This window comes from Acanthochromis polyacanthus, chromosome 3, assembly GCF_021347895.1.
Source record: "Acanthochromis polyacanthus isolate Apoly-LR-REF ecotype Palm Island chromosome 3, KAUST_Apoly_ChrSc, whole genome shotgun sequence".
NCBI lineage: Eukaryota > Metazoa > Chordata > Actinopteri > Pomacentridae > Acanthochromis > Acanthochromis polyacanthus.
In genome coordinates this window covers 13,191,572-13,335,750 of record NC_067115.1, presented here as the reverse complement: position 1 = coordinate 13,335,750, position 144,179 = coordinate 13,191,572, and the positions used below count along the sequence as shown (strand labels likewise).

At 40.9% G+C, this 144,179-nt stretch overlaps 1 protein-coding gene across 1 annotated transcript; it reads left to right on the top strand.

Moving 5' to 3' along the window:
• Positions 1-32,959: 32,959 nt before the first annotated feature.
• Positions 32,960-120,756, top strand: xylt1 (xylosyltransferase I). Its single transcript, XM_022205526.2, has 11 exons — positions 32,960-33,306; positions 76,401-76,992; positions 82,793-82,965; positions 83,169-83,371; positions 89,184-89,264; positions 92,208-92,424; positions 92,861-93,037; positions 97,646-97,911; positions 102,921-103,119; positions 111,202-111,535; positions 117,493-120,756. Exons 1-11 carry the CDS (start codon positions 33,031-33,033, stop codon positions 117,813-117,815), a joined length of 2,841 nt encoding a protein of 946 aa, XP_022061218.1. The 5' UTR covers positions 32,960-33,030; the 3' UTR covers positions 117,816-120,756.
• The last annotated feature ends 23,423 nt before the right edge of the window (positions 120,757-144,179 follow it).

The window sequence follows — 144,179 nt, the reverse complement described above, 5'->3', positions numbered from 1 at the left end:
ATGGTAAGTTTTTATTCAAACTTAAACACATCTGCTGTCTGGGGAGTAATTAACTAAAATGATTTATTTACATTTTGAGAATTATTCTGTCACTGTCTACCGTCAGAGTATTTAAACAACACGTGTTGTTGTTGTTGTTGAGCATCAGGCTGACAGTGCAGCCACCAGATGCTTTGTGAGATGGGATTTTGAGTCTGTTCAGCACAAACTCTAAGATAAGTTTTCCAACAAAATCCCAATAGCTCACTTTGCTCCGTTGTACTCTGCCTAAAGCTGTGTCTGTATAGAAGTGTAGCAGCAGTTAGCAGAGCAGTCATTCAGACACAGTGTTGAGCTGCAGGTCATCTGCATTTTGGACATGGTCAGAATCCAACACAGACTCACTGTATGGAAACCACAGAAAAATAGATCTGCAGCCTGAAGATGTACTTTAGGCTGTGTTTGCAAGCAGATAGCCAAATAAAATGCAAGTCATCCCACTACCTGTGAGCCATTACACTGCCTGTATAGACAACTGGATTGATGAAAATAAGAGCGTATTTGTTAGACGTGGGAAACCAACACCTCAGAAACATGGCTGAAACGCTTCACATATATAAGCACAACCTAACAAAGCTGCACTTATGGCTCCCACAGGATGTGAATACTTTGGTAACCACTGAGTTAAAAAATAGCCACAGCAGCTGTACGACGAGAACTGGGGACACACTGTTTACCGCATGAAAATGGGAAATAAATGTAAATTTCACTGACATTTTATATCATAATATCAAAATTTCAGACCCACTAAGGGTATTTTTTTGTATCAGGCTTGTATTATGCATCTTGAGGTTTTCACATTTTTAACCTTTTCTTGTGATCTGAATGCCTGCGATGCTTGCAGGGGCCTTTTTATAGTCGAGCTGGCATACCACAACTCCAGGCCTGTACTTGGCAAACCAGAGTTTGTTTTGTGATAATGTGAGCATGAATAAATGTTACGATTGTGCACATGTGCGTGTAAGGCTGTGCAGCTGAGGTTTACATACATACATCTACTTGGCATGCGTGGGAGTAACACACAAAGAGTCTCTGTCTATGTCTGCATACTCATATTAGCTATTTCAGCTGTGTCTCATGAGCAAACAGTAGATTTGTCTGGCGCTGTCCACTAGAAGCATTTTCCCAAAAGATCGCTGTACCAGTGAACCAAAAAAGGCCTCAGATCAGAGCAGCTGCATCCTTTGCCTTTGGCTATGTGGCATAGATATGAAGGCAACTTCACTCTTTGCTCCAGTGCAGGCTGTTGTCATTCACCCCCAAGCACAGTCGTGCACAGCCCATGCATGGCAAACCTCTGCAGGTTGTCTCACGATTTCTCATCATCATTCCTCACCTGGGGAGTCGAATAAAGCCATGGATGCATGCATGACGAAGGGATAAGTAAGAGAGAGAACAACAGAGAGGGAGAGAGAGAGGGAAATGAAACTTTCATGAGGCGCAGGGCTGGTGTGGCCAGCCACAATGAAAATGCAAAGATTGAACTTTTCTCCAGGACCGAGGGTGGGGTGGTGAGAGTAAAGACAGCCTGGAGGTGTGTGGGTGAGGGGAAAGAAAGGGGCAGGTGAGGGACTGGGGGAGTCAGGGAGTGAAGATAGCCCCCGGATGTGATGAGGGAAGAAGAAAGGGTTTATCACTGGGTTTCTAATCCCACTGTTCCTCTCTGTTTCCCAGCACCTTGTATTGTTTACCCCCTTTAATCTCTCCTCCTATTTATTCCCCATCGGCTTCGCTTTCCATTTATTTCATCCACTATCTTATTTGAATTTCCAAATCTATCATATTTGTTCTCCTCTCCGGATGCGGTGAGTTGTGTAGGACAGAAAGAGCTCTGACCACAGGCTAGATGAAGCATCAGGAGACCTGGTTGGGAGGTGGCAGATGTCTCCGTCTCAGTCTCCTGAATGTCTTTCAGTCTTCTATTGTATCCACACATATATTTTACAAACACACACACACACACACACACACACACACACACACACACACACACACACACACACACACACACACACACACATGTTTGTACTTCTATCTTAGTGAGGACATTCATAGGCGTAATGCATTTCCTAGAGCCTTACCCTAACCTTAACCATCACAACTGATTGCCTAAACTTAATCCTTACCCTAACCCTAACCAAACCTCAATTCATACCTGTTCTCTAAAAACAAGTCTTCACCCTCAAACATGGCTGTTTCAAAGTGAGGACCGGCCAAAATGTCCTCACTTTGTAAAAATGTCCTCACTTTGATAGTTAAATGCAGAAAATGGTACTCACCATGTAGCAAGTACAAGTACACACACACACACATACATACATACATATACAAGTGCACCGGCTCCACTGTTCTCCCTCCTCGCATCATCTTGTCTCCCTCTTCCAGGAAATGTGTGGTGCCGTGTTATGATCGATGGGTTGCGTTCAGAGACAGAGCAGCCCCCACTGTTTGTTTGTCTCTGTTTCGCATGGCTGCAGAATGACAGCTGGGACCGGTGCACGGCTTTGAGTCAGTCTGCCAAGCAAAGTTGGGCCCCTATGGTTTAACTTGTCTTTTGTTTCTGAAGAAAAAAAGAAGAACGGGTTTCTGAGGGTCGTGTGGCTTGGATATGAATCCTCTTTGGTAAACCATAGTCACTCTGGGCACTTGAGGAATTTAGAATGTCACATGCTGCTACTGGAATTTATGTCGTCCCAAGTTTGATTATGCAGCAGGCAGAAACAGAGGGATGTTAGCTTTGCAAGTGTGTGTGTGTGTGTGTGTGTGTGTGTGTGTTTAGGCTGTTTGCCATCTGATGGAGTCTGTGGAAGAGAAGGAAAGGAAAGAAGGGCAGCAGTTGTGTGTTTAGCATGTGTGAGGATATGAATGCTTGCAATTACAGTTCATCTCTGTGTTCTGTTGTTTCCTGTGTATACATACCTGCAAATCCATTCTCTCTCTGTCTCTCTCTCTCTATGTGTGTGTGTGAGCATCGCCAAATCATGAAAAGTGAGCAATCAGCAGAAAACGCACTGAGATATGTTTTCGATCAAACCCAGGAAATGAGAAAGGTCTTATCTGAGTTCATCTGTGAATAAAATCCGCTTTTAAAGCCTCAAAAAATGAAATCCAAGCAATTCCTGATCAGAACTGAAGAGGATTCACTGATTGACTAATTACCATTATCTTGGCATTATGCACTGGAAATTAACCAGAACTACCCTGATAAAACTCCCCATACTGCAAACACTGTACTGCAACTAATCTTATGATAACTTTTCCAGTGTAATCTGGTTCCAGAGGCAGTTTTGTCTGTCTAATTGGTGAGGCAGAGTGATCAAAAACACTTTTGTATCTGCCTCTCTGGTGACACAAAAGTTTATTTTGAGAGTTATCAACAGTTTTCTGACAAACGAGAACAGTAACGGTTGATAAGCTTAGTATTTTGAAGTTGGTATTCGGGGTGTTCTACTTAAAGCATACACTGTTTTTTATGGTGGTGTTTTAGCAAAGCCACATCCTTTGAATATTGTGATGCAATTTATAGAAATTCTTTGAAGAAGTTGTACACATTTCTTGCATGCCTTTTAACACTGAGATTTGAAAACACCACCATTGTCAATACATCCCTTACACTCAGACAAGTGACGCATAAAATCACCACAACACAACCACTTGATTGAAAATATTCAATTCAGTTTTATTTCTGTAGTGCCAAATCACAGCATAACTCACCTCCAGGCACTTCAAATACTAAGCTGAAGACCTTACAATAGCATCTTTTAAGGTGAGGGAAACCCAACAAATTCAAAGATTGCCCTAGAGCAGCCCCTTGATGACATTAAAAAGAACATTCTCATCTTTAACAGGAAAAAAACTCCAGCAGAACCAGGCTCAAGGAGGGAGGACATCTGCATCGACTGGCTGGGGAAGAAAACATGATAGAAATCAGATGGAACATCAGAGAACAATAAACATTTGGTTAAAGTAAGTGACATGCAATGGTGTATTTAAATGTATTTAGAAATAAAATGGAGGAAAGTAGAGGCGATGTGCTCTGTGCATCATTAGAAGTGTAGTAAGCTAGACCTATTGAAGCATAATTAAGGAATGGTTTGGGGACCGTCAGCTGGCCCAGGCCTAACAGTCAAAAAGGAAGCTTTAACTCTAGTCTTGGTAAAAAGGGTAACTGCTGTGTCAATAACCCAAACTGGGAGTTGGTTTCCCAGGAGAAGAGCTCCATAGCTGAACCATCTTCTCCAGTTCTACTTTCAGTGCCTCTAGGAACTACAAGCAAGTGCTCTGTTGGGGTAATATGGTCCTAGAAGGTCTTCAAGGTACAATGGAGATTGCTCATTAAGGGTTTTATATTAGAAGCAAATGATTTCAAATTCTATTCTGGATTTTACGAGAGCAGAAGGTAATATGCCACTTATATGATCTATTAATGCGACAGGAACTGGATTAACTCCCTGGGTTCCTCACTGGGGCCCTGATAAAAATTCTGCTTAGGGATCCTCCTAGCTGACCTGTGAGCTATGTAAAACACTAAGCACATTCACACTCACACCTGACACCCCAATAATCCCACTGCAGTCACTTTGCTGTCAGTCTAAGAATAAGTAGACCTACATGTCAAACCACTTTGACCGAGATACTACATGATCAAACTTGGAGGTACTTGATTACTGTTCACTCTCATGGTGAGTTCTTTTCTTCTTTTCTCAAGCAGAAAATAGTACCTTCATCATCTCAACGAAGCTGGAAAGACTGATGGACTCTTTGATTATGCAAGGCCATAATTTGTGGGCACCTACATAACTCATATATGCGTTTAGGACCACCCAGTGTACTCTTACTTACTATATTGGAATGAATGTAGCAATCACATGAAATAGGCAGGGTGATTATGACAGCAATCAACAGCCTATACCCTGTTATGAAATTATAGTAATGTTATGATTCATTGCTCTTTATGATTTCAAACCACTGTATAATTGTGTGACTGTGAACTCGTATACCCAGTGTACCCTGTAAATTTACATGATCTAACTTTGACCATGAAAATATAACAAGTTGATCCTGCAAGCAGCCGGTTGAAACTGGCTGCTCAGAAACTGATAATGCCAATGTTACTTCTTTATGTGCCTGCTTAAAAACTAAACTGTTTCCACCTATTGCCAGTCACTCGTTCAGAATCTGCTCTGTTCAAGTGATTCCTTGTAAAACTTCACTTTGACTTAAGAGACGACTATTTATTTGTTGAAGTCTGGACTACGCTAAAGAATTTTCCTGACATACCCTTTCTTAGAAAGATTAAAATTTTACAAAGGTTACAAATATATTTAGGGGTAAATATTTCAATGGTAGGGAATCTATAGATAAAGGTAAAATATTAGAAAATTATCTGAAAATGGGATTGTTCAAAGGCATGCTCTTGATTAAATTAGCAAAAATGGAGTGACTCCACTGCATATTTAAGCTGCATTTGTTGAGTGTGGCCTCTAGTGAGCAGAAGAACTGTAGACACCACTATTTTTATACACTCAGTGCATGATGTGCTGTTTTTTTTTCCATAGTGCCTAAATGATAAGAATTGTTTTTTTTAATTAAGCAGTTTTGTTAATTTGGGTTTCATTTTCTCAAGAACAGCACACATTTTTGGTAGTTAATGGTCAGAAATAGCAGCAAAATGCATAGATTTAGACTCATTGCCTTTACTGTAGCCCAGTCATGCTTACTGTAATGTGTAGTCACACCCTACAGGCCAGTCTGACCCAGCAAAAAAACCCTGCCATTTACTCATTTTCTGTCACTATAATGTTTTTTATTTTGTTTGTTTGTTTTTTACAGTGGCATAGGCAAAAAAAAGGTATACTCACTGGTAGCTGTTCAAGAGCTGCAATTTCTTGTAATTTTGGACATATGTACACAAAATGCTATCTAATTAACAGTATGTATTGAGTTTTTTCATTTTTAGAGTCCTACTCTGTTTTTTTAATCTTTAAGGATCATAATAAACACTGATAACATTACTTTCACACAGCAATGTCGCACCAAAACAGACGTTTTTCCCAGTAGCTAATCAGACCTCTTTCAGGACAGCATGATTGGTTGTTATCGTTCACTGTCATCTGTAACACCTGGTGAAGTCACTCTTACGTCTTTGACACTGCAGGTTTTTTTCACAGGGGTCATGTTGTTTTGTTGTAGCAGGAAAAGCAGAGGTGCAATTAATAACCTTAATGATGGCTCAGTTCCATTAAGCGTCCCATTAAGCGAACATGCAAAGTGTCAAAATCCTGGATAAGCTCACCTAAATGGAATGCAGACATCTTTAATTTTATCAGTTACATCTGTACTTTTTCTGCCATGACTTGATAAAATGTCTGCCGTGAAAAAGGTAGACTAAGTTAAACAGCAAATTTGGATTTTCAAAGTGAGAAAAATAGTAGTGCCGATTCAGGGCACTGAGAAAAAACAAGACACCAATTGAGTAAGTTTTGAAATCGGTCAGATAAACTTAGAGACACAGCTAACAGCTAAGCCCTTAAACATAAAAAAAGGCTAAGCAGGGCCAGAGTGGAATACATGCAAGGATAATTTTACTGCCTCTTCATTTTTTAAACCTGCAACCAGGACTAAATCTAACGCTCTGAATCCGCAGTAGGATTATCCGGGTGCACTACCACAGTCAACAAACTTGTGTTTTTTGTTGAATTATTCACAGGATTTTGAAAGAAGAATAGGAGTTTGCATAAAAAAGCTTTGCACCTTGATTATGCTTTAAAAAATTCAGAAAAACTGAAAATGCATCAGCTTTGCGTGGTCACCCTGTCTCCTGTACCCACGGAGACATCAAAGAATTTCTCATCGCAGCAGGGAAAGTTTTGAGGCTGGCTGAAATTATGTGGTTGAACAGCAGTTGTTGTATCATCATATCATCATCCTCATGAAACATACACACCGAGATGCTGGCTGGTGAGCAGGCTTCACACTGCTTTTATGGATCCTTCTGACAGATAATGTTGGAACAGTGCGACGCTTCAACTCAGCATCTTTTAATATTAAACATTCTCATAATGAATGATTCATGGCTACATACTTGTTGTATATGTGCACGATAAATACTTGTACAACTCTATATACACAAAATATTCACATATGCTGCACGTGCTTTTATATTTTTACCTTATGACTCACATTTACACTGATTGTGCTGTACTTACCTATAAATTCATAAATAATTATATAAGTTAGAGAGTAAACATTTTTGAAAACATTTACTACTGCATGAGAACAGGTGAATGCTCGAGTACAATATTTACAATATACTGCACAAAAAATATATTTAAAGTACTGTGGTGTAATTATCATGTGACAATACAGCACACTTGTTCAGACTCAAACATACATACTTAGAAAACGCAAATCTTCTGTACATTGCGCTATTTATACTGCTCATACCACTATTTATCTCTACCTTCAGTTTTACATGATCTATTTCATAATTTATCCATATATCTACAGTATATATCAGATGTTAGTGTGTTCTAAGTGTTCTGTCCTTACCGTTAATTCTGTTTAAACTGTAAGATGTTGTATATACTATACTAGCAATAATGCACTTTGCTGCTGCTTTTGCACTTATGGTTAGATGCTAAACGTTGTCTTATTTCTTGTACTCTGAGAAATGACGATGAAATTGAATCTAATCTAATACTGTAAGTTATATCTAAAAACAGACAGGTATGACCACCATGCATAATAACAAACAATATATGCAAACAAAAAGAAAGTAAACATGCACACAGTGTGAATGAAAATCCCCACCTTTTTCTCTGACACACCTGTCTATGCAAATAAATCCCTCCTCCCTTGGGACTCCTGCGCATAAATACTTACACAGTTAGCTGAGTTGCCTGGGGTTTTCTGTGCACCTTTCCTCTTAACCTTGATGTTCTCTCCAATTCTCACACATCTGCTTAACACGTGTAGCCCTGAGCATTCACTTCCACCTGACAAGAGAAAAAGGAGAGATGAGAAGAGAGGGAGGGAAGGATTGGGGGATCAGGTGTCTCCAGAGATTCTGATTGGCATTCAGAAGCACAGCTTCCAGTCCTCGTGTCTGGCATCCCTTAGAGCTCCTCCATGGCCTTCACAAGGTGTTTAGAAACAGGCATGGAGTCCCCACTTGTACTTTCCATACACTGTCAGTTTCTGCCTGACAGGAGAACCTCTGCTGAATGGCATTCAATGAGTAGCATTGCAAAATTCCAAACATGAATTTTAGATATGGTTAGTTTGGTTACAGTTATGGATAAAAATAAAGTTTATTTTTACAGGTCTTAAATGACATGTTTACTCATGCTTTTCAAAATCATCAGCTTATGCTCCTGAAATGCATTAATTTTTGAAATGTTTCTTGCTCAAGGACAAGATATAAAGATGACTGAACTTTCTGTGATATTGGTTTCCAGTGGCCACAGCAATAACAATGTTTTGCTTATTCCATCTCATAGCATCATGAGCCTGCTGCTCAAACATCTCTGATTTGCTTGAAACTTCGTCATAAACTACAGATATTTTGAAAAGCACATGTGAAATTTTAGACTGACATATCAAGTACTTTTCCAGATAAATATTTTTAAATTTGCACAGTTGCTTCCAAATATGAAAAATAAACCCATAATACAAAAATATTTTAATTATATTGTAGTTATATTTAGAGAACATTTAACCATTTGTCTGTTTTTTTTGTAAATGATAGACAGTATTTGCTATATCAAGATAAAATACAGAAATATCCACATTTCATGCCATACAATTTCCAGGCAAATCAGACATGGTTGAGCAGAAGCAGTTTTTGAGATTAAATATATATTAAATAAAGCCTTGATACAATTTAAATTGATTAGTTATACAAAAATTCTCCCTCATACAGTTGTCACAAATATGGAAACCAGCTGTAGAGACCAAAACTGTTTTTTGTACAAGGCTGTAAACAAGTTTATTTCTAGTGTAAAGTTGTTCATTTTAACATGGAGATCTAAGGGGATTGGTTCACTTTTGGAGCAAGTCTCAAGTGGCTGTCTGAGGAACTGCATTATTTGGCGCTTTGGCTTGATTTTTCAGCTGCAAAATTTGCTGCTTGTTTGTGCTTTGTTGTTTTAATGCCCATGTTAAGTTTTCTTTTCACTATTTCCACGAACTGCAAAATCCTGAAAAATGACTTATCTGTCGGTGTGATGTGGCAGGCTGACATGTCTGGATGTTAAAATTTCATTCCACTAAAGTGCGAAATGTGGCTGAATTTCCGTCTGGACAGCTGCAAGTGAGGAAATGTACATCTCAAAGTGAGTGTTGTACTAAAAGGAATAGTCATTTTGGGAAATATAGTTCCATGTGTGTGGGGTAAATATAAAGCCACTGACAGTAGCTGCTTAGCTTAGCATAAAAACTGGACTGATCCAGACTCCCGTCAGAAAGAACAAGAACAGCTGACATGTCATGTCTTCGTATGAGCAAACACATTAATGCAAAATGAACATTTTTCATCATATAGATGATTGTCAAACTCGCATACTAAAACCTTTGAATCTCAAACATTAACTGTCAAAATTATGCACAGAGAGGTATTTATTTAATTCCTGCAAGACATTTCAGACCTTTAAGGACATTTGTTCTGATCACAGAAAGAGTGAATCTTTGGTTACAGGATGAACAGACCTTGAGTATTTCTGCCACTGTGTGTGTGTGTGTGTGTGTGTGTGTGTGTGTGTGTGTGTGTGTGTGTGTGTGTGTGTGTGTGTGTGTGTGTGTGTGTGTGTGTGTGTGTGTGTGTGTGTGTGTGTGTGTGTGTGTGTGTGTGGAGGGGGGGTGTTATTGCTGAGGGCAGAAAATCAAAGGGAAGAGAAAACAATACAGGCTATTCTCTCCATTCTCTCCCCGGTGGTTTTCTGAGACCTGCTCCTCTGCAGAGATGCACCGCCCTCTCTTAATATTTTCTTTCTCCTTTCTCCCTTTTTTTCTGTCATCTATGTATTTTCATCTCTTTTTCTCTGGCTCGTATGTACCATGTTTCCACAGTTTTATCTTCTCTCTCAGCCTCTCTTTCTTTCTCCTCGTCTCCTGCTGTCTTTGCCTCTGGAGAAAACGACTGAAGCTACCTCGGGGATTTGCGAGCATGGAAGAGAATCCTGCTTCTGCCTATAACTTAAAATGAAGCCTAAAGTGAACAAAATTAATAGTGACATGCCCACAACACACTGGAAAACACACACATACACACATCTTCTACAGCTTGTGTAGCTCATCCCTGTTCAAGTCGTGCTCCCTTGTAACAACACATCCCGGGATGCTCTCAGACCACTTCACCCCAACACCCAGCTTGGATAAATGGTGCTCATCGCCTTGTAAAGTATCCTCAATTCCTCTCTGTTTCCCGTCTGACTTTGACTGAGTCCTCACTGTATCATTCTCCCACTTTGTCAGCGTGATGTGACTTTTAAAAAAAGGAAGAGGAGGAGAGGGGTCCTCATGGACAGCCTAGTCCTGTCCAACCATTTGTGGCTTCCATTAGCCCGGCCCATGCAGCCGCGCTGCTTTCACACTACATTTCCCTTCATTCACTTTAACACTCCATTGGGTCTCAAAAAGAAAGGGGTGGGGTGTAATTGCATTTTGAGTGATGTTTGTGTCATTACCTTGCTTCAAAGTCAGCTACAAACAACAACCATTTAGCAACACACACTCCAGCCTGCCTTAAAAGTCGCAGCTGGCAATTTGGAGCAGAGCTAGTCTCAACCAAAAAAAGAAGAGATAGACTGTGGGCTTCAAGAGTCACTTTCAGTGACATTTACCGCTGATCACACATCGCCTGGAAGCAGAAGTTAAGGTTGAATGCACATTTGAGCACTCCCCAATTGTTTTATAAAGAAATACATATGTCAAGACATTGATACAAGATGTTTTCCCCGTTTTCAACAGGCCTGCACATCACTATGTACTTTCAGGGATTTAAAATGTCTGTTCGTTTCTAATATTTAATATTTATGAAGACCTGCAGTGTTGGTAAGCTAATGTTCCACAAGCTTGCAAGCTATGCCAACAGCACAACCTTTGACTATAGACTGCATAAACCTGCATTCTTTCAAATAGCCAGCAGGAGACAACTCCTTCAGCTACAAAAGAAACTGTTTTTATAGAAGTGAATGAGAACATGACTCTACTTCTCACTTAATTTATTGCCTCAGTAAATATTTTCCCAATGAATGTATGGTCTCAATCACTACTTATGCACCTCCTTAATACAACTTGGCGTTTATTTCTGTAAATGATAGTCCTATTTAGAATAAAACATAAGTTTAAGCTAGATGTGCTTTAGGCCATGGCTATTTTGTGATTAAATGTCACTACTGTATGGACACACCCAATCTTCCTCAGGTGACCTCCATAAAATTACATTCTTAAACAACTAAACTGCTTTGCATCGTTTTGAAGCAATCATATGTTGTCACTAAAAAGTAGGCTGTCACACATCAGGAAAGGCTTCCAGTTTGAGTCAGTGTGATAATGCAGGAGAGAAAGGAGGCATACACCTGCAACACCAAGGAGACCAGGATTCACAGCCAATGTGGAACCATTATGCTTAGACTTTTGACGTCTGAGTTTTGATTGTAGCTCTTTCACCCTCCCTAATCATCATCCCATTTCATGACCACCAGCAGTTTGAGTGGCAGCGCTCATCTCTTTTACATTACTCTTTGCTTGACACTTTCACAATGATTACTACATGTTAGATTCTTGGCTAGGTTTAAGCACAAAACTACATGGTCGGGCTTAGGAAAATAGCTCAGGTTGGGTTACAAAAACAATTCTTTGACAACTGGGTGATGAGTCCAACTCCTCTAATATGTGACTGGATGGTTGGAAATAATAAAATAAAAGGCAAAAATGTACTAAAATGCATTTGTGATAAGTCACAAACAAATCTAATCTGGCTGAAAATATTCTTCTCCCAAAATGTATTTCAGAATGCAGTCTATCAATCTGTTGTTTTTTAAAACTGATCCACTGCTCGTTCATCATGTCCGGTTTCAAAAGGCCAAGTTTCAAACTCAAGGCTTTAAAACAGTAGTCCACAAACCAGTAGTTGATATTACGATGGCTCAGTCCATCTTTTCTGTAAAATGTGCTCAGCCCACACAGAAAATATGGTCGACCTCAATGCCTCTTTTGTGGATCCAGCTCTGCTATAGTTACAGTGGTGGCAAATCGCCAGGCTGTCAAACCTCACAGTTGCACGTATGTACAGACATTATACATCTATACAATAGCCAGGGACCCAAATCACAACATGGTGTAGCATAGAAAGACTCTAACAAATGTCTTAGAAAAAAAATGCATTTTTAGTATATAAATAAATTGTACCAATCAAATTACTAGCAACATTGTCAGTGAGGTCCACAAATTATGGGCATTGCTATGAAAGCTGCATCCAAGTGTAACACAGATATTTACCAACATTTCTATAAAAAATTTAATGAAAGCACATTTTCCCATTGTATGTTCCCTACTGCAGTGGAAGAGGGTGGGTTGAAATTATATATCACAAGCTATACTTCAAAATGATACCAAACCATGTGGGAAACAGGCTGTAGATGACGCATGTAAATTTTGCATGTTTCTATTTTAGAAATATCTTCTCATTGCTCCACACAGATCTGATATTTTTACCTGCCGCTACGTTTAGTCATCAGTGCAGCACACATTTCCACGGCGTAACATGCCTCATGTCAGTCATAATTTACATATGCATATGTACACATATAGTCTATACATCAAGATTTTTTTAATTACCATTTGATCATATTACTTTGCATTAAAAACAGATGGATGGGCATCTACCTGCTGTCTCTGAAAAATAATGAATTGATATATCTGTCTACGTTTAGGTAAGAATTTTGAGCAAATAAGTGCATAATTCAAAATAAATATCAAAGACACACACTGATTTCTTAGAAAAATGATATTTTTTGTTAAGTTTGAAAAAAAATCTGTATATTTAGAAGTTATTACACAAAACCCACAGATACAAACTGAATACGGCATGTTAGCGGTCTTGTCAGCAACATTTAAAATGTCATTTTTTTTTCTCCAGTTTTTGATCTTCACAACTCTCAGTGCTGTTAAAAACATCAAGATTCTTAGGCGAAATGAGGATTTATTTCTTGGTTGTTACAGTTGTTTTTTGCACTTCACAGACTACGTGATGCTGCTGAAAATTGCGTCTGACAGTAGAGTGGTTTTAATCTATTCTAGTTGAACGCTGCAGTTGTTTTGTCACATGTAATTGTTATCATTTGGCTTGTTGTTACAGTGGTGATGTATAAAACCCAGCCTACTCTACTAATGCTCCTATTATAGATGCTTTTGATATTAAAATATGATTTCCTTTTGGCATGATGTGATGCACGGCACTTTAATGGCTCCATCTACACAAGACTTCATTTATAAGCCGAGCAACAGTTGCATAAACACAGCTGTTGTTTGTTTATGTTTACGAAGGCTCGCAAGTGCCAATTGTTCCGCAGTTTCTGACTCAAAAGATAATAAAATTATGTGCTCAATTTCAACTCCAGAAAAGCTGCAGAGCATGGACCAGAAATAGGCTGCTGTTTGTCAGATTAATGAGGGAGTCATTTGCCAAGACGAGGGATGCTCAGCTGGACTCGCTCATCAAATAAATATAGTTCAGTCCAAAACACACCTTTGGTTCAACCTGTCAAAAAGTCAAGAATTATCTTCTCCTTTGTATGTCTGTAGCTGCAAATAATCTGGCATCCTGCAGCATCATGGCAACCTGGCTCTCCTTACAGCCAGTGTACCCCCTCAGTATTGGCATTCATGTGTGAGTACGTGTGTGAGCTTTTACTGTTTTGCTATGCCTTAAATGCTAATCTGCTCTGACAACAGGACCAGCCGTGTCCGGGGGCTATGGGCTAAGGACAGAAGGACCTTGACTGTGCTGAGTCTGTCCGAGTGTATGGGTGCCTCAACCCACACTGAACTGGTCAGCCTCTCTCACTGCATGACTGTCAAAGCTATTATGATTTGCCCTCATGGTGCAGAATTAGATAAATAAGGCTCAGGGGAGACAACCGCCTGAAAATGTTGATGACCATCTCATATAAAAAGTTGGCCATTTTATCAGAAAGGAAAGGTGAGTCGATGTTTTTTTCGCTTACATTAAAATAAAAAGACTGATAAAATGAAAGACTGGCAACCTTAATTGAGTGACAGGGCAGAGAATGCGATAGTAGTGTGACGGTGGCACAGAGATAGTGGAGTTTGAGATAAAAAAGGAGAGGAGAGGGAGAACTAGAGAGATACGGGCAGGCAGCCAGTGGTGGCTCTGGAGGGAGTCTGGGATTGCTGGCGGTTGAACAGCACGCCAAGCAGCTGGTCAGTCCGCGCTATTTGCTATATTGGCCTTAAAGCACTGCTGAGATGAAAGCCAACAACCCCAGCCCCTGACACACACACACACACACACACACACACAGAAATCCATATGCCATCCTCTGAGCACATGCACCTGCACTCCTGTGGCTAAAATGCAAGTCCAATTATCGCATAATAGATCTTTGCCCCCACGCTGGAACCGGGCTACGTGGATATCAGACGCACTAAACTTCCTCCTCCTTCAGTTGTGGGAAGGAAAAAGAAGTCGACTAAGGGCTGGGGGAAAAAAATCCACACATTGTCAGGTCAGTCCGATATTAGCAGCCCACATCACAAAATCAAATGCATCAGCTGTAATAGCTCTCATTTATCACAATGCTCACTAAGGAAGACCAACCTTATGCATGCAACGCTCCGTACCAAAGACTTATGGCTTGTTGTCAGTGTGAGGGGCACTTCATAGATTAGATTCATCACTGACCTCATCAAGTGCACAAAGAAAACAAATTGGTTGAAAATGTACACTGTTTGTCATTAGCTGACATGTGGCCTTATTTCCCTCCCCCTTCTTGTCACTCCCTAATTTGAGGCATCGATGCCGCGGGCTGCAACACAATGCAAAGAAATGTAGCAGCGCTGCTCCGCCGAGAGCGGGCGTTGACTTGTATCTAGACAAACAAATCGATAAGCAGTCCACTCTATTCCATTATTGGGCAAGAAAAAAAAAGTTAACCACCGGTACTAACAGTGGGAGTACAGCAGCAGCAGAGAGTTGTGATGGGGAGGAGGGGAAGAAAACTGAATGAATTCCCAATTTATTTGAGAGCAAACACTTACACTGGCATCTTATTGATTGAGGACAACTTGGGTGGAAACTATTAGTGTTTTAATGCTGAATTCAGCAGAGCTTTCCCTGCAGTGCCACCACTTCCACTGCCAAAAATATCAGATATGGCATTAAAGTTTGACCTTAGTTCCATCTAAAGTTTGCTCCAAACTTCACATAAAACTTTGAAAATTGATGTGATATTTCTCTGCCATGTTCAAAAGCATGCTGTGTCCAAGGTTGTTCTTCTTGTTGTTCTGTATTTAGTTTTTTTCAGTTGGTTTTGAGACACTCAGCCATAAATGCAATTGCTAGATCATTTCCTTGCAGAGAAAAACACAAGAAGTACATACTGGAACAGCCAGAAGAAATTACTATTATATTCAATTAAGAAATACCTCATCTTGTGAATAAAGGTGTAAACTGTTGAGCTATGATCTAAGCCAGCTAAAGTCAGCCATTTATATCGAAGGTCACTGCTAATCAGCCAAACCATTAGGGGCAAATAATCTGCCTCAAAGGTGGGAAGCTCTGAGGGCTTCTGACGCCGGCACATATATTTCCCAGCCTGTCTTCATCATTACCTGGCTCCATTTCCTCTCTCTCCGTTTTGTTTTTTATAAACACACTCGCCTCTCTGAAATCATCACCGCTGTGACTATTTTTACCAATCTAACAAGGTTGCTTGGTCACAGAGGACTGTGGGGAGCGGCAAAGGACAGAAATGCTCACCGACATCGAAGATGAAGACATGGTACTTCTGTTACGCCTGCCCTCAGAGCGAATGGCCCTGGGGCTGAAAGTGGAGCCCCCCTGAGATGGAGAGAGATGGGAGTCAAAGAAGACAGAGCCAGAATGAGAGCCGCCGCTACAGTCCAGGCGATTTATAGACAAACTCTTAACCTTGAGGACAGATGAAAAGAATAAGCCTGGAGCTGAGTGAATATGGAGAAAATCTGGGTTTAAATCAAGGATATATGGTGTCATTTGGGGAGGAAAAGTTTGAACCTCTGAAAAGTCAGAATGGAGCAAAGACTTTGATCTAACTGCTAAGTAAAATGGCGCTACAGTGAGCTGCTTGAACTGGTGCTGGTCCTTCTCATCGTGTTAACTTTACCCAGAAGCATTAGTGGCTCTAAGGATGTTTTTGAACTTGTCATCCATCTGAGTTTCTAAATTTTACTCTTCAATAAAGTCGCATGATCTGTTTTGCCTTGTTACCGGTCTTTATGCTAAGCTAAATGGCTTCATTTTTAATGAAATGAGTGGTATCAATTTTGTCATTAACTCTCAGCAAGAAAGTTAACAGGTGTTTTTTTAATGAATTATTTCCTCAAATGTCATTCTGTCAATTGAGAAACTTACACTGTTGCTAATGTTATACATAAGTCATCATTTGCATGCTGTCAAAGCATTTCTCAACTGCCAGTTCAAGGACTTGACAACACTACTGAAGGTGCCTTGTGGAATCTGGCATCAAGATATTAGGAGAAGATCCTTTAAATTGAAAGTTGGAGTCAGTCTCGTTCCCTTTTGAACAGTTTTTTGATCCTCTTTCAAACAGTGCCAACACATTAACTAGATATACTCAAAACAATTGGGGATCTGCAGGTGTCTGCGATCAGAAAGAAATTTTAAAAATTTGACCTATATGGGAGGTATGCCTAGAAAAGTTCAGAAAAAACATTAAAGTAAAACTGCAGTTTGCCTGTAAATATATAGGCAAAGGTCAGTCCTTTTAAAAAATAATGTTCTCTGAACATACAAATGAAAATGAGAAGAACCTCAAAACGATTGTGTAGGATGGTGGTTGAGATGCTATGATCTGATTCCCTAAGTGTTGCTGCTTTCGGTAACACTCTGACCTAGTCATCTGGACGTAATGATTTGGTTCTTGTCAAAGCTGAGTAGGTCTTTACACCCACATGCAACATGTTGAATAAAAAAAGCCAACTGCTCATTTACCATTTAGTATCTCCCAAACCATCTTATTAGATAATCAATGCTGCTGACTTTGACCACTTCCAATATGTGGCAGCTCCAACCTGCCGCCAATGTTTTGGTGACGATACTACAGGGCACCTTCAGAGGTGGTTGATGGTTTTCCTTTTCATTAAAATACTGCGAGTGCAGGAAGGCATTGAGTGGGCCAGGTTATATGAAATCCAATATCCTTCTATTTACATAGAGGTCACACACAGTCCACTGCATATTATCCGCCGGCTGCCATGTCATATGAATAACTCATGCAAAAAAGAGAGCAGCAGATGTCAATGTACAAAAAGTCATTTTCTATCTGTCAGACACGCAGACCCATTCAAACTCATTTAACTGTGCTTTACGTTATGTCTAGTCAGCAAAAAAAAAAAAAAAAACCTCACATGAGGGGCTGGAGCCGGCACAGATAAATTATTCTGTGCTTTCATGAAGGTGCACTGGGGTAGATTTGTTCTGCAAAATGGTGCGTTCCTGCGAGATGAAGTTCACAGAGTGACTCGGGACAAACAGAACAGCTCTGAGGTCATAGAATATCAATATTAATAGATGTAAAGCTACAGAGAGCTGCGCTGTTCCCCAAAGGTTAATGCTTCTGACAGGTTACATGGCATGACATCCATACAGTCTGGCTAAGAGAGAGGAGGGCTGTAGTTAAAGGTGCTCTTATTCTGTGGCTTTATTCCGTAACGGTGATGGGGGGGCAGAGCTAATTACAATGCATCCTAAATAGACAACAGAAATACTAACAGACCAAAGCTGACAGTTATTTTAATGTCATTCTGATTGTGTACCATATGTCCGAGGTATAAAAAGTTTTCTATAAATTTTGAAACCAGAATGTGCACGGCAATGAACTGGTGCAGCTCTGGGAATGGACCTCCATACTGAGCACCTATTGATAGGCTGCCATTTAATTTGAAATTTTGTCCTCCAGTGAATGAATCCCAATGACTTTGGTGATTTCGGTAATAATACCACCAGTCTTACCCAGCGGATGTGGATGCAGGTATAAGCCACTGCTCATTTCAGGGGCTTTGTCTTTTTATTATCTGTGTGTTTTCTTCTGTATGGGAAAACATAGCAAGCAGCAACCTATCACAATGAAAATTTAAAATTTAGCTAAAATTTGTTCCATCAAAGCAATATCACCTGTCACTAATTTGAGACAACAATGAAGCTGCATCCTTCGCTTAACCCCACTCACAGTAATTGGTTTAAATAAGTACAAACAAGCCAGAGAGGGTTTTTTTTGTTCAGATTTTTTTTTTTTTTAAATCTCCTAGCAGAATTATACTGAGGTGCAACCAGACTATTATGTACCACAGAATGGGCTGGGAAAATTAGACCACAAGATCACCTACCATGTGAACTGTATCAGCATTTTACTCGATGGATTGGCACAACATTTTCCTTGTAGATCCAAATACTATTACATTGATTATCATTATATTTGGTGCAGACATTTGTATTTTGCTATAACTTGGTATTATTTTTCACTTTCAGTAAGATTTGTTTGTCTTGAGCATTACTACCAAATATTCGTTCAGTTTTAGGGCTCTAACCCTTTAAATGCCAGTTTGTTTGTTTTTTACATACTGCCACTTTAAAAATAATATATATAGTATATATATAGTTCTTTAGGAAATAAAACAATAGAAGGAGCAAGAATGCCTTTGTGTGTTCAAAGATCCCCTTACATTTTATGCTGCACCATCACATTAATGACAAATTATCTAAAGAAGCTGACATTCCCATCAGCCCCAGCTATGCTTTATTGCTGATAATGGAATTTTAGCGTGCTCACATGACCATACTAAACATCATCATCGCGTTGTCACTGTGAGAATCCTAGTCTGTTGATTTACCAGTGAACTTAAGCTCCACTGATCCTACAGCTGGATGCAAATTTCATCCTCCTCTTTAGTTTCACGTTCTTGACTACCTGACAGATATTTGCATGTAGAAATGAAACTATTCTTTGTTCCCAATACTCCTAGCTGCTACATAACCCCAAAGCAGGATATGTCCACCCACACGTGCCCATACAAGCTGCTCTTTTGATTATTACACCTTTGATGATTGTGGCCATTTTAACTTGTTGTGTCTACAGCACTTCCTTCCAGAATGAATCGGGCTTATTCAGACGTTGCTTTCAGATGCTGACATTTGTGAAGAGGTCAGGTTTTCTTCTGATGATTGTTCCATGTAGACCCTGTTTGTGCATTCATGCTGCAGAGTGTCTTGGTGCACCATCCCTCTGTGACAGCTAAACCTTCCTACACCTTTGCACTCACGTGGGGGTTCGGATTAGTGTTTCTCCTGGGCAGATGGTAATAGAATTATCAGAAAACGTTCTTGGTCTTTAAGGCCTTGACATCCACAGTTCCCTTTAGCTGCTATTTCCTAATGACAGTTTAGACAGTAGAAATTGCAAGCTGGAAGTGCTCTGTATCTTTTCATAGCCTTCTGTTCTTTGTGGGCAGCAATTATCTTCATTTTCAGATCCTCAGTCAGTTGCTTAGAGGAGACCATGATTGCTGAGAGCTATCAAGCTTAGAGAAATTATCAAGCTCTGGAAATGTCATCAACAATTAATTCTTATATGATAAGTTACAACGAAGGAGTCAATTAAGGCTAATTATACAGTTTTACATGAAGCAGGGGGCCTAACTTCTGCCCTTGTCACATTCTTTTTCAGTTTATAGGAGAGGAATTGAAGAAAGATTGTTTGTTGCAGGAGTTATATTTGCTTGTTATTCCCTATAAACGTATACATGTGTAATTTTACCAGGGCTGCCAATCCTTTGCTTATAATTGTGAGTACAGCCACACTGAGAGCTGTAGTCTTGTTAGCTCGTTTTCCCAGACAGCAGTAGAACAGAAAACACTGTGGGATGGTTGGCAAGTTGGGAGACCACCACATGATTTCACTTCAACTGTCTGGTCTGAGTTGCTGCTGTCAACACTAAAAACACCATGAGCAGCTTTGTTTGGTGCTTGCTGTTCAATCAAGGCAAGAAAAACAGCAGTTTTCCACTTTATGGCCAAAATGGTTCACACCTACGAGTGAGAACAAATCAACCATCAGGACAAAGATATCTGTAAACTGCTCCGATTGCTCTGCTAAACAGTGCAGTCCATCTGTTTTGATCATTAAAGTTCCTCTCCTGGGTTCAACTAAGTCCACAAAAACTCATTTGTGTTCATCAGAATTACAGATTTAGAAAATTTTCTCCATGAAAATAATAATCCCTTCATGACTTCAAATGGCTCATATAGCTATAGATCTCTTTCAGTAAGCACAGATCTATGATTGTGCCGGTGTGTCGAAGTGAGAGTATTTTTATTCCAATCAGCTTGAGCATATCTGGTCTCCAACAACTCATTCTAATACTATAAAAGTACTTTGTGCAACATAATGATAGGTTGTAATAGCTATTGGAGTAATTCAGCAAGACATGTTCTAATTGGAGACCGATTCTAAAAGAGCAATAATACATAAAGCCTCACCCTGCAAGCCGAACGGTTGGTTTCCTTAAGTTTTCATGTCAAGCCCTGGCTGACAAAACCCCATACAGAGTCTTTACATTTGACTCCACATCTGGATGTGTAGTATTTTTTTTTTAATAACAATAAATTTCTATTTATTGATGCAATTAAAAACAAAACTAAGCATCGATTTCACCAGCTTTTATTTTTACTGAACTAATCTTTACTGCATAATAGGCATATATGATGTTTTGGAATGAAACCATTCATTTAACATCAGGCGAGTTTTTCCACATGCCAATGAAATATTACATGCTTCCTGTCAACCTTAATGAAGGGCAGGAGTAAACCATACAGAGGCTCATTTTTTAAAAATGAGTCCAGATTAGCTCGGATTATGTTTTTCTATCACAAATATGAATCAGCCCAAGTGTTGGATACGAACTAGAATTCTTTAACAGCGTCTCTGTCTGTTCAACATTCTAAAATCGAAGGTGTGAAGATGACTTGTGCAATCTGTCATTTTCAATACTTTGCTTTTAAATAAAGCTATTGTAAGATTTATGGAAATCACTCCAAAAGTAGATTCCTTCTGGAGGAGCTGGATGGGTTTTTTCTAGCACATAGTTGCATTCTTATTCTACGTGAAGTTTTATTTTGCCTTTTTGCTGTCACTAGAAACAGTGTGAAATAAAGACAAAGGATGAAATGAAGTAAAAGATGAAAATGCACGTCCTCACTGGTGTGCAGAAGCATAAACAAAGAAAACAGGAATAGTGTTCTAACCCTTTCCACTGCTCCCAAAGTTTATTACTTATTAACAACAAATAAAGGCAGCTCTCTTGTGGGCAATTAAAAATGCAACCATACTTTGTTATTATGTCCTAAGATAGAAATATACATATGATTTAGCATTTTAATAGAGGTGTTTATGTCTCCAAATTGCTACAATGAACTTACTAGAGTCCCTTCTGAATAGGAAAACTCCTATATTAGGTAGTTCTTTTCTTAAAAATATATATAACATGTCGAGTAGAAAGTGTGTCATCCAGGTAAGTCTATATTTCTCTTCATTTGATGACTGTTAACAGCACTGTGCAGCTACTTTTATTATTAGTAGTAATAAAAACCTGTCATGGATCTTTATTAATGATGGGCTAAACATCTACTAACTTGACAGTAGTCTTTGAAGAGGACTCCAGGAACCAGAATGATTGCTGTGGTATTTAGATTACCTCTGCAAAAGCGCATAAAACTCCCTTATATATCTAATATGGAAATCAGGTCCATAGCAACAAAACATCAAATCACCACTGTGATGTGTAAATATGCTTCTGCATCATTTGATGGCCTTCCACTTTACAAACCATGTGATCTTAATTCAGTGTCTTGTAGAAATGTCTTTCGGCTGACTTCACTTTTCCTTATCCATTTGCCCTTTTGAAGCTGTGGCTTCACATTGTACTGGATGGTCTGTTTTTCCCCAGTGGTGATTTCAGCTTTACACCTGATAAGAAGTGCTATGTTCCTCCAGGGTAAGCTGTCTGATGTGAGAGAAGCTTAGTACCCTGGAATACATCCATTTCCTCAGGAAACACACTCACATTCATGCACACGTGCACACATGCCAATGGAAACTGACACACAGCTTTTTACATATAGCATTGGTAAGTGGCTGGAAATCATCAATTGGGCTTCCAATTGAGTCAATCACAACAGCTAGCTGTCAGTGTGTACTAATGTCACAGTCACATCAAGGATATATCAACTGAGGAAATACTTGAACACAAAACACGGCTGCTTAATGATTTTACAATGATCTTTGAGACCCCTGACTGTGGCAGTTGATGCTTTGAGAGAGTCAGCAGTTGTAAAGTTAGCTTGTCTCTGTTTATTAATGAAGTTCTCTCAGTGAGAATTTTCTGAACACTCGGCCCTTCGTTGCTGCTGCTGTACCTGTCATGATTTCCTTTCAAGTATGACACATATGTAGATGACGGTGATAACAGTGGCAGCTTCAAGAGAAAAAGCAGCACTGCATGCAACATTGGTCATTAATTTGCAAAGCAGAGTTAGTCAGTCTATTAGAAACAATGTAAATAAAGCATTGTTTGTTTTATTATCACCCGTGGCTAGCTTAAGTTCTCTAATATTATCCAAGGATAAACAACTATGAGCTTTCATGAAAGCTTAAATGTTTGTATTTTCAAATTGTGGCTTCATTTAAAAAATAGGTGACAAAAAATCAGCCAAATTAAACAGCTCACATTGCTCAAAACTTAAATAAGTAGCAACCTGGTTTCCGCACTGTAAGATGCCCCTTAATGAAGACGTGTAGCCTTTTTTATTGTACAATACTAAGTAGGTAGTAGGCTTGCTAGCCACATATGCTAATGTAGCTTCGATAAACAGTTTATTCTCTCCTAAAACTTTTAGAAAAATACAAGACACCAACTTTCAAAATCTTTATATACAGTAGCATCACAGAATGTCCACTTTCCAGGTGCAAAAGTCATGCCAAAGAGTTTATATTAGGATTTCCTTTCTACACACTATTTTACAAACATAAAAGTAGACTAAACACGAGTCAGTTCACCGTCATTTATATAGCATTATAGAAACAACTGCTGAGCCAAAATTCTTTCCAGCAGAGAAGTAAGATTGTGAATTTACCTATTGAAGTTAAGACCCTACAGTTCTGTTTATGATGTGATATCACCTGAGGATATTCAATATAGTATGTTCTGTTTACACCATACAAAATCCTAATTTACCTGACCAGATTACACAGGATTTGCAGCATTAAGACCAATGCTCCATTAAAAATGGAGATTTACCTGGCCTCTCTGGAAAAAAAAAAAAGTTAAAACCCTACAGAACTGTGCATGTAAAATGTAAAGATTCCCTATGAAGAAGCATATTTGGGACAATGCAGCAGGAAAACCCTAACAGCAAGAGACCTCCAGCAGAACCAGGCTCAGGTAGGATGACCATCTGCCTCGGCCAGTTGGGGTGAGGATCAAAACGAGAGAAAAAAAACAGCAGAGAGAACACAATTAAACAAGAGAACAGAAACACTGAACAGATTGGTGGAACCAGTAGCTGCAGATCAGACCTGTGCAGCTTCAGAGCCAAAAACACCTGCAGAGAAGACAGAGAGAACAAAGCACAATCCACAGGAGAGAGATGAGAAAGTTAATGACATGGAATAGTGAATATAAATGCACGGAGGAAGTGACAAGAATGAATACATGTGAATCCAGCCAAAGGAGTAGGACAGCTGAGAGAAGGCCCGTTGGCTGAATAAAAAAAACAAAAAAAACGGAACTATAAAGCAAACGAGTTCAAGACAAAAGTGAGTGAAATTAGGCAATTGATCAAAACAAAACAGCAGCGCAATAAAAAGAAACTAAGAGTGGACATGATTAGTGTGGCTTCAGGAAGAACGGAAAGAAATGGGGAAAAAGTGAGCTTTTAATTTTTGATTTGAAATTCCCAGTGGTGGGAGAGAATTTAATGTGGAATGGGAGCCTGAGTGCGATCGCTGAAAAAACCTTGGTGGCCTTTGGTTTGGAGGCATGAATGTGGGAATGAGTGGAGTAAATGATGATCTTTGTGGCCTTGAGGCAGAAAACGGAGTTAACATGTTGTAATGTTTTGCAAAGCTAAGCTTATAGGGCTTTATAAATAAATAGTGGAATTTTACACTCAGTTCTGTATTTCACTAGTAGCCAGTGCAAATGAGCCAGAACTGGAAAGTATCTGGTTTCACTTGAGTTGTCTTGACCAAATTATGTCAGGTTGCAGCGGGTCACCAAATGTGGAAGCAAACCAGGAAGCAAGAAAACGTGTTGTATTCCTGTCCTGGGCACCATCTTCGCAGTCCAGTGTCCCCTTCAAATAATACATCTACAGCTTACATAAGAAGCAAGAGGCCATCACCCCTTCAGAACTGTGACGTTTTCAGTCCGTTACACAGGCAGTACAGATCACTTGTGCTAATACCTACATCTTATTTATGGAACACCTTAACAACTCCATGAATTTTGTAGCAACTCTTTGCAGTCACATAAAAACAGTCAACAAACCTCCCTCCCTTGCTGTGCGTACAGCATCAGCCACATATGAACTCTGTCTGCATCTTTAGTCTCTTGTATCCCAGTGGGAGAAAGGGAGGGGGAAAAAAGCCTCCCTCTGGTCTCCTGGGGCATCGCTGTCAAGGACACCTGTCTGCTGCTGTGTTTCTCTGTGTTCTACTGCACTCCAGTCAGCACGCTGCCTGATTACATAAAACACCGAGTGCATGAGAGTGTCCTACAGCAGGATGCCTGAGGCGTCACCAGTCGTGTTGTGCAGCGCCCACTCGAGCTCCTCTCCCCTCCCGTCCCAGACTTTCCCTCCACCAGCTGGCTGCTCATCTGTCCCTCTGCCTCCCCTGTTGTTTGTACCTCAGAAAAACACAGGGCGGAGTGTTTCCCAGCAACTTACTCCGGTCGGTCAATGTGTGTGCGTCTGTCTGTCGGAGTGACAAAGAGATCGACTCTAATTAAAATCAGCATTTGTTGCCACAGGGAATGGTAACCATCGTCGTGGCGACAGTCAGCCCACTCGATCCCCTAAGCAACAGAGCAACAGCTAATGAGAGGGAAAGACATGGCTCCTTGCTTCATTTTATTTTTCCCTTTTCTCTGTCTTTCGTCTCTTTATATTGAGCTTCTGTTTTTCTGCTCTCTGACACTCACCTATCTCCTCTATTTCACTCTTTAATAATTTACTAGTCCTATAGGCTAGGTAGGGTGCAATGCTTTGATTATGTTTTCTGACTTCTGTTTTTGTCTTTCAACCACACTTCATCTCACAATTCCTTCATTTATGTTGGTATGTGCATCTCCTCTCTAATTGTCATCTGATGTTCTTTTCTTTGCTCTCATCCCTGTTGTAATTAACCGCTATACATTTCTGCAGCTTTCAGCCTCCCTCCCCTCCTCCTGCCCCTCGCTCTCCTTGTGAAGTAAGAATTAACATTTTTAAGATGCTCAGATACCTTTGGAGTGTCTGTGAGCATATAAAGACATTTTGAAATTCAATGCAGCTTTTATCTGTCTGTGGTCTGCAGCTTTATCTGTGTAGCACTAACTCTGTTTGCCTGCAGAAATACCACCAACTTAATAATTTGCGCAGAAATTCAAATGCTAAAATACTTTAAGAAAGCGGTATGATGAGAATGCAGATGAGACATTTGCAATGTAAAGAACACCATCATCTCTGCCTTTGTGAGAAGTGCTGCACTCAAGCTCCCACAACATTATATTCCTGTCTAACTATCTGCATTACAGCTTGCAAAATAGGAGACATGAACAAATAGTTCCCCTTATGTTTGGACAGACAAGTTGCTTCTTTGCTGTCGGGGAATCCTTACAGGGACAAGATTAACTGACGGTTAAGCTGAAAATGCACAGCTATTAAAACAAACCCAGATGTAACTCTGAAAATGGCAGGAATGTCTAATTACCTTGTCAATTTACGAACCACAAGGTCAAAAGCTCAGGCTGGGAGAAGAAATATGTTCCTTTGTCTCCTATCGAACTGTTGTTTTGCACTCTGCGTATGCTTTGTCTACATGTCAGTTAAGGAATCCCTAAAGATGAAAACCACAGTGTGGAGCTCAAAGTGATTTCTTTTTCAGTGTTTCAATAGCCACCACACTATATAATTTACTTCCTGGTACTGGGCATGATATATGCAAAACACTGACTGGTGTCAGAATCTGCATCTACCAATTTTATTGTCTTCCTCCCCCAATTATGCTATTTTGACCTTCATTCAACGTTAACCAGCTTTCAATTTGTCAGAAAGATGCAGCTACTGTCTGTGTCAAGTCTGCAATCTTATTTATTCACCTCAAACAAACAAGAATGAATAGCTTTCACCAGAGTGTCAGTGCGTTTTATACATCATTGTTAAATGTGATGTTCAGAGTTTTCGCATTCTTATGCTGATAAAACTGTGTTCTTTGTCCCCACGCTTTCTGAACCTTAATTTGTAGTCAGCATAAACTTAGACAGGATCTACCTGTTAGCATGAAAAAGGAATGAAGCTACAGAGAGAGGTTACATCTTTGAGGAAGCAATATGATGAAGTGAATAATGTTGAGTATCTCCTAACAACGGTGCTTGTCAAGGTCTGGAAGATGGTAACTGATCAACTGTCTCTTGTAGACAATGTGTTGGAAGCAGGATGAGTGGGGAAAGACTTGAGCGACTTTGATGAGGGCAAATCTTTATGGTTTATATTACTGGGTCCGAGTCAAACTGGGGTGAGTTGCCTTCCTTCAGCGGTCCGAAGAAGGACAAACCACAAACCCAGCAACAGGGTGTTTCAGGAATGGGCTGGAATATGTCCGGTCAGAGGTGATGAAGATTCCAAGCCATGGTGCACCGGGTTTGTTTGGTGTCACTCACATTATCTACAGCATATCAGGCATCAGTAGCCACAACACCTTGCCACAAAGTTTTTCGTCACCAGTCAGTTCAAACGTCTTTAAATGTGCCTTTAGAAATATTCTTTGTTGTCGGCTAATAGTCATGTATCCCATCTGCAGCCTTTTCTCACCTAAAGCTCAATAACTTATTCAGCACCACAGTGTAAACATGGTAAATGCTCAGAGTAGGCAGCAGACTTCTTTCATTTGCCAATACACAGTCTGATGTGAGCGTCCCTCGTGTGCCACATCTTGGTAAATGAAAAACACTCCCCACACAGCGTAGCAGCTTTCATTAAAAGCTTCAGTTCTCAGTCGGGAGTGAGGCGGATGAGACTGCAACCTGAACGCCAAACAGAGTTGTCATTCTGGAGAGATTAGATAAACTATCGGTGTAGTTTGCTGGAGCTTTAACATCAGCAGGCTCAAAACCTGTAAATTGACGGGCCGTGTCTATCAGCGTGCCACAGCTGTCACTCAGGGTTGTAGCTTCCTTACAGGTCGTCTTTTGGTAGTGTGCACTGGAAAAAAACAGAATTGCTGAGAAGACACAACTGACTGAATCAAAATTAAGTTGCAAATAATATTTATGACCGAGGTTTAAGTTAGATTCTTCTCAAATGAGCATTGCAGCTACTTAATTTTGAGAAAAGTCAACTTGAAGTAATCTGCTTTATCCAAATGTAAAATGTAAAAGATGATTTTGTTATTCTTTTCTTTATTCTCTAGTCCTACTGAAAGAAAATGGCAGTTGAGTTGCAGCAGACAAATATGAAGAAACATGGATGTCAGATGCACAGTGCTGAAGGACAAGTATGCTTTGACTTTTTAGGTTTTCCAACTTAAGTATTTGCTTGATTGAAATGCAAAATGTGAAAATGATTTTATCACTGGAATTCTTTCATTTTCTTTTTTCTGTAATTGTACTGAAAGAAAACAGTGGTTGAGTCTAAAGACAGATGGAGGACAGTGATAAAGGGAATATTAAACCTATTTTTTTTTTGGACAAATGCAATTTCAACTTAATAAAATCCACAATAATGTACTTCCTTCACCAAAGCAGACAAAGCAGATTCTTTTGAAACTGTATTTTACTTAAACTACAGCTCAAATACACTTTTATTAAAATGTATCTAGTCTTTGTTGCACTAGTAAATATAGTTAGTGGAAACAGACAGATGAAATGACTATATCTAACAGGTTTGTCACCCAGAAACTAGTCACCCAACCCTGAGATTTTGCTGAAGTTTTACAGAACACTTTAGTGTCTTTCAGCTCATTGTTCTGGTTTTCTGCTCTGCAAACTCCGAGCTCATCGATCCCATTTCAGGCCAGAGGAGGCAGCTGTTTTCAGCAAAAGCATCCAATAATCTCAACCTAAAAAGACAGAGACGGCGAGTGTTGATCATTCAACAGCTACAGACCACACCAAAGCTAAAAAGACAGCATACATTGGATTTGCATTTGCTTATGAGATATTAAAAAGGGCTCCAAATTAATGTCTGCTTCATGTGTAAATGTCTGAAAACACTATATATAATATCTTTTCATATTGTTATGAGGGGCAGGATGTTTGTGTTGTGTCATCAGCTTTTTCACTGGGCCTAAATGCTCATTGTTGGTTAATTAGTGGAAGATAGCAACAGCACCATGAGGAGCCATGGAGATCTGGGAGATTACAGTATATTGTAAATCCAAACAATTTACAAATTGGCATGTGTTTGGTACTCCAGAGATATCGCACAATCATACAATATCTGACTGTACAATTTGAATATGTCAGAATGGCCAATATCTTCTCTCCTGAAGTGATGTATGTGACAGTCACAGTGATGTTCGAGACAAAATAGTGGAAAATTGGTGGGATTCTCCAGTCCTCCTATATCTGCCCTGAAGTGTTGCAACAGTAACCCAAGCATGAGAGCTCCTTGTATTCTGAATCACACTAGCAGCGCTGCTGTCAGTTTGCCTGGCGTGGACTGCAGCCTCCTCTCTGGGCGAGTTTTATTTCCAGAGCCAGTGCGGATACAGTCATCCAAGTAAATTATAGTCTTGAGTGCATTAAATGACATAATTTGAGTCTTTTTCAAATTAAGAACATATGCTGCATGTGAATGCCGTTCAACTGTTAAAATGTGCTCTCAGCTTCTGAATTATGTAACAGCTGAGAACAGAATATGTCCTCATGCAGTTTGAAAGTGGCCATAGACCTTCAGATAAACAGATTACCATAAAAAAGATACCTTCACCTGCTTTCTTCATGTGCCACCACTTTATACTGAAAGGACAATTCTCATAATGCATGTTCAAAGGTGTGTTTAGAGCTACAGAAAGTATATCCTTCAATTCACCCTTGTGCTGTTTTGTCCTGATGTTGACAGTCAACACAAAGAAGAGAATCATCACGAGTGAATGCCGTCGAATACTCTTATGCCGATATAATTCTTTCTAACTGACACATGGACCACGTAAATGATCAAAAGCACAATGATTACTGTCAGGCCCCGATGAAATGTTGCAGTTAAATGGCAAAAAAAGAAAAATGAAACCATTTTATTCATGTAAACAAAGCAAAATTGTCAGATATTTGTCAGCTAAACTAAATTACATCCAGTGATACATCCTACTTTAAATCCTAATGTTGGCAGCATAATTACAACCACTCACAAATCTCTTTACGTACATTCTAAACTTTCTTATAATTCAGTTTATTGAAGAATATTTAACACTGGATATAATGTGGACTTTCAGATTAGTGCAGTAAACCACGAATGAATGTTGCAATGAGACCTTTGGAGGGCTGTGATTCAGTGTTTGAGGGAGCGACACCACTTGAAGTTCCACACTCATCGTACTTGAATCCCAGATTAGCTGAGATTTAGCAGTAAATTTATTTTACCACCAATGCAGCACTGAAGCCCCATTTTCCTAAAGAATCTCTTGACTCACGAGTCAAAGTTTCCAATTATTCTCAGCGGTTCTATATTCATTTCATTGCCACTGGAGGTCTTAACCCTCATAGCGTGCATTTCAGCCTTCTGTGCAAACCACGCACAACTAAAATGTAGATGTAGGTGTAGATGAAGCATGTAGAGGAACTTTCCATCTCGTGATGTTTCCATGTCAATAGAGCTCCGGATGTGTCTTTAACAAGCATCTCTGAATCACTCCCCGGAATGCTGCTCAAAGTTTGATTGCACTAAAAATGTTCCCTCCTCAGAGCAGGACTTGAGAGTTATTTATGAAGCTTCCTACACCAACTCTCAGAAAGCATTAAACGGTCTCCCCTCGGGTGTGAATGACATCATCATTCCCAGACTCTCTGTAGTTATTCTTAGCCATCACCATGTACAATCAAGACTAACACACTGATATAGGCAAAAATTTATAACAGTTTTATTTTTATTTGTTATTCTGTAAGACATCAGTATTAAAAGTGCTCTAGATTTTTACATGGATTCAGTTAGAGGAATTATTTAACGTGAGCTGTTCGGTGAGAACTACAAGGTGGCCACCAGTCTGAATGGGATTTTTTGTAATTGTGCTGTGGAATGACTAAATATTTGTGCTGTCGACGCTCTCAGGTGCAAAGAATCCAATCACAGTTATGAGAGAGAGCCAAGTCGTTGCTGTAGTAGTTGTTTCTCTTTGTTGTCAGTTCGGCTGAAATTACACGAATTCTGTGGAGCGGAAACAGAATTGTGTGAAAATTACAATATCAATAACTGAAGATATGAACTTTAGCTCTGCTACACCTTCAAGCTACACTTGCAAGCCTGTTTTTAAACGTATGAACCTTGAAAAATCTTTAATTGTGGAGATTCCAAACATTCAAGCATTTTAAATGTCAGTAATGTTTTTCTTTAAAGTAGAGAAGAGGGTGCATGTAAATAGTGTATTTCACCGTGATTCTGTTTGTTTGTAGATGTTTTTCAGATAGATGGATACATAGATAGATATTTAAAAATGTATATCAAAACAAGTGCACTTCTAGAATGAAGTTTTTCTGGCTCTTCAATGCTGTGTACAAAAAGGAATATATGTGAAGAAAGGACAAATACTATAAGAGAATACAATAAACATGTAAGAATTAGGATAGAGAGCTGATTGAAGTCCACTGCACTGTACAGATCTTCTTTCCACAAACAGGTGTGTTTCACAGAGAACATGTTGGATTTTTGCGGCAGGAAAATCACAGGTGTTAGCTAAAAAATTAACAGCGGCTGAATTCCATTTAGCTCCTTCAGTTGCTCACGCTGGCTCACTGTTGTGACTCACTGGGAAACTTGAATAGAACTGAGGCATTCTAGTATTTTTAGCAACACCTGTGCTTTTCCGACTGCGACACGTCAAAATGCCTGCTGTGTATCAAAAGCCCTGCTGGAGGAGGTATTAGGACTTTCCTTCTGTCAGAACAAAACCTGACATCCATTTACCACCCCAAAGGAAATATAATAACTCTCCCTACTTAGTGAGCTCAGGTATGTTTCTAATTCGTAACTAATTAGTTTTATCAATGCAGGATGTGGTTTTCCTGTCTGTCGGAGGGAGATACCATTCTATTCCAAAATCCTGTTTTTGTGACTGACATGAAGGAGAAACATTAGATGAGCGGGAGGCTGCAAAACTGAATGCTGTCAGGTGGTGAGCTACAGTAACCAGCTGGTCTGACACCAAATCCACAGAACAACATGCAAAGCAACCCCATGAGCCACGATAAACAAACCCATCCTGCACACGCACAGACTTTTATTACTGACAGTCGAGGAAGGCAGGAGCACAGATCAGGGCAGAGCTGCACGTGTACAGTCAAAATCACACTTGATTTTAATTAGATTTTTTATTGTTTTAATTCCTGATGTCAGCAAAGGTATTGCGTATTTAGCTTTTAGTGTTTCAAGAACTTTTCTGTCCCCATCACTGGCTGACGCTTCACTTAGAGGAAGATTAGAGCGAACAGCAGGGCTGCACATTGGTTAAAAAGACACTCAAGCAGATGACCAACACACATAATGACAATTATCTGCCATTTTGGACTGTCTGGGCCAATCACCAGCTCCATGACACAGCTGTAACACAGCTCCTCCAAATCGGGGGGGAGAAAAAAAGTTAATTTTCCTATTCTGGACTCCAGCTGGTCTTGTTGTGACAAATGAAGATAATCTTTCCAAAACTTCGATGATGCCCTACAGATATTCCACTGGGATGTATGAATTAGTTAAAAGCCACCCGAGGCCATAATATATCAGGGGACCAGAGCGCCTTTACGCCCCTGCTGGAATCTATCTGTCAGGAAGCCCCTGGAGGCTCAGTATTACTGCTATTTTCCGCCTTGTAATAATGAAAGTGGGCATTTCAACATTTGCAGGTTTTCGGTCATTATGAGAATTCCTTTTTGGAAAGATGAAAAATTAGACTATAATTTCTCTCACACAGAGAGAGGAGCCGCCTGGAGCATCATGTCTGTCACCGCACCGACTCTCACCACACGGTGGCCCTGTGCCTCTCCTTGTCGACGCTCCTCCTCGCCTCCGCCACCGTAAAAAAGCTCTCTCTCTCTCTCTCTCTCTCTCTCTCTCTCTCTCTCTCTCTCTCTCTCTCTCTCTCTCTCTCTCTCTCTCTCTCTCCCTCCCTCCCTCCCTCCCTCTCCCACCTCCTCCACCAGCCTCCTCCTCCCCCCTCTCCTTCCACTCTTTTTGCTCCCGTTGCGCTGCGCACAGCCAACAGACGGTCCTCCAGCTCCGGTGCGAAGATGGTCGGCGGCTTGTGCGCTCGCAGGTTGGCCCGCCGGTCTCGGTCCGCCCTGATCGCAGCCCTCACGGTGCTGCTGGTGCAGACGCTGATCGTGTGGAACTTCAGCACCCTCGACTCCGGCGAGGAGAGAGAAAACGGGCGAGAAAAGAGGGACCGGGTCGCGGGCAACAAAGCCGCTGGCAGCGACTATTTCCAGCAGCACGGGGTCCGGTCGCGGCGGCAGCAGCATCTTCCTCCGCCGGGGAGGGGGACGTCTCGCCACATACAGCAGCCGGTAAGCAGCTAAGACTATTCAATATTACAGCACCAGCTTTTACAAACAGCCGCTGTCTGAATGAGGGGGTTGGCAGACGGGTCAAAGCATCCCCAGTTTTTTTTTTACGCTTTTCGGAAGACGAGCGCACGGCGGGGCCTCCAAATGATGAGTGTTTGTTGTCACTTGAGTGGAGGCTGCCTTGCAGGGAAATGATGCGATGTCTGAAGCGAGACAGATGCAGAAGCTTCTTTATTTGCTGTGAAGACGAGCATCCTCGGCTGGATGAAGCCACATTGCCCTGTTTGAATGAGCGCCCTCCGCTCCAGACTCCAGTTTTCAAATGCCAAAGCTTGAAATCTGGACTCAGCGTGCAGTTTACCTGCAGGGCAGAACGGTAGCAGAGAAGGGACACATTCTAAGATAGCAGCTGTGGAGGCGCCTGAGCAGCACAGCCTCTGACTGGGGTTGAAGCTCTATACCTGTCACGGTCTATTTGGTGTTTCAAGTCAACTACAGTAGCTGTGTGGCTCAGTGTGGGCAGGCCTAATTGAGACATAGCCTAATTTGCAGAGTAATTTTCTGATGAGTGTACAAACATCAGTGTTTGTGAAAACATGAGCACTTTTTATTGTCAGTGGCAACATTAAGACACAAATGTCAAGACAGATATGGAGACAAAGCAAACCTCTGCACTCAAAATGAATGAGTTGAACATCCCCTATGGAACTGAGAGGATTTAATGCAATGCTTTTCTCAGTAAAAATGTATAAAAATTGGCTCCCAGAAACCCAAATATTTACATGTGGATTCCACCGACTGAGCCCTATACCCTGGAGGCTGTCACACAGAGCTTCCTCCACGCAGCATCTGATTAATTTTCTCACAACCTGCTGTCAGAAATTACTGATCTTCCGACTCGCGTGGTCTCTCAAGCATCCAGGATCCCCCAAAGAAGTTGGGAGTTGTTCCTGGCAGGTGTGCAGCAAGCTTCCCCTCATAAAAACTGCCAGCCCATCCAAGTGTAGCCCTGCTCTTCAGCCACCGTGCAACCAGCAGATAACTGTGATGCAGCATGATACACTGTGTGGCAGTCAGTCACTGTATCATCTGTCTCCTCCGCACATTTTTACAGTGATTCACTCCCTTCATCTGGCGGGACTGTGTGTCCCACCTGCCGGCATCTTCGCAGCGCAAAGTCATGCCAAGGACGGGTTATATTTGAGTCAGTTGTCTGTTTTCCAACAGTTGGAGGATCCTCGAATGAAATATCGCTGTAATATCCCCCCTTGTTACTCATGTATGAAGTGTGGTGCTCCTCAGTGAGCTGACATTAATATTTGCTTCCTGTGGATCACTTGTGTCAGAACCTTTTCATGCTGCATCAACACCAATTTGTCCGAATCCATTTCACGATTAAAAGACTTGGTGGATCCGCTCACACGACCTTTCAGCGAACAGCTTTCATCCCTGTAACCTGCAGGCGCTTCACTGTATGCCAGTCAGTCCACCAGCCTGTCAGCTCACCGGCCGCCTGCCTGTCAGATTGTCGACTCGCTCGCTGCGGCTCTGTGGCCTCCGGACTTTTATGATTTCAACTGGTCGCCCTCAGCCACTTCTTACATATTCCCTCCACTAGCCAATCACTGCATTTTCATTTTTCTCTCTCCTTGTGGGTGGTGTGTATGTGTTTCTGTGTGTATATGTGTGTGGCTTTGGTGAGGCAGAGTTGTCCAGCCTAAGGGTGACACATAAGCGCCAACTGATGCTATATGAGACATCTCAGGGAGGGGTTGCGCAGCACTTTGATCCAGAATAGAATGAGCCAGAAGGCACAATATGACAATGGCAGATTTGCTATGTGATAACTCGTGTTGGATGGAAACATTATGCATAGCTTTGGATGTGTCCTCCCAGCAGGCAGGAGCTACAGTTGTCATTAGTGGTTGTCTCCTGTTGTGTCTCTTGAGGAAAAATGCTGCTAGAGTGTACACATTTTCCTCTATTGTACGGCACACTCCGCAGCTTGTTGCTCGCGTCTTCCAGTGTTGGATTTAATCTCATGAAAGATTTTGTGGGCTGTGGCTGCCTGTTGCAAGATTCGTCATCGAAAAAAAAGTTCAACACGCATTCATTAGTCTATCATGTTCTACCTGACATCGGTTTGTTACAAGAGTTAGTATCACAATTATTATTAATAGGTGCTTATTAAGGCGGTCCCAGTGATGGATGTGAAAAACTTTAAATGTGCCAGAATTAAACCACTCTACCTTCAGCAGCAAAATGAGTAAACCTCCTGAAAAGCTCCCAGCTTCACATCTGGTCGTCAGCATTTTCTTTCCATCTGCTGCAGTAGTCATATACTATCATGATCCCCATGTGCCCAGCGGGTGTCAAGCTCACACATGTTGTAAAGAGTTTCCCTGTTAGTCATGGTAAAACACGTAACATTACCTCTGATGTACACTTTTTCCACTGCTCTGAGTTTTCCTATTGACTTCCTATGGTACAGCATTAAAAACCGTCTGGATGTTCCTTCTACTGTTTTTCTCTCCATATTCTTGCAATATGGGGGTGATATATGACAGGCTTAACCACAAATTATAAATTCTATTGTATTATAGAGATGTTCATTGCAGTTTTTTCCCCACAGTGACACGCTCAGCTTTGCCACAGACCTAATTTATACAAAGAAAACGGGGATATTTTAAAAGAACACTTTGTGATTGACAGAAGGTCTCGTTAATTCTGAGTCAGAGGGAAACACAGAAGGAGAAGAGAAGAAAAAAATATGGAAGGAAATCTCCCAACGCCTGTCCAGTCAGCTCTATAGGGGTTCCCATATGTGACCACAAATAACTTCATCACAATCTTCTCATGTCATTAAAACCCCCTTCTATCTTTGATTTTTTTAAAAAGCTGCTTTTTGCAATTGAACGGAAAGAAGTGAGCCTTGGATCTGTTGGGAAAAAAAGATTTAAAGACAGTCAGGATGCACATTAACAGTGTAGGAATGAAAAAAAATGATTCACTTCTGTCATGCTGAGATTAACTTTAAACTTCTAATCGGGCACAAAACGAGTAACAATGCACCGTACATATGTGTTGTATTTGGGAGCTTTGCTGAAACCCAGTGTAGTTGCCATGTATTCTCCAACCACCATCACCACAACCACAATGTGATTCATCCCACTGAGTCCATGATCACTCTGCTGACTCACACACACACACACACACACACACACACACACACACACACACACACACACACACACACACACACACACACACACACACAAATGGGTACACACACAGACACACACATGCACTCCAGCGCTCCCACAAATGCCCAAAATTATTCATGTACGTAGATGCAGGGAAGCAGCTCCCCGCAAACACACCCACATGCACTTACAAATTTATAGCTACACACACACGCACACACACACACACACACACACACACACACACACACACACACACATAATACAATCACACAAAGTATGACTCATTTTTTTCTAATTTCCCTTTTTTTGAATTGACACCAAATGCCACGCAACTACAGCTTGAACGTGAGCCCAAATCAAGTGTCCGGTTTGTAATGATGTTTTTGAATTCCAAATTGTCAGTATGTGGGAGAGAATGTGCTTGATTTTTTGAAATTTAACTGTGTCACCATGAAGAATAAGCTTACATGCTCAAAATTAGCCGAATTTAAGCATATCAGGTCGTGTCATGTACTCCAAGGAAGGGCTTCTGGTAAGAGCCAAGTCCCCATGTGTGGCTACCGTTCTAGTTGTTGACACAAACGGATTCGATAAGAAGGATATCAAGATCGAGCAACTTAGGTTTTAAAACATAGATTTAAAAAAACAATGAAGTCATGGCTGCTGTTTTTGTTCCGTTAGGTATTTTAAGATTGCGTTGCATGTGTTGCATTCACATTCATTCAGTTTAAAGTTGCAGAAATCTGGAAAAGACGATATGCTAAAAGGTTGTTATGGAATTTTTGGCTCTTATTCATGCAGACTTGATTTTTTTGACAGCGATTGACCTCACATGTGCTATATTTTACAGAGAAGTAATACAAAAGTGCGGCATTGTCTGGTGTGACATTTTTGATGGTGTAATTGTTCCTTGAAAGTCTTTTATTCAGCGTGTAATAAAACCTCCTTTCTCACCTTTCCCGCGTTTCAAATCCAGATCGTTCTCACATTGCGTTCCTGGAAGCGTCATTTGTTCCAGCGCCACTTCATGCGCCAGTCACTGTCACTGCTGGTTTTTTATCCTATCAAAGCCACTTTCGCAGTGGTAATTGGCAGTTAAATTGTCACTCCCCAAAAGTAAATCGTCTTGGAGTGTGAGCTATTCTGCTTTAAACAGACCTTTGAACATACATAATTACAGTCTGGAGACACCCAGAAGATACACTGTGCGATTTAAAATTTCAAAACGTTGCAATCATTACATCAATAAAGTGTTACTCTGTAAAACCTGTAATGAGGGAAAAATAAAGTACAGCCTGCCCATCAGTCTGTCCATCTGTCGTTGTGATTTAGCACACAGAGAGCTTCTTCTTTTTTGCGAGAGTTAGCCTGCGAGAAAGATGAGAATATATTCGGATCTAAGCGAAGAAGCATCAGACTTGAAAGAGGCACATCGAAAAACCCGAGACACTTTGATGTTGAAATCTAATTTGTATACATGACACCATGCCTCTTCCTGCAACGGAAAAAAACATTTTATCATTATCATAATGCAATACCGTTAAAACCCTGTCATGTTATTTCACTAAGCCAATCCTACTAATATGCAAAATGTCAGTGTCAGTGTGGAATCCCGAAACTTTAGATTATGTCCTTGTATAGTTTGGAGACTCAAAGTTTGGGTATCCATAGCAGCTCAAATACCACAACACAGACACTTCCCTGCTAAACACTCCTTCTAGCACAGGTGCTGAATGCACTACAGGCCTTCTCAGTGTGGTATGCATGTCATCCTCTTACATCTCGTTCTGCCTTTCCTCTGTCTCTTTGCTGACGTTGCGCAAAGACCGAATAGCCGTTCAACTATTCAACAGGTGTCATGACATTAGAAATACTACGCATAAACTCAGGAACTGAAAACACAGTGGCATGACTCATATAGTCCTGTCAATTATGTTGACTCTTGCTTAGGAGATGAGAGTGGAGCAAGTTCCATTATCGTGTTACGTTTAATAGGGCAAATGGATAACTGCGGCATCCAGTTAATAGCAAACAGTGTGTTGAGAGTTCAACATGCGAATGACGTGTACGAGTAGATAAAAATAACTCGAATATCTTGACATTTTAATGCTTTGCTTATTTGATTTGAGAAGAAATGAGATTAAGAGTTCACTATTAAATTTAAGCACTTGAAATGAAACAAAGTAGTTATGTGCACAGCAACAAAACCTCAGCTGGATACAACAGAACTATCTAATTGTGATACAAGAAGTGTCCACATCGTGAATCAGAGCCACCTTTAGCTTCATTTACAAAGCTTTGACCAAGTACAGGCATTCCTTGGGCAAATTTTTTGCAAACATTTTCCTTCCTCAGGCAAATTTTTGCAAACAAGGCAGCATGCGTGGACGCTCCTCTTTCTTGATGCCAGTTTTTATAACTCACTGTCCAGCAGGGTTGTGCTCACCACAGTCGATCCACCCCAGAAAAAGTGAACTGAGTCATTTTCAAAGCTAGATATTCTCTTGTTCCAGCCTTCCAAATAAAATGATTTCCAATTTTTTTTCTGCTATGTAGTACTGTTGGTCTAACAAGACATTCAAGATAATGATGATATAGATATTATTTGGGCTTTTGATAATTCTAGCCAGCATTTTCACTAATTTGATGTCTTATTTACTGTTCACTGAATTAATGGAAAACCTTACTGGTAAGAATAATCTATAATGTGGAAAATACATGAATTGCCGCCCTACTTATCAGACGAATATTGCAAGTCCATCAACAACAACATCAATAACAGCAAGGACAAGGAGAGGGCAAGAAAACAAAGTTAAAAAAAAAATTATCGTAATGAGCTGTTGGGCCACCATGAGACAGAAAAAGAAGTTCAATACTACTTACTGTAGATTTTTGAAGTTCTAAAAACTCTGTTGGATGGAAAACAACATTGGTCTAAGAGATTTGGTGTTTTTACAGTGGTGGTAGAGAACATTTTCAAACTTGAAACCCCAGCAGTTGCATGAACAATCTTGTTTTTTTCCATGTTTCCCATTCATTGTTTGTCTATGCAGATATGCAGTGCATTCTGGTAACATCACAATGTATTTTGAGAGACAGAGCGTAATGTTGAGCACTCCTCATTTGCAGAAATTTGAAGTCTAGGAGACTTCATGCAAATCAAGAGTGTCGGGTTTGACTTGCCATCCTTGGAAACTCCCCAAAACTTTTAAATTCACTGTTGTTGATCTGAAATGAAGACAGATTTAGGAACTCATTGGCTAGTTTCTGGCATAGTGGTTAGGACTTTCGCCTTGCAGCAAGAAGATCCCGGTTCAAATCCTGGGGTGGGCCTGGGATCTTTCTGCATGGAGTTTGCATGTTCTCCCTGTGCATGCGTGGGTTTTCTCCGGGCACTGCAGCTTCCTCCCACAGTCCAAAAATATGCTGAGGTTAATTGATGACTCTAAATTACCCATAGGTGTGAATGTGAGTGTGACTATTTGTCTGTATATGTAGCCCTGCGACAGACTGGCGACCTGTCCAGGGTGTCCCCTGCCTTCGCCTGAGTCAGCTGGGATAGGCTCCAGCATCCCCCGCAACCCTAGTGAGGATAAAGCGGTGTATAGAGAATAGATGGATGGATGGCTAGTTTCTTACCTCAGATGTCCCTCCACACATTTTTGTAAACTATTTTTGGAACATAAGAGAAAGTTTCCAAATGAGCTTCCATGTTGATCCAAGTTGAAATCCTTTCGATACCCCTCGATTGAAAGCATTCATCCAATCAGGTGAAGGAAGTGTTTTTGCACTTCTAGGATGTGTTCTTATCCGTAGGATGTATTATTCTCAAACTGTATTGGTTTTCCAGTGCCGGCAACCCCATGGATGCATGCCATTATTTCCTCTGCTCATTTATTCAGGCTTTTGTCTTGAATTTGAAAGCAGAAAAGCAGAAAGAAAATCAACTTGGGGGTCCTTTATTGACAGTGCTTTTGCAGAATGATGTGCATTTCTGAGGAACACATTAGATTCTGCATGAGCCTGCATGTCTGTGTGTGCTCTGTGCTCAGCTTGATGCCTTTGTATGCTTCAACTGCAAAATCAAAGATCACAACTGCTGTTCGTCTCTCTCCTGTCAAGTCTAGTCAAACAAAGCTCACCATTACTACCAATTAGACTTGCACCGGTCCGTGAACACACACACACACACACACACACACACACACACACACACACACACACACACACAAGCATGCACGCAAAATCACCGCCACCAATTCAGCCGCCTCGACCACCTCGGTGAAACAATCTTCCCCTCATCCTCCCATCATCCTCTGCTGCCGTTACAGATGGTTTCATTCCCCAACACATTAATAAACCATCATCCAGATGAATGAAGCCATATAATACCTAGCGTTGCCAATAATCCCATAGGTAAGAGGCTTAGCAGACAGGCCTGAGAGAGAGACAGATAGGAAGACGACTGTGTGGTGGGGGGGCTGAATTAGGTTTGTCTGAAGTCGGGTATCCCTGTTAATATTTAGTGCAAAGCTAAAAGGCTGCAAACACACGCACAGGTTTGGACCAGACCATCACCATATGGAGGGGTTATTAGGCCAAGCCTTTAACTCCCTTGCTGTTTTGTATTTTCAAGGTTAGCCCTTTAAATAGATCCTACTATATTTTATAATAGCAGATTAGGTCCAACTCCTATAAGAAACTTGGCTTAAACTACTAAGGCTGCATTTATCACGATTCAAAAAGAAATGTTATTTTTAAAATTTACCCACAAAGCACAGCTGTAAATTCACTGCAGTGGTTTGAATTTAAATAGGATCATTTTTGTCTTACAATGTGATCATTCACTCGTTCTTTCTTAAGAAAGATTCAAAATATTCAACCTGAGATCCTATTCCAGCAAACTGGTTCTATTTCCTTCTAGCCTTTGGGGTTAATTTCAGAGAGGCTGTGGAAATGGGTCTTTAGGCACAAATGACTCAGAATTCCAGTAGCCATGATCGGCTTTTTATTTTTAAGCCCAGGCACACAGCATGAGTCTCAGAGCTCAGTCTGAACCAAAAACGAAAAAAGGAAAATCTTCTTTTGATCTAACAGAAATGAATTTAAAGCCCTTGAAAATGTCGTATTTCGTAAATTTCTTTATTGTGAGTGATGGTTACAAAATAAACAGTCCAACAAAGATATAACAACTCGATGAGATTTCTACATCTTCGTGTTTTCCTTGGAAAACTTCACCAATATGTTGCATCAGTGTTTAGCAAAATCTGAATTAAATCAACCACACAGTCTGGCTGAGTTACCCAACATTAAACTGCCACTAAATAACAACTGAGTTTTTCAAATTTTAACTTTGAACTCTGCCAATTTTCTGCATGGCGCTCACTGATGAAAAGAGTCATAAGCTCTCTGGAGCAGCTTTATAATGTTGGTGAAATCAGCCCTGGTGAGATCATGGTGATGCCATCAGGGCGAATCTCAGCTCCAGAACAGTTTGTTTTTCACTTGGGGTGTGGAGTTTGAATGATGTGGCTGTTTAACAGGCAGAGAGGGTCAATTGAAAAACTAATTTGTATTGTGGGACATATAAGATCCAACAATTTGACTCATACTGGTGATTAAAACTTCGGATTTCTTGGTGTCAGCTGCACCGATTCAGAAAAATCTTTTTAGTTGCCTGACTTTATGGAATATTGTATTTTTCATGAGCTTTATGGCCATGATTAAAAGGTTATTTTGCAGTTTTTGAGTGGAAATCAGCTGATAACGTGTAGTTCTATATTTAATGAGTTTTGATGCACATACTCAATGCAACTTGTATTTAAGAGAGAATCAGGTAGTGTTTCTATAGTGGAACACAAGTGGATTTTCTCATGGTGTTGGCTGTCAAGCTGGGAGGTGTGACATGATGAGAGGCTGTGAGTCCGATTGCCTGTAGTGGTTGCCGTGTCCTTTCTGTTGCCAATTTTCCCACCTTGATTGTAGTGTGTATGTATGTCATGCATAGCATCTCTGTTCTATCCCTCCAAGCTTCCACCCTGAACAGACCTCTGTAGGGGATCCTTAGACAGTCTGTTTGTCTTTCAGCCATAATGGTCACATGTCAGTGAAGAAACGCTCGACAGCCTTATTACTGGGGGAAGCACACTGCAGATTGCCCACTTCTCTGCAATTCTTGCAACACTGCTCCATTGACACGCAACACGCTCATCCACACATGTAAAACGCAAATGCACATGCACATGTAATCACACCCACACAGACTAATGACCCTGAGCACGAGCTACCGCCTTGCTATTTCCTCCTCAACATGCCATGCCCTAATATCCATGTATTGTGTTATTCTAATAAGACGGAGAGGGGGAGGGTTGTGACAGAGACAGAAAAGAGTACATGGCACTGTGGTGAAGACACAGGGTGATGACATGACGGCAGGGTAGAGATATGGGCGATCCGGCCTGTCAGGCAAAGCTTTTGTCCTTCCGGTCCCGTTGAGCAAGAGGAGAGGAACTGACAGCGGTGCTTTTCTTCCTCTTCCTCCTCCGTTCTTTTTTTCTCCTTCTTCTCACTACTGGAGCTGAATGCCAACAGCCCAGAAGACTTGTCTCTGTGATTAAGAGAGAAAGCGAGGAGAGAAAGAGAGACAGATATGCAAGACAGAAGAATACTGGAGAAATATTGGGGGGAGTGGGGGGAGAAAAAAAAAAGAAAAGATAAACGTCTCATCCCTTCTACAAATCCGATGTCGACTCAAATCCCGGCGTAATCCCCAGGGGGAAACCCAGTTGGGTTTTGGAGGCTTGTTAGTGTAGCTTGGGCCCGGCTGGCAAAGACGATGTGGTTGGAGACCATTTCTGGAAACTAACCTGAGTCCAAATGGCCTCCGCTCACGCTGGGATCAGGTCTGTAATTTTTCCCCTCTATTGGTGAAGCTTAGGATTTAGAGGAAAGCTAGTGCCAAGACACTGATCAAGCTGGTTTTATCAAGCATCGCTAAATAGGAGCCCTGATTTAGGATTAGACTGAACAGGATGGTTGAAGGAATAATCCCAGTTCTCCATTTCCACTTAAAACACGTGATTTTGAAGGCTTAATTAGTCACTTTGATGAATACACATTTCATTGTATTATCTACATCTGGACAACGAATGACTGCTTGTGTTTAAACTTTTGGAAACTTTAGTGTCAAGATGTTAAAAGGGCTGCAAAAGATTTTTCATATAAATCAAATACTGTAAAAATATAGAATTTTAAGACTGATGCCAACAAAATGATGCTGCTGTCAAAGAATATATGCAATTAGAAATTAATGTTTTAGTTGATGACCTTGACAATTTAGACATGTCATCTTATAAAATGAGGCTTAACAGCAGCATTAGTTCAAAGTTTTTGCCAACCCGATGAATGTAAAACCAACATTTACTCCCCTTGAAACTCTTGGTTGGTCGCCACCACCTCCCAAAGATAATTTCTTCAGGTGCTCCACTGTGTTCACCAGCTAGTTTCCTTTTGTTGCAGAACAGGTAATTTAAAATGGATTCTTTAGACATCAGTCAAGTTGCAGTTTACATCTGTCTCAGTCCAAAATTGACCTTTTTGGATATAAAATATTCCTTGATGATTTTATTTATTTAGACATTTGTGTAAAATCTCATAATTAGTGTATTAATTCTTGACTTATGGCCAGAAGAATATTGCAATGACCTTTGACTACCAATCTTTAAAGGTCCCATATTATGCTATTTTTCAGTCACGTCATATAGGTCACAGAAGCCCAAAAACATAGTATTTAAGGTTGTTCGCCCCAAAATCATCCTTTGTTCGGAGTTTGTTCGAGCGGGCGCAGTCAGGGGGAGGAGTTAAATCCGCTTATTTCGTCATAAGCGGACCCAAATCAAATTGAGCAGGCATTTTCACAAAATATGGTGTAGCAAGGCAGGGAGGAAACAGACAGTTTTCAAATTCGAACCTCATAATGAGGCTACTGCAACACACACTACTACAGTATAAGAACAGTTTCACAAAGTGAGGTTTGCATAATATGTCCCCTTTAATCATGTAATCCTTGAGTCCAAGCTCCTTTTTGTGCCAAATTTGAAGAAATTCCCTGAAGGCGTGTCTTTTTTATTGTGTTCAGAAGAATGGGGCCGACATGAGACCACAGTGACCTTTCATGGTCAAAATTGAATCAGTTCATCCTCAAGAGATATTGTGTTCACAAGTATGGAACAGAAAGTCGTATGTATGGAAAACTGGACAACATTTGCTTCTTGCCAGCACGGAGGCATGAAAACAGTAAATTGAAAAACACAAAAATGCAGCATCTGAGAGAAACTGCAGAGTTGGCTGAGGAGGCGTTTTTTTACGGTACAGATAGTGGTTTGATGCATCTTTTTAATATAAAATATTGATTAGTACAGCTGAGAAGCTACAAAAAGGATAGGAGAGGTGAGGGATACTACGCCAACACCAAATAGTAAATATTCCCATTGATGAAAATCTTAAAATATGGTAGTAGAGGTGGCATTTGAAGTAGCACACAGGACACTGCATGATCATGACACTGTTAAAAGTACATTGTATGCAAGAGAATCAGGGTTTATGGTCAAGGTCAAATTGAGTAATTCCTCACCGTGGGGTGAATGGAGCAGTTCAGCTAAGACTGCCCTTGCCTCAGGGCAGCCACTGTACAGGATATTTGGGGGTACACTGGAGACAGCAGGGATGTACTATTAGATGCAAACACCCACATAAAATGCACACGTGTTCATGCATACTCTCATTCTCTCTTTAGCGTCCCTTCCGTCCTAAAGGCACACCTACAGAATGCATAAAATCATAAAATAATCTCCTTTCTGAATCACAAAAAAAGCACTCATCCACACAGTGTGCCACACACACACACATGCCTGAATGTGCTCACAGGTCTCTGTCTTTTTGCTCCTCCTTCATTGGCTCATGCATAGCACACACATACACACTTTGAGAGTAAATAAAATTATAAAACACTCTGTGCACCACATGAATAGCTGCTCTTCAGTATTCATGTTAAACCACCAGGACCAGCCGGAGAGCTCGTACTCATTACCGAGCAGGTGTTTTCTCCATCAGCGGTGCATTTAGATCCTGTCTGTTCTTCCCGCCTGCTTCCACTTCAAGTGCAGCGAGGTCTTAATGCAGACGCCTGCATTCACACCGTTTACCCGTTCTCCTTGACTACTTCCTCACCCTCCTCCTCCCCGCCGGTCGCCCTCTCCTGCGTTGTCTTCTTCTTTTTCTCCCACCTCAAGTGGGGATGTCTCACCGCACCGCTGAGTCGCTGGCTGGTCCTCCAGACGCCGCAGGCCTCCCAAATCAGCGTCAATGAGGAGCCCTGCAGAGGCTGTCGCTGCCGGGGAGAAATTGCGCTGTAATTGAGCTGCGTGATAATAATACGTTCTTCTCTCTGATTTCCTACCAGCGGTGAATCATCAACACCATCATCATCATGCCATCACATCAGCAACGCTCCACAGACGCTTCCACACCGCCGCCGCCGCCGGAGCTGACCTGCTCTTTCGCTGGATTCGCTCCCTCTCTCTCATCAATTGCTCTCGTTCCACTTATTTTACTCCCATTTCCTCTCTCATAGACTTTTTCTCTCATTTTCGTGTTCACCAGTAACTCCCTTTTCTCATCCGTCTCCAACTATCCTTCCAGTTTCCATTCCATCTCATTGGTTGCTGTGCCTCAGAGGTATACAGAAATTACAAAGTGCCCAAAAAAAAAAGTGCTTGTGAGTGGCAAGGAGAGGGCAGAGGAAGATAATTAGGATGGGTGATTGTGCGAGCGTGATGTCAAACACCATTTTGCTATGTGCTTAAGACATTTCTATGGTTGGAAGCGTGGAAGCCTGGTAATTTCTGTGCAACAGTTTTAGTTTCCGATTTGAATTTCAAACACTTTGAACATTTAACCCACAAGTCCCCTCTCTTTCTCACTCTTTCGATCCTCTTGCATAAATCCTCACATGCTCGTGCATTCCCACATATGCGTAACACTTTCATGAGGGCATAAAGGCCTCTGTGTTTCCCTCGACGGCATTTGTGAGCAGTTTGTGAAAGGTGCTAAAGGGAGTGTGTGTTCATGTATGAGAGAAGAGAGAGTGAAGCTGTGGCTGAGCAGCAAAGTTGGTTAAATTATGCGATGGAGAGAAGCAAAAAAGACAAACTGAGGCAGAGGGTTAATGGAGACACATACACTCAGTTGAAAAGGAAGTTAAAGGAAAGTGAAGGCTTGCCAAGATTGGTTTTAGACTTTCGTGTGTGTGTGTGAGCAGGAGGGGAGTTTACACACAGCTTTCAGGGCTTTAACCATCCTCATGAGAATTGCCTTTCCATAGAATAGAACCATTAGGAAAATCATTGACTGCTTATTGGTGTCAGCACTCTACTTGTGTTTGTGAGCTCAAACAAAGAACAATACAGCTCCTTTTCTCTCTCTCTTTTCCCCCCCTCCAAATGGCCAGTCTAACTTTTAGCAAGTTAAATCTGCTGTGAGTGAAATCCGTTTTACTCCGGCAAATAGGCCTACAACAATCTTTTTATGTAACTCTCGAGTTTATCCGCTGTATACGTGAATATGCCCTTTTTTTCCTTCATGAAGGGCCAAGTCTTTCGGCACTCCTCCAGTAACTTTCATACATTCTTAATGGTTTTCTGAGGTTGCCTCCAGACGAGGCTTGGCTGCCTCTGTGGACCTGAAATGCGAGCACTCTGACCACATACCATACCTGTGCATGCAAAATAGTGGCAAGTAGCTGGTGTATGTGGATGAACTTAAGTGCGATACAGAGTTTGCCGTGTTTATATGCGTATATTCATGTGCCCCAGTCTATACTGTGTGCATACATAATTTTCTTAACTGCTGAGAAGGAGATTTGGTCAAGGCAATTATAAATCAGCCAGGGCACGTCTGCTTGCTTAGCACTCAAGTCTATTTGCCTAAAAGACACAAATGACTGCAATTTAACAGCAATAGAGGAGGACTGTAATGAGGTAGTAACTATTTGCCTGATGTGAGCATGTTGCTGTAAGGTGGGAAAATAATCAAAGGAATAGGACTATATTTTCTCTTGTATTATGTCCAGTGGCAGCAATGGAGATTAATGAGCGTGGGGATTATTAGCTTCTCTACATTATTATGCTACATTTTGTCATTCCTATTTTTCTTTGTTTCTTTTTTTTTTTTTTTTTTCTTTGCTAGACTCGCAATCGAGCTTATATACTAAACTGCATCCGGTAAAATGATTACATTGTATACCTGATGGAGAGGTTAGTGGTTTTAATGGGTCTGTATTAATGCAGCTGTAGCCGTGAATGGTAAGTTAATACGCTTGCATGCACACTAGTATCCGTGTTTTGAGGAAAACTTCTATATTTACAATAATGCACCTATTCTGTATTGAATTTACAAACAATGCATAACATGCTCATTAGTGGATCTGTTTCCTGCAGTTTCCAGTGTTTAACTGGAACCGGCTGCATGCTTCCACTACGTATTTACGGTACAGACATTACAGTGGTATTGATCTTCACATCTTGACTCTCAACGGGAAACGAATAAGCAGATTAACAAAATGTCAAACTATTCCTTTAAAAGTCTTATCCTGGTTTTGATTACATTTGGGATTTGACATTTACATGGAGCATTAGGAAATGCGATTGTGCTAACTCATTGTCTAGTTTTCTGATTGTATTGTCCATTGCTCATCTCTATGATCAGCAGATTTGGATAAGTAAACTTCTGTTTCTGCCTGCCAGGACACTGCAACTTTTATTTTTAGCGGTTTCAGATGGAAGCGACAAGAGATATTTGTCCTCATGTTCCACTGCATCACATGTCCCCCTCCAGCACGGCCCTTATCAGCAGATGGAGTTTGTTAATTTCAGTCATGGAACTGAAGATGTTCAAACTTTCCTTGTACCGAGCACCATCTGCTAATGAGGACTGTGGGTTTTACACCAGAATGAGCGAGTAAGTGGATCTTGAGGTGATTGTTCTGTGAACAGGATATGATCTTAATATTTGCCCATATGTAAACAGGAAAGACCACTTGCCTATTATTGACTTGCACATAGGGCTGGGCGATAAATCGAATTAATTCGATTAATTCGCATTTTTAAAACCTGACAATTTGAAAATTTGCCAAATCGTAAAATCGCGGCGAGCTTAAATATATTACAATACAGATTCTTCTTCTGCCGTTCAGCCTATAGAATGAGAAGAGTGCTCGCAGCTACGGGAGTGCGGCATGGCTAGCACTAGCCATAGCAAACAACAACAAAAATCGATTAAAATAATCGTAATCATCCAAGATGACTAAAAAAATCGAGATTTTATTTTTTGGCCATTTCGCCCAGCCCTACTTGCACATGATTGTATGTGGTGGATATATGTCGTGTGGTGCTTGTGAAGCTGCAAATTACACCAAGGGGGAGAAGCAAGTTGTTAACATAAAGATGCCATCCTCCTTGTTTTTGCCAACCCAACTTTTTGTAAGAAATATTGAAAGGTGATATAGTTTCATGTGATTGAATAAAGTATTTCTGAATTTTCCTCCTACACTCTAAAGCGACAGTATATTGTGGGCATAATTTTTGCTCCGATGCTCTTCTCAGTGACATATCGTGTTCCGTGTCACGCTGTCTGTACACCCCCCTGAATTATTGATCCAGTCTTCCTGCCCCTCGTGTGCATCAGTGACACCAAGCCAAAAATCCTTAAATGTATTTAATTTAACCAGTAGAAACAGTAAGAACATAATCCCTGAGAGAAGCTAAAGTACTGTATATACTGAATTATAAATGCAGTGTGTGTTGGGTGTCAGAGATGCCTCAGATCAAACTGTTTATTGCCAGCGGGGCCTGTGCTGTCAATGCACACTGCATGCACAGACCTCCAGCACCATGTTACATTACTTATGTTTAATGGATGAAGGGTTATGAGGTTATGAAGCCCTCGGCGGTACACACTCTTCAGGGGTGTGTGTTAGCAGAGGTATTTGTGTGGGTATGTGAATGCAACACTGAACATCAAAGGTCAGGGAAGGTGATAGTTCTGTCTTGTGTGTTCCTGCGTGTGTGCGTTGTGCTCCACATGTCGTCTCATGCAGTGGACTCGATAATTCAGAGGACGCCGGCTGCATGACGTGCACTGTGTTTGACCCCTCTCTACAGCAGCTGCTAATATAACGCTGCAGCTGCGTGTTTGTTTATGTCTCTGCGTTGCAACACTACTAAACGGGGTAAATGGGGCTAAATATGTACGTTTGTCACACACTTGTCATAATTAGTATGCACTCATTGTGAATGATATGTGTATCTTTTGCTGTTTTTCGTATTAGTGTACATCTGTGTGTATTTAGCGCCTGCTGGGTCACCCCAGGCTCTCCACACTCTTGCCAATGCCCCGCTTTGGCTCCCAGGGGCCCCAGAGGATTTTTTTTTTTGCTGGGTTATGCTGACAAATTGATGCTGCCGGACTGGCTAACTGCTCCTTCTGTGGCTGGCAACCAGCTGCAACGTACTCTGAATACCAAGTGATGGCCATGAGCGTTTTCCTCTGTCTCTTTGTTTCCCTGCAAATACACACATACAAACAACATGACATCACTGAGCAAACCCCGACGTTCACATGGGCCCAGCTTGAGGAAAAAAGCTCCAAATCCAGCCTAAAATCTGGATCAAAAACCTAATCCTCAACTCTAGGGGATCTGGTCTGAGTCGCTCTGGGGTACCGCTATCGGCTATTGCTCCATTCCTCATTTGCCACCTCTCTCTCTCTCACTTTCTCCCCTTTTTTTCCTGTTGTTTCTCTCCAGCTTACTCTCTCGATTTTTGGACAGCTGTTTCACACTGGGAAAAGGAGGGAAAGTAGCTTTAATTTTGCCAATAATGCCTCAGTCTGTGCATCTGCTATGTCGGAGTGATTAGCACAGCAGAAGCTGTCTTTACCATGGTGACAAGCCCATATGGTTTCCGTATGTACTAGTAAGCATTAGGCTTGATCTGTCACTTTGTATTAGGATTTGTTTTACATGGTAATATAATCGTTAAATCTTTCCACAATGCAGTAGGAACAGAGAAAGTTTGTATGTTTAATGAAAGTACAAGAGCTTGTAAATGATGCTGCAGGAGAAGCTAAACTCTCAAACCAGACAGCAGCGAAAAGAGCTGAGAGTTAATCAAAATTATTTGTGTGTGTGTGTGTGTGTTTGGGGAGGATAGTGATTCAGTAAATATGTGATAGATTTCTGACTTTGTTACAGTGCCACACTCTTGAGTCTAATCTCACAAAATCCCCCACACACATACACAAACCAGACACACACACATACAGGCCAGTCTTTGCATTCACAGTGTGACTGAACCCAGTGAACCTCAACTATCCCTACACTCCTCTGTGAAGGTATTCGCTGCATCACACACACTGACAAACACACATACAGAGGACGCTCTGTGTGGCTCTTTAACAGTTTCCTCTCAGACAGAGGGAGTGTAGCTCCTGGCTGGTTTCGGTTTGCCACACAGTGCACCACTGTAGCCGGCTCGCCAAGCCTGCATCTTCCGGTCTTCCTTCAGCTGTACCAATAATCATCTAGCTTTCACCACTTGCCAAGGCTAACCACATAATTACTGCACTCATCTGGCCGAATCTCTTCTCAATGCAGCGGGGGGAAAAGCACAATTCTACAGTCGCAGTGAGCCGCTTTAGCCAAACCCTCGAGCGCATGAGACTATGAGGCTGGAGCTCAGCGTTCGTAACCCTCGCTGCAGTGTGGTGAAGACAGAGCTGACTTTCTCGGCTTATCTTTCTTAGAAGGTCATGGATTAACAATCCTTGGGCCTTCTAGCACACTGACTCATTCAAATGGATCAGCATCAAGCACAGCCAACAAACCAGTATCGCAGTTTTTGAAGCGCTCCGAGTTGTGGTAGGAAAGTCTGATTGGTGGTGGTTGGGCTGTGGTGGAACTGGATCTCGCTGGCATTCTTCTGGAGAATTGGAGAGCCACTGTGTCTCGAAGAATGGGAGAGAGAATCAGACAGACGGAGCAGACTAATGAATATGTTTCATGATGCGTGGAAATGTCAGGTGTGTATGTACTTGTATGGGTGGCTGCATCTGTGCCTTTTTAGATCTAATTAGAGGACGTATGTGCAAGTGGACATGGATGACATGAATTTCCTCGGGCTACATCCCGTCTCCATAACAGGAAAAGAAGTAGACAAAACTCAGCCAGGAAATGCTTAAATTGAACATCTCTCAGTGCATTGATTCATGAAACATCCAGGGGAATTCCTCAGTCTTATGTTTTTTCCTGCATTGTACATCAGAGAGCCAGAGCGAAACAGTAAAGAATGTTAGAAGAACTGCATTAGTAGGTCAGCTGAATGAATAATTTGGTATTTTTTCTGTAATTTCCTTTGACTTTTCTCTGCTTCTTCTCCGTGTCTCCTCGTCGGCTTGCTTCAGAAAGACAAACCTCATACTTCTGTTTAAAAATACAAAGATGCTGCAGGGTAATTTCTGCCTTTTCAAACTTTTTAAAATCACCAACTGCCATCATTGCGTAAAAAGGGTCAGCACATGTTGTCTGACCTGTTTTTGCAACTCATTTTCTACTTTGAGATTGATGTGGACCTGATACTGCTCGGAAATTAGATTAAGATCTGACTATGGTTTTACATAACAGCTGCAGAATTATTAGAATTATTAGAATGTTACAAAGGCACCAGTATAATTAAAACCATATTGTTGATGCTGTCTGTAACATCTGTACTGTAGTGGCAATAATTTTATTTTATTTTGCAATGAATTAATTAAATGTTCTACAGTTGAGAAAACTAAATTTAAAACAAAAAGTTACACCATTGATATAGGGCAGCAACTTACAGTATTTTTTTAAATAACTGAATATTCAGGGACATATCCTATTAGTCTATAAAATGTCAGAAGACAGAAAAAAGTCAGAGGTCTGAAACCCAAAGATTTCAGAAAACAACCAAATATGTACATGTGATTTTTCATGAATATTTCTAAACAGTTGATCTATTATCAAATTTGCTGCAGATAAAATGACTGGAGTCTTTGTCTAATTGTTTTCCAGCTTCACATCCATCCCCGAACATCATGTTGCACTCCAGTGAGAACACTGTGGCAATTATTTATAATAATCTGAAGTGACACCTCCGGTCTGATGTGTTTCTGTTGCAAAGCAGTGTGTCAGGAAGCCATTGTGAAAGTGATGTCATGTGGGTGTGATTATAGCATTCCTCTTCCCCTTTCACTGTCTAATTAACACTACTACATTCCAAGCTGTGTGTGCTACAATATTTAGCTGAACTTTTAACAGCTGGTATGTTGATAACAGCCATAGACTGCATGCAAAGATAGTCAAACTCTTCCATAGGTTTCCTTAATAGCGGTTTTGAAGATCAGTGTGGAGGCCATCGGCATCGCCATCTTTGCAGTGTTTGATTCCTCACTTATCCAAAATGAGTAAAGAGATGAAGCAGGAGAGAAGCTGAAGTGAACCAAGCAAAAATTTCTGTACCAGAGACTGTCCTATGATAACATCCAGCTGTCACTCAAACACCTACACTTTTATTTATGCATAACTTTAAGCCTTAATACAATTCAAACAGGTGAATAATATGTACATTCCACCTTTGTACAGTTGTCAGAAATGATAAAATGAGCTATGGAGACCAAAACCTTTGCTTGTACCAGGCTGTAAAGACATTTATTTCTGCTGTAAAGTTGGTTGTTTTAACATAGAGGTCTATAAGGATTGACTCACTTTTAAAATCAGCCTCAAGTGGCCAGTCAAGGAACTACAGTTTTTAGCTCTTGTTTTTTTTTTGTTTTGTTTTTTTTGCGTTATTAGTAACAATAGACTGGTCTTGAACTAGAAAATCATCATCATCATCATCATGGGTAATCACCATAGCTTTACATGGTATCGAGACTACAAGTGACAGTGGTCCAAAGATATTGAATCATCGTCCAACTTTGCTCAACTGTCGGTTTGGTATGTTAAGGGTGCTCTCACCAACCGACTTATCATAAAAGAGAATTACAAGCAGAAGGGCACCACCTTGGTTGGGTGTTACACCCCTTCAGCAAAGCCGTTAAGTTGCACTTCGTGTCCTGCTGTGCCACTGGAAAACGTGGAAAGGATTTTGCCTTGTCAGACGCTTTGCAGAAAAGTAATTTCCTCTTGTTTCCACTGAGGCTGGAGATAAGCCACAACTCCTGGCACACTGAGGAACAACTTACAGATTATACATATTTTCTCTTATAGTAGAGAACAAACAAACACACAAGAGCGTGCAGAATGCTGTAAGCCATGGGAACTTTAAGGTCTCAAGAAGACACTTATGCAAAATATGATCATACGCCCACACATACTGTAGACACTGACCTACATAGACATATATGTGCACATATACAGTACAGACACAGCAGCCATCTATTCCACAGGAGCATCTTCACAAGTCTTCGCATTTTCTTCCACCACAGAAACACCGAAAAGAGATTCCTTTATTTAAACCTACTCATTTATTTATTTCCACATTTCAATTATGTATTTACCTCTGCTGTATTTACTTTTGGAAGCAGCAGGATTTGGTCGGAAAACCTCCGTACATCATTAGCGAGATAACCCACTGAGCAAAACTGACAAGTGCGAGAAAGAAAGGCAAGACAGAGAATGAAAGAACGAAGGAGGCAAATGACAAACATGATGAAATAAAAAAGTTTTTCGGAATAACGCTGCGTGGGAGGAGATTTGGAGTGACCTAATTAAAATGTTGGAATCCAGAGAGGAATAAATTAAGAAAATGTCAGTTAGGCTGAGCCGGAGGAGGGGAGATTAAGAGGCGCAAGCTCAAATACTGTCTGATTTCTGCTCTTCTTCTCTTTTATCGCTGCTGCATGGGAACATTGGTCTTTAATGACAACATAGTGAGTTGGTGTTTTCCTAATTTTAACCATCTAAGTATATTGTGAGAATTTACAATGACATATGGAGAAAGAAACAATGTTGCAAGCTCATAAAGTGTCACCAAAAATAAGTTGAATATGCTGTAACTCGTCTGATATGGCCGATGTTCTGTTGAGTTCCCGGGGAAAGGGTGGAATGAAATTGAAAAATAAAAAGAAAGAAGGAGACAGAAAGCTACAGAGCCTCAATATAATAGTCCTACCTTGCAGTTTAAGTAGCTTAAGTTTCCACAGTACAGTAGCACTATGAAAATCACTGGTCTATAAGCATTATCCAGCCAGCATCCTCATTGACTTCCAGCAGCTGTCCCAGATACGTTCCCCCTGTGGGGAGGCTCCATATGGGGCCAACGTTTTCTTGCTGCACTGGACACGATGGGACCATACGGCTACTGTCGGACTCCATGTAGCGTGTATTAGAGCAGATGACAGCGATGGTAATGTGTCGATTGTCAACATGGAGGGAAGCAAAGACGGAATGAACAGTGAGAGGCAGCCGAGGGGGGAGGAAGGGAGGAGGAGGAAGGAAAGGACAGCTGGTACCAAGATTGGTGTTAGTTAAGGATGACTAAGTGACATGTTGACAAGAGACAGATAAGAGGACTCCGTGGAACAAAGATGAAAAAGGCAAGTTATCAGTGAGCCTGTGATGGCAGTGTGCTTCCGTAAAGTACAAGATCTTTGATTCTACTTCCCTTTGAAGTGATCCATGGAAATAACACCATGTGGCATGCATGAATTTCAACAATGGATGAAAAAAAAGAAGACTGAGTCTGGTGCAGCATCCCTAATGCTGAGGCTTCACAGTCTTCATTGACTTGCACAGCATTTTTTTCAGACGTTACACCAGCGCGCCCTCATACTGTTTGTGCACTCGCTTTACTTCCAATTGAAATCAATTCTGAAAGTTGGATTCCATCAAAGTTTTAACAATGAAAAACTTCCACGCTGAAAGGGATGTTATATCTAATCTATTGGGTAATAATCGCTTGCAAATGAAAAGTAGTTTCAGTTTACATTTTCAGGCGAGCTGAAATGAAAGTGTATTACCCCCCAACACTTGCATGCCACACTCCAGCACACAGATCTTGCCGTGTAATCCAGGCGTTCAGTGTTTGTTCGCAAGGCGTCTATTTTGGTGCTGTGCTCCAGAACAACAACAACAGCAGGTCATTTGTTTCAATCTAACAAGAGATGGTTGCAACAACGTATACGTTTTTTTTTTCTTTTCTCTTGACTCCTTACAAAACTTCACGTCAGCTGCAGGAGGCTTAACATAATTTCTGTCATTATTACTTACCCCAGCCTTAAATCTTGTGTGGATTGTTAGGTGTGTCGTGCTCGGCTCTCCTGTGCAGCACAAAACTATTCTTCTGGGGTGGTGGTTAGTGGTGATAGTGTTACAATAGCTGTAGGGCTACACTCCACTTAAGCTGCCACGCCTGTAATAAATAGCAGATTTCAGTGTGAAGCAGCTCATCTGCTGGTGTGTGGGAGCCTGAAAGAGAAAACGAGGGAAAGCTGAAGCACAACATGGCAAATGTAGTAGCTCACGGCGAAGATCTGACTGACTGCTGAGGCCTCAGCTGGTCTGTTTCCAACCACCTGTCGTTATCCATGATGGACTGAACAATTGATCACTTTATGCCATGGAGCTTATCATGGTGAATGACAACATGTGAGGGATCAGTAGGATAACATGCGTGCTTTTCGACACAGAACATGGTAAAGCAAAGGGATTGACAAACAATGCTATCCTGTATTACCCTATTTTCACCAAATCAAACCAAGTGTGAACCAGGTTTTGGACTGGTTCTAGTGCTGGTTCAGGGTTGGTTGGACTTGTAAACACTAGAAGGGCTGCACAGTATATCATTTCAGTATCAGCACTATGATGTGCACGTTTTTTGTGAAGTCATAATGCAGCAGCTTTTTTTGCTGCTTGATGTAAATAGATAAATTCCCACAGCTTTCATTCTCCGTGACTAATCTGCAGGAGACGTCTGTCTGATCGAACTATAACTCTGATTTATGGGTTCTTTGTAATCCTGAGTTTAACAAATAAAAAACAACACAGAGTTTGTTAAATGAGCGAGTAGTGAAATACCGAAGAGGAAACTTTTGTTACAAACAGAAATGCAACATTAATTTTATGGAAATATTTCAGCTACAGAAAGGATGTTGTTGACCAGAAACTGACACTCTGCTGCATCACCCATCAGCACCACAAAGCTCTGTGTGACAAGTGCACAGCCAGAACTACATGACATACAAAGCAAAAAACTACGCCCTTTTCTAGTTACACCACATGAGCTCCAAATGGCTTTTTTCAATTCATTTTTTATTCTTTTTGATGTGGATTCCCTTTTCTACAGAATCACCCCTATCATTCCAGAACAATTCATTTTTTCCAGATAAATATTCAAGTCATCCAATGAAAATTAACACATTTCAATGTCTTTTTTGTTTACGATATTGTGCAGTCCAGTCTTCTAAGAGCCGTTTTGCTTTTCCATGGTATAGAAAGCCTCCATCTACATGTGATTACCAGAAAATATCACCACGCTACAGCTCAGCAAGGAAAATGCGAGATTTGATTTGACTCGAATTAACTTCAGATGAACTTTAGAATACACCGAACAAGGATTTTAGATGTTGTAGTCAAACTCAGCAGGGATTTAATCACAGCCGGTATAGACAGGAAGATGGGTTTTTGTTATGCACCAGGATGTGCAAAATCTGCTTCCGAATACAAAGCTTTCATCTTCGGCTAACACCTTGAAAGGCCAAAAAATGAAGAATCAAAAACAATGGGGGTTACTGAAGGGTCTGTGGACTGAAGCTATAGCTTTCCTGCTTCAAATCCAGATGTAGGTGCTGGTTTTGCATGACAGTGAATAAAATAGCACAACATTTATTTAAAAAAACTATTTTAGAATCTTGTGACGTCCTCCTGTGTATATACATGTAAATGTAGTTGAAGGAAGCATTTTAGCACATTTTATTCAGCAGAAATGTCATTCTGGTGAGGCTCAGTGCTGTTTAAGGGTGCTCATGTGTGGCGCAGCTCAGAAAGTTTCTCCCTCTAGTTTGTTTCCCTTTTCTCACTAGTATTGTTTTAATCATTTTCCCTCATTTGTGCAATTTCCTGCATCTTCTCTTGTGCCCCTCTGTCTCATTTGTCTCTCTTTTTTCGGTTTCTCTCGTGCTTCCCCTTACTTTCACACAGTGCCTCTGTCGCTTCAGCACTTCTCCCACCGTGTGTGTCTTTCTGCTGCCAGTGTGTGTGTGTGTGTGTGTGTTTCCTTTCCTTTCCTAGTGACATTTCTGTGCCAGGTGTGACAAATGGCAGGCAGAGAGGAAACATTTATTCCCTGTGGTGAGCTTAATTAGCCTATCAGCTAAGCCTTGGCACCAGCTTGTTTTGAAAACCACACACACACACACACACACACACACACACACACACACACACACACACACACACACACACACACACACACACACACACACACACACACACTCTTTCTCTCGCATGCACACACATTTATCCTCAAGTAAGAATCTACCAACAAGTGCACACGTAAGCACACACACAACAGACAAATCACTTCGGTACATGAATTGCACAGATAATTGGAAAGCACAATTAAATGATGTCTGAATCACCGCTCCAATCCTTATTTTTCTTCTCTGGCTTCACATCCAGAGGGACTCAGTCGTAGCCAACCTCATCTTTTCTCTATTAAAAGGTTAAATCATGTACAAATTACAACTCTCTTCCAGCAATTAGCATATGGTGGGTGTGCAGAGGCCATACAAGGCCGGCAGGCAAGACTGGAGGAGAAACAGTGAAGAAGTAGCTTGTGCATCATTGCCGTGCGTGATTTTGCGAGCACCACAATCAGAGCAGCTCGACAACACATGTATCTGTGTGCATGTGTGGAAACATCTGTCTTGTTCTTTGTACCGCCTTTGTGCCAGAACGCTCGTCTGCAGCTTAGGGATGGAAGTCGTGGGGCCAACGAAGGAGTCCGGGTGTCCAGTAACCCTGCAGCCAAGTCAGATTGCTGTATCACACTGCTGCTAATTGCACACACACAGGAATACAAACACTCACACAAGCTCATAAATGTGCTTTCAGTTGAATGAGTGGTGTCTGCGGGCCTTTTCTTTGTCTCTTCTCTCCTCCATCTGTGGACAAATTACAGACATTATTGGCTGCAAAAGAGACTCCCTGTCTGCCTCCGTCTTCCCCTCCTTCATGCTGAGCTGAGGCCTTGGCATGTCCCTGTGCACCCCCGCTGTGGAGGAGGAAATGAGAGCCAAAAATGTTGCTGATGTGTCTTCCTGCAAAGCACCGGGTTTTCTCAGGCTTTGATGCCAGCCAGGTGGTGGAGGGGATATTAAGGTGCCCTTTAAGGGTAGAAATGGGGGAGGTGAACGTTGTAATTTGACCAGATTGCGGTGCGACTTGTTTTGGGTGTGGCCTGGTCATGCAGCCCTGCCGGCAGCAAATGGCTTTTGATGTCGGGTTTAAAAGGTTTGGTGGGATTTTGGGAGACTCCGTGCTGTTTTGAGGTGGGATTAGTATTGGAAAGTCAACAATGAGACGGAAATGGTGTTACTTGCTCCTTAACACCAGTTACTTTGCAGTTGCCGAGGTAAGATGTGCTGTGTGGATGGATACCATGTGTGCTTGTAGAACGACGTTTAACCCTGAGGTGTTGATATAATAAAGGTGCATAGAGGACCTTATAGACCTAATGTCCATGTCCAAAGCAGTTCAAAAAAATGTTGTATATTAATATTGCATTTCAATTATTATTTTTTTCAAACAACATCAGAGCTGATCATAACAGCTAATTAGCCATTCATCTTTAGGATTTCAACATTTTATCATCAGACATTTTTCGGCTTTATCACCCAGCTCTGTGTTCTGTACTTTTCGTGTTACTTCTCTGATCTCTCGACTTTTCACCTATTGCCATCTTAAGATCAAGATGAAAATTCTTCATTGCCATATTCCCATCAGCCTCAGCTGCATTGCACTGTATTTAGTAGTAATTAGCAAAAATAGATTGTGAATAGGGTAAACATACCTACTTAACTTCAGCATGTTGATACTGCTGGTGTGCTAGAGTGCTGATGTTTGCTTTTAATCACTGCTGTACCCACAGCTTCACATGAAGGTACCTGAAACCATCAATAATCTCAGAGTGACTTCAGTGGTATTTTTGGCAAAGCTATCTGATGTATCTGTTTGACATAGAGCTTTGAACACTTCAGCACTTAAAGAGCCAATTGGATAAAATACTTATTGAACGCAATATTTACTTCATGGCCTCTTCTCTTGTTACAAAAAAATTAAGTAGTGCCCCGGCGGAGAATCTAGTCGTACCTCCTAATGAGGGATCAGTGTTCATGTTATCTGCTAATAATGTGAAACACAGAAATCATCTACTTTACCAATGACATTGTACCTGGGGCATCTGGTACGTCTGATGGAACAATACACTGCTATAATGTTCATCAACAAAGCTGCCTAATGTGTGCAATGTAGGCCTCAAATATATTTTTGTCCTTTTTTTATGTGTATTCCTACACTCATATATACATGTAGTGTCATGGATTGGGCTCAAAACGCAGCTGACCAACGCTCACCACTGTACCTGAAGGTCTCCTGTGTAGCACCACAGATGGAGCTCCGCTAAAGGTGCTGCTCAGGCTATGCTTCCTGTGTAGACACAGTATAATACAGGAATTAAGCAGGGAGGCAGAGTCTTTGGTATAGTAGATATCGCAAAGAAAGACCGCATTCTGCTATTAAGGAACTGTTCTGTTTGTTTCAAAGTGAGTACACAATTTTCACTGTGTAACTGTTATCATTGGACTGTTGTTTTTTTTCTTAGATCCATTTGAGCTATAAAAACAGCTTAAAGTCTAAATCCTCCTTTCTGCCTCAGGATCCTCTGTGCTGGACAGTGGGGCCTTCAATCATTTCGAAGTTTTAATGATCTGGGTGTCAGAGCAAAAGATCGTATCAGCCATCTGTGCCTTCGTTATTGCCAGCTTAGGTGCTTAACTCCTCACCTTCACTTTCTCCCCCCTCCAACTCTGCTTTCCCCTGTTTTCCTCAGATCTTTATCTCCCTGTCATTCTGTTTGACAGATAGCTCTGTGGACTTTTGTGACTTTAGAAAGTTATCAGCGACATTTCTCTGAAACACTAGATTATTAGAGTTGACTTTTTTTTTCATTCTGCTGTGGCGGCATATTACACAGTGGTGGCGTGTCTAACTGTATCACAGCTGTTTGGAGCAAAGTCATTAGTTGTGTGCATTTGTTGTGCAAATGCAAATCTGACCACATGATGTGACTTCCAAATGAATTGATTATAATTATTTGGAAAATTATATTCAAGACAAATGTTTAACCGCTCAGCATGCAGAAGGCATTAACTGAATGTAAATGCAGCAAATGAACAATTCACACTTTTGAAAAAGTAATTTTTAGAGTATTCCTGCTTCAGTAAACATTTGTGCTGCACCCTGACAGATTTTCACCCCAATTCTCTCAGCTGATAGTCAACCGACAACACTCTCCACAGTCCTTCTGATTCCTGCAACACAACCTCCACTGTTTCTGCCTGACAGACAAGAACTCATTATGAGATTGTGACCAGACTCAAAATATCCCCTTCTGAAAATAATTGGAGCCCTTGTGGGGTCCTTGCTTACACTGTAGCACAGTGTTAGGCAAATAGTAGCCAGTGGGTCAAATCAAACAGAAATATTTGCCCTCGCTTTTACAGACGCTCGGAATTTTTTTAATTTATTTATTTATTTTTGATAGATCTACTCTCGATAACAGTGTCATTAACCGACTTGTGTTGATACCAATAAAGAGAACTTTGTATTGAGGATCAACGTCTCGTACACAAATAGGGAGCAGTCTGATAGATATGTTTTGCTGAAAAAAACAACATCATTCAAGAAAATGAAACCCATCCATTACAATTATAGACTTGTTGTGAAATATAATTTTCCTTTATGTAATATTCTATAGAAACGTAGTATATAGGTATATAGTAAAGACCTTTATTGTATCTTTTTTTAGCCTTATTTTACTTTTCATAATTCATGTCCTGCGTCTTCCGTGCCTCATCTGTATCCAGCTGCTGTAACATGTAAATCTCCCTAATGAGGGGTCAATTAAGTAGACAATCTTATCTTGTCTTATCTTTTTAAAAAGTTGATTAAGTGAGACAACAATGGGCAGATAAAGTGATAAATAAAATATGAGCCATGTTTACAAAGACTTTTACATTATGGAATTATTGGTGGTTTACTGGATCTTTGAGCTACTGACCAGAAGGTCAGGGCTTCAAGCCCCAGCAGCACCAAGCTGACACTGTTGGGCCCTTGAGCAAAGCCCTTAAGCCTGTCTGCTTCAGGGGCATCATAGTGTGGCTCGACCGTGTGCTCTGACCTAGCTTCCTAACAAGCTGGTAGATGGGAACAGACTGGGTTTTGTTCTATTCTGTGGAAGGACAATAAAGTTGAATCTGATCTTAACAAAGCTCATACTGTTTTGAATCACTAGTTTGAAAACTGTTGTTTTTTGACATTTAAAATTTGACTTTTAATACTTGTAATTACTTGAGGACCCACTAGTACATTATATATAGTTTTGTTGTTGTTGGTTTGTTATGTATAAGTTGTGGTTAAGTCGTCATACTTGCGTGCTTCTGTAAAGTGTGCTGTGTGATGCAGTGGCTCAGAGCCCAAGATACATTTCCCAATGAGACAATAATGGAATAAATCCATCTAGCTGTCAAACACAAGCTCCTATAACTCTGTTAATACTCTCTGGCTAACAGGAAAATGACATCTGCCTTTAGCTACAACCTCAAAACAAGTTTATTAATCTGTTTTATTTAGGAAGAAACATTACAACATTTACAGTAGGGCTGTGTTTCCACCATGTCTTTAATACTTTGCCAACCTCACCCTGAAAAAGGCTGAAAAACAATTACCTACAGTTGAATCTAGTTGCTCACCCTTTCTGTAATGCATCATCTATTTCTGCAGATATGACGTCCCTGTATAAGACGTGTCCTGATCTGGTGCCCGTATAATTCCTGGATAAGCCCAAAAATGCTAGCACAATAACGTCACCCCATTAGATGATGGTTTACTGTGATCCTCCCTGTCCTGTTTGGCCTACTAAAGACCAGCGTTAATGATCTGAAGTCAACAGAGGAAAAAACATGATGTAGACCTCTTTTTTTGGTTGTTGTACAACATTGAGGAGAACTTTAACTGCATCCAAAGTACTTTCAAGTACACCAGGAACAGAACGCTCTACTTTACTTCTCCTCATACCCTTGAGCTACTCTCTAAAGGTGTCAACATCATAAAACAGAGTTCTTGTCTGATTTTAGGAAAACATACTCCTGTCCTCCGACAACACACCAATGTCAGAATTTGGACAACATTTTTTTGTAGCTTTCCAAAGCTGACAATTTAACATGAATTGCCTTCAAGAAGAAGCTCCTCAAAACATTGCATCATTGTCCCCAGTTGTGCGATTATCATGTCTTGCCTCTTCTTATGACAGATCTGTATCTTAGCGGGGTAGGGCTGTAAACGCTGACGTGAAGAAATGACAGTTTGTTTCAAGTGTGACGCCTGACTAAAAACAAGCCCTTTTTTGGTCAGCTCCAACAGAAAATACCAATTCATGAGGGTGTTTTTTCAATCGTGTCTAATTTATAGTACTTCTAGAAATTGAATTAAACAAATTTATGATTAAAACCAAAGGAATCCCTACGTTTCCTCAGCACGTTGGTGTGTATACATAGAGAAGTCAAATGTCTTGACAATTCAGTCATCTGTCCTGAACTGTTTGCTCCCATTGGAGAAACTTGATACAGAAACTTAAATATCTTCTGCACCATCTTAGCCCTGGCTATCAGTATGTCATCTAATCTCAGCTAAATGGGTTTCGTTACTCTTACCTGTAATTCTTTCTCAGGCTTTCCTCGTATCCTGCAGCTGTCTCTGCAGTCGGCCTAATAGGACAAGCTTGCACACATGCAGCCTCAGGTGATTAACGCTGTGTCTCCTCTCCATCTTTTCATCATCTTTCTCACCCTGCTGTAAGTCTATCAGTGCGCTGAATTTCATTTCCTCTTCAGCTATAACCAGAGCAGATAATATCCAGACTTCTGTGTACAACACATGTATCTGTAGTATTGTTAGAGTGAAACAGGCCCCTGACAATTCATGTCATTTGCAAAACTGCATTCTCAGAAAATATAAAGTGTTATTGCCTGATTCTAATATACTGAAGTGCTTACCTAGATTTTTCTTGACACTAAATGCAGGAAAGAAAAAGATAAAGTGTAGCAAAGCATGAGCCTCATTTGAACCCATGTTGGGGTGTATTTTGTGCATTTAAATCATCAGACCAACCACGACACTAAAACATAATCAATGCATGTGAATAACATTCCCGTAAAACCAAAGATGAATTAGATACATAAAACAGCTAAAAGTTATACTGTAGACTGTTGTATTACCTCCAGTAAAGCATGGCTCTTTGCTGTTTGGTTATCAGCAGATGGAATAACTCAGAAACGTTGAGTTTGGCAGCTCATTCTGTAGATGTTTAAACCTTCCAAGAACTTTTGGGACCTTTGGTTCACATTGGCAGTTTTCATCAGCAGAACAGAAGAGAGTGTAGTATGGTTGTTCTGGAACTAACTACAAAGGGTTGAGTTGAGATTGCTTTGTTAAATCAGACATCTGTGAAGAAAAACAATGAAATTTACTTAAAAACTCTGGTGTACTTTGGTTAAGAATTGCATCTGTTGTTTCGGGCACATTGAAAAAGGTCAACATTGTGACAGAAAGTGTGTTTGGGTATCGGGCCACCGCACAGTTTCACGATTTTGGAAAAAGTGCAAAAAGAAATGTGTTTTTCTTGGTGGTGTTACAAAAAATCCTTGTAGAGCTTGGTAAAGAAAAGCAGTAAGTAAAAGTAAAGTAAAAAACATATTTTTACAAGCTGAGTATGCAGCCTCCACCACACACTTGCTAATAGTGCTATTTTCTAATAAGTTTGTCATATTACTTCTGGATGTTTGCATGTTAAAAAGATGAACATGGATGAACTTTCGAAATGCTCCAAAGTAGTCAAACCAAAAGTCCACATCCATTTTCATCTTTACACAAGACTCAAATGGCACTTTCCTGAGTGAAAGTCCGATGTTTAATCTACTTCATCCTAATCCGAGTGTGGACTTTGTTGCTCATTGTAATATGTCACCTGGTCTAGCCTGAAAAAACTTGTGATTGGCTAAAATCTACCATCACAGGCTACATATTCTTAAACCATAGAAACAAGAGGTGGTGCAGAGATCTAGTTTGCTCTCAGACCACTTAAATTGCAATATGCATGAAATTTCTGTCCAATAATGCAAATTAAAAACTGCTTACACTAGTTTAAACATTTGATAATTAGCACTAGACATGAACTCTGGATGAGACCGATGGGATTGTTATATTTTGACCAGAATCAATTTATTGGACAAATTGAATTTTGATGGAAAAAAAACTTAAATCTCTAAGGGGACTACATTTCACCCCAAGGGCAGACATGAGTGTGTAGTTGAAATTTGTGATAGTCCACTCAAAACTTAACTCAAAAACATGTCATCAGATCAGGATTCATGCTCTGGATCTGTATATTTTCATGGTAATCCATCAAACACCAAACCAAATGACCGATAGACTGACACTAACATCCACAGATGTTTAAATCATTTCTGTCATTAAAATAACAGCAAATCTAAAAGACTGTGCAGCATTGGCAGACTCTCTGGGTGCTCTCAGGAAGTCCTCCCTCTTATTTATTTAGTCATTTACCACAATAGCAGCAATTACATTACTTAGACACTACAAATTTGTTTTACTTCCAGTCAAGATGGACATTGGGGACAATTTTTTTCACTTCTCCATACTATTCATGTTACACAATAATTTGCTTCTGGAGGCTAGTCCTGCTGGCAAAATGTGTGTTTGCTTTGCAGAAGTGAAACCAGAATGCGCCTCTGTAATATATTTGCACATCATTTAGCATGCTACGGGCAGAAGCGTGACTTTGTACACTTTAGTTTTTTACTATACGGCAACGATAGAGTGATGAATGAATCTTGCATGAATCCAGAGCTTGTCGCTTTGCCTTTGCATGAGAAAACTAAACCCACCGTGACTTCTGCGTCGGGGTCAAGCGGGGGTCGTGCTGTGTCACCACTGTGTCACACGGATTCTTGGTGTCTCAGTTATGCTCCCTGACCCACTCACTGCAAGCCTTACATCATACATTCACACGTCGTTCCCACCAGCTCATTCATGTAGAAGAAAGAGAGAGGGGATGCCTCACCCCTCACCCTCTTGTTCGCTTTTTTCCCCCCAAACTTTCTCTTTATCTTACACTGCCCCCCTGTTTCACTTGTAATCTCACTCACTGACTTTTTTTCCCCCCTTTTGTCGCAGTTATTCCTGTCCCGCGGTCTGTTTGGGGACGATGTAAAATGTGTTTTGGGAAGGGTCCTTGGCACGCACACATCCTTTACACCCCTATAGATCAGCTGTAGGATCCCACTGTGCTGTCGGAGCGAGCGGCCTCAATGCATAGAGGGGACCCTGTGTTGCGATGCCATTCAGCGGGGGCCCATGATGTCACAGGGAAATTGCCTTCATCTCACACGCACACACACACACACACACACTGCACAGAGACGCAGCCCCTCCCCCGCTCTCTTTTTTCTTTCTCATCGCCGTGGTGAATGGAATTGCATGGCTGTGCAGTTCAATCACTGTCAAGTGCAAAGAAAAGGGGTCTCTTGTGCAAAATTTCATGATTCACAATTGATTAAATAGGGGTGTCATTTCATGGCTGAACAGGGAGGTGTGCGGAGGGAGCTGGAAGGGGGTGGGAGAGCAGCAAGGTTTTTTCATGCCCTTGTGAGATATGGCTCAGAAATCACCTGATGGGCCCCATTGAGAGCTGGAGATGTAAAGTTCTGGGGTTTCATTCAGGGAGGAAAATAAGAGCGAGAGCAGGGGGTAAAGAGGCACAGTAGGAGAATTGCCAGTATCGTCTCACGGCTTTTTAAAAGGCTTTCATGCTCTTCAGAGATATAGACCTAATATACTGTATATAAGCTGTATGATTTAGATTTTTGTTGTGATGTGGAAATTCCCAGGGTTCAGCCAGCAGGGAGGCAGAGAAGCATAGAGGATGAGGAAGTGCCTTTTTGAGATTAAAAGAGAAGGAATGAAGCTGAGTGAGTGGACATGTATGACTACAAAAAGAACTCCGGCTACAGGAGTAATGAGGCCGGCGAAAAATGTTCCAGTGCTGTATTGTGGGCATTGTATTGAGTTGTAGACCTCAGATTGTAATCAGAAAGCTTTCTTGAATGCAAAACAGTCGTTCTAAAGTCTGAATGGTGTCTGACCAGTCGAAACGCTGGTCAAAAGGAGCATGGTGACCAAGAAGGAGATGTAATTTTTTTTATTTTTTATCACAAACAGATAGATGGTTAACCCTTTGTGTACCCAAGGACGGTTCTAAGAGACGGAGTTAAAACAAAAGTCAAAAAATACTACAATACTGCTTTGAGACAGGCCTTGAACTCAATTCTCTCACCAACTGAGGAAGCCGAGAAAAGTTTTCTCGTGCATGCATATTCCAATCCAGTATCAGTTCTCCATAACAAATTCATACTCTGAAGCAGATTTTACTGAAAACTGCTATTGTAAGGAGAGAATTTCCAAAATAAATTCAATATGGAGAGCTTTGCAATCTACTTATAGCAGAAACAGGACTGATTTACACAACACCCATTGTTTGCATCTAAACAGTCTTTCTCATTGCTGTCTGTAATTGTCTATTGCAGGACAAAAATCAATACTGCACACAACATTTTCACACGAAATAGACATAATTCCATTTCACTAGTACATTTGAGTTGTGTTAAGCAGACTGATCATTGTTTTGGTATGGAAATGAACAGTGTTGAAAATAAAATTCATAAATGTAAATGTGTTTGTATGTGATGGATTAGCAAGATTCTGACTTGTTTCTACATATCAGCTACATATAGAATAGAAAATTACACTTCTTTTTTTACACTTTTCTCTACTATACAGAAATAGTGAGGCACTCATGCTCTCAAACTCTGTCTGACTCCTGGTTTCTGTTGCCTCCACAGCACAGAAATCATGCATTACTCCACAGTCACACACAGACACACATGTATCGACACACACACACGGACAGAAGCACACACAAGCCCCCGGGGTGAATGTGACTGGTACTAAACCAGTCTCACAAATGACTTGGTGGGTGTTTGTGTGTCTCTGTCCGTGTGTGTGTGTGTACAATATGTTGTAACACGAAGACGCAGGTGTGTGTGTTTTGAATTCAGTCTGTGTGAGCTGCTGTGGAGCCAAGTAAGGATTTTGAAGGAGAGAACCAATCCTTGTGAGACTCGGGCACGCCGGCTTCACTTTTGCGGTATGCTTTGGGGATTTTAGCTCCAACATTGTTCTCAGTGTGAGTTTCCTTGTTGTTGGTACACACTCAGAATAAATCTTCAGGGTTGTTTAAGGTCATCTCTCGACTCTATTGCTTCTTAATCCAATTTAGTGGTAGGTTCCAGCGGAGAATAGTGGTGATATCTATTTAAACAATATTTTCTTATTTTTCCGCTTTAGCAGTGCCATCAGTTCATTTCCACAACAGTGAGCACATTCTAAATTAAATTATGCTCATTTAGTGGCTCATTTACATTTCAAGCATTTATCTGATGCTCTTATCCAGAGTGACTTATAGTAAGCGCAAGAGATAAATTAGCTTGAATTCCTAGATTTCAGATGCCCGACACAGCCAAGTGTGAGTGTGAGCATAGAATACTAATGTATAGAAATGCACAATGTATTAGTGACCATTGAGGACAGTTTTTTTTAGTTTTTTTTTTTTTTTTTTTGGCGATGCAGTGGGGAGGTAATTAAACGCAGAAGTGGTTGTATTGAACATTTTGTCAAAACCAACCGCTTGGAAAGGAGCTTTGAAAGGAGAGGAATTTGGCTTTTGTTATATTTTATTGATACATCCTCTAGTTATGCTTTTTTTTCCCAACTCGCTGCTTCTGTATTCTGCAACAACAGATTTTTTATTTACCAAGCACAAAAAGCTCAATTCCTAAGTCCAGTCTCAGATAGTTTGATTTTTCTTGCAGAGTTTGACGAGAATATTGACAAGATCGGAACACAAAACTAAACCTGCAGTTAGCTTGGCTTTACATAAAGACTGGAAGCAGGAGGAAACAGCTGCAAAACTATGGTAAACAATGTTTTTAATCTGCTTACAAATCTGCAACATGCCATCAGCATACGTTTACTTAAGATAAGAAAAAAAATCTGTTCTTAAACGCTGAAAAGACATCCTGTACGTCACACTCTTGTGCTAAACGCATGAGTTGTTTGATTCAGTTTTAGTTTCATGTAAAGATACACAAAGTTAACACGAGAAAGCATACAAAGCACATTCATTAGCAAAGAATAACTGGCTTTTCGTAAAACAAGCGTGACATTTTAGTGCAGTTAACACCGACGTGAAGAAAGGAGGAAAAAGAAGCTGCTTCACATGAATTGTAATGGGCCCATTTCACAGCAAACATTTTTATTTCTGTCTCAGAAGTAAAAGCACAGGAGTTAGCCTACTGAATAAATAACAGTTCTTTTCTAAATGTACCAGTAAATCATGAATGCACATTAGTAGGACTCTGAAAATCACCATGATGAATTTTATTATTTACATTACAACTATGAAAAGTCAAAAAGTGAAAGCAGCAGCCTCATTTTGGTATTTTAAATCAGACTGAGGATAATCCAGTGGTATGTTAACCTTGATTTAAAGTTAGCTCCAGGTTATGTGGCTAAAGTGTAAGTATGTCATATTTTCAGGTCCCTCTGGCCATTTATTTAAACCGTAAAAAACTAATTTCTGTGTGCCAGAGTTGCATATTTATATGCTTTTTCTATCAAAATTCCTGCAATAAAATGGCTTAGATGGAACTCTGTTTCATTGCTATGACGTCCCTCCTTCACTCTCTACCTCTGGAACACACCAGCTCACCTACAATTTTTCTTAAACGCTGCCCTACGCTACACAATGGCAAATTGTAATATGTAACTATGGAAAGTGGAAAGCCCCACTCTACAAGTTGGTGGGATTGATTTCTTATATTTAATAAATATAAAACCCTGTAAATCTGAAACTTTATTGTATATGAAAAATTGTATCCTTCTATTGCTAAAGCAAGAGGAATTTCTGCCCATTTTTTTCATCTGTAATAAGTAAAAATCTTTTCTATTGCTATCTGTAAGTAGCTATTGCGGGACAAAAATATGCAACCTCTCCTTATTTTATTAATGATGTTTTCAGGCATATAAAAAAACACCACACGGACAAATATTGGTTAAAGAAAATGATTTTTACTGTAGGGATTTGTACTGTGGAGGATCTTTAAATCTCTTACTAAAACAAGAAGTGGTTATCATAATTAGAACTGATTTTTAGTGAATTGTCTATCAATAAAGTCATATTTTATTGTTATTTTTATTATCCAGACAGCCTCAATCCTCAAATCTCAATCTATCACAGCCTGTACATGCCCCACAGAAGTGGTCCAATAAGCCAAAGTAATCACGATCACCCGAGGCCTGTCTTTAGTACTCTGGGATGATTTGAACGAGGCTCCACAGGTGTAGGCTTCATGTATCAACAGTCCATCAGAGAACATTGACCTGAGCGCTGTGCATGCACAAGCAGAGCTCTGGGGAAAGCACTATTGCAAGAGATCACAATGCCCACTGCAAGTAGTGCAGTGGAATGCAAACATACTGTGAGAGAAGCAAAAGTATTTTTTAATTCCCCTGTGGCCTTGAAGAAATTCCCCCCAGAGTTAATAAGTTTCTTCATATGTATCTTTGTGGTGAGCCTGTCATGCAGAGCTTGCTGTCCCTATTTGTTAAAGAAGAGGAACTTCTCTCTTCCTTGTGCGTGTGTGGTTTGTGTGTGCAGAAGTCTGGGCTTTTTGTCTGCTTGCCCAGTTGAAATCCCTTCATGCAAATATAGTCGACTAAAGCCGTATAATTACGACACAAGAATGTCCATCAGGAAGAAGTGGAAATTTCACGGCAAGTTTGTGTGTCCACCTCTGCCCTTTGCTCTTCTCTCAAGCTTCAAATAGTTGTGTGTGGAAGTCTTTAATCTTTTCTCAGCGCTTTGAATCAGATCATTTGTGTCTTTACTGAAATTCCCCTGAGAGGAGACATTTTTTAGAAGTATATGTTTTACTTTATTTTCGAATGTATTTTTTCTCCCAATTTTATTTCCTAGACTGAAAGCTTAACTCATTTTTCATCTCTCCACACTCTCTGCCTCTTCTAGATTTTTGTAATACATTTGCGCGCACACACACACTCGCACTCTCTCACACACACTCTCTCACAAAGACAAACTCACTCCTCCAGCACTTTAGCCCCGGGGCTTGTCACAGGGCACACAAGAGGCTTCTGTGCATACCAAGCCCAGACTGTTCATTCAGAGCTGCCGCTAATCACGCATTTGCGCACGCATACACCAACACACACTTACATTACATGTGACAAACATTCTTCAGTCTTAGCTGCTGGAAAAGAAAGGGATTGGCCAAAGGGTGAATACAATAAAAACCTTACATGATACATCCAAGCACAACATCTCTTATAAAATCCATGTATCTTAGGCATCAAAAAATATCCCTCAGTGGCTCGTCTTTGTACTTCTTCACCCTGACTCCTACATGGTTGCTTTTATCGTCGGGTAACTACAGTGTAGACTCTGAAATTCTTCACAGAAGGAGCTGAACTGGAGCCTACGTTGCCGTACCTCCTAAATCTTTGCGGATAAGACTGTTTGATAACTAAACTTTGAATTTCAGAGCATAGAAAACAGCAGCAGCTCTTGCCAAACTCTACAGCTGATAAGTAAGACTCCCAAGAAGCGTTTAGGTCGTCCCCGCTCTGCCCTCGCTCATTTTCTACGAGGTGTCCGGAGGTGCTGGAGCAGCTGTGAACCAAGTCTGTCAGCGTATCAGTCTCTCGTGTCGTGCCAGACGCCACATCTTGCTCAGAGGGTTGCAGGGATTCAGTTCAGGTAATTAATCTGAGCTCGTTAGCCACATGGCAGGCAGGTCGTAGCAGAAGCTGCCGAGGTGACGCAGCAGCCACCTACTCACTCAGCCACCGCCGTGTTTCTTAACAAACTTGACTTCCGCTGCATGTTTATGCACATTGTGTTATGGTTGTCTGCCTGGCTGTCCATACAGCAGCTTGTGTTGACAGAGTGCGCACTGCTGGCACACACAGTAGCTTATCTCAGCTTGGCCCCCTCAGGAATGATGTCTTTTAAAGGAAGCGCGGCCGGGAGGGTGGGGTGAAACTGATATGTGCTGCTACCTTGCTCTCCCTCACATCTACCATGGGACTGCAACAGTAAATGATGGCATTAGGGAGGAGAGGAGGGGGTGGAGCAGATGAACTGCTTTCCTTCCTAGAGCGAGGGATGATACGGCAGAGAGGGGGGAGGAGCGGGAGAGGGGGTGAAGCTGGACAGGTGCTGAGAGAGAGATATGTGCTTTTTTTCCTCCGCTGCACAGGAGATTGGGGGGAATGGAGAGAAAGGGAGAGAGGGCGAGAAAGAGAGAAAAAGGACAGGTGAAATATTTCCCCCTGTGGCAGAGGAAATGAGGGAAAGTGGAAAGGGCCAGCTCTGTATTGAGAAATGGACTAAACCATCCCCAGAGGGGGTGCTGAAACGCCGGCTCCACGGGCCTCTCTCTAAATGCACCTACCAGTGATGGATGATTTTTACGTTTACCCCCTCTGCTTTTTCTTCCCGCCTCAGCACAGCTCAGGCAGTTTGCTCTGTGTGTGTGTGTGTGTGTGTGTGTGTGTGTGTGTGTGTGTGTGTGTGTGTGTGTGTGTGTGTGTGTGTGTGTGTGTGTGTGTGTGTGTGTGCACAACCACCTCACCGCATGCCAGGCAATCCTGGCCTCGCCTCTCCAGCATTCCCAGGGAGTAGAATACATATCCCCAGCAACAATCGATAGCTTCCCCCCAGCTCCCAGCCCCATCTGCAGTCCGACGCAGCTCTATCTCCAATGGCTGCCACCACTATTAATTCAGTGCCCCACCGCTTCCTGTTTAGAGCCCAGTCCCTGAGATTAAAGAGCGGCGCAGCTACTGGAGTCCTTTGCTCACAGGAGGGAGGCGAGGGGGAGGGAGAAGGGAGCACAGTGTGAAGATTGTTTATCCAGAGGAACCTCCTCAGTGCCAGCTTACAAATACTACTCATTTCCACTTCAGGCCACATGGGGCTAACCCTGTCTGACTCCTAACCATGTCAATTAATTTGCAACAAATCAAAATCTTCATGACGCTTTTTCTCTTCCTACCCCTGCAGAAGAAAACAGTTATAGCTGGTTTTGATGAAAAAATGATCATTAAAAATATTAACATGTACCATTGACAAACTTTTTCCAAGTCAAGGTTGTCAAATGTGACAATTTGCTGCTTTTGTTTGCATGATTGTGAAATGAAAATGTTTGGGCTTTGGTGTGTCAGTGTCTCCACACCTGACTGTGGCTAGTTGGACTCTTTGCTCTTACTTTTCTCAAATTGTAAAAGACATTTTCTCCTTTCTCAACTCTGCAAAATGCTTCTGTGATGAAATGCTGACAGCAGAAGTGCTATATCAATCAATGAAAGTCAAATGAATGTCAGCTGAATCACACTAATCCTTTCACGTCTCGACTTGCTGTTAATTTAGTTGTTTGATTTAACCTTCTGAACCTTAAGCGTTTTCTGAGTTTTTATTTCTTGTTGCTGCTGTCACATTCTTTTCACCGCGGGCTCTTTTTTCACTGCAATATGCTGTAAATTCCTGCACCCCTGTTGAAGCAAACTCAGAATATTTGTCATGTGAGTCTTGGTTACAGCTGACTCACTGATGGCTTCACAGATGCATTAAGGAATGCACAGTTTATTTTGGGAGACATTTTAAATAAGACATCTTGAATAATGGGTTTTTTTCAAGAAATATCCTGATTTTAAGCTTAGTTTTGGTTGCGTTTTCCAACGATGTCACAAGCTGTGAAGTACCGTGAGTTGAAAATCCAACGATTCCTGGAGTTTTTACTGATTCTGGATCTGCTAAATGGTGTCTTTTTAATTTTTTTTTTAATATTGTATCTTCCAACCCCAAAAAGAATTCAGGGGGTGAAACAATCGGTCATTACATGTGTGGACTCCGTGTGATTGCAGTGTTGCTTGTTTTCCTTTGGGTGTAAATGTGCTTTCTTGAAAATTGGATAGGAAGATTGATTCCACTCTCAGGTTGGTTCGTTAGCTTAGCGTAGCTTGACTTTGAGCTGTAATTTCCCGGAACTGCTTACCCGATTACCAGAAAACACAAAATGTCTAATTGGCTGTCCAAACTTTATTGAGATCTCACAGAAGCCCACAAAAAATAAAAAGAATCATACTCAAAACTGTGAACCAAGTGTGCCATTTACCAGCTAGTATTGTAATTTATGGACGAGTAGAAAAAGCTGACAAGACGTCTTACCTCTTGCTTGCGTGTGGTATCTGTCTGCTGATAAGATGAGGGACACTCCGGCGCTGTTGTTTTTTCATGTTGCTCACTTGGGCATTTTTTCCAATCTAACTGTGTCCCTCATCTCCCCATGTCTCTCACAGTAAGACTCAAAGCAGGAATGTCTCCGGGGCAAACACATGCTGCCTCCACTTTACTTACTCTCTCTCTCTCTCCTAAACACAAACACACTGAAGTTTAGAGTTTTACAAAAAAAAAAATCCACAGAAAGCATAGACTGAACACACATAATCGCGAATGCACACAGGCTCATTTTTACCTCTGCAAACATCCAGTGACTTGCACTGCATGGATTAGCCTCCTAAAGCATTCCCTTTGAAACTCTGCGAGTAGGGATTTCTTTTTAGGTGATCACTGGTCTAAGCAGCTGTTACACGCAGGATTAGCAGGTTCTGCCATTCAGACAAACATGGTCTACTTAAACTGGCAGGACGAGGAAAGCAGAGAAAGACAAGGAGGCGAGGAGGAGGGGGGAGGTTATGACAGCCACGAGCGGAGATGAAGCCGAGAAAGAATAAAAGGGGGAAGAGAAAAAGGGGGAGAAAGCGAAGTGCGAGAGATGTGAGAAGGGGAACAGATGATGAGAGAAGAGGAGCGAGATGTGGAGCAGAAGGGATGAGAGGTGAACGGTGCAGAGTGGAAAGGAAGAATCTGGATGTGTGAAGAGAAGTGTGAAGGGCGGAAGAGGAGAGGAAAGGAGAGAAGTAGAAAGCTTGTAGTGAGAATCAGCCCTCTGCCAAAGAAGAAGCTTAAAACAAGTTGACAATGAGTATGTTGTTCTGCTTCTGTCTTCTATCCATTTTTTTCTTTCTTGTCTCACTTGCATAATGTCATCCTCCATCCTGCCTCTCCTCGCTGGCCACCTTTGCGTGGCGCTCATGCGAGGTGTTTACAGAGAGGAAAGGTTGATGGGCTGATAAATGGCCTGGTGGAAAGACATTTCCATGCTGAGCTGCTGCTGGCGAACAATGGCATCTCACTTGCTTCTCTTGTCTCCCGCCTCTCCTGCTTCCACTCTGAACCTACCCTAAATTTTCTTATTCCTTCGTTTCTGTGTCTCGTAAATGGAGAAACACATCTGGGATCCCTGTTGTCATGAGCTTTATCTTTCCTCCGCTGCTGCGTGTCATTCCCCCTTCAGTTTTCCCTCCTCTGCCTCCTCTCTTGTGTGTCTAGCAAGGTGTGCAACAGCTCTCTTGGTTTTCTCGTTTGATGCATCACGACACATTTCACTGAAACAAGCCAGCTCTTCCTGTGAGCTGAATTCGTGGACCTTGTCAGCGCTCCTTCGCCTCGCGCTCCCCACTATCACTCATTACCCTTTTCCCTCTTTCCGTTCGGCCCTGTGCTGCTCCTTTGCTTTCAGCCTGTTCTACCAGAAAGATAGAGAAATTGTACAGTCAAGCATTCACACACACACACACACACACACACACACACACACACACACACACACACACACACACACACACACACACACACACACACACACACACTCTCTATCTCATACATGCAGACACACAGCACTGACAAGTTCAGCCTTTCTAGTCCACCACTACAATTCCTTCACATCCTTATGCAGCTCCAGTGAAAACGGGAACTGTACACATCCATGCACACACAGGCGTAAACACAAACACCCACATAAACTCACAGTCATATTCTGGCCTCTTTATCCTTCCTTGGTAATCTTTTACGGAGTGCTGGGCCCATTTGAGGGAGAATTTAATTGAAACCAGGGCTAATCTGATGATGGCACGGCGCGGCAGAGCCCTCAGCCCTGCTTCACCTCCAGTTAGGTTGCACCTTGTAGTCCTCGCACTCAATACCTTGCTACTTCATTTCATGCCTCACGGTTCAATGCAGCGCTGCCCACTCATACATGCCACATTGATTGTTAATCCGACACTTGATATGCAGTGTGCTCGCTCAATTCTGATCTTGTTTTTCTTGTTTGTGCCCCCCCCCCTCCTTTCCTCTTTACTCACACCCTACTGTTTCCCCAATGCTTCCCTTGTCTTCCTCCTTCTATTTTATCCAGGATGGATATTACTCCCACCGGCCAAAGGAGAAAAGTAGAGTCGACAGCAACAATGAGAACTCTGTGCCCAAAGACTTTGAGAATATAGACAATAGTAACTTCGGTGCACGCTCGCAGCCGCACCGGCAGTCTGTAGGAGCCACCAGCAGTAAGCAGCAGCGGGATCACCTGCAGGAGAAGGCCCACGCCCAGCAGCAAGCATGGCACGACAACTCCCCCGGTCTGGGCCGCAGCTCAAACGAGGTTCTGCCTGTAGGCCACCAGCCGCTGGCAGTGGGCAACAACAACACCTCCTACCCAGGTGGTCACGGCACCGCAGAGGGAGCACGGCAGCACTACCGTTCCTCACAGGCCCAGCAGGCGCAGTCACAGCACAGACATCAGCACCCGCACAGGAGGCAGGCGACGGCAGCAACGCTGGAGGTGACCTACGACCAGCCACCCAAGTGCGAGATCAGCGGGAAGGAAGCCATTTCAGCTCTGTCGAGAGCCAAGAGCAAGGAGTGTCGGCAACAGATCGCTGAGGTGTACTGCAGACACAAGGAGGGGCAGTTAATGCCTGAGAAGGTCACTCGCTACTGCCCCCTCGAGGGTAAGTCCATCACTGTCGTGTAAGTGACTGAGGTGATTAAAGTTAATATAAATGGCTGTGGAGTGGATGGAGTTCCAAAAGTAGTCTCAGTGAAAGAATCAGTATTGTTCAAGCTTCCCAGTGTGGGAACATTTGATTCTTAGATTGCTCAGTTCCAAATTAGTGTGTTATGTGCAACAAAAATGTTCTGTGCAACTCTAAGAGCTTCAGCTAGACTTGACTTTTTAGTTCTTGAAAATGTTTCTCCTCTCATCCAAGAGATCTAAAGTTTTGGAGATGCAGAACTCAGGAATCCTCTTGGATGAGAAATGAAACACCTTCAAGAACCAAAAAGTGAAATCTGGTTGCTTTTTACTGATGCTTGTAGGATTCCTGTGACCTGTGATGACTGAGAATCTGCACTGACGAGTTATGTATAAAGGGCAAACAACCCCACAATGGTGAAATGCCGTTAAACTTTAAAGTATGTGACAGCACCTTCCCACTACTCAGTCCGGCCAACTTCAAACCAGGGAAAAGCGAAGACAGAAAAAGAAATGCAAAATTGTTTCTGATGCGATAGAACCAAAACTATGTAATTTTATGTACGGCTCTTTTGCTCCCAGTCGTAAGCTGATGAAAAAAAATATTTTTTAGAGTATTGAACACCTCATAGTTTGATTATTTTGTCTGTGCTTGACACTCTGTTCGGTGCAATCAATAAAAAATTCTCATTTAGCTCAGCGGATACAAAGCGACACACTGGAATGCATAGTGCTATAAAATACTCCCAAATTCAACATTTGTGTGACAGCAGTGGGATTGGATGTGGAATGAGAACTACCTTTTAGTTCTTTAAATTTAAAATCAAGACGTCAGGAATCAAAAATTCACTGGAGCTGATTTTTCTAGCAGACTCATTAAAATATACAACGCAAAAGAAAAATAATGCTGACAAGCTGTCAGTGCTTTTTCTTCTTTTACTTTGACATTTAACTTTTTTCACAATATGTCCTCCTACTCTTAGCTGTACAAGCTCCTCTTACAGGAGAAAAAATAGAAAATAATGCCGCCAAGCTCAGTACAAAGAGTCTAGTCTGACAGTCAGGCTACAGTACATGGTAAAATATTTCCTGTTCTTGTAATTGCAATTTGTCATCAAAGGCGAGAAATGTCTTTTTTGCTGATGTGTAATTGGTGAAGTGAATTGTTGGAGAAAATTGGGATTCTGCTTGTATTCCCTCCAAATTGGTTTCCAATTGTCATTTGTTTTTTCAAGCTGGCCACAGAACACAGGTTCTTCCTTTCTATTTTCAGACGCACAAACACACGCACACACAGTTTATCTTTCTTTTTTTTTTCCTCAGAATTTATGGACATCTGCAGTCTGGTTGTAGATTCTGTAAACAAAATCTGTTGCGGCTGCAGCCATCAGTGAGCAGCACGCATCAGCAGCCATATTTAAGTGAATATCCCATACACACACATGCATGCACACACATGGGAGTGGACTGAAAGCAGTATGGACAGCAGGGGAGGAGGAGAAAGCTATTATAAATCCTGCTTGTTCTCGTCAGGTACCTTCCCGGCCCTCGCTCATGTTATTATAACTGAAGGAGGCACGGTGACTTAGCAACTTCTGTACATTCCCTCTTTCCCAAGAGCAGGAGTATCGTTTGTCTGCGCCTAAGCTCCTGTCATCTCACGCAGCAACTCAGCATCCCACTCAAACTGACAGTCTGATCAAAAGAGACAAAGAAATTGAAAAGGGCTTTCCTCTGGTGGCTGGGCTGTAACAACACGACAGCTAAATTAAATCACTTTTCTTTCTCTCCATCTACCTGCCTGCTGTCTGGTCTGTGTGTTTTCGCCCTCTGTTCTCCCCCCCCGTTTCAAGTCGTAACCTTGTTAGCACAAATTGTCCAATTTGGTTTGATCGGTAGGCTATTCTGTCCTTGAGGCCTTGACTAGATTGGTAATTGTGTTAGCTCTGTATTAGCATCGCTCAACTCGGAGAGAATGTCTTCGCTATTTTTTTCTTTCTTTTTTTTTTTTGCTGACTATATATCAACTTTTCTTAGAATTAACTAGCACCTATGACATGTGACAATCCAGAGTCACACCCTTGTACTGGGAAAAAAATGTGGGCATAAATCAGACTCAAACGTGTTACAATACATTTTTTGAATGAAATGAAGGACAGCTCTGCCTCATACAAAAACTTCAGACAGATTCAGCAACTACTGGTGAACTTTGTGGTGCATTTAGCACGTTAGCTGGTAATGTGCAAGACAAGTATACATCTTTTGTGTGTGTGTGTGTGTGTGTGTGTGTGTATGTATATATATATATATACACACACACACCCTCATTAATTATAGTTGAATATCTAACTTGCAAGAAAAATTCCAACACAAACTTTCTTTAAAATGTATTCTACGGCTATAACTCGTGATGTGTTACCATACCAGTCCGATTGGGCTGCAATCAGTTGACTTCTATCTACTTTTAATTCTATAGCACCTGTTGGGTTGGCAACATAAATCCTCTTCAGCCACTTCACATAGTAAATTGAAAACATCACAATGCTACATAATGGAGAGAACTCCAGTAAAACCATGTATTCACTTTGAGCAAGTCCTTGGCAACAGTGCGAAGAAAAAAACTCCCCTTTAATATGAAGAAATCTCATAACATAGGGTGAGGATAAATGGGAGGGAAAACAAACAAACAACAATACGAACAAGAAACATTTGGGAGGCTGATGTGATGCCAGTAACTGTAAATGAGAAATCTGTAGCTCCAAAAGAACAGATACCTGCAGTGAGGACAACGCAAATATTACAGGAGAGATACGGCGCAAAGTTAGCGACATGCAGTAGGGATATATAAATGTATGAGGAGTGAACGAGAGGAGAGTGGAGGAGATGTGGTTAGTGCATCATGGGAAGTCTCCCAGCAGCCTGGGCCCACAGCAGCATAACTAAGTTAAACTTCAAGGTCACTGGAGCCAGCCCTAACTATAAGCTTTACCGAAAAGGAAAGTTGTAAGCCTAATCTGACTGTTTCCCAAATTCAAACTGGGAGCTGGTTCCACAGGAGAGGAGCCTGATAGCTGAAAGGCTCTGCATCCCATCTCCTGAGACCAATAACCAAATGTAGAACATTTTAAATATTTTTTTATGGGTAACTGATGTGAAAAAAATAACTATCTGTAATTGGAAAAATGCTGATTATCTGAGCCGATAATCGTTTAACCTTCATTAGCTAAGTATGATTGATTGGTTGTATCTTAGTGGGTTGAGCAGCAGACATGTTGTCTAGCTCCAAACCACAGCTGTTGGTTCTCTGTTGCTGTTGCACGTGTACCTGTGTGCTGGCATCATATCAACTTTTAAGGCGATGTTATCTCAGTGTTGTGCTGGCACTGCCTTACAAGTTCAAAATCAGCAGAATCAAAGATAAAGGACATAAAGTCAGTTATTCTATCGATTTAAATCAAATCCACCTCTGTGGTTTATATCTGCAAACCTGCCTTTGTGGATGGTCTCCAGCAGCAGCAGACACCATCCCTGAGACATTTTCAAATGCAATTTGGTACAAGCCCTTTGGGATGTAGCTCAGCTCTTGTTCTAACCTCTCATATGAGCAGTTAAGATGGAGGGTGGGTAAGAGCCCGAAGTTACACAAGATGATGGAGGAAGAGAGCGGGGTGATAGCAGATGAGGGAAAGGCAGTTTAAAAGATTGATGGCGGAGCGAAGCATGATGAAGAGTGATGAGTTCAAGAGGAGGCCTTCTGTCTTTTCTTTGCGAGGAGACCAGCGGTCTCTTCAGGTGCAGAGTCTGTTCAGAGAATACTCACATATGAAGCTCCTCTGCAGACAAACAAGCATTTTTGAACAAAACTGACAATAAAACTTAAGCACACACACACACACACACACACACACACACACACACACACACACACACACACACACACACACACACACGGTAGTGCTCATTAGTTCAGCTAGCTAGCATAGCACACACTCTCAGAGTGCTTTGTGAAGCGACTGGCCAATTATCCGTGTGCAAAGCAAACCAGTGAACCTTCTTAGCTGGCCACCAATTACTGTTCAATCTGATATAGCCCACAGCAGTTTTCCCCCTGAGCTGTCACATGCAGAGAAAAAGAGAGAAAAGGCAGCAAGAACTAAGTGTGAGTGAATGACAGGAGCCACGGCCAATTGGAGCCAAGGGAGCGTGTCATTAGCCTCACCCCTGTGGTCAACCTTTAAACAAAGCCGTGTTGGACACCTGCCCTTAAATTTGAATAAATGGGTGAGACCAGGCCCTCTTAGCCCAGTTTGTAAAGAGGAGACGCCTGCTTTTAAATTTTAAGTAATTACAGGACGTCAGGCTCAGACGTCGCAAGAAGTCGGGAGGGGCTTCTTTTTTTTCTTTTTTGGAGAAATCGTCACCTCAGGGGAATAAACAGCCCCCTCTTCAATATTCCCTCAGCTTCCTCTGCTTCCACAGCACAGACAGGCTCTTGGGAACTGAAGTCCCAAATTATAGTCATTAATCTCCTTAAGGCATGTTCTATGAACAAATATGTCTCATAAGCTGCACATTTGCTGTAATAACTGAAGATTTAAAAACAAACAATGTCTGTGATAATGTTCAGGGACTTGATGGTGCACAACTGCTTTGAGGAAGGTTTTTTTTTAAGTTTGAAGTGTTTTGCAGCGGTTAAGGGTGGTACAAAACCACACAATGGAGCTGTGTGAGACTAGCTATGGCCCTCCAGAGATTGCTGGAATTGTTTCATTGGACAGTGGCCTGGCGGGCCGCGACCGAGGTTTTGTTTGCCTCCGTGCTTATTGTTGTCATTTGTGCAAAAAATATAAATCCAGGGCTTCTTCTGGGAGTTTTGCCTGAGAGGAATGATGGCACATTGTCAAACAGTGCTCCACCCTGAAAGCCCCAGTGGAGTCGCTTATAGGATTCCTGTCTGAGGGAGGATAGTCGTTACAGTGGGTGTTGTGTGGTTGAAATTGTCACAGTTCCAATTCAATCACGTAATAAATGGATGAGTGACTCATGACTTTGTGGTGTGGTTTTCTTTTTTTTGAGAGGGCTGAAGTAGCTATCTGACATTTCTGTTTCCATTTATTCACTTATTTATCACTACCTCAGATGTGACACAGCTTTCTTGTTGCTGTGCATAATTCAGGGAAAAGAAGTCACCCTTGTTATACACCCACCTCCTGTTACAGTGTTTTTCAAACCATAATGGCCATATTGTGGTGTCACTGTACACCTTCAAGAGTTTCCTAATTCCAGGCTATATAACACATATTTCCTCAGTTCAGGCTGTGTCACACTTAGATACAATCTAAAACACCCAGTGAACATTCATTTGCGACATAGCAGTTAATTATTATGAATATGCTAATCACCTCTCAAAATTGCTACTCACTGTGTTGCTAAGCAACCTCGTTGTTTAGCTATTTGTGTTTATTGTCTAATAAAAGAATAACATTTAATTGTCATTATTAACTGTAATCATTATGCTTTTGCATTTGCTGTCTTTGTCCCTTGAACATACTTACAGGTGCTCCCCATCATATCGTGGATAATGGCACGGTTTGTGCAACCTCTCATAGCTCCATTAAACAACAGAATTAGTAATCAAACACGCAAGCATTTGGGAACACGCAATTACTGATGAAGGATTCAGGCAATATTGTGTGAATTAAATGCAGTGACCAACAGATTTATTTTCATATTTATGGCTACATAAAAAAAAAGTTGCTGTTTTTGTACCTGCACAGGCAAAGCCAATGTGAACATCCAGTGGGATGAAGACTCTGCTGAGAGCTTTCCGTCAAAACCAGTGAGAATAGCGTTTGTCCTGGTGGTCCACGGTCGAGCCTCTCGCCAGTTTCATCGCCTCTTCAAAGCCATCTACCACACCTCCCACTACTACTACATACACGTCGATCAGGTGAACCACAGAAAGCCTACAAACACTTTGTACTTTCTTTAATGTAAGGCCAGCTGAGCTCTTTTAAACTCAATCGTTTTTAATGAAAGTTTGGTCAAAGTAATTACATTTTCTTTATTTTTCAATTACTTGAGCTGGCAAAATGTAATCTCTTGGTATCAGACAGAATATTAATCAGTCTGTGATTAATGGCTTTGTTTCAGCGCTCTAACTACCTGCACAGACAGGTGCAAGCCTTGGCTTCCCAGTACACCAATGTGAGGGTGACTCCCTGGCGAATGGCCACCATCTGGGGTGGAGCCAGTTTGCTCACCATGTATCTCCGCAGCATGGCAGACCTGCTGGCCATGAGGGACTGGAGCTGGGATTTCTTCATCAACCTCAGTGCTGCTGACTACCCCATCAGGTAACAGAGCAGTTCAGCAAAGGAGTATGAGGGGGCCTACAGGAAGATAGTCATGTTTGTTTGTTTGTTTTATTAGGATCCCCTGTTAGCTTTTGCAAGGCAGCAGCTATTCTTCCTGGGGTCTTCATAATTTCATTTGTGACAGCACCAACATGTACACATAATGCATACAAATCAGAATTACAGAATACATAAACAATACATACAAGAATACACATGTACAATACAAATGACATACATGTCCACAACTCATGCTGAACCAAAACGTATGCAACGCACAATACTCCCACATTGAATGATCAGAAAAATAGATTTGAGTTGTGTGATTTTGTAGAAAATGATGTAAGGTTTAGGAACAAGCATCCTGGTCACAAACCTGACCACTGGACATGACTTTCGTCTTAAGAAAGAAGTCGCCACAGTAGCGTCCCACTCTCAGCCAACATGGAAGAAACTCGATCCACACTACATCTCAGCTCCTGTGGTTAACTGTGAGCTTTAAATACAGACTCTCTCCAAACCAAACAGATCAATGAAGTAGCACCTCTGCTTTCTCCTACACTATTCATTCAAACCTTCTCTGGTTCTTTGCTTGCACTCCATTGAATGGGTTACATGGTGAACTGATTGCAATTTAATTGCGCAGGGTCAATACCTATTGACTCTGAAGGCCTGTTGTGTACTGTATGGTCCGAAAGTCATCTCTCCACTCGAAAACATCCCCATTAAGAGGCTGTAAAAAGTAATTAAAAGCTACAAAGTCTACATGAACTAGACGTGAAGTCATGCCAATAGCCTATTGTGACTTGGAGTTTTTTCTTTATGTGAGTTTATGGTTCTTCTGGGAGTTGAGGGTCTGCTGGGTTTTTGATGTAGCTCTGCAGCAGCCAATTAAAATCCTCCTATTAAGGAGAGAGTTATCTCTCCTGCTCAGCCAGATGTCCACCAGTTGAATTTAGACAAGCTGTAATGGCCACTGGGTGAAAAGAAGCTGGATCGGATGTCTCTACAGCTGGAGCCAAGAAGCTGGAGCAAATGTGGATTTTGTTCATGGGCGGTTTCAGTCTTGTTGTGTTAGTTGTTTTCAGCATATCGATGAATGCTGCTGACGTGCTGTCTGTGTCTGTTTGCCTTCGCATGTGTCTCTCTGCTTCTGCACCAGCGTGTGCATGAGTTTAAATCTGGATAGTTCACTGTTCCTCTGCACCTGTCTGCGTACAGTTGTGCATATTTATCAGTCTGTATGCCTGTTAGGCTGTCTGTGTGTCTGTCAATGCATGATTAAAGGTATTTGTGAGTGTGCGCGCGAAGACACTGTTTTCTTCCTGTCTCTTGCCTCCTCATTTGCATGAGGGTGATGTTGTTGAAAAAAGAGCTGACAGTGGAGGTTTTAAGCCCCATCTGTTGGGAAACGAAACGATTGATGGAGCGAAAGAGGGAACCGAGAGGCAGAAATGACAGGGAGAGGCGAAGGAGCAAGAATAAGCAGTTAGGGAAGGGAAACGAGAGGGAACTGCATGTTTTTGGATCCATGCAATATGGAAATATGGAAATTGCACTCTTGTATCTTTGCTCAGCAAGTGCATTTGTAACCACAGCTTAGATTTGACCAAGCCTGAGCCATGCATGTATATAGAAGTTGAACTTGCAAATATGGCCCATTTAAGTGGCAGATCTGGGTTCAAGCCCTTTGTGAGAGCAGCATCCTGCTCCTCAACTGTCCTCAAGCAACAAACTGAAACCCATTCAGCTGTTTTTTTTAGCTGACAATCTGCTCTGATCTCTTTCGGAAGAGGATCCGGCATAAAGAGACATTCTTCCTCAGAAATAAACACATCAGCATTACATTATCATTTTGGACTTACTAGCACAGAAAAACATGTTGAAATAAGCAGATGCCTCACTTTTGCCAGACTGCAAAAGCCCTACAACCACTTGAGTTTCTCTTCCACTTCCTTTGTCAGTTAATTACAAGCCATAACCAATTACTTACATTGATCCTATTAAATGCCTCCAACTAAAACTGTCTAACCTGCTCTAGTATTTCCTTAAGATGCAGTAATTTTGGTCACAGAATGGTGTTTCCTTTGTGACTGAGCTGCATAGTTGCAGGCAGGAATGCGGGGGGCTCCGTTGCCCTGTGCTGCCCTGACTATTGCTGTTGTTATCAGTGGGACTGGAGACAAGCATTATTTCCCCTCTAATTCCCTGATAATGTCTGTCCTGCCGCATGGATGGCTCTCAAAGCCAATTCCAGAGCCCCTCACACCAGCAGAGGGGCTGTGTGTCCAGGGGGAGATATACCGTCTGTGTGTGTGTGTGTGTGTGTGTGTGTGTGTGTGTGTGTGTGTGTGTGTGTGTGTGTGTGTGTGTGTGTGTGTGTGTCCAAAGAGGCCAGAGGATGAGTTACACGCTTGCTTTGTCAGAGAGTACAGCCCTCTTTCCCAGCTTTTATCTACACAGTCTCCTTGCTTTTTACCTCCTTTTCCCCCTTCAAAGCCCTTTTCATAGACTTTTCAGCAGCTTTTAAGAAGTCGAAGCTTTGTGAGGCGTTGACTGGCTGCAGGCGTCATATCTTCTAATCTCTTTCACTTTGTCATCTCGTGTCTGGAAGAAAAAAAAGTGTTGCAGCTCATATTTTAGCTTTGTTCCTTAAGTGAAAGGTGTCATTTCACGCTTTGAAAAAACGGAAGCCCTTGTAACCTACTACAACTTCAAGATCTTGTTCAGAAACTCTAATGGGACTTTTAATTCGCTGGAGTTACAGAACTTTTTTGTCAGCTTTTCCAGGACAGAGATGATGAATGTATGATCCATGTCTCATCAGTCTGAGCGCGGCTGCAGTGTGGTTTCATAGTCTGTCAGGTTTGGCATTCAGCCATTCAATCCTGCAGCAGCATACTGAAAATCTCTGGTATAAAACAGACTTTGGAAGCGAAAACATGGCATAATCCTCAAGTTTAATTGGCTTTGATAGTGAAAAGGTGCACATTTTTTAGGTGTTAGGTGGGGTTTAAAGTCACAGTCGCGTCTGTGTGTGTGTGTGCGTGCACGTGTGTGTGCGTGCACGTGTGTGTGTGTGTGTGTGTGTGTGTGTGTGTGTGTGTGTGTGTGTGTGTGTGTGTGTGTGTGTGTGTGTGTGTGTGTGTGTGTGAATACCGCTGTGAGACAGAGCAGCCACAGGCCTGACAGTAAGCAAACTAGACCCAGTGGACGGGGTGACCACTCAGGTGGCAAATCTGGAGCTTGACATGAATTCCCCCTCGCTCAGTGAGTGTGTGTGTCTGTGTGTGTCTGTGTGCCAACGAGCATTTGTGTGTCTCTGTACATCGTATTGTCAGTGTGCATACTAGTAGATACTTGTATGCGTGCGTTCGTGTGTGGGAAGTCGAGACACAGAGGACTGCATCTGTCTCTACAGCACATCATCAGGCTTTATGGCTCAGGACCTCCTAAGATAAGCCCCCCAGGCTGTGAAATTGCTCCTTCAAGAGAAAATGACATTAATATGCACTTGTCCCTCCCCCCACTGATCCTTGAGCCTCGCAGCTCTTTTAGAAAGGCAAGCCAAGTCATCATGAAAGGCCTCACCGCAGATGAAATGTTAGAACCACTGACTGGGGCATAGCCTGCAGAGCAAAGCTTTTAGCCTGTCTGGCCTGTGTATGAAGGAGTAGACTGCTCTACAATGTTCGAGCAGCATGGAGTCATTCATCAAAATCGTGGATAGCAGAATCTTTTGTAAAATCCTAAATAGCTTTAACGGCTTGACGGAACAGAGGGACTGATACTGAAAGCAGCCGAGGTCTTTAATTGATTGGTATGTGACTTAAAGCTGCTGGGCATTTTGTTTTTCAAATCTCAAGTCATTCCATGTTGCAAAAAAGTTGGCCTCTGCTCAATAATATGTTTTTGTTATTGTTACTTCACTTGACTGTTTGAGCTTCACTGTACAGAATGATGCATGAAGAGGATTTGACACTGGAAGGCTGGAAAGTTTCTCTCTGCTCACCTTAAATCTTTGGAAACCGGCCATGATCCAGTGTTCAACTTACACAATTATGATGTGGAAACTTGGAACCTCCAATGTGAATACATTGAGAATGCATTTCCAGACATTTTGTGTTTAGTGTCTGCCTTTTTAATTCAATAATGTTTGCATATTCGCACATCGTAGAGAGTGTTGTTTAACAAGTTAACTGCACTGCAGTATAGGATACAAATTATGTCATTTTAGCATTAAACATGCCTGGAGGGGATTTCTGAATATTCATGAATAAATGCAGTCAGAGTTTTAAGCTTGCTTCAGACCGTTAATCTGACAGCATCTGAACGTGTCGACTTCATGGTCATGTTTCTATAAAAGTTGCAACACCAAAGTAACTAGGTCGGACCTATTACCATTTTCACTTTCAGCATGACACAAGTGTGAAAAACACGTTGAAGGCTTTTCTTTATTTCTGCACCATACTGGCCCAAAAACGTCACAGAAAGCAAATGAGGAGAAAAGGTTCCAGCCAAAATCACCAAACACCTTTTACTTCCATTTTGCGCTGTAATTCTGCATCTGTTACTAATAGAAATGTCCATAAAAATAAAATGAAGACGATAGAGACAACAGGTCAGATTAATGAGAGAAAATGTTAACAGGAGCTGAAGTTTAGTTTGTTGCTTCCAGCTGAGTTTTTCCTCTTGAGTTTATTAAATGGCATCAGACAGCAGCGGGATCCATATCAGTGTCTTCAATAAGAGAGAGCCGTGTGCACATGGAGCAACAGCAGTAGCTTCATTAATTTATTGTAATCATAAACGAGCCCTGCCTTGGAAACATGATAGATCAAGATCGAATGGCACGTCTCAACGTGTTTTTTCCTTTATTTCAGACAGGTGAGCTGTCACTCACAGAGGCTCAGTTTCAACACTGAAGTAAATCATTTATTGCATAGCAGATTAAGGTTTTGTCTTTATTTTTACTTTATTATACATTGTGTAATCTACTGGAACTTACTTGCTCTCCAGTTTTGCATGTACGGTAAATATTTCATGCAAGTCGTGGCTGTCTATGTCACTGTGGTGGGTTTGTCTGAACAAAGCTGTAAGGAACAGTAACATAAAAGGAACCGTAATGACAGAGTTGTTAAGGCCAGCAAGGTCACATATCCCATGTCTGAAAAGGGCAACTATCTAGAGCGATAAATGTCTTCTGTGATTGTTTTTATTCCTGCAGCCTGAGCAGATCATTCAGAGTGGTAGCGCATTCATCACCTTTTAGCACTCACTTTAAACCAGTCGTAACAGCTCCAAAAACAAAATCTCTTTAATGTGTCCATGAAGGATCCCATCACTAACAGAAAAATAGACAAAATACATTTTACAATCCTTTGAAATGAAAGTGCATCTGTAATGGGACGTGTTACTGTGTGAAAATGAATTTGTGGGCAACAGAAATTAAATCACATGAAGAGAAATGTAGGCCTCCGCTTATACCTGTTTCACCTGGTCTGTTTGATGAGGAAGCAGAATACAAGGGGGAATGATAATATGCATCTTTACCACCTGTCAAGTCTTTGCTTATGTGACTGGCAAAGTTTTCCAGTCACTCCAATTCACACATGAAGAGAGCTGCACATTTGAGTGAGGGACACAGTGTTAGAAGCGTTTCTGTGTGTCATAGCAGCTGGTATAAGATGAAGTCATTTACATAATTTTCCTCCCAAACTATACTTTGTGCTGCAAAATCAATGTTCCACTTCTAACTAGGTGTCACCAGATGTTTCACAATCAAAAGTAAGTCATTTCCCTTCCATTTCAGGACCAATAACCAGCTGGTGGCCTTCCTGTCCAAATACAGAGACATGAACTTCATTAAGTCCCACGGCAGGGACAATGCTCGGTAAGATGAACGTTTTGAAGCTTTATTTTAATCAACATCCCACTCTTTCCTTCGCTCTCTGTGTTTGCCTGTCTTACTCATTCACACACGCGCACACACACACACACACACACACACACACACACACACACACACATGCACACACGCACACACACACACACACACACACACACACACACACACACACACACACACACACACACACAGCACCTATGTGCACACACCGTGCTCTCCTGCCAGCACAGCATGGTCACTGAATCATAATACAATTAGCTCCCATCTGTGGCTTCATTAATTAACCTTCTTGGTGGGGTGAGCTGGCGAGGTCGCTGCCAGAGCGGCCGTCTCTGCTGACACAACCCTGCCGCCCTCATGCTTTCTGCCCCATCGCACCCTGGTGGCAAACCAGTCATCACTAAACACTGTGGGCCAAAAAAATACCCCGAAGCACATGAAGAAAAAAAAAGAAGTCCAGCATGGACGCATGAGTCAGCGTGAGTCAGCAGTACCTTTTTTGTGTTTGCAGTCGCAGTGTTTTATTCAGTGCTGTTTTGATGACAGTGTGGCTGCTTAGCTCCCTGATTTAAACCCTTATTAACAACAATAATGATCTTGGTAATCCACCAGTATGTGCATATGTTTGGATGACAAATTGAAACACTTGTAAAATGAATGAGTAGATCTGTAGAATGTCTCATTTAAATATGGCTGTGGGAGGAACAAGTTCAGCGCATCAACGGTGTTTGAGAGAACAGAGGGAACAATCTGACCTGGCTGACCTGAATTTGACTCCCTCCGTCTAACACTCGATACGTTCATGGGAGTAACACCAGCCATTATGTATGCAGGGTGCCACTCTGTAGCTGTTAAGTGTGTCGCGACAAGTGCAATGAACACATTGATCCAGTCACTTAGGGTCAAGCATAGGGACAGATTCTGCGATAATGCAAAGAAAAGTCAAATATTGTGGCACTGGAGTTCTTACTTCATTTATCTGAGCATATTTTCATGTGTATTTCTTCAATCAATTTCGTTAAAATAATTTAATTTGTGAAGAGATCCAGACTGTCAAACTAATTTCGCTTAGACTTCATGACAAGCAGCTGAAAGTTGTTTTTTTTTCTCCTGCAAGAAAACAGTGTTCACTGCAGCTTACAGTAAACAAGATCCCCACACACAGCTAAGAAATTTTCTGTTTGCAAGGAGTGGAAAACTGGGAGAAAATACAGCTGCTGATTATGCACGACGACATGTTACAGAGCTTGTTTTTATGTAAATTGTATTTTTTTAAGGATGACTTTTACCTGGATTTTAGTGTATTTGGAAACAAATTCACAACAATAACAAGCTGAGTTTTTTTTAGATTTAACCCTCATCCTACTAGCGTGTTTAATATACAAGAAATACCGACTGGGGTCCCTGAAGACTCCCAGTATGAATCAGTCTAAGAAACACGTATCAAAATGTTTTAAAACACAATTAGTTATGTAATTAAGGTCTTCTGAAAAAAATGATGTCTGTTTGAAGAAAGTTACAGTTAATTTGAATATTGTATTAAACAAGAATATAGCAGTAGAGTGGAGCAGAAAGATACGGGGCTTGTTGTTTATGTAAATGTTATTTTAAAGGCGTTCACCTGAAATTTTGTGTCTTTAGAAATAGAGATGAATTGGCAACAATAATAAGCTGTGATTTGATTATTTAACCATCTTTCAATCAACATGTTTAACATGCAAGATATTCTGATTGGGGTCCCTGGGGACTACCAGAATAAACTCCAGTAAGAAACAACGGTCACAGCTTCTTCTTAAAACGTAATTTTATATGTAATTAAGGTCATTTGAAACAAAATAAAGATGACTATTTGGAAAGTTTCAGTTAATTTTTAGAATCTGTAAAAGGAAATATAAGTAGTAGAGTGCTATAGAAACTATAAAAGCAGAAAGTTTCGGGACTTGTTTTTACGGAAATGTTATTTTTTATTACCTTTTCCTGAATATTGGTGTTTTTAGCAGCAGAGATGAATTCACAACAATAATTAGCTTTAAATAATTTGTTTTTTTTTAACCCTCAAGTACTGACTGGGGTCCTGTATTTGTCCTTGAAATTATTTTTAATTAATGTCATCTAGAGAAACAAAATACTTTTCTTTAATATAGATTGCAGCTTTCATTCCAAGGACAATAACACTTAAAAGCTTTTTTTGCCATGTTTCAGTTCTGGTATCATATAATTATCTGTTAATTTACTAAAAATCATTTGCATTATAGTTGTGTTTCTCAAAATGTCTGCAGTGATACATATGACCAGTCTTAGTCTGCTTGAACTTGTAGCCTAAGAGAAAAACACTGATATCCTGCAAAACTATTTTATCACAGTAAAGCACGTCTTGATGTTTTGAGAAACAGAACAAAACACCTCAAATCAAAACCCTCCTAACCCTTTGCAGCCTCAGAAGTGAATATGGTTTGTGTTTCTTCACTCACATCATGTTTAATTGGATAATTGTAACAAATAGCAAAAATTTGTTATTTTTCTGAGATTAGGCTTGATCTTTTCTTTGGGAAGAGCAGTATTTAGAGTATCATCACATAAGAGAATCTGTGTTTGTCACCTTGAAAATGACTGACAGTGTCTCAACCCCTCCTAAATTAGTAGCAAACATGAACTCATTAAATAGTTTATTCTGTTAAAACTGCATAATTTGAATGTTTTTGACTGGAGTCCCCGAGGACCTCAGTAGATTTGTGTTTGTGAGAAGCACGAATTATATTAAGTAATTAATAAGAAAATGAGTGACAAAGTCATGAATAATTGCAATGATACAATAAATAAAGCACCTGTGAGATTTGACAAAGAGTTTTCCTCTGGGGGTTGGCAGGATGAGGGCTAAATGTATTCAGTATTCAGTCTAATAATCCCACCTTTGTGCCTGTTTGTCAGGTTTATCCGTAAGCAGGGTCTGGATCGTCTGTTCTTTGAGTGCGACACCCACATGTGGAGGCTGGGCGACCGTAAAATACCAGAAGGCATCTCTGTGGATGGCGGGTCCGACTGGTTCCTCCTCAACCGCATGTTTGTGGAATATGTAATCAACTCCAAGGACGATCTGGTCACCAACATGAAGCGCTTCTACGCCTACACTCTGCTGCCTGCCGAGGTAACTCACACAGAAACCGCTTTCACAGGTTCAAGTGTTGCTTAATCTTGGACTGACAGGTGAGCACTGCTTTGTACTTAGGCCGCATCATTTATAGAAACTGTGTACACTGTTCTTTTCTCATTGCTGTGTTAGATCTGCAGGGGGGGAAAAAGAGCTCAAAGGCGAACATAAAATCATAAAGTGAAGGGAAGATGTAAAGGCTGACTTTCCAACCGTATACAAGAATTGGATGAGAATTGAATGATCTCTGTTGGGAAATTGAATGTTTATCATGAGCTCCTGTGAATCTCCTTTCTCTGCTGCTACTCTATTTCCTCTCGTGAATTGGATGGTGTAAAAAATAAAAGGTATACAATTTTCTAATTTCATCTCTCTGTCTTTTGCCTCTCTCCCCCTCCCTCTCCCTATCCCATTTCTGTTTCTCATTTCCCAGTCATTCTTTCACACTGTGCTGGAGAACAGCGCCCACTGTGAGAGCATGGTGGATAACAATCTGCGCATCACCAACTGGAACCGTAAACTGGGCTGTAAATGCCAGTACAAGCACATTGTGGACTGGTGTGGATGCTCTCCTAATGACTTCAAGCCGGCAGACTTCCATCGATTCCAGGTAACAGACAGCACTGACGTAGCAACATTTGCTGGCAGCTTTCTGCTATTAATAACCTAGGGATTCTCAGTGACAAAATGAATGCTTTTCATATTTACTGGGCTGGTCCATATTTTTGTGTGTGTTTTGTCAAGTGATTACTAAATAGGAATAATGACAATGAATGAAAATATTGGAATGGAACTGTTGGATTGCATAATGCCTGGGCAAACGTCCTGATACAAAAATGGGACAGGATGAATCTCTCCCTAAAATACCTTGATAAAAAGCTGCCGACAAATCTTCCAACCAACAGAATTTACTTGCATTTTAGAACTACAATTTGAACAATATCTACAATAGTGGAAATAAATTAGCTATATCTATAGAGAGACTGGAGACAAAGGAAAAATGAAGACACACAAAAAGAAACTCAACAAATGCAGATGTAACCTCACAATGACACTACATTGTACAACTAAGCAATTCACATCCCATCATGCTCTATATGCACAGGTATAAAAACACTCATTAGGTCAGGATTTTATTTTTGTATCAAGATGGCAACAGGAAAAGATCTAACTTTGAAAATGTTTCATTGTTAGGGCACAGATGGCAGGAGCTTCAGTCACAATGACTGCTCAACTAGCTACTGTTTAATAAAAGCAGGGACTGCCAGTATATGGTGCCCTAAATCTTTGCCAAGACTCTTTTTGTTGTTGTTGTTGTTGTTTTCTTTATTTTGTCACAGTTTACATTCCTGTATGATGCAACCAATAATAATTAATATTCTGTTTTCAGCCTACTCATTTAGCTTTAAAGTAAAGTTGGAGTTTAGGAGTACTTTAGAGCAAAAAAACCACATTTATTTCTGAATATTTTTTAAGTTGATTCTACTTGTGAGACTTTTGGAAAATATTTGTAGTAGCTATTAATATCACTGACTATACCAACATGTAGCTTTCAGCCACATAAATAGCAGTAAAAGGATTTGTAAAAACAAAAAGAAAGAAAAGGTGCAGCTGGTTAAATTTTGCTGCTGCTTAATAAAGAAAACCATATAAGGAAAAAATGGACAAAAAAATAAACCAACAGATCTGAATTCCAAGCTAGTTTTGTTGTTGTAATTTGTGTGCATTTAATGCATAACAAAGTTAATATCATCCTAAAGCTGAGGCCAAAACTCTTCAAAAAGTCAAGGATATAGCATCTCATTAAATACTTCATAAATTAACCATTCAGTGGTCAGTCAGAGACATCAGGTGATCCTTTTAGCGTGCAAAAATTAACAGGAAACCAAAGCCCCACATTCAGTAGATGTTTGCAGCATGTGCATCTCAGTGCATCATGGGAAATCAGCAGCAGCCATTCTCTAAATTCTCTGTCCTCAAGGTCTGTCCTCTCGACGTCAGCATCCAGTGTGTTCCCACAGCTTTCACAGTCAATATGTGCAAAATTATGTCTCGATTAGTATGACCCTGAGAGGAAAAATCAAGAAAAAATGGTCCCAATTAGATCCTCTTTGCCTTGGGGATGTGAGGGAGAGGAGGGTCAGCTGCCTTTTCAAAGTAAAAGTGATTGATTGGCAGTGAATCCCGGACCCCAGAGAAAGTCGCAGTTTGACTTTTAATGTGCTCCTTAAAAAGTAAAAGCGGAAAGTGACTGCAAACATTCTGCCTCAGTTAAATATCCTTAAGTCGTATCCTTCAAGTACGGTGAGTCACTTCATCTCTCCGGCTCTCCACATACCAGCCGTCACACTGACCTCAGTTCTCCGTTTGCCAAATCCGTCTGCCGTCTGTCTCGCCTCAGTCTCTGGCAGCTCAGTGCCAACACATTACCCTGGCTTCCTTGGCACTGCTGCTGGGTCTGGTTGGCACCCTGGTATCAGTGAAGTCCAACCCTGGGAACAAAGCAGCCTTTGCAGAAGCCAGCCATTTCCCGGTATTAATAGGGCTTAATATCCCATTGAGCGATCTCTTTGAACCTCGGCAGAGGGGATGGTACAGACAAGAAAGTAGACTTCAATTTGCTTTGCAGATGAGAATTCTAATTCGAGGTACAACTGTTCAGTTTCTCACTTAGTGATTTTGAAGTGCACCTACCAAAGGAGAGGTTATTCTGGAAGAGTGTGTGATGGGCCTTTTGTCTCAGTGCATTGTTGTTTAGTATGTTTCAGAATGTTGTGCATTTGGGAAGTCTGTTGGAATGACAGGCTGTGACAGGCCAGTGCATCCAGATGACTGCACAGAGGGCATGTCAGAACACACGATTTGTGAAAGTATAAACAGCAAAAATTCCCCCCTTTTGCATTTCATTTGATATCTCCAGCCGATAAGAGGAGTTAATGCATCATCTGGTCCCAGGGTTGCTCCTACGGCCTGTGAAAAAGCTGAACTCTCTGAACTGTGCCACAACTTGATTAGGTGTGCTTTTTAGCAGGTATGTGTTTGGTGCCGGGTGTGTATTGATAAATAGTTTGGTGTCTGGGGCTGAAAAGACGTCTTTGTGTGTAAGCCAAGCTGTGGAGGCGGCAGATTTCATGATGCACCATCAACCACACAAGCAGCAGGGTGGCAAGGACAAAGAGGGTGAAAAAGACATGTATGGAGGAGGCCAGACAAGCGACGAATGGAAAGAACTGTCAAGAAAAATAAAAACTAAAAAGGCCTAGCACAGTGCTACTGCTTCAGTGTAGGTATTCATAAGGTGTAGGATTGTGGCTCCTTCATAGCTTTCTTAGTCAAACACTCCTGGCTGCTAATATTGACAATAGTTCCTGTAATGAAGCTGTCTGACACTGATGCCCGGAGTGACTTGCAACTTCAGTGATGCACCCAAAATCCTTTCATCAATAGCAATTGCATCGTGATGTGATTAACCTTTTTCAGACCTCTCTCTTTGGAGTGTTTTGGAGATGTGCTGGAGCGTGTCCGATCAGTGGCAGCTCCACCTCACAAGTTACAGCACTTAAAGGATCTGCTGCTAAAGTTGTCTGTTACCACGGGGCTCCTTCAGAGGTCTTGTAGACTCTTGGCCTCAGTGAGTCAGAGCTGTTTGGGTAGTACAAGAATGACCAACAGCATATTAGACAGCAGAGGTCATAAGGTTTGAGCTCATATCTGCTAGTTTTTTCCTTGTTTTTCCACATTTTTTTTTAGTCCTGAAGCTAATGTATCCAGAAATTTATCAAATAAAGAAAAATGCAAATGTTAGAGTAAAACAAAGCATAACTTTATACACCAGAAAATTTTCTCTACTTTTCATTTTTATTAAAGAAACTATGCTGTTTTTACATATCAGTGTGTGGTTCTGGGTTGTGCTAACTTATCCTTTATGTGTAAAACAGTTGCATAAAATCTCTTGTTGCTTCAGGGATTGTTGTAGAATTAGAAAGAAGAGAACCTACCAGATCACTGCTTGAGTGCTTAAGGCCAGTGACTCAAGACTACATTAGCCAGTGCTAGCTACATACAAGGGGTTTGAAAAACCTTTCAACCTCACCCTGAAACAACAGTCTTAGCTGGCATTTTGGATGATAGCTGTATACTATATAGCTCTATATTGCTGTCTGCAAAAACTCAAATGTTTCAACCAATCAAAGACAAAAAGAGAGAAAAGCCTCAAACTGGCTGCTGTTGCTCCAAGACAATGTGCTCGTCCTCATAACAGAGGTAGCAGAAGCAGCCAAATGTGACTTTGAAGTGTTGCTCTATAACCCTTACTCACCCAACTTGCACCATCTGACTTCTAGCTACCAAACCGAAATCCTACTTGAATGCTTGACTTTGTCAGAGTGATGATGAAGAAGTTATGCATGCTGATGAGGAGAATCTGGAGGATCAAGAAGTGGCCTTCTTCCTCGAAAGAAATTTGATTATCAGTACACCAAGTGCATTGAAGTTACACTATATTGCAAAACAAAGCTAGAACAATCTGTAATGTTTTCTTCTTCAAGATTCACTTGCGTGTTTATAGACTATGTGAGGTGAAATGCAAAGTGACTATTCTCAAGGCTGTGCAATGGCAATAAGACTTTTTTTTTTTAAAAAGACAAAGCTCTAAAAAAGCAATAAAAAATTTAAAGTGAGGGCAAGAACTATTTGAATTACCCACATGGAGTTGCATTGTGGGTAACAGAGGCAGCAGATTGGATGAAGGATACATTGAAATTGTGTAGATGAGATTTCTGGTTCAGCTTCACTCAGCTGAACTGCAATGATTAATTAGTGGGTTATCTATGAAACAACCCTTCAAACTGCCAGTTTATCTTGAAAGCCCTTGTGGGGTCTTGACCCAAAGGTTGGAAACCACTGATAGGACGCTTTGTGCTGAAGAAGAATAAAACTACGAGACTGAGTAGAGAGTAGCTTTGATTTAATATACGAGTCATTAAAGATTTCTCTGTTTTGTCAGCTACCTACAACCACTTCTACCTGCTATCTGCATATTTTTTCCTTCTTTTACCCACACGTCAGTTCAGCACACATCTCACACATCGCATTTGTTCCCCTGACATTCTGGCACACCACCATTTCTTAATCTCCTTTTTCTTCTCTTTATCTCGTCCGTCCCTGCGCTGCTGTTCCCCGCCCTCCCTTCCTTCTTCTACTCTCTCTGCCTCTGCAGCAAACAGTGCGGCCCACCTTCTTTGCCAGGAAGTTTGAAGCCAGCGTGAACCAGGAGATAGTGAACCAGCTGGATGCCTACCTGTTTGGACCCTTTCCCCAGGGAACGCTGGCACTAAACTCGTACTGGGAGAACGTGTACGACGAGCCAGACGGCGTGGCCAGCCTGTCGGACACGCAGCTCACGTACTACCACTCCTTTTCGCGCCTGGGCCTGGCCAGAGCTGCTGCCTCGCTGCAGGGGAACCCAAAGGATCACAGCTGCAGGTTGGTTTTTGTGAACGCCTACATGCACGCGAAGATTGGCGTCCCATCCCCACCCACATTTGTGCACGCAAATAGTCCTTTTACGTTTGTTTCATCATCATCATTATTATCATACACCTGCACCTACATCCACAGGTGCACTGCAGTTTGTTTTTACTCTCAAAGGACCACCACACCCATAAGAGCAACAACATACTGTACATGAAAGTCTTTTCTTTCTTTGTTGATGCATTGTGTCACGTAGATCACGTCATGGAAATATGATAACAATGAATACTTCCAGTCAGCAACTGGGAACACTGGGTTTTGCTATTCATTTTGTAACACAGTATGACACTCAGTTATCCCCGACATATTGAGTGCATATAAACCATAGCATTAAAAGCTGACCTTAAGGCTGGTGTATTATTAGTGGAGATGCATGGATTCAAGAGTGCACTACCGTTCCAAGGTTTGGGGTCACCCAGACAATTTCATGTTTTCCATGGAAACTCACACTTTCATTCATGTGCTAATATAATTGCACGAGGCTTTCTAAATCATCAATTAACCTTTCAACACCATTAGCTAACACAATGTAGCATTAGAACACAGAAGTGATGGTTGCTGGAAATGTTCCTCCGTACCCCATGGAGATATTCCATTAAAATCAGCCGTTTCCAGCTAGAATAGTCATTTACCACATTAACCATGTCAGGACTGGGTTTCTGATTAATTTAATGCTATCTTCATCAAAAAAAATCTTTTCTTTCAAAAATAAGGACATTTCTAAGTGACCCCAGACTTTTAAATGGTAGTGTGTGTACTTAAAAGGAAAAAGAAAAACCCACACCATGCTTTCATATTTAGTAGGCAAATAGAACATTTAAGCTTCATGTATTTCAGAAAGGGTTTCAATAACATATGGTTTGAGCAGCATCTGGTGTGAGAGCAATTTAAATTCCCTGTCGTTTATTTGAACCATGATGAGTCCTACATGCAAAGTGACTAACAGTGCCGAACTGAATACGCTGATTCAAAAGCGAGAGCAGAGGTGTAAGTTTCTAATTTGCTTATGTATGAGAGAAAGCCGCAAAAAGTACACACACGCGCACACACAATGTAAACCTATAGCCATTATAGACTTAGGTAGCATTCTTTATGACATCAACAAACAATAAACTGACTTTTCCATCCCCATGAGTCAGAATGCAGGAAAATAAACAGAAAACAGCATGAAGGAGACCAGTTGTTTTAGCAATATATGGAGACAAACTGTTTTCTGATCTGCTGTAGTTTTTGTTTTCCATCATCCAAGCTACCATTCCACACTGTTCTGCTGGGTAAAGTTTCAGAAATCATCAGGGAAACTGACTAGTGAAGCCTTTGAGAGCAGTATCACCTGCTGTTGCAGAGTAAATCTAAGAGGCAACATGGAAGCGATCAGCTCGGCTGGTGTGCGCTGCATGTGAACTGAGTCGGTTTTTGCTCCTCGTTAGCTGGACTCCAGTATGACGAGGCGTCCAGTGCCCAGCCTGCTGCATTGTGGGTGTTCTGTGAAATCGTGCAGGTAAAGTGAAGCAGTGAAAGAAAGCCTGGTTTCCTGGTTTCCATCTGTCATACCTCAAAACCGTCTATCAGCTGCAGCTGTTTCTGTTTAAATGCTGCATGTGTGTATGTGTATATGTGTATTTGCCTATATGGGAGAGAAATAAAAGGGTCTCAAACAACCAAGATGTAACAGCTTTAAATGGGTGAGCAGGGAGGAGGTAATAGATCAAGAAAAAAAGAGAACTATTGTAAACATCTGTATGATTGTGTAGGTAGCATATGTGTGTGTTAGTCACCATGGAAACAGCTCAAGAGCTGTGTTGTTGGTGCATGCGTGTACATGTGTTTTTACTGCGTTTTCTTACCATGTATGCACAAACTGAAGTGTAACCTCAGCACTTTGGTTTTTTAGTGCATATAAGCCTCCCTGAGTCAGTGAAGGGATCCAGCTGGTGTATTTGTGCAAACATATATTAAGCAAATGTACACAGACTAAATGCTGTGTTAACATTTAAGAGCCCCGTTAAGCCTTTTGGGTAAAGTTCAGATCAGGTTTGATGTCCTCATATGCAAACTGAAAGTCAATTAAAATTTGTTTTCATGGTGTTTGTATGTCGGCTTTGTCCATAAATTGAATTTCATTCAAATTCAGCGAATACAGAAAAAAATAGATGATTCAGAGTAAAAGGTTATGTGTGCCCACATCTGCTGATACACCTTACAGTGTTATGTTCTCTTTTTTGGTGGAGGGCTAACCTCCAATATACACTTACTTGTATATTCCCAGAGTGAATGACAAGAAGAAAAGAGAAAAATAAACCTGCCAGCTTACCCAGCGTTAGTCCCAGCTTGTGCCTCTCATGTATTTATATTGCACTGGGGGCTCACTGCAAAGTGTCTGGCTTTTCCAAAAGATAAGTTCCTGGCAATCTTCAGAAAAAAAAAACCTCAGTATGTTGTTGAGCAACACTGTCTGCTGGTCAGGAGGTATTCCCAGAATCGTCAAAGACTTTTCTGGCCATGTGAATTAAAAATATAAAGACTTTCAGCCCATTCCAAAGTGGCATCTTTTTCTTAGTCCAAAGTTTATAGCCAACAGTGAGATATCTTCTTGCTTAGTTAGTAAAATTTTTGATTTTGATGAATGTTAAAAATTTCCTTACAAATTGTTGCGTTATTGTATATATGCTCAGATTTGTGGTTGTATAATTTCCGTCTGTATAAGGAAATGTAGCTGCAATGTAGAAAATTATAAAGATTATTTTGATTATGCGTGATATTACATTAGGGAAACAAACTGGGGCTCAACAAATACATGTTATATTGTGATACATATATTGTAATATGAATTTGTAGTCTAACACTGTGTTCAGCATTTTCCAAAGCATAATAAGATGTTATCATTTAACTCACAATCATACTAGTCCTGCCTCGTCTATGCTTGTTCAGTCATTAATTGATCTCAGCAGCATTTCTGGGTGGAAGCAATGAATAATACATTGCATCTCATCATCATCTTTTCAGTGTAGTGTGTAGACATTAAAGTATTACTGTTAACCTTTAAGATGTTGCTACATAAGTATGATACGATTTTATGAAGCGTATGAGGAAAAAAGAAAGTAGCCCATAAATAACGTGAGTCACAACGAGTCATACAATTGCAGTGAGGCATTACTTAGATCAGGCTAGACTAAAAAAAAACAGAAATAAACCTAAATTGCCTTGTGATTTTGCAATTCAGCCACACTGTGGTTTATTAGCGTTGTAATTAAATACACAATGTGTGTGGTGGGACTGTGCAAGGCCTGCCTGGAGCTGTCTTATTTATGTTTTACTGATCTGGAATTTTACTAGACAAGTAATTAAAACCAATCAAGTATTTGTTTTTTTGTTGTTGTTTTTTTTTTTTGCTTTAAGCAAGACACAGCAAAGTTCTCACTTGGAAATATGTCTTATTCAATTCCCTGTGTGATGTCTCAAGTCAGTGTGTAGCCACTTATTTTGCATGCATGTAGAATTCAGATGTGCAACCAACAGATGGACGGATCAACCTCGGTGTGAGGCTGGAGCAGGAGAGAGGAAAAGGACACAGAGAGCGATTTGGCTCTTTTAGCAGCCCGCTGTGACTCAATTGGTGAGACTGTGGAGTAAAAAGGCTGAATGGAGCTTCTGTGCAGGCTACGCCCCGACCCCCTTCTCACTGCCTCTCCGCCTGGCAGCCACGTCTCTTTTGGGAAAGATGGGGCAGGGGGAGAACGAGAGCCAAGGGACAGAAAGCAGGATGAAAGAAGGAAAAGAAAGGAGAATAGAGGAGCAAAGAGGAAAAGGCAGATGGGAAATAAAAGAGTAGGAGAAAAGGAGAAGGACACAGGAAAACGAAAAGGGGGAGCAACAGAGGAGGGAGTGTGCAATGCTATCCTTGTGGGTGTAAATATTTGCTGTTCTGCTTGTCAGGGTAGCATTTACCAGGACGGGTTGACTCCTGGTCCTTTAGTGGAATACTGATGAGGCCATGGGCTCAGGGGAGCAGGGAGAAACTCTGTGTGTTAAGCTGTGTGTGTGTGCAAAACAAGTGGAATAAAGAGGAGTTTAAGCAAGCAGAAGGATGAGAAATCTGGGCGAGAAAAGAGTCAGAGAGCAGCTGTGAAGTGTTCCCCAGCAGTGCCCACCCTGGCCCCTTTTTGTTTTTCCAGAAGTCACCCCGGCTGGCTGCCCCGAGGGTCCGACCCCTCTGCCACGTATGAAGCAACTCACAAATCAACAGCAGACTAATCAGAGGGGGCAAGACCTCCGTTCGGCTTCAGCTGACTGGATGACCCAGTTCAACTTTGTTCGGCAGACTTATGATGTGTTTAGTTGGGTTTTGTGAGTGTATGTGGTGTTCAGAACTCTGACTAATCTGAATCTGCTGCCAATGCAGCCCATGACTGTTCTGTAATCTTCAGAGCACTGTGGTCTCAACTGTCACGTGTCTTCTTTAGCCATTCATTCCACTTCAGAACAAGAGCACAGGCTAAAGCAACCAGCACACTGCAAAGCAATATTTACTTACCCTTATGTTCTCAAAGGTACTAAACCTTGTTCACCATTTCATAACTTATTTTTGATCCAAAGTAATTCTCCTGTAGAAGTGTATAAAGTTAAAAACTCCGCCTACCCACGCAAGCAGCACTTTATGCAAATGATCTGCACAGTCGACACGTTTTTGACCAATTGGATTTCTATTAAAGGTCATTGAATTAATGTCCACCGTGTCTCACAATCACTGAGCACATTGACTCCCCACTAACCTTCAGTGCAAGCATACATTAGCATCCAGCCGCATTAGCATGTCCAAGGTTGCTTCTCTCCAGACGTTATCCAGATGAATCTTGATATTCTTCTCTCCTTACAGTATTAGCCCTGAAAAGCAGCACAGTAGGTAGGTCAGCTCGTATCAGGTTTGCTAATGGATTCTCACTTTCTCACTGCTCTGCCAGGTACTTCCCCATGGGCCACCCAGTGTCAGTGCATCTCTACTTCCAGGCAGACCAGTTCCAGGGCTACTTGGTCAAGCACCACGCCACCAACCTGGCAACGAGCAAGCTGGAGACAATGGAGACCTGGGTGGCACCCAAGAAGAACTTCAAGCTAGCCACCCCTCCAACCAGCACATTCATCAGGTTGCAGTTCGCAGAGGTGAGTCAGCATGTTAGCCTGCGTAACGTTGCGTTTATTTTTAATTTGTGCTAAAGTCACTTGTTTGGCATGATTCAACAAACAGTCAGTCAGCCGTTGTCAGTGTCAGAAAATGAGTCCCATTAACAGTCTGAGCACCACATAAGAAAAACACGGTTCTTCAGCATATAATTAGAGGTGAGATATACAGCTCATTGCCATGGTGACCTTATATTCATTGCTATTGCGCCCTTGCCAAGACTCATAGCAGCGCATCTCCATGCAATTAAGCTGGTGCCTGTAATGGCCTTGTAAAATGTAAATTGATTGAATTCATCCAAGTTTACAGGGATGAACGCTTCATGTGCTGCTTATTTGTTGTTTCCTAATAGAACGTCTTCTCACCTTCACACTGGAATGCTTCCCCTGATTGTCTTGTTATGTTAATCTGTGTTTCTGTTTACCACAACGCCTGTTTAGGGTACAGCCACTCGGCTGTTATGTGACAGACACAGAGTGTCTGTTTAAAAAGGACAAAATTATCTGAGTGAATGTAAATTGACCTTTCTCTCTGCTTTATCATGCACAGCTTTGTAGGAAGCAGAAATGTCAACAAATTAGTGGATGAGTTTGTTTGTTTTGTTTGTGCCTGTGGACAACAATCATAACACCTGGACACACCTTGACCCTGTTTGACCTTTTCCGGTGGTCTCAGAGTGAACACAAAGGGATCCAGACATCCAGCCGCCATGCGGCTCCCTTTTGCTAAGCCCTGTTTGTGTGTCTAGCCTATGAAACCGTGAGTGACAGAGAAGTGATGTGAGCTGTGGCTTTTATCTGGATGCTCAGCCTGAGAAAGCATTCACTGTCTGGCACTGTGCAGTGGCTGTCAGTCATTCAGTTTGTCCATCTGTCATTCAAAATGTGAGCAGAAAGAGCTTAAATAAGAAGGCTCTGCGTCGCAGCAGTAGCTCTGCACGTTTTGTCAGTGTAGCAGATATCAACCATTATAGTAAAGCTATATGCTGGAGTTTGCTAGATAAACCATGTGGTTGGCTTAACAATGTGTTTCCTGTCGTCTTTTAGATATGAAGAAAGACAGATATGTCTCTTTTCACTCCCCTGTTGCAGCCATCCAGCTGCCTTTATGGGCCTTTTTATAGCATGATTTACTATAGGACCCTTTAAAGCCTGCACAGTTAAAATTAGTATTTCACCTCAAGTCAGACTTGACATTGAGAGGTATATTACGCTCTGCTGGATAAATCATATACTGTAGAATGACAGACTTTGACTGATGGTTGAGTCCTCGTTCTATCACAATGTACACTATGTATGTACATGTCATGGGAGACAAGAAAACAACAGGCATTATATAATGTAATTCAATGCAGACAACCCACAAATTACAGCCTTGAGAATTATAAGAGTGAAAACACAAAAATCTTTCCATTTTTAGCTTCCAACAGCGAGTATGGCACTGCTGTTGTTTTAGATAATTTAAGGGGTGCCTGCCGTTTTGCCCAGCCTTTGTAGTTACGTATGTGAAATGCAGACAAAAAGGCATCATGCTGTGAACATTATCACAATGGCCAGATCCATCCCATTAGACCACAGTAACCATTTAATTCTCTAACAAGTGTGCAAAATTGGAGCTTAATAATTGGATTCATCAACATGCTGTGAACATGATACCAAAATGTATCCTTATAAACCTATGAATGAGTAGAGCCAGAGTGCAGACAGGAAATTTGTTTTGTCTGGACTGCTGTCTGTTTCATCTTCAAGAAAAAATGCTGTTTGAAATAGATTTTCAAAGCTTTGGTATGTACATTGTTTCAACATATTGTTCAAAAAACAAACAGTTTGAGTTTAACATCCCTGCTGTTCAGGTCTCAACTCATATTCATTCTATTTTGAAAGCAGATCTCTGTTTTTTCTTTATATTCTTCATTGATATATTGACATATAACCACAGACAAACATGCACAGTGAATGTCATGGTAATACAACTGCTGTTAAATGTCAAATGATTCAAATCTGCATCACACATTAACTACATTATCTCTAAGTTGACAAGCAGTATTCACTGTTACGAGCAATTGAAAAAATACTTGGGAAAGGACAAATTGAAAATGCAAGCCCCAGAGAAAAGAAAAAAAAAGAAAATACAAGCCCCAAAGTAGCAACCTACTTCAACAAAATGAATACAGCAGTGATCACTGACACAGAACTTCGAAAACTTGTGATCATTGACACAAAAGTAGAACACACGTTAGGTAGCCTAGGTACATTAACAAGGTTCTAGCAGAATAGCAAAGACTTGACAAGGGAACTCTAAAATCTGATTATGAGAGTTCACAAATGTGAACGATACAGTAAGACTGATCACCAACTAAAATCTGTCACAATACAGTTGCAGCACTAATCATGAGGTTTAGAGTGAGCCATGATACAACTAATAAGAGCCACAGTGGCTGTAAAATGACGCCTTGGACAGTGTGTTATTTATACAGTCGAGCTTGAATAAAACAGACAGCCTAATGCTTCCGATATGTCACACTCGTTATCGATTTAACTCATTGTTTCTGTGAAAAAAGTTTCATAGCGTCTATGGACAGCATCTAAAAAAACACCCCTGCATGCTGAACAAAACTTCGGAAACAAACTGCAAGATGACACTTCACTAATGAATGTGATAAGAAGCCTGATGACATTTGGCAGCTCATTATTAAAGTGAATTTGTTCAGCTCAGATGGCGTGATGTTTGGTGTGAGCCTTGTTAGAACTATCACAGTGAACCCATAGTCCTCACAGTGAGGCACATAGGTGGAGTGTGACGATGTGGGGCTGAATGAGTGCAAAATTTGTGGTGGAATTGACACTTATAGCTCGAACCATGAATACCAGTGGATATACCAAAATACTGGCTGACAAGATGACTCCCAGTCTGCAGAACCTTGGCAAAAGAGGAGTGATAACGATGCAAAGCACACTGTCAAGATCACACAGGTGAAATATGAAACATGACCTGGCCAAGTATGTTGGGTGACTTGGATCCAGTAAAACTCGTTGGGGTTTTTTAAAGAGAAAGAAAACAGAAACATAACCCCTTCAGCAAAGGACAGCTGGAAAACAGACTGTGAATAATGGCAGAATTTCTCTCCAGAAGCAAGATATTCCTAGCCTAGCCACGCTAGACAACCCACGGCAACGAATTTAATTCTCTGCCAGGGTGGGTCTAGTTACCCTCCATAAGGCTGGATTCTCCTAAAACTGGCCGGACCAATCACCATGAAGTGTAGAGTCAGAAGGCGGGCGGAACTAAGTGACGACAGAGGCGTGACGATTCTGACAGAAACAACCAGCGCACAATAAACAGTTATCTTTCGACTCGGCTTTGGCCACAGCCCTTAAAGATTTGAAGCTAAAATTCAACTTGAAAGATAAACAAAGGACGGCACTTAAGTGTTTCATTGAGAAGAAAGACTTATTTGGACTTATGCCGACGGGATATGGCAAATCCTTAATATACCAGTTGGCTCCGCGGCTCCGCTGGTTGGGAAGCTAATGGGACTTAGCCACAATCCGCCGGTGCTCTAGGAACTCCGTCAGCCTATTCGTTGCGTTGATTGGTTGTATACCTACCCAATTGCTGCAGAGGGATTTGATAGACAACCTTTTAGCCCGCCTCCCTCCCTGTCGAGCTTCCCTAGACCCTTGTGCCGTCAGAAACATGGGTATAGCATGGCTAGGCTATGATATTCCACATGCCAAGAAGCATTGAGACTGTTATCAAATGTAAGGGTGAATACACAAAGTATTGAAAAATTAAAAGATTTCAGTTCCTACCATGAAGCCTGCATTTGGAATATAATAGATCTAAACTATTAGATTTTTCAGTGTGTAAGAAATGCGATGCCATTATTGAAAGATGTTGCAAATTTCACATTTTTTAATATTTAGGAGAATTATATAGTGCATACTGTAGTTATTTGTAGACAGCTCACACACTCATTCAAAATAATCAATGTGGCCCAGCCATACAATCTTTAGATGATGCAAAACCATCAAAATAAAATCCATGATATACAAATTTAAGCTGAAAATCATTACATTACATGGCAGTGTAACGCTAAAATCAAACCCCTAACTCCTTGTAAGTACTGCACAGTACTGAGGGTACGTGTGGTAACTCAGCCTGTTTTCTCTCCATCCTTTAGTAAATTACAAATTACACATTAGGACTATGTAACAATTGCAGCCTTTTTCTTCTTCATAATTTGCTTTTCTGGTGAAAACAAAGCAATCTATTGCATGTCAATGTGTAAGCTTAGGAGTGTTAGTAGGCTGATATTTTTCTTGACTTTGTCAGAACCAGCTGTTTACTTTTTGTTTTGTTTTGCTAAGCTAAGCTAACCAGCTGCTGGTTTGTCATTTGCACAGACATGAATGTGATGTTGAGCTTCTCATCATATTTTGTACAAGCACATGAAACCATGTATTTCTCAAGTCTGTTTTGATGCATCATACAATTGTCTCAGTTCAGTTTGTGCCCCTTTAACATCGTTCCACCGTGTTTCTTTCTCCTACTAGTATCGATCCATCCTACCCAGTCCCTCAGTGGACTTCTCTGTGGCCCTGGGGAGTCCTCTGGTGCTGCTGGTGAACACCTGTGTTTGATTACCCCTCCCAAAAAGTGCCACTAATAGGCTTCTGTACGGAGCCTCGAGGGGCTTTCTTGTGGTTTTAAGCGGGGCCAGATGTAGTGGTGTCTATGCCCTTGCTTGATCAAATTGACCTGCCTTATTTCATGGAAGTGTCAGACTGTAGGCGCCGGCAAGCCGGTGACGTGGAGAAAAGGTTTGCAGGGTTGTCAGGTCAGAGAGAAGAAATGGAATAGAGCTGGATTTTGAGATGGGAATGTTTTATGTTTTCTATTAAGTCGGACGTGGAATTGAGCAGAGGATGAAACAAGTAATACAGGTAATAGACGTGAATTATGGGACGCATATGGAGAAAAGTAATAAGAGTGAAATGTATAATGTATGACTCATTATCAGACGTTAGATTTTCTTCTTCCGTTTGTCAAGTCAACAGCCGAGGATAAATGAGGGTTAAATCTTTCAGAATTAGCAAAGTCTGTTAGTAATTGTTGGTTAAGGATGGAAAATTAGAATAACTGTTCCAAGCGAGTGGAAAGTGTGAGTCAACAGAGTGCCAGACCTGTAGAGAAAATGGAGTAACTGACATAAAGGGGGCCGAGTCGCGAGGAGGTTTGCTGGATCAGCATTAGTTCAACAAAAGCATGTTCTTCTAAGTAGCTATAAGCAAAGGAAGGTCATAAGCCTCTGACTTGGTGAGCGGTCGTAAGGCGTGATTGGGAATTGGTCGTTAGCCAAAGCTTATTGGGAAGAGACAGGTTGAGTGTGGAGGTCACTGTAGGCTATAGGCTGAGGGTGAAATGGGCCCAAAGTTAATCCCTGTTTGACCTACTTTCATACTGGAAGAAAGAGTTTCTCACTATTGGTGGCTTCATGTGTACCAGAGTCCTCGTGTCAGTCACAGAAAGAATGATTGTGATCAGATTTAGTGGAAATGTTTCAGGAAACTTTTAGCTAATATGAAAACAAGGGCATGTGCAGTATTTGCGTGGGCATGAGGACCCCAAGCTGTCTGCATGAATCTACAGGAGATCAGTATACAGCAGTGTGGAACTTGGCAGCTTTGTGGAAGAAACTGCCTTTTTTGGTCCAATGGATCATGCTTACTAACCATGTGTATGTCGTATACAGCAGCACAGTGGATTGATGGTTAGCACTTTCACCTTGCAGCTAGAAGATATCCAGTTTGCATCCCAGCCTGCGATCTTTCTGCATGGAGTTTGCATGTCCTCCTTGTGCATGCATTTTTCCGGGTGCTCCGGCTTCTTCTCACAGTCAAAAAAATGATCAAGTTGACTGGTCCCCTGCTTTGTCCTACGTCAGCTGGGATAGACTCCAGCCTGCATGCAACCCTAATGAGGATTAAGCGGTGTACAGATAATGGATGGATGGATGTTGTGTACATGTGTGTTAGTGCAGAGAGAGAGAAAAACCTGTGGAGTGAAAAAGAGAAACTTGAACTTGGATCGGAGCATCAGCTTAGCTTGTAAACTATATATTTACTCCAAGCAGCCAAAAGCAACTCTGAAGAGCTCCCTTCCTACCAACATCATGTAAACACTGTCAGAATGTCCCTCTCACAACTCTGAGTCTAGGCAGCCATCCGCATGCTTCCTCCTTGAGGTAAAAACTGAAATTCCTCCGTCGATACTCCCCTCGTTTCTTTGCCGGGGTCTGCCAATCAATTTGGGGTTGTAGTGTGAGCCAACGAGTCAGCCTTGAATAAAGTAATGAGCTACAGAGGTGCCAGACAAGGGAGTTGATTAGTAATTTAAAGAGAAAAGAGCCGAGGTCCAAAGGGCAGGACTGGGCAGAGGTCAGTCCAATAATGGAGAAGAAAGTGAGGTGTCTTTAACAGATGGCCCAACACGCACACATTAGTTCTCTGTGTGTCTCATTTATGCAAGTAGTGTCTATTTATACTGTACATTGTAATCTCCGTTCTCAGAGGATGTAATGCAGAGTCAGTTCCAGTCAGCCATTGATCGTCCGGCCGGGTGAGGCTGTGTTAATCAGCTACCATTTTAAGGATGAGCGCTTCGTAAAGCCGCCATCCCTCTCACATTTCTGCCAGACATCTTTTACTGTCTGTGCGTGTGTGTGTGTGTGTGTGTGTGTGTGTGTGTGTGTGTGTGTGTGTGTGTGTGTGTGTGTTGCCTCCCTCTCTATCACCCTCCCTCATCAATCTCGATCGCTCTCTCATTTTGCATACCGCACAGTTTTGCAATCTATGTAATCCAACACATGCAGATCGCTTGTCTTCAGTTACAGTCTTGACCTAAAAGGCAATTAGCTATACTCCTGTAACCTTCCCGTTGTTGCGATTTGCTCTTCCTCTCACTGTTTTGCTGAGGTTTTTTTTGCTTCATTTCATTTCAATTTACACATCTCTGCAGAGTGATCATCGTCAGAATCGTAAGTTAAAAAGACATAACCAGCAACTTGCAAACATGTATATGCTAAATGTTAATTATACAAGCTCACAGTACATAATAATCTTAAAGTGGCTCATTGTTCCACTGGCAGTCTTCCAGTGCATTGCAGGCTGGCAGCAAGTCTCATGTTCTGCAGCCAGAGGCTCTGTATGTCTCGTAATTCACCGAGGATATATTTGACTTACTGCCGCTATCTCTTACATTTTTATATTCGGTTTATTTATCTCAAAATTGTCTCAGAGAAAGCAGCTTTCTCAGTCTTTGTGGAAGCAGTAAACCCCCCCACCCCCCACCCCCCACCCGGACTCCCTGTTTTTCTATCAAAAGGTTGTGGTTGCTGTGTTCGCATATAATCAGCGTCTTTTTTGTTGTTTTGTTTTTCCTTTTTTGTTTGTTATTACACTGATTCCAGGTTCTCCACTGTAGTTTTTGCTGAGAACAATGACTGTTCGCACTGGATACTGGTGTTCATTGCCTTCAGTCTGTCTCTTCCCATCACTGTAAAATGTGTTCAGATCGCAGGCAAGGATGCATTTGATCTTCACCCCTTGAGGGTACGGTTGGGGTGTAGTCGTACACTCTTCTCAGCCTGCCTCTAATATTCCTTGCTGAGGATATTCTAAGGCAAGCAAGCAACTATGGACAAATATGCTCAAATGTGCAGGACAAAACAATCAGGCTTGTCAGCTTCTGCGTATTATAGCATTATAGAACAATTGTGTTGAAGGTTGAGCTGAAATGCAGCTTGATGAAAAATGCATGCTGAAGATTTCTCCCACGGACATTTAATGAAGATATTGGTTATCTTAACACTGTGGTTAAGTGGAGACGCATGCAATGAGCGTGTTACTTATTCATGAACATGTGCTCCATATATAGTTGCAGGAGTGGATTTATGTGCCATTATATCTTGTGCTTTTTGATGCCATTTCTCCCCTTGTCTCTGTTCTTACCTCATTCTGTCACTCACTCTCGTCCTCCCTCTTCTCCCTCTCCTCTGCCAGATCGGTACAGAGTGGGATGCCAAAGAACGTATGTTCAGAAACTTCGGCGGCCTGATGGGACCCATGGATGAGACGGTGGGAATGCAAAAATGGACCAAAGGGCCCAACGTCACCGTCACGGTCGTGTGGATCGACCCCACCAACGTCATCGCAGCCACCTATGACATTCTGATTGATGCCAGCGCCGAGTACACCCACTATCGACCTCCGCTCAACCAGCCTCTGCGACCAGGCGTGTGGAGCGTCCGCATCCTGCATCACTGGAGCCCCGTGGCTGAGATGCGCTTCCTCATCGCCCCGTTGGCTTACAACAAGCATCAGCCCATACGACAAGGTGAGAAAGAGATTCGGCCTCCGTGTTGGTAATGAGGCTTGCTTTTACCTAGCACATGTCATTTGTTTCAGCTTTAGTATAACACAAAATTACTATTGATTGTGCTATTTGTACAAATAGCCTTGCAAAACTTATTGCACAGCTGTGATGTTCCATCAGCTGCAGATGATAATTCATCAAAAAAGTACCCAAGGTGTTTTGCAAATGCCAAACGTTTCTCTGCACACTGAGGTTTTGTAAAAGCCCTGCACTCTCTGCTACAGTGTAGACCTTCAAAGTGCAATTTAATACAGCAGCATGGTTTGTGATGCTTATAATATTGAGTCTTTGTTGAGTGCACCAGAGCAAGCTTGAGTTATAATTTGTAGGGCTGTATTTTGTGGTGTTTGCATCATATTGTCAAGTGAAGCCAGGGGTGGAAAGTAAAGCACATTCACACCAAACTGTATGTGAGTACAGTCTTTCTTCCAATTTATGCACTTTACTACTTTTTCAATAAATACTTATAGTGTACTAAAGTGCAGGTGCTTTGCAGTTAAACATTTTATACAATCCACACACTATGTCTAAGAAATGAATCTGCAGCCACTGCAGTAAGATGATTTTAGTCAACCATTTTCCAATGTAAGGTGTAATTTTCTTAATTTTAGAGCAGTAGTGTCACTTATTCAGTATTAGAGTGAAGCACTTTGTGAGAGAATTTCAATATTTACTTCACATTTTTGGCATTTTATTTTCCACTGACACCAACATTGTGTCACAGTCTTAACACTGCATTCACTGTGAAGTAATGTCTGCCGATTTAGGTGTTCCAAAATGTCTGCAGACACACACACACACACACACACACACACACACACATGCACGCACACGCATACACACAGCCTTGTATTTGCAGTGATGCCCTTTCTAATCAAGCCTCTGGGCCTCTGCAGACCCTGGTTATTTGTCATCAAGTCATCCCTAATAACCCAGCAAGCTGCTCATACATACTAAACAGAGTGTTAAACAACAGCGCACTTAGCCCTCCAAAAACAATGACACAATTAAATCAATCAGTCAGCATGGATAAGGGGCAAGACTGCATTGTTCTAATCCATAAGCAGCCAGTTTGCTGTGAAAATCACATGAGAGCTGAGACGCCGGCATAATCACGTCTTTCTCAGTTTAATAATCTCCCTGAGCCGTTTTAGTGATGAAGAGGAGCAGCAAATAAAGTTACAGCTTTTGTCTTTAACCTGAGTCTCGGTGGGGCTGCTGTGCAACGACATGACTTAAATATTAATCACTTTACGGCTGTTTTCAGCTTAGTGCAATTATCTGCATGTTCTGGTTTCCCATTGGTGTACGGGTGGCTGTGGTTTACTGGTGCTAATTTAACATGCCAGCTTGGTATGTTTTCCATAGTAAAGTGCTTCCTTACAGTTGTATACTCTCAGTTTAATTTCTATACAGTACTTCATAAAGTAGTAAATAGCACAATGTTTCCAGCCTTTGTGGATTTTCCTGCCTTAAAATGAAACATATCTACTTAAGATTCCTCCTCACAGGTCCTGGCCTTGTTGTGAATAATTTTTTCTTCTCAGATTGTTTAATTTGTAGCAAACTTTTGGAACCCCAGAATGCTTCAAGTAACCAGCATTTTTTTCTTTTATATACCTAATATAAATGAAAATTGCAGATTTGATTTCCCTTTGTCCATAATTCAGTCTTGGAAATGCAATTTAATTTCCTTTAAATTTTCTAAAACAACATCTAATGCAACCAAATTAAATTAAATTTTAGACACCTTGAAACAAAAATAATTCATGGTGGAAAAATGTAGAAATGTTCACTTGATTTTTAAGAACAAAGGCCTTTAAGTCCCCGAGTTAGAAGGAAAAAGGACTTAAGTGATCTTATGATCCCTCAGATTTCTGGGGATTTCTTAGATTAAGTCTTCAAAGATGTTACTAAAAGGACCACAAGATCTGATTGTATTCAGTATCAATGGTCTCAAATGACTGAAAAGGCAAAGTAACATGTAACTATTGAGCAACATACATTCAAGTTTCAGATAGTTAAGATACTCATAATTTGAGTGACACCTAAACAAACCAAAGCAGACACGACTCAGACAGTTAATTCCTATTTATGTCAAACTCAGATATATTCTTGGATTTATAGGAGTTGTAGAAATTGTGTACTGGAGCAAACAAGACACATTCTGTATCTGCAATCTAGGCACTGATAGAAAACTTTGTGGTGTAATATGAGAACTATACAACACTCTCATCAGCAGTTAATGACAACAGGATGAAGATAAACCACTTTAAACCAAATTCATCTGGGAATAGCTTCAGTGTGCATAATCTCCAGCTACCGGGAGTTCAACATCACTACTAATTTATTGATCAATAGAAAACTGGCTTCAAAAAATAAAATATTCCACTTCATGACAGGTTGTACTCATACCACATGGTGTGGGCTGCATGCGGACTGAGGTCTACATTTGGAGGAGCCTCAGCTCTACAGCAGTGGATCGTATTTTAGAAACTAATCATGTGTTTGCTTTATAAATCCTCATCTACACCCTAAGCAGTAACACCGGCTGTCAGATAAAATGGAGTGCAGTAAAAAATTACACTGAAATGTAGTGGAGCAGAAGTGTGAAGTACAAGTTCCTCGAAATTGCACTTGTGCTTGAGGAAATATATGTAATTACCATCCTCCAGTGATTTTTAAAGCTGCTGTATTTGTACACATTAGTCTGAGTTAACTTTACTTTAGAAACTGGAAACTGAGTGTATTTCACATTTGTAAGCTCCTTCTGTGTATTTCCACTAGATTACAGTTTGGCAATTGTTTTTACCAAATAAATGTGAAGCATAGTTCATACAAAATTAAAACCACAGTAAGCAGAAATCTGCAAAAGAGAACTTTAAAAGTGCAAAAATAGTCAAGTTAAAAGTCAGCATTGAGTTGTGGCCTCACACAGGGGAGTGAAACCTTGTTCATCTCATTGCGCTACCAAAGTCAATGTCTGCCAGGTGCGTTGTTGCTCTTTCTACTATCTCACCTGATCTGAGTGAAAACAGCTGTAATTGGCTAAAGTTTAATGTCATGTGCTGGAATTTCTCAACCCTCAAAAAATAGCCAAGAGGAGGTGCAGAAGTCTACTTTCCTCTCATTCCACTTAAACTGCAATATTCTGAAAGTTTGTTATGGTTGTTTTGCCCAAGGAATAAACAGTTCCTTCCCCGGCTTTAAAGAGGGTGAGTGGTCACGTTTTGTGTATTTATTAAGTGATCACAGTTGAAATCAAGCCTTACTTTAGTCTCGTGATTGGATACCTAAAGCAAGACTATGTGACTTGTCCATCCATCCATCCTCTATACACCGCTTTATCCTCATTAGGGTCGCGGGGGGTGCTGGAGCCTATCCCAGCTGACTCGGGCGAAGGCAGGGGACACCCAGGACAGGTCGCCAGTCTGTCGCAGCTATGTGACTTGTGATATAAGAAAAAACAAATCAAAAGATGCATTCACAAGCAGTAAAATGCTCTCTCCTTCTACTCAGTATACTATGAGATTTTCCTGCTGTAGCCTTTCTTGGTCTGGTATGACCACTAGCTTATGGTGATTCAGGTCTGTGTAATGTTTGCGTATATCTGACATCACTGAGTCAGTTCACTGACTGGAGGGCTTTTCCAATTCCTACATGTGACTGTTACTCTGCATTTCAGCTGCAAAACAGAGCCTAAAAGAAAGAAGGAGAAATTCAGTGTCCCAATGTTCTGTAATTGTGTTGCAAGATGTTTTACAATTTAAAGGCTCAACTGAATATGTACTGGAGATGTCTGTGATGCAGAGTCAAAATCATTTTAAATCACAGCGTTGTCCTCCTTCCTGGGAAAAAAAAGGTATCACTTTTATCATTCATGTGTACTGGGTTTCTTATTGAATTATTTCTTATTCAAATTTATTTGCAGATATCTGTTATTCCCATTGCACATATTAATGAAAGTTTAAAATTTACACTATTTGATTCTGACTAGTCGTAATTCTTTTCAAAATATCTTTAATTTGCCTCCTCAATTCCAGATATCTATTTTGTCCTTTTTAGATATCTTCAGTTTGTTTAAACAAGCCAGAACTCAAACTGAAATTCTGCAGAGGCACATATATAGAGTTTTGACTTGGTGAAATTAAATTGCAATTATTTTACTTAGGTCAGAAGCTACAGCAAATTGGAGGAGTAAGCAGTTTGATTTTCAAGCATGCTAGAATACCTCAGCTGTAGCCACATATGACAAACTGTTTTACTTAGGTCTGAAAAGGACAAACCAGTTGCTGATAATGGAATCCTATTTCACAGCTTTTTCTAAAGACTTTTTAAAGACAGGCAGACCAGTGCCTATGAAGCACCACAGAAACCAAAGTTAACACTGTTCAAATGCTTTGCTGGACCAACATCTAATGAGAATGGCACGCCAACATTAAATTACAGATGTCTCTGTTGATTTAATTATCAGAATGGTGCTGTAGATATCCTAAAGGAAAAATGCTAAACTAACTACACCTTGTCTGAATGACGTTGATATCTGTAATGTTCATTTCAAACCGTCTAATTTCCGCTGTTAAATGTTATAACAGCTTGTCATAGTAATTGGCACTGGTGGCTACATTGACCGCTGTTTGGCAAAAGTTACATGCTGTCACTAAGTCAGAAAGCAGCACTTAGTTAAGTTTAGCTTGTTGCTTTTGGTGTTGACGCACCGCTTTGGTTGACATCGTAATTAGTCACGCATCACAAGAGGTTGCTGACATGAAGTATAGTTATATCATGTCCATATGTTTTACATGTTTAGCCTATACTGTGAGGATATGTAATTATTAGTGCCACTGAGCAATCAACCTATTTCTGATCAAATGGAGATTCTAGTTATTATGTAATGATCTTGGAGATGCTTGGCTTGCTGCGTGTGTGTTGTAATGTGTGCTTTGGTCTTCGATGTTCCGTCCACCCACCTATAATTTACTGCCATGTCTGGCACCAGGTTTTCCCTCCCACATGCAGTGCCAGTAAAACTTTATGATGTGGTCTTCCATGCGCTTTGGCAGCAGCAGACACACACAATTACACTTTTTTATACACTAGCACAAAAACTCTACACAGTTGCATGACTTCATGAGACATTCTGCTACCAGATCGCTATCTGGCACTGGCCGGACTTTGCCTTCGCCTAACGGAGCACCTCATGTCTGACTGCATCTTTCTGTCACCAGTGTGAGAAAAGCGCTGATGTCTGCTAACATCTGGGTGAGAGGCAGTTTGTGTTCCTCAGCCACGCTTAGAAGTGATGGCCAGCGCCCCAGTTAGAGGGCCAGTGAGGAATTTAAAGCTTTGCTGGAGCTCAGGGTGGAGAAGGTGTTTTAAGGAGAGCTTGTGTCTGTGTTTACTGTCTTCCTTCAGGGCTTGACCGTCATGGGAAGAAAGAATGACGGCACGTCTTGAATATTTCTATGCCGTTTCCCGAAAAGTCAGCAATGCAGTAGCTTGACTAAGTACAACAGAGAAGCGGATTTAAGGAGTTTGGTTGTACAAATTAGTTTACGCACATTAGTAGCTACAGCGCCCTCCATAATTATTAGCAGCCCTGATGTTAAGACTTTGTACAACCTCCTTTTGCCAACAAAACGGCACCTAATCTTCTCCTATAATACATTTTTGTACAATTTTCAGAGTAGGAATATGCTTCTGCAATAAAAACTGAATTTATTTTAAGGTTTTCAACACATCGTAACCATCGTAACAATAATTATGGAGGACGCTAAATTTTAAACTTTTTGATATAGTAAGAAAACAAATCATGTTTGCAGCTTTGATCGTTTTTCTTCTTACCCCTTTTTTAATCTAATCTGTCTTTCTGATCACTGATTGTCACTCATTGTCTGTTCATTCTCACATTTCTCCAGAGGATACTCTGAAGCTCCACAACGGACCAGCAAAGAATAGCTACATGGAGCAGAGTTTCCACGGCCTCAACCCGGTGCTCAACATCCCCGTCAGCCTGGGTTACGTGGAGCAGGCCAAGAGAAACGCAGCCCTGACCGGCCCAGAGCTCGAGCACTGGTTAGACAGCCTGGTGGGCGAACTGTGGGAGGCGGCCGACATCTGCGCCGTGGGCCCCACCGCCTGTCCAGTCATGCAGGCCTGTCCCAAGAACCCGTGGAGCTCCCTGAGCCCAGACCCCAAGTCCCAGCTGGGAGCTCCACGGGCCAATGGCCGGATCAGGTAGCAGCGAGGCCTCCAGCTGGACAGGAGGCCGTGACACTGTTTATCTTTATTTATTCAAGGGCTTTCTTCCAGGTTAGGGGAGAAGGAGTGAGCGTTGTTCCTCTGTCTGGGGAGAGATGAAGGAAACAAAAGAGAAAGTGGATTCTTTTTCTTTTTTAGGGACGTTGGTGAGGGCGCCTGGACAGAAAGCGAGGAGGAATGGTTTTCATATCCTCCCACAGGAGGGGGGATTATGCTGGCTTTGCTATTTCAGTTTCTCAGTGTATTTATTTTCCTTCTCATGGCTGAGTTTTACTGTGATCAAATGTTGCAATTTTTGAGCATTTATTTTGCTGCTGAATGAATTATGAAGTCAGCTTTTAACGCCCCGCGCAGGGCACAGCGGTCATGCGAGTGTGGATTGTCGACAATGCTGGCAGACCAGGTTCTGCTGCAATAAGGCCTTAGTTGTAAGACATACGTGAGGAAGTAGCCAGGTACTGAATTAAATGTGCCTCATTACGGTTTCTGTCAACATCAATTAAATCGAACAATATCCGGATATTCAGACACCCACAAAAAAGACGAGTATTTTGATACGACTCCAATGCAGCTCCATTAATGAAGAAACGTTGAAGAAAAAAAATGTTATGACATTATTGAAAAGCAATTATTTTAGATTTCAGTAGAATGAATCACAGCTTACTTCAATTCAGTGCCTGATCAGGCTGTGGAACTGCTGTAACTCACAATCTGCAGCAGTCACAAAATAGAACGAGAGGAATGCAAATACAAAGGCCTTCTCCAAATAATTGGATTACTGACACAATTTGGATTGAATTTTAATAGAAGTTTCCTGTAGACATTTTTGTTTTAAAAATGTACTAAATTCATGAAATGCTTCTTTTGTGTTTGTTGTACAATAGTATTTTAGGATTTTAACCTTCACATAGTGTAGATTTCTTGAATAACACCCACATGTCACGACAGATAGAGGACAGAGAGAGAACTGTTTTGTCCATCTTGGATTTTTTTTTATTTGTTATTCTTTACCAACCTGCCTCAAACTTGAAACAAATTTATCTCAAGCTGACCTTAAAAATCTTGTCCTTGTTTTAAATGTCACTTGTTTCTTCATTTCAGTCTTTTCAACGACTCTTTATGTTGTACATAATTATACAAGAAGTCTCAAAATTTGTGTGAATGAAGCCGGGGGGAGTCCATGAGTCGCTATTTATTTCTAAGTTTATATTAATACTGATATTTTTAGTCAGTGACTAAATAACTGCGACGCTGCCTTGGCAGCATGATAAATATTTTTTTGTAAAGAGAGCCGCCTTTATTTACAAAGGCCAACACCCCAAACTTATACTGTACCTTTTTATGGCCCGCACCTGTGTGTTAGTCAGTGTTGTCCTGTGTGATTAGATCTTCTTGTCTTGGTTTCTTACATGGCTGTTTGCCCGGTGCATCACAAGAGAAAGTCACCTTGACCTGTGAGATCAGAGGTCAGCTACCAAACAACCTCACCAAACAGAGAAGGTTAAAAAAAAACAAAAAAAAAAACAGCCTTCACAAGCAAACACACTGGACAATGTCTGGATCAAAGGAGAAACTGTGCTTCGTGGTGTTTTTACGGTTCCTGTCAGTTTCAGAATGATAGTGAGTGGTAGTGATCTTACTGCTGTGACAATAATGTACAATTTTAAGTGAATATTGTATTGTATCTTGACTGCAAAATGCGTAATTTATTAGATTGGGTCTATGGCACCTTTTCAATCCTATTTACATTACTTGCTCTGCCATCAAGACAATCTCTGAACATTTGAGACGAGTTAATTACACCAAGGGTAGCGCTGTACCGCAACACATCCTGAACAAGAGGTACGGTCACATATTTGTTTTACCTTGAAATAAGTTTCATCTGCACCCAATTAGGTTTTCAATCTGTGATTGTCAACATTGTTTAGCCATCACATGAGCTAAATGAGTGTTTTTGCACCGGCTAATTAAGAGACATTACTGTTCATTAATGTCAAGTTCACCTTGCCTCTTTGTCAGATGTGTGTATTATAATTGCTATCTCTCCATCCTTTCTCAAATCCACACTGTTGCTGCGGTTAGGCTGCAAAGGACAACTTTGTTTTCCACTGCTGCCATCTTTAAACTTATATTTACCACCGTGCTCTGAACAATTACTTCACGCAATACATATTCTAATGTAAGCGCAATGACAGTTTTGGAAAAAGGTGAATTAATTAAATGTAACTAAATGTGAAAGTCCTATTTTGTAACAAAATGATTAACAAATGAAGAAGATGTACATAGGTATTTTGTATTGAAATATTGTTTAAAAGGTATTGTACATGTAAATACAGATGTGGTCAAAATGGCATTGAACTATTAAGAGTTTATTGGAGTGTCAATAACTGGGCACAAATGAATTGATGGTGTTTATTGATCAAAGTACATAACCTGTTTCAATGTTTTGGACAGCTGTGACAACAACCTTGTCCTATTTGCCTCTCAGAGAAAAATCACATGCCAGATTGTTGATGTTCTTGCTGGAATGTATTGTTGCGCAACTGTTGCACAAATTTCTCTGACTGACGTTTCCCCTGTTCTTTTGTTCCGGGGAGGCTCTGTGTGCCTTAGCTGACTTTTAGAACCTTCTCTGTCCATTAAAAGAAAGAACCCTTATTTTGTTATTTGGTTTGACCTTATGTGAAGAACGCCATGAGTCTGTCAAGTGATCATTGGTACTGCAACACCAAAATGATGTTTTCTGTTGTATATATCATCAGGCCTTCTGTCGTTATCAGCTTTTTATGATTTTTTTCTTCCCTTTGGGATAGTTTTGTTGTACTTGACTGGCTTGTTTTACTTTTCTCTGACTGCTTTTTGGAAATAAAATTCAATGGAAAAAACAGCTCATGTGAATCAGTAATAAACGAGTGAGCATATTGTGGCTGAGCTGCTGAAGCATCTTTCAACCATTATTCTGTTGTTGTTTATTAAATACACTTAGCTTTGCAGCTCGAGTCTATTTAAATGGTAGTATAATGAAATTACTGTATATTTTTATTCAGCCATGGGAATCGTTAAACTGTAATCTTTTTTTATGATTGTAATTTCAGGAATAGTTGTATAAAGTGTTATTAGAGGAGGGGAATTCAGTTTGTAGCAGAGCTCACAAACCAGACAGGTAAAGCAAAATGTGATTTAAGGAGAAACTTAAATATTTTGTTTTATCAATTGGATTAAGGGCTGCACAGTAGAGTAGTGGTTAGCACTTTTGCCTTTCAGCAAGAAGATCCCCGGTTCAAATCCCGGCCTGAGCCTGGGATCTTTCTGCATGGAGTTTGCATGTTCTCCCTGTGCATGTGTGGGTTTTCTCCGGGCACTCCGGCTTCCTCCCACTGTCAAAAAATATGCTGAGGTTAATTGGTTACTCTAAATTGCCCGTAGGTGTGAATGTGAGAGTGATTGTTTGTCTGTATATGTAGCCCTGCGACAGACTGGTGACCTGTCCAGTGTCCCCTGCCTTCGCCCGAGTCAGCTGGGATAGGCTCCACGACCCTAGTGAGGATAAAGCGGTGTATAGAGAATGGATGGATCAATTGGTCTAATCACTATGTGGAATGTAAAGTGCACATGCAGTGATGAAATGAGTGAGTTCAAGTCAGCTCTGTGGAGCTTTTTCAGGTGATTTTTTTTAGTTTTACTTCCCACAACTTTACAGTTTTTGAACTAGACTCTCACATGCATTGTTTTCTACTTTTACTTTTCAGGTTTTCAGCAAAATAAAGCTCTGATAAGCCCACTCTACCTTACCTGCTCGACAGCAGGCTAGTAAATGTAGTGGAACACTTAGCACCTAAAGAGACAATTGTGTGCGTCGGGAGTCAATAAAGTGAAAACTAAAGTTTACCGGTGAAGCCAGAAGAGAATAACTGACATTAAAAGGCATCAGAAACATGATTTCAAAAGTCTGCTATATAAGTTAACTGTGTGTTTCGAACATGTTACTACTAAAGGTTTATTTAAAAATCCATTTGATATTAACATAACCACAATAAATACATAAGTAGTTGTGAATTGAAGTGTAAAATTCAATAGAAAATGAATTTCTAAAGGCGTTCCTCCCAAACACTTGAGGGATGCTCACTGAAGAGAAAATCTTCATGTGCCTCACAGTTGGAAATTATCTGGAGCTTTAACCATCGTTTCATGCCAAAAGTGTTTCCCTCAGTCAAACTGAGGTGGTTGAATCGCTAACTGTGGGTACATCTAGTTGCTCCCATATGTTTTCCACCAAATTAGCTTCAACAATTGTCGTCACATAGAGTTTCTCACCCAACACCCACATCACAGCACAGCTCTTTAATGTGTGGCTACAGGGAAAGTTTAGGCATTTCAAATGAATAGTGGCTCCAGTTTACGCATTGCACTCATGCATACAGTTACTGTTGTATGCAAAAGATTAGGCAACTCCAGGAAAATTACTTTATTTTTGTCAGATGAAAAGAAGCAAATACAATCTCAGAAGCAAACACAAGTTAAAAAGTCGTTATTTTATCAAATATTAATGTAGTGTTCATTTCATGAACTCGATCAAAAATAAACAACAGTTTTGGGCATCTGCCTAGTCTCATGTTTTTATTAAGTTGTTTCGCCTCTAAACAACCAACGGTGGCTCTAAAAATGATGCTATTTAATGCCCACAAAGTAGTGGAAAGCCATGAAAACATACCAAGGCCCCTCCAGCCTGCAGTTCTTGCTCTCAGAAATATCATAAAAAGATGTCAGTTAAGTGGAACTGTGGAGGTCAAGTAAGGCTGTAGAAGATCTGGAAGAGCAAGGATGCAAAATTGCAAACCAGAGGGTGGAGCATGGAGCTGAAATATGCAGTGCTGCTTCTCCGTGGTATCCTGGTGGAGTCAATTCCATGCAGATGTCCAACTCCAGAAGAGGCGAAACAGCCCTGAGTAGTTCTACCACCAAGTTTCACAGTGGGTTTGATACACTATGGTATCATTTTCCCTCCTCTTGGTCTCTTTACATACACCCCACAACTGTCACACTTGGATTCATCTCATTTTTTCCAGTCATCCACTGAGAAATGCTGCTGTCTCAGCCCAGGCCAAGCGTCTGGCCTTGTTTCCCCTCCTGAGAAGCAGTTTAAAGATGATATTCGTCCTTGTTAAGGAAATTCTCAAAGTTAAATAAATACTCTCAAAACAGATAAGTGTCCTCTCTGAGCTTTATTGGACACAGTCACTGATCCGCCCCTGCAGCTGAATAAGTGCTTCTAGTCTCTCAGCAAACAGCTTTATACATTTTTGATGGAAATAATTACATTCTCCTTGCCTATTTCTTGACTCTCTAATCAACACTAGCTTATATGTGCTTAATTCTTCGCCCTGGGTCATGTGTGGATCTTGTACTGGCCAGTTTACAGTCATGAGGTCAGCTTTGGGGTGTTGGCCGCCCAGTAAACAAAGTCCTCTATTGAAGACATGAGTTGTTACGACACCGTGGGTCATACAATTCACGCCCTTGTGCAGTTTCCTGTCGTTGGAGTATCGGAACCAGCGAGCGATTAATGTCCAAATCAGTGAAATGTTGACATGATTTCTACCTGTGCATCGTTAAGACACCTCCACACGAGTCGCCGGGAAAACCTCCTACCTGTCCAACATCACGATGTCCTATTCAAATAATACTAAGGGAACAGATTACATGAGCAAATGATCACATAGGCAAATAATAAACAAAATAATTAGATGAGTAAATGATGAAATAGAATTCCTCTTAGAGTCCTTTGAAACCATCACTAGAAAGCTTGTATTGACCAATTGATTGTCGTCTCGTCTTCTTTATTTAGCAAATTCTGTATTTAAAATGAAGCTGCTTGTCAAACTCTCAGTGAGCAAAGCTTGATGTATTGATCTTCTGATGGTGTGGCCACTTTTGGTCTGACTGATCCTGCTTTGGATGCAACCGATCCAGTTTCCAGAAAGTGTTTTAGAGTGCTACTCACTGCCTCGCAGCTTCAGTCTAGTGATGATTTCACGCTGAGAAAAACCCTTCTTTGCTCAGAACAACAATCTGACACCTTCACTTAGTTCTGATGCCATGTTTCCTGCTATCACAATTCTACTTAGGGAGCAATGCCCAGCTGGAAACTTTAGCAAGCCTCTGAGGAGTCGATCAGATCTGCGTGTGTCATCTGATGCTGCTGCAATGCAACGATACAACTCAGAAACATTTACCTTCTTTACAAAGAAGTTCAAATTTGTGTTCAAATTTGCTCCAGCTTGATTGCCGATCGAGAAATATTGCTGAATTTTCAATATGTTTTCTTCACTTTAACTTCTTTTGTTTGCTTTTTGTTTGCTTCTTATTCTTTAAGTATTCTGATTATCTCTCAGTTTACATGAAAATATGGCAGATTTTTTTTGTGGTCTCAAATGTTTTTACCTTTCTATACATTGTAAAAATGAAAGAATTTTTAAACCATTTTTAATTGTAATTTCTTTGACCAATTTACTGTTGTTTTACATATTTAAATTACAGATTATAACCAGTAAAATCACACAAAAATGTAAATATTAAACATAAAAAACTAAATATCCATACTTTTTTTGACAATTTCTGAAAGTAAAATTACTCTGTTGGACTGGAAGAATAATACTATTTGATATGTGTCATTGTTTGAAAGAAAAATTATGTACATTAAAGACTGAAAAATGGCACGTACATTTTTTAACAGTTATTTTAGAGGTTTTCCCTGTTTTGTTACATCACAGATAGTGTCTACTAAAATCACAGAAAGAAATGCATTCAATTACATTTTTAAAAAATATTCAAGAATTATATCCTTTGCAATGTGTGACCAAATAAGCAACACCATTTATTATTATTATTTTACAGTTTTCACAGTTTTTAAACCTTATACGACATCATGTTTTAGCAGATTTTTTTCTGGCAACCTTGCTGCCAGGTTTACATTTTTTTTTTACAAAATTTTTCTTAATACAGTGCATGTTTGCAGAAAAACATAGCATTTGATCAAAAGAAAAGGATGAGGGTGGAAATTTGCTGCTGTGGCTTCATCAGGCAACCATAGTAACATTGCACTGCAGGAGTCCACTAAATAGCAGCAAATTCTTAATTAAGTATCATTTGTATTTACTTCATTACAGTTCAAGAATCCACAAAATGTTTTTCCAAACTTTACCCTACAACTAGATGATGTAGAGTTACATTCATTCTACTTAAAGCAGCTCAAAACAAAAGCAGAGACCTGGAAATAGACAGAGAAGCTGGCATCTGAGTGTGTGTTCCCCTGAGGCCTGCTAACACAAGGCAACACTGTTTAGTGTTTGACAGACTTTGATCAAAGGAACACTACAGTGGCAACAGATCTCATCTACTGTCCCTTAAGATAGATTAGGCCTATTGGGATGTGCAGCCTAATTAGTCCAGGCTTACACTGCTGTAGGTTTGTGTATGTGTGTGTGTGTGCGTTTCCTGACTAAGCAAGCACATGAGTCACTGAGTGAGAAAGCACAAAACACGGCACACAGGTTTACAGGTTTGTGTGGGTATGCTATTTAAGGCGCATGTGAAGTGCTCGTGATGCTGGATTCACCCGCAGCAGGATAAGCGGTATTATGTTTGCTCGGCTACGATGTGAAACACTAAAAGCTATCCTGCTGATGTTGGGAGGAAATGTCTCAGATTAATAGCAGATAAACACTGTGGTGATCATTTTGAGCTTTTAACTCTGGCTCACTGAGACACATGCTGCTTTATTAATTAGCATCCCTGACACGCAGAGAGATTGTAATAACAGTGATTGCAGGCATCTTTCCCAATACTGTAACATCTGCACATGGAGAGCAGAAGAAGGCTTATTTAACAGTGGATATATTTAAGCCACAATACATTATACAAATGAGACCTGTACATTTTTACAGCTAAATCACACTCAATGACACATATATGAAATGAAAATGAAATGGAGATCGTCTGAGTGCAGTGAATATGGCTCAAGTGATGTGTATCTGGAAGGTCCGGTCACCTGTGAATCAATCCTCCTATAACTACACCATGAGGACAAAAGAACCCTTAAAGCAACTCTGTCAACAGGTTATTAAAAAGCAAAAGGCAGTGGATGATGCAAGAACATTTACAAGTCACTGAATATCCCTGGAGTACAGTTTCATTCACAATTTCTGTATCATTGTCAGATAGCGGAACGGCGTCACTGTAACTATGACAACAAGTGAACACTATGTTGACTGCCTACTGACAATGAAATGGTTGCGATCCTACTACAAATCAACGACTGATCGGGCCTTATGCGTCAGAAATGATACAACAAATGAGCAGCCATGGTGGAGAACTGCGGTCTCTGATTGCTTTTCTTGTCTTTTCTCTGCCTTACTGTACAGCTGCAGTATGTAGATTTTAAAATTTGATACACATCATTTCAATCCTGCCTTATTAATATTCTGAAAAGAAATTCAATATGTTACATTTAAAGCCACTAACTGACCATCAAATACTAAGAAACTCGGTGATTGATCTCACCTCTCATCCCAGTTCCTGCATTTGTGCAGCCTGCTGTTCTGACATTTTACGTGTCAAGATTTCCAAACCCAGCGAGCAAAACTGTTCTGCAGTCAAACTTTTCTTTAAAGCAAGCCAGCATTCTTAGGATGCACTGATTGCAAAACATCAAAACCTTATGGCAATCTTAAATTGGATACTTAAGACAAAGACAAAAACATGTAAAAATATAATTCATATTTGTTGTGAATATATTACAAAGCAAGTCATAATTTAAATGAAGAGAAAATAAACGATACTTGAAAGAGTCCATGTCTGAAAATGTTTGAAATGCTGTTCAGCTGCCCAAAAAATATGAGCTAAGTGTTACACTGAAGCTTCAAAAAGTGTGCCTCAGATAACAGAGAGGATTGCGGTGGTATCATATAATTTGACACTAGCACAGACATCGTGCTCTGCTTGGTGCCCAGATTTTGAAAAGCCACTTTGCGTTTGGAAACAATGAAGACTTTATCAGTGGAACTTGCAGTCATCTAACCATGAAACTTGCAGCCAAGTCAAGTGTCAATCCAAGAAAGCATCAAGTGGCCATCTGGACACTAGTGCCAGTCAGCCTGTGAATACACAGATGGCTCATTTTTGATGCTTTTCCACGTTTGAAGGGTTCTTTCTTTTGAAATGTACATTACAGCAATACTAAGTAAATAAAAACTTGTAATGTGTGATGTTTCTTCCTGTTTTGCATTGTCCAGATATTAGACTGAACTTAAGAAAATCAAATCACACATTAGGTTCTTCTTTGTACTAGAGTTGGCAGAGCCTTCATAAGTAAGACACTAATGCTTACAAATTACAGACTGAGCTTGGTTTCTCTCGTACTATGTACCTTATTGCACCTAAAGCTGCATATTAATGCTGCTTCATAAAAAAAAAACTAAACCATTCTGAAAACTGAATGAAACATCATTCATAGTAATCTAGAGGACACATTTAAACAGACAACTCTAAAGGAGAGAGTGGACAGAACAGATGCACAGATGGAGAATCTTGCATACAGTGCGCGCTGTATATTTACTAGCCAAATACACTGATAAGCCACAACATTAAAACACCTTCCTAATACTGTGTATGTCCCCCTCATACCACAATTCCAGTTCTGACTTATCATACTATAGATACATAACCTCTGGGATGTGCTGTGGTGTTTGAAGCCAGTCCTTGGGATGGGGGCTTTGGGAGGTCAGCTTTGCTCATCATGTGGATGTTCAAACCTAGTGGGATCTGGGAAGTATTGGGAAACACCTTGAGTTATTTGTCGTTTTCCTCGAGCTGTTCCTGTGCAGTTTTTGCGATGTGCCAGGGTTATGCTAAGCGAGGCAGCTGCCGTAAATTGAGTGCTCTTGCCTTGGGGGTGTACTTGGTCTGCAGAAGTGTTCAAGTAGACACGTGTATAAAAGCAAGTACCAAGGATTCCCAACAGAAAATTGCATCATAAGGAGATGATCAATGTGCTCAGTAGTTTTAATGCTGTTGCCGATTGGTGTATACTGTACATAAAACTGATCACATGTCTATATTAAAACAAAATGTTACTCTTGCTACACATAGAGAAAGCCTGCCACTCTTTAAAGTCTGGTTGTGTTCCAAAACTTTTAAAGATACAATCAGGTAATGTCCATGTCTGAATATTTTATGCCACTGATTTTAAAGACTTAATAGGAATCGAGTGAGTAGTAATGAGTTACATTTATTTAGGTAACTTTTTGAAAAAAATGTACTTCTGAGAGTAGTTTTTCTCTGCCATACTTTTTACTTTCACTTGAATAGATTTATGATGAAGAAACGCTACTCTTACTCCATTACACTGTGCAGAGATCACTAAGTGTCTCTGGTTATGTCAAGGCCAGGTTAGGTTGTATTCAGAGAATATGAACCCGCTGTTGGCGGTATTATCGTTCATTCATTGTCATTCATGCTGGAGTGGACGTACTGAGCTGTTCTGCCCGTTACATGCAAGGGCTTCTTTATTAACCCTGTTCTGAGGAAAGTGAAGGTTTTAGCTCACTTCGCTGCCTCTGTATCGTTTTAGGGCTTCTTCATTGTTGTCATTAAAGCATCTGTCTGACATCGAGAAGCGTTTTTCTTCACACTGGGCTACACTCCACTCGTTACTTTTTATTTACCACATTCGATATGCTTTATTTTGCAGGAGAGATGCCCAGTAGATCTACCACATGACTGTGTTTCACTAATCCGACGAACCAACAATAATCACATGACTCCGTTTCACAAGACATCGCCCTGCAGTCACATTAGTGGCATAGCGGCAGTGTTGCCAACTTGGTGACTTTCTCGCTAAATCTAGCGTCTTTCCAAAGCCTCCTGGCGACATTTTTTTGTCAAAATATCAACAAATCTAGCAACGTTTTATGGTGTTTTGGAGACTCTGACATGAAAGCTTGTATCATTCTGGGTCCGTGCACTGATCCAGTAATTGGATTTTCCGTTCTGAAACGGGTATGGAAAAACAAAAAAAGAGTGATTAATTGATTTTCATTCAAAAATTAAAATACAAGGCGTTTTCCTTTTCAAGATCAAAAAGAGATATTAAATTTTAACAATTCTTTGATTTTCATTTTATATTTAGAATAACAAAAAAGTTAAATTTGACAAGAGGAAATCTTTCCAGGGTCACTTTAAAATGAACCTCTGCTGTTGATGCTGATGCTGTGATGTCTGTCTTCATCTCAGGTGTCTCATGTTCACTGTGAGGATCTTCTGAGTGAAGCCAACAGAAGGAAAAACTCATCTGGTTGTGAAGAAGGAGACTGAATGGACAACATCTTCAGTGAACCACTTCCTGTTTAGCTTTCTCTTTCAGAAGGACAGACCATCTGTTTCAGCAGTTTATTATTCTCTGTTCAGCAGACAGGTGCTCTGCTTTGGAGTGCGATGTGTAGTGTGAAGTTTCCGTTTCACCCACAGCGTGCTTTAGGACAGCCGGATCGGACTTGATGTTTGAAATACTGACCGACAGCTCAGATTAAACTGTCTATAGTTCTGTTTTGATGGATGTTAAATTTTCACTCAAAGCTGCCAGGAGCTGGATCTTTACAGAGTGAAAGTAGCAGTTCCTCCTTTAGGTCAGAGATTGCAGCATCCGAGGGCCTCTTCAAAAGACAGCGTAGTTGATGAAGATGTTCTGGACCAGAAAGACCAAGACCAAGCAGCCTTGAGATCTTAGGCAGTGTCTCCTTCAGGTGGGAGTCAACGGTGTCCCCGGTCAGGTCTGTGGTAATCCTGTCAAAAAACAAAACAGAAAAAAATCTAGATTATAAATTAACATGTAACCTAAGCACTCTGTGTATAATGCCATAGTATAGGATGTAGTTCAGAAAATGACAAAGTACAGCATACTTTTCAAGAATAACACAGTATGGCCTGCAGTTCATAGTATAGCATGTCGGCAAAAAAATAAAATCATAGATTATTATGTGCTTCAAAATGTGCAAAATGAAAGGATGTTGCCTAAAATTGCAATGTATATGTGGTTCAAAAATGTCATAGTGCAGTATATGGTCAAAATAGTATGTTATTCGAGAATACATCAGAGTATTATTCTACAAACATCATAGTATAGAATGTCACTCTAAAAACATCAAAGTATAGCATGTTGGTCTAAAAATGTCGTAGAATACCATGTCACTCTAAAAACATCAAAATATAGCATGTCATCCAAAAAACATCATAGTATAGCATGTCGTCCAAATAAAGACATAGTATAGCATGTCGTCCAAATAAAGACATAGTATAGCATGTCGTCCAAATAAAGACATAGTATAGCATGTCGTCCAAAGAACATCAGAATATAAAATGTCGTCCAAAAAATGTCATGGTATAGCATGTCGCTCTAAAAACATCATTGCATAGCATGTCGCTCTGAAAACGTCATAGTATAGCATGTCCAAAAAATATCGTAGTATTGCATGTCGCTCTATGAATGTCATAGTATAGCATGTCGTCAAAAAACATCATAGTATAGCATGTCATCCACAAAACATTATAGTACAGCAGGTCGTCCAGGTCCAGGTCGCTCTAAAAACGTGATATGACGTTTTTAGAGCGACATGCTATACTATCACATTTCTTGGACGACATGTTATATTATGTTTTTTGAACGACATGCTATACTATGATGTTTTTAGAGCAACATGCTATACTATGATGTTTGTTGGACAACGTGCTATGCTATGACCTTTTTAGAGCGCTCTATAAAGGTCATAGCATAGCACGTTGTCCAACAAACATCATAGTATAGCATGTTGCTCTAAAAACATCATAGTATACCATGTCGTTCAAAAAACATAATATAACATGTCGTCCAAGAAATGTGATAGTATAGCATGTCGCTCTAAAAACGTCATAGTAGAGCATGTCGTACAAAAAACATCATAGTATAGCATGTCGCTCTAAAAACGTCATATTGTAGCATGCCGTCCAAAAAACATCATAATATAGCATGTCACTCTAAAAACATCATAATATAGCATGTCGCTCTGAAAACATAATATAGCATGTCTCTCTAAAAACATTAAATTATAGCATGTCCTTAAAGAAACATCATTGTACAGGATGTCATCCAAAAAACGTCATAGTACAGACCTGATCAAAATCTTAAGACCAGTTGAAAAATTGCTAGAATTTACCTTTTGCACATTTGGATCTTAATGAGGTTTTAAGTAGAGCTACAATATGCAAAAGCAAGAAAGGGGAGTGTGACAAAAAGCACTTTGAAAAAGTAATTTATTGAAAACAACAAGTAAACTGAAATAGGCTGTTTATCAGCTGATCAAAAGTTTAAGACCATCGCTCAAAAAATGCCAAAAACCCTCCAAACCAGAAAAAAAAAATTTCTCAGTAGGACTCAGTAATGAGTAGCTCCACCATTCTTGTTAATCACTTCAAAAACTCGTTTGGGCACGCTTGATACGAGTGTTTCCAGGAAGCTTTTGGGAACATTGCTCCAAGTGGTGAAGATGACTTCACGAAGGGCATCAACTGTCTGGAACCAGGGGCGGATTGAACGTTATTTCGTTCGGTCGTTTGACTGAAGGGCCGGTGCGCTTATTTATTAAATAATTTGTTTATTGGGCACCTGGTGCCCCTTTAGCTCATCGGGTTAAGCAGCCGTCCTGTGTACAGGGGCTGGTCTCCGACGCAGCGGTCCGGGTTCGATTCCTGCCTGTGGCTCTTTGCTACATGTCTTCCCCCTACCCTTCTCCCCATTTCTTGTCACTCTTCACTGCGACCACCACAATAAAAAGGCAAAAAAAATAATAATAATAATTTGGTTTATTTATCTATATGCGGCCGAATGGGATGAGCGTCCAACCATTCATCAGCCCTGTACAGACACGCAGGCACGCAGGCACGCAGGCCCACATGCGTCACACCACACGTACGCTCAGCCCCACCGTCTGAGTAGAGTTTCGACTTGATATCGTGGTGTGTGCAGTAAAGCCCAGCCAGGCAGTTGGAGATGGAGAAGAACGTCAAAAAACGTAAAAGAGGGGCTGAAAAGCTTGGAGGAACAGAGAAGAAAAGCTCTCGAAGCATCGGCCGGACAGAGTAAAACAATAACAGAAATGTTTGCTGTAGCTGCTGCCGGCCGAAAATAGATAACAAACGTATAGTTTAGTATGTTGTCTGAGAATGGACAAAAAGCATCATAGTTTAGTATGTCATCCAAAAATGTACAAAAAACATTATAGTTTAGTATGTCGTCCGCAAATGGACTTAAAAAGACGTAGTATTGTATGTAGTCCGAAAATGGACAAAAACATCATAGTTCAGTGTGTCGTCCGGAAATAGACAACAAAGGTCATAGTTTGGTATGTCGTCCGAAAATGGACAAAAAAGTCATAGTTTCGTATGTCGTCCAAAAATGGACAAAAACATCATAGTTTAGTATGCTGTGCGAACATGGACAAAAAAAATCATAGTTTCATATGTCGTCCAAAAATGGACAAAAACATCATAATTTAGTATGCCTTCTGAAAATGGACAAAAAAAATCATAGTTTAGAATGTTGTCCCAAAATGGAAGAATAACATCATAGTTTAGTATGTTGTCCGAAAATGGACAAAAAAGTCATAGTTTAGTATGTTGTCCGAAAATGGACAAAAAAGTCATTTTTAGTCCCAAAATGGACAAAAACATCATAGTTTAGTATGTCGTCCGCAAATGGACTTAAAAAGACGTCGTATTGTATGTAGTCCGAAAATGGACAAAAACATCATAGTTCAGTGTGTCGTCCGGAAATAGACAACAAAGGTCATAGTTTAGTATGTCGTCCGAAAATGGACAAAAAAGTCATAGTTTCGTATGTCGTCCAAAAATGGACAAAAGCATCACAGTCTGGGGTGCACGTATAGCTCAATGGGTTAAGCAGGTGAACTACATATAAGAGCTCATCTAGAATGCAGTGGTCTGGGTTCGATTCCTGCTCACGGCCTTTTTCTGCATGTTTCCTCTCACTCTCTCACCTAGCCTGTCAAATAAAGCCAAAGAAAGTCCCAAAAACAACATATTAAAAAAAAACGTCATAGTTTAATATGTTGTCCGAAAATGGACAAAAACATCATAGTTTAGTATGTCATCCGGAAATGGACAAAAAAATTCATAGTTTAGTATGTCATCAGAAAGAGGATAACAAACTTCATAGTTTAGTATGTCGTCCGAAAATGGACAAAAACGTCATAGTTTAGTATGTTGTCCCAAAATGGACAAAAAAAGTCATAGTTTAGTATGTCGTCCGGAAATAGACAACAAAGGTCATAGTTTAGTATGTCGTCCGAAAATGGACAAAAAAGTCATAGTTTCGTATGTCGTCCAAAAATGGACAAAAGCATCACAGCTTGGAGCGCATATATAGCTCAGTGGGTTAAGCGGGTGAACTACATATAAGAGCATGTCTCCAATGCAGTGGTATGGGTTCGATTCCAGCTCATGGCCTTTTTCTGCATGTTTCCTCTCACTCTCTCACCGAGCCTGTCAAATAAAGCCAAAGAAAGTCCCATAAACAACATATTAAAAAACATCATAGTTTAATATGTCGTCCAAAAATGGACAAAAACATCATAGTTTAGTATGTCGTCCGGAAATGGACAGAAAAATTCATAGTTTAGTATATCACAGAAAGAGGATAACAAACTTCATAGTTTAGTATGTCGTCCCTGAATCGACAAAAAACGTCATAGTTTAGTATGTCGTCCGAAAATAGGCTAAACACGTCACTGTTTTGTATGCCGTCCGAAAATGGACAAAAACATCATGCTTTAGTATGCCATAAGAAAATGGACAACAAACGTCATATTTAAGTATGTCGTCCCAAAATGGACAAAAACATCATAGTTTAGTATCCCATCCGAAAATCGACAAAAAAAGTCATAGTTTAGTATGTTGTCCGAAAATGGACAAAAAAGTCATAGTTTAGTATGCTGTGCGAAAATGGACAAAAAACATCATAGTTTCATATGTCGTCCGAAAATAGACAACAAACGTCATAGTTTAGTATGTCGTTCAAAAATGGACAAAAACATCATAATTTAGTATGCCTTCTGAAAATGGACAAAAAAAATCAAAGTTTAGTATGTTGTCCCAAAATGGAAGAATAACATCATAGTTTAGTATCCCGTCCGAAAATGGACAAAAAAAGTCATAGTTTAGTATGTTGTCCGAAAATGGACAAAAAAGTCATTTTTAGTCCCAAAATGGACAAAAACATCATAGTTTAGTATGTCGTCCGCAAATGGACTTAAAAAGACGTAGTATTGTATGTCGTCCGAAAATGGACAAAAAACGTCATAGCTTAGTATGTCGTCCGGAAATGGACAAAAAAATTCATAGTTTAGTATATCACAGAAAGAGGATAACAAACTTCATAGTTTAGTATGTCGTCCCTGAATCGACAAAAAACGTAATAGTTTAGTATGTCGTCCGAAATAGGCTAAACACATCACTGTTTTGTATGCCGTCCGAAAATGGACAAAAACATCATGCTTTAGTATGCCCTAAGAAAATGGACAACAAACGTCATATTTAAGTATGTCGTCCCAAAATGGACAAAAACATCATAGTTTAGTATCCCATCCGGAAATCGACAAAAAAAAGTCATAGTTTTGTATGTTGTCCGAAAATGGACAAAAAAGTCATAGTTTAGTATGCTGTGTGAAAATGGACAAAAAACATCATAATTTCATATGTCGTCCGAAAATAGACAACAAACGTCATAGTTTAGTATGTCGTTCAAAAATGGACAAAAACATCATAATTTAGTATGCCTTCTGAAAATGGACAAAAAAAATCATAGTTTAGTATGTTGTCCCAAAATGGAAGAATAACATCATAGTTTAGTATCCCGTCCGAAAATGGACAAAAAAAGTCATAGTTTAGTATGTTGTCCGAAAATGGACAAAAAAAGTCATAGTTTAGTATGCTGTGCGAAAATGGACAAAAAACATCATCATTTCATATGTCGTCTGAAAATGGACAAAAATGTCATAGTTTAGTGTGTCGTCCGAAAACAGACAACAAACATCATATTTTCGTATGCCATCCAAAAATGGACAAAAACATCACAGTTTAGGGCGCACGTATAGCTCAATGGGTTAAGCGGGTGAATTGCAAATAAGCGCTTGTCTCCAACACAATGGTCTGGGATCGATTCCCGCTTACGGCCTTTTTCTGCATGTTTCCTCTTACTCTCTCACCGAGCCTGTCAAATAAAGCCAAAGAAAGTCCCAAAAACAACATATTAAAAAAAAAACGTCATAGTTTAGTATGTCGTCCGAAAATGGACAAAAATAGTCATTTTTTGTCCGAAAACGGACAAAAAAGTCATAGTTTACTATGTCGTGCAAAAATAGTTTTAAAAAAGTCATATTTTGCCAGAAAATGGACAAAAATGTCATAGTTTGGTATGTCGTCCGAAAATGGACTAAAAAAGTCATAGTTTAGTATGAAGTCCGAAAATGGAAAAAAAAGTCATTTTTAGTCCCAAAATGGACAAAAACGTCATAGTTTAGTATGTTGTCCGAAAATGGACTTAAAAAGCCATAGTATTGTATGTCGTCCGAAAATGGACAAAAAAGTCATAGTTTAGTATGTCATCTGAAAATGGACAAAAAAGTAATTTTTAGTCCCAAAATGGACAAAAACATCATAGTTTAGTATGTCGTCCGCAAATGGACTTAAAAAGACGTCGTATTGTATGTCGTCCGAAAATGGACAAAAAGTCATAGTTCAGTATGTCATCTGAAAATGGACAAAAAACGTCATAGCTTAGTATGTCTTATGAAAATGGACTAAAAAATCTTAGTTTAGTATGTCATCTGAAAATGGAAAAAAAAGTAATTTTTTGTCAGAAAATGGACAAAAACGTCATAGTTTAGTATATTGTCCGAAAATGTTCTCCTCAACTTCAGTCCGGTCCCCTTTTTGGAGCAATCCGGTCAACGTTTTCGTCAACTCCAGTCCGGTCCACTTTTTGGACCAATCCGGTCCACGATTTCATCAACTGCAGTCCGGTCCACTTTTTGGCGTGATCCAGTCCACGTTTTCCTCAACTGCAGTCCGGTCCACTTTTTGGAGCGATCCGGTCCACGTTTTCCTCAACTCCAGTCCGGTCCACTTTTAGGAGTGATCCGGTCCACGTTTTCCTCAGCTCCAGTCCGGTCCACTTTTTGGAGCGATCCGGTCCACGTTTTCCTCAACTCCAGTCCGGTCCACTTTTTGGAGCGATCCGATCCACGTTTTCCTCAACTCCAGTCCGGTCCACTTTTTGGAGCGATCCGGTCCACGTTTTCCTCAACTCCTGTCCGGTCCACTTTTTGGAGCGCTCCGGTCCACGTTTTCCTCAACTCCAGTCCGGTCCACTTTTTGGTTCTAGCTGGTCCACGTTTTAATCAACTCCAGTCCGGTTCACTTTTTGGACTGATGCGGTCCACGTTTTAATCATCTCCAGTCCGGTCCACTATTTGGAGTGATCTGGTCCACTTTTTCTATGTTTTGTTTTCTTCCCCAGTGTTGCCAACTTTAAAAGAGAAATTTGGTTGTATTTGCAAGACTAGCTTTGTCCTGATCCAAGGACTGATTTGCACCCTGCAGTATCTTCACTGAGGCACTTTCCCCATGCAGCACAGTTTGCTGACTCAAGTTTTCCACCTGCTGGTCCTTTTTTGAGATTAAGGCACTGTTTTTATGGAGGGCAGCCTCGTCCTTGTCCAACTGTTCCTTCAAGGTGTCGTCTTTTGTCGTCTTTTGTCATCTGTTGTCTTGACTCTGCTCTTTTCTGTCTCGTCTCTGCTCTCTTCTGTCTCATCTCTGCTCTCTTCTGTCTGGTCTCTGACAAAAAAACAAGTCATTTTTTGTCCGAAAATGGACAAAAACGTCCTAGTTTAGTATGTCGCTTGAAAATGGAAAAAAAGTCATAGTTCAGTATGTCGTCCAAAAATGGACAAAAACGTCACAGTTCAGTATGTCGTACAAAAATCGACATAGTTTATTATGTCGTCCAAAATGTCACCAAAAACGTCATAGTTAAGTACCCTGCATTCAGGGTCGCTCGGACATCTCGCTCTCCCCCTCTCACACACACACACACACACACACACACACACACACGCACACACACACACACACGCTGCTCTCTCTCTCCCTCTCTCATAACGGAGCCACACACTCTCATAACAACACGCAGGCGGGCGAGTGTCGGAGATTGACGGCCGGGACGCATATTTTGACAGACAAAAATTAAGATGTTTTATTTTGATGTTACAAGATCACAATAATCTTCAAATTTAGAATTAAATTTTTAAAACTAATTAACTAAAATAAAAGACATTTTAATTAAATAGCCTCCTGATTATTAATTTTCCAAGGCTACAGGGAGTCGCAACAGAGGGACGAAAGTGGCGCATGTGGCTTCGGAGCCGCGGGTTGCCGACCCCTGGTCTAGGGTCACTGAGGAGCAACACAAAAACAGGACAAACGCTGGTTTCCAGGGGGTTAGGAGGCTGTTTATTTGAAAGAGTAAGTTTACAACAACACATGTGAGCAGAAAAATCACAAAGTCTGTCTTTAGTTCAGCTGAAAATATTAGTTTTTGTGTTTTTTATTGACCAAACTTTTCAGGAAGTAGATGAAGAATAATTAAAGTTCTCATGTAGAAGTCCAACTTATTTTGGATCCTTGTGGAGAGTTTAATCTTAGAGTTTGTAAAGCTGTTTTTAGAGTCACATGGATTGTATAAGTGTGACTCCGTCAACTTTGGTTTTGTCCCACTTCGTCTAAAGAGCCTGAGTGTATTTGACGCGTATCATGAATAAAAACGCCGTTGTCCATGTCTTCGATTTCCAGTCTTTACTTTTCATTCAAATTGGCACAAAATATGCAAAGTACAAACTCAGGAAACATGACAATTGCGGTAATTACAGTCAAAAAATAGTGTGCTTCTCAGGCTTCATAGTTCTGCCCAAATTAAATATTATAATAAGCGCATGCAGCGAGCCCAGTGCATCCTCCAATCAGAAGCCTTCTAAACGTTACCAATAAAAACAAGGCATACAACCACAAATCAAATTAAAATACATATGTATTAATTTAAGCCCACTAAATCAAAATTCTCCATAATGTTTCAAACATTCAACTATTATTGTTATAAAAATCGAATTATTCATGTGGACAATCTGTGGCATAAATGACTCTAACAGATTGTTTTGACATTTAATAACAGAGTCCTGAAATAAAATTGCAGTTGTGGATTCTGTCATTTAGTCTGGACTAAACAAATAACAGCAGCATAAATTTCAAACGTCATTATGAGGAGTCTGGATTGAGGTTTCTCACTTGATAAAGATCAAAACATGAAATTTAGGTTGGTTTAAAGGAATAATCCACCTTAAATCTTTGAATGTTGACCTGAAAGGTTGGTTTCAGGAAGTATTCCACCCATAAGGTCCTCACGCATCCACCTTTAAGGAACATCCATCCATCAATCCATTCTCTATACACCGCTTTATCCTCACTAGGGTCGCAGGGAGTGTTGGAGCCTATCTCAGCTGACTCGGGCGAAGGCAGGGGACACCCTGGACAAGTCTCCAGTCTGTCACAGGGCTACATACACAGATGAACAATCATTCTCACATTCACACCTACGGGCAATTTAGAGTAACCAGTTAACTTCAGCATATTTTTGGACTGTGGGAGGAAGCCGGAGTACCGGAGAAAACCCACGCATGCACAAGAAGAACATGCAAACTCCATGCAGAAAGATCCCAGGCCCACCCCAGGATTCGAACCCGGGATCTTCTTGCTGCAAGGCAAAAGTGCTAACCACTTTTACCTCTCATTGTAAATGTTTTGTGTCTTTTATTTTTTATGGTTGTTTAGAGTGTTTTTAGTCTGCATCAACATGCTTTCTATTCCAGTGACCAAGCAACTCTTTCTTTGACTCACCTTTCTTTTGACTCATTCTTAGCTTATATATTCACTGACAAGCTCATGTTTTATTCTAATTTTGTGTCTGGACAGCCTGGAAAGGCTTTTTCCTAAGCCTCCCATGCAAGTCAAATTTTTGCAATCTCCTTCTGATTGTGGACCCAGCATTTTAATTTTAAGCTACTCCAGATCCTGTGAAGACATTTGAGGGTTTCTGGAGATTTATTTTTGCATCAAATTGGCAATCATTTGAAATCTAATCCTACTTGTAGATGATTTTCTGTTACAGTGCAATGATTTATTGTAAATAATTTCAAGATCTGTAAAATTCAGTCTAATGGACATCCACTACTTTTTCTTCTGAAAAAATGAAGACATTTAACATTTAAATTATACAGCTATCACCTGTCTCTTACCAAGGAGCTTTAAATCATGAGCTTTTCATCTGTTACCCCCGATTTTAATATTTGGGTGTGGAGGTGTGATTAATGTACTTATGCTTTCATGTGACTGATTTGCTTCATTGAAATTGATGAAAATAACAGCAAATCTTATGTGTCATTTGCTTGAGTATACAACTTTAACCTGTAGACACTCTTTCAAAGAGGATCAAATATATTGGAAAAAGTCAACAATTCCCATGTAATATACTTACTTTTAAAATATGACCGTAGAATATTATTGCCCGTAACCCATGTACAGGTACTTATCAGATTAATATACAATATAGAGGACATAGTGACAAGACATCATGTTACTCTATAGTATTACTGGATTAAATTATGATAAGCCATCTACATTTTTCTTATTTTCTACATCAAAATGCAACTATATTCACTTCCATTTCCACCATTACAATATTCAGCAGTCTCCTTCTATCACACAGGCTTTTTAGCCGTGACACTGCATTCATCACCGAACGCCCCCAAATTCAGGTTTCTTTTCCTGGGACACTATTGATGCATCTGCAGGCCTGAAATTTATTCAGTCAGTAGAGTTTGTGACAGCTCAAGGGTATGCGTGTATTCTTTCATCAGCTACACTGAATATGCAATGAGCTTCACTGACTTTTTCCCTGCGTGTTTGTCATGGTCCAAGCCCACTGTTATGCCTTTGTGAACAATTCCTCACTTGCAACATTCAACTGCGCTGCTGAAAATGTTGTTTCTTTGCGTCTTTTTAAAAATCTACACTGCGGGTTATAGTGAAACCCTGTGAGATGAGACTCGATCTGAAAGCGTGGGTTGGGAGGAAACTACCATTTGAAACCGCTATCACCAGCCACTAACAGATTTAAACAAAATGGAAATGGTTCGGCTTTGATCACCAGCTGTCTGGTGATGACACTTATCTCTGCAATCTTCTTTCCAGTGGACAGAATAATGACATCGTCTTTCAGTTCCAGTATGCAACTCTGTGGAGAGCGGGAGGACTTTTTAGCTGTGCATCTGCTAAACATGGGAAAAAAGATCCTTAACAGTCAAATCCGGTTTGAAGCACCTCCACACTGCGCAGCTCTAAGTTATACTGCCAAGCCAATATATTTCCCGTCAGGCTGAGGGAAAGGCAGTACATGCTTGTGAGCTGGAGTGGGTGCTAAATATTTCAATAACAGCTCACAGACAGCGAGAAAGGGCGAGAGAGTGCAAGAGATGCAGCGGGGTTTGGCGCTAGACGCTGTGGGAGCAGCAGCGAGGGGTGACAGGTTGGTGCCGGTGTTACATGAGGAAGTGTCTGAAAACATCAGCAGCCGGACAGATAACAACACCGGGAACATTAAGAGCGAGAAGCGGGCCAAGGAGGCCACATGGCACATGAGGCTGAGGGGAAAGGCATCCTCTGGGTCTCTGCTCATACACCTGCTGGTACAAGGTGTGTGTGAGCAGCAGAGAGGCAAGAAGAGACAGGCTTTTACTCTCACGGACAACATGACTGCAGGCGAGGAAGCCCAGCCGAGAATAGAGCGAGTTCATACACAGGATTCATAAATCTATGTATGGAGAAGAAGGTATGGGAAGTGTCCACAAAGATCTGCTGTACATCAAGCAGGAATCTAGAAAAAAGGGAAACAGTGGATGAGGGTTTGTGAATGCTGGAGAAAGATCCCATTTTCTTTGAAGAAATGCAAGCAGCTGTTATTTATTATGTCGCCCAGTGCTAATCATGCATTTCAAAGTCTAAACCCAAATAATAAAAACCAATGAGGAAACCAGTGTGGGACTCAAGTCAAGCATAATTCTCTGTGCCTAAGCGTGTGTGTCTCAGATAGTTCATCTGTGCACACAACACACTTGTACAGATCACACGTTTGTCCCTGGATTATCATCAGAGTCACCCAATGAAAACCTGAAATCTCAAGAAAATCTTTCTTTCCTTGACAGTGCCCTTTTATCTTATGTTTTCAAACCAGATGTTGTTAACTGGAATTCTTCTTCTCACAGTGACTTCTTTATATTCCAGTCATGGAAAGCTGTTGCATGATAAATAAAAAAAATACACTTGTGCATGTAATATTCCAGTCCATCTCTGGGAAATGGCTGCTCTGTGCTGTGCTATGATCTGTTACATCTGGGTTATTTCCAGCTTGGGAAAAATGACATCATAGTAAAGATTTCCACATAAAACTGGCACCCTATTAAAGGTAGAGTAAGCCATTATAATCCAATCCACTTTTTTGTCAGATTCAGCAAATATCACCTCACGGTCTACTAGCTGTCCAACTTGTGTGCAAGCTGAAAAGAAATCCAGCCAACCAGAAACAGGGAGCATTCATGCTCATATATTTGTACACAATCCCAACATGTTCTCTGGAGGACAGGATGAAGTCGGGGGATTTTCAAATCATCGCATCCTCTCGTTTTTGTAGTGGATAATTCTTGTGCTGCAGTAGCTTGTAGAACAGTTGGTATAGACAACAGCAACTGCTCTTCTCCTCCTTGTTTCCAAGGGGAGACGCTGAACAAGAAGGAGCTTTAAGCACTTCCAGGCTTTGTTTCTTCACTCATTGACAAAATCCAAGACTTCCATCCTCTGCTGGGCTCGTCCACCAGGAAAAGAATGGTGTCTGTGGGCAGCACTGTGGTTCTCCCAGCTGGCAATCTAAACAGCTAACTCCCACTACTTTTTACTCGGATGTGATTTGGATGCTGTTTGTGTGCTTGCATGTTTTTCTTTTAATGATGTTTTTGTATTTCCTTTAGCCACGACTAAAAGAAACCATGATAAATTTTCTCCTCATAAGGCTGGAATGTTTCACTTTTTGTCCACCTGCCAAGTAGCTGGTGTCATAGCTGTGTCAGTGCATGAAGTTGCAGACCTGAGCTTCTAAAGTCTGTCTGGCTGTTTGTCTGTCCGTCTGTTTGTCTGTCTGTTAGCAACATTACTCAAAAACGGACTAACGGATTTGGATGAAAATTTCTGGAAAAGTCAAAAATGACACAATGACCAAGTGATGAGATTTTGGCCGTGATGCGGCTTATAGTCTGGATGCACGGATCTGTTTAATATTTCTGTATCACTGCGAGATAATGGCACGGTGTCACTGTAACTATGACAACAAGTGAACACAATGTCAGCTGTCTGCTGACGATCACATGATTGCAATCCTACTACAAATCTACTGCTGCAGACTTATCGGGACTTATCCGTTGGAAATGATACAAAGAACAGTTGATTAAATTGTGGGGCTGTTTCCGAGTCCCATCAACTCCCACTTCCCGCTACATACTTAGATCACACGGGAGAGGATGGCGCCGACTGTCAGGGCACGTCGTCCCTCTCTCCGTATGTGTATGTTGCTCTGTGAAGCACTTTGATTTGAAAGTGCTATATAAATAAAGTGTTTACACGATTCAGTATCAGTGCAAAACGTACACATGCATAACACACGCCTGTGCTCAGCGCGAGGTCATTTTGTTTGTGGGTACATCTATATTAAATTGCTACATTCTACACTGAAAAAACAAATACAGATGAATGTATAAAAAAACTGCTTGTTAAAACAGTCTGATGTGCGCAGACAATAGATTTTTCAGCAGCTTTTGTCTAAACCAAAGCAGACATTTTCCCACCAAGCCTTCATTGAATTAACATATTAGGGTTATTCAGTCTCAGTCTAACACAGTCATTGATTGACTCTGACCAAAGAGGCTGAGGTCGATTTTAAAATGCTGATCAGCTGTGCATTCCAGTTAAGAGGTACAGTGGAAATAAGTCAGGAGCAGGCAAGCGGAGGCAGGCGTAAAGATGGAGGCAGGAAAGGAGTGTGTATGTGTGTGTGAGGAAGGGTGAAGCAAGTGAGAAAGAGACAGAGACAAGGAGACAGCTCCCAGCAGAACTCTAAAACAACAGCGTGTCTTGCTGACGGATGATACGCAGAGGCCGGCTGGCCAGCCAAGCGAGCAACCCATTCCCTCCTGAGCAACCCGTCACAGAATAGGATCCACATCAGCAGCACATGAGAGGAGAGGGGGAGAAAAGAGAGAGGAGGATGCAAAAAAAAAAAGTGGGAACGGGAAGGTCAGAAGAGCAGAGAAAAGAGAAGCAGAGGAGGTGAGTGGGGAGGTGATGGCACAATAAGGGAGATACATGGATAGGGAGGGAGAAAGACGAGAAGGAGGGAGGCGAAGAGAATCAGAGAGGAGGCCATGGAGATTTGAAAAGGGCAGTTAAGCCTTTCTCAATTATTCATTCAAAAATCAATACAACCCCCATACACTGGTGAGGGAGGTTAAAGAAAGAACATCGGGGGAGAAGACGATGGATGATAGAATTTCACGATTTAGATTTAATTTGGATTCAGCTTTGAAAGCTTGAGATTTCCAGTTTTACTATACTTTCTGACAAGTCTGTCTTGAGAAAAACAGATATTAATGAGTTCACAATGAACGGCGTGTGCAAAATGTTTTACTAAACGACCCACTTGGATCATAGAGAAAGTTGTAAAAAAAAAAAAAGGAAAATGGCTGTAAAAATATCTATAATCTTGGATTTACCTGACAGAGTCCACCCTTAGTCTTAATGTGTATCTGTTGAAGCTGCTGACTGGTAGAACGAGAGATTTAAGCGAGAACAATGGCCTTTTGTTTGTGATCAGATCAACCCATTAAACCCGCTGACTCTTCAGGTTCTCGCAGTCTCTTCTCCAAACTTTTCCTTTGTGTGCCATGGCCACAGGGATTGAGGGATATATCTCTTAAATGTCATGAAGACTGATGGCGGGTGTGTTTAAGTGTGGTGACATTACTGCCTCTACTCTTCCTCTTCCTAAGTCAGGCTTGTCTGCTTTCCGCACTGACATTTCGCCGGC

Coding starts and splice junctions, on each gene's coding strand:
- xylt1 (XM_022205526.2), top strand. CDS start 33,031: ATGGTCGGCGGCTTGTGCGCTCGCAGGTTGGCCCGCCGGTCTCGGTCC. Junction 76,993..82,792: donor TCGCTACTGCCCCCTCGAGG/GTAAGTCCATCA, acceptor GTACCTGCACAG/GCAAAGCCAATGTGAACATC. Junction 111,536..117,492: donor GCATCAGCCCATACGACAAG/GTGAGAAAGAGA, acceptor ACATTTCTCCAG/AGGATACTCTGAAGCTCCAC.